The 144,179-nt window shown below is 36.8% G+C and overlaps 1 pseudogene; it reads left to right on the top strand.

The window, feature by feature from the left end:
- Positions 1 to 81,823: 81,823 nt before the first annotated feature.
- On the top strand, positions 81,824 to 84,674 carry LOC133048154 (myb/SANT-like DNA-binding domain-containing protein 7; annotated as a pseudogene).
- The last annotated feature ends 59,505 nt before the right edge of the window (positions 84,675 to 144,179 follow it).

The raw sequence follows: 144,179 nt of genomic DNA, 5'->3' as shown, positions 1-144,179 counted from the left end.
CACTTTGTTGCTTTTGTTTGGTGGCTAAGTCATGTCTGACTCTTTATGACCCCATGGACTGTAGCCTTCCAGGATCCTCTGTCCATGGGATTTCCCAAGCAAGAATACTGGAAAGTGAAAAGAAAGAAAGAGTCGCTCAGTTGTGTCCGACTCTTGGAGACCCAATGAACTGTAGCCTACCAGGCTCCTCCCTCCATGGGATTTCCCAGGCAAGAATACTGGAGTGCATTACCATTTCCTTCTCCAGGGGATCTTCCCAACCCAGGCATCGAACCTGGGTCTCCCACATTGGAAGCAGACACTTTAACCTCTGAGCCACCAGGGAAGCCCAAAAACTGTGTTGCTATTTCCTTCTCCATAGGATCTTTCTGACCCAGGGATCGAAACCACATCCTGCTTTGCAGAAGGATTTTTTTTTTTTTTTTTAAACCACAGAGCCACATAGGCAGCTCTTCTTCTCATTTACTTGAATACAAAAATAAAAACCATCCATGGAATAAAAATATAATTCTTTAAACCTCTTGCTCAACGATGACCAGTATGTCTCAATCTGCAAATCCCTTCATGTTTTGTTGGTATGCTCTTCTACTTATCCATACTCAAACAAGACACAGCCCCCTGGTGTAGAAGTTTCTGCAAGTCACCTACAAACACTTGTTTATCTCTGGAATTTAGTTCAACACACTTTCCTAAAGCACAGGACTTTGAGTCACAGAAAAGTATAATTTTTATTTCATCCACTTCCTTTTGTTATTGTTACCATAGAAACAAAAGTCTGTCACATTCTTTCTACATTTTAGCTTGAAGTAAAATTCTTCCCATTTCTCTTTGAAATTAGTAATACCAAAATAGCGGCAAAAGAGAACTTAGTGGCAAATATTAGGAAAGGGTGAAATTGTAATCTACCAAACCTTAGAATCCCTTTTAAGATATTAAATGAGTGATATGTCATTTTGATGTTTCAGATGTTTTTGTAGCTCTTCAACTGTAAGAAATCATTTCCTTGAAAAATAAGCAGAATAAAATCCTGGCATATATACAAGATTTCTGTCATGTGAAGAAAGGCTGAAAATAAGACTGTAAAAGAACAGAGCTGTGAGTGAATATGGTAAAAAACACATATAAATAAATTGTAACAATGCTTCTTTCCTAAGGCACCCTGAGTGATTGTCCATGGCAGCTCTTCCTGCTGGGGACAATACTTTGTAGAATGTCTAACAAGCCTCAGAAAATTATGGACTACTACAATTATGGAAAATAAAATCTGACATGGATGCACAGTTTTCTTCTATTTGATTCTATCACAATATTGATTAACTAGTATGATATTACAGAGAAGGCGATGGCAACCCACTCCAGTCTTCTTGCCTGGAGAATCCCAGGGATGGGGGAGCCTGGTGGGCTGCCGTCTATGGGGTCGCACAGAATCAGACACGACTGAAGCGACTTAGCAGCAGCAGTATGATATTAGGCCATACAAACAAAAAATGCCAGAATAAAGACTAAAAATAACCAGTGTGCATTAATTTATATTCAAATGCATACAACAAAAATGTTAAAACAGACAAGCAAGGAACCTCCCCCCACCCAAATCGTGGCTTAAACAAGTTAAAAGTTGAATGCAAGAACTTGTTTAATTGCTGTATAGTATCATGAAGGAACAGGCTTATACCTTTCTGCCCTACGGCCCCATTGAAAGACCTCATGATTCAAGATGACTACTCTAGCTCCAGCCATCACATAGAATTGCACACCAGAAGACAAAGGAAAGGTCCATAAATACAAAAAATGTGATGTCCCTTTCAAGTGAGCTCCTTTTAAGCAACATTCTCTCTTGTAGATGCACTGGGAAAAATTTATTTACATAGTCATTCTCTAATGAAAAGTGAGAACTAGAAGCTTTTTCATTCGCTCAATACAAAAGAAATTAGAATAACTATTAAAATAGATTACTAACAATGTCTTTATCAGACTCCTCTCTTAAGAGCCCTGGGGAAAGATTGAACAGTAATAAATGAGAGTAAAATATACACATTATAAATTTCTATGCACTTTGCCATACATAGCAGTGCAGAGAACATTAATCTACTTTGAACCACATGAATCATTCTTAGTCTAATAAGGCCTGTATCAGCCAGAATCCCTCCAGGAGGCAGAAAACACACAGTGATTTCAAAGGAAAGTTTAACCCAAAGAATCATAGCAGATAGGAGCAACAAAGTGTTGGTTATTAAAAGTAAAGAGGACTATAAAGAATATAGAAGTAGCAAGCAGAGGGAGCAGCCTGAGATGGAGCCAGAAGGAGACAGCACTGCAGTCCTCCCAGTGCTGAAATTCAGATCTGGTCACAGTATAAACAGCTGTAGCTCTCTGGGTATGATATGTGGCCAGTAAAACTTGCTGGGAATTGTCCTCTGAAATTTCAAGAAAAGCCATCCCCAGGGAGATGCCACAGCTCAGAATGCACTATAAAATTGCCCAAAGATGGTCTCACTGCAGCTTTGAAATCGGAAGCCACCGGAGGGCGGAACCGGAAGAGCTTCCTCCATTAGGTGCCACGTGTTGCCAGCCCCAGCAGTTCAAGGCAGGAACCAGACCAGATCCTCACTGTAGGGACCAGAAGCTGGAGAAGCAAGAGATTTAGGAACCTGTGAGAGGAGAACTCTCAGCTTAGAAAGAAAGCACCTCTCTTCACTAGAGCATCCGCCAGTGACAAAAATTGGAAGCTGTCCCCGCTGACAAACGAGAAATAGAGCGATGCGCTGTCTTTCCACAAAGGAGGAAATAAGATGAATTTGAAGCTGAAAGGTAACAAATTGATAACTGATACAAGGCCTAAGTAATTTCAGAGAAAGGAGCAGTGACCCCACAAGAGATTGAGCCAGACTTGCCTGTGAGTGTCCAGGAATCTCTGGGGGAGGTGTAGGTGACAGTGGCCTGCTCCGGAGTCAGGGGCAATTTACCAGAGCATGGCCATTCCCATCAGAGCAAGACCCAGATTCCCCCACAGCCAGTCCCTCCAATCAGAAAGCATCCACAAACCTCTTATACTTATGGATCAGAGGGCAGACAGAATGAAAACCACAATCACAGAAAACTAACCAAACTGATCACATGGATAACAGCCTTGTCTAACTCAATAAAACTCTGAGCCATGCTGTGTAAGGCCACCTAAGACAGATGGGTCATGGTGGAAAGTTCTGACAAAATGTGGTCCATGGGAGAAGGAAATGGCCAACCACTTCAGTATTCTTGCATTGAGAACTGCATGAAGAGTATGAAAAGGCAAAAAGATATGACAATAAAAGATGAACTTCTCAGGTCAGTAGGTGCCTAATGCTACTGGAGAAGAGTGGAGAAATAACTCCAGAAAGAATGAAGAGACAGAGCCAAAGCAAAAACAATGCTCAGCTGTGGATGTGACCGGTGATGGAAGTAAAGTCTGACGCTGTAAAGAACAATATGCATAGGAACCTGGAATGTTAAGTCCATGAATCAAAGTAAATTGGAAGTGGTCAAACAGGAGATGGCAAGATTAAATATCAACATTTTAGGAATCAGTGAACTAAAATGGACTGGAATGGGCAAATTTAATTCAAATGACCATCACATCTATTACCAAGAATCCCTTAGAAGAAATGGAGTAGCCCTCATAATTGACAAAAAAACCCCAAATGCAGTACTTGGGTGTACCTCAAAAACAACAGAAGGATCTCTGTTTATTTCCAAGGCAAGCCATTAGATATCATAGTAATCCAAGTCAATGCCTCAACCACTAATGCCAAAGAGGCAAAGAAGCTGAAGTTGAATGGTTCTATGAAGATCTACAAGACCTTCTAGAACAAGCCTCAAAAAAGAAAGATGTCCTTTTCATCATAGGCGACTGAAATGCAAAAGTAGGATGTCAAGAGATACCTGGAGTAATAGGCAAGTCTGGCCTTGGAGTACAAAATTAAGCAGGGCAAAGGCTAACAGAGTTTTGCCAAGAAGATGCACTGGTCATAACAAACACCCTCTTCCATCAACACAAGAGATGACTCTACACATGGTCTTCACCAGATGGTTAAAACCAAAATCAGATTGATTACATTCTTTGTGGCTGAAGATGGAGAAGCTCTATACAGTCAGCAAAAACAAGGCCAGGAACCAGCTGTGGCACACATCATGAACCCATTGCCAAATTCAAACTTAAATTGAAGAAAGCAGGGAAAACCACTACACCATTCAGATATCACCTAAATCAAATTCCCTATGATTATACAGTGGGAGAAACAAGTAAATTCAAGGGATTAGATTTGATAGATAAGAGTGCCTGAAGAACAATGGACAGAGGTTTGTAACATTTTATAGGAGGAGGTGATCAAAAACATCCCCAAGAAGAAGAAATGCAAGGCAAAATGGTTGTCTGAAGAGGCGTTACAAACATCTGAGAAAAGAAGAGAATCAAAAGGAAAAGGAGAAAAGGAAAGATATAAGCATCTGAATGCAGAGTTCCAAAGAATAGTGAGGAGAGATAAGAAAGCCTTCCTCAGTGATCAATGCAAAGAAATAGAGCAAAATAAAAGAATGTGAAAGACGAGATCTCTTCAAGAAAATTTAGAGATACCAAGGGAACATTTCATGCAAAGAAGAAGTGGTAAGAATACACAGAGTAACTATACAACAAAGGTCTTCATGACTGCAATAACCACCATGGTGTGATCACTCACCTAGAGTCAGACATCCTGGAATGCGAAGTCAAGTGGGACTTAGGAAACATCACTATGAACAAAGCTAGTGACAGTGATGGAATTTCAGTTGAGCTATTTCAAATCCAAAAGATGATGCTGTGACAGCGCTGCACTCAATATGCTAGCAAATTTGGAAAATTCAGCAACGGCCACAGTACTGGAAAAGGTCAGTCTTCATTTAAATCCCAAAGAAAGGCAATGCCAAGGAATGTTCAAACTACACACAACTGCACTCATCTCACATGCTAGCAAAGTAATGTTTAAAATTCTCCAAGCTAGGCTTCAACGTTACCTGAAATGAGAACTTCCAGATATACAAGCTGGATTTAGAAAAGGCAGAGGAACCAGAGATAAAATTGCCAACATCCATTGGATCATAGAAAAAGTAAGAGAATTCCAGAAAAAACATCTACTTCTGCTTTACTGACTAGGCCAAAGCCCTTGAATTTGTGGATCACAACAAACTGGAAATTTCTTCAAGGGATGGGAATACCAGACCACCTTACCTGCATCCTGAGAAATGAGTATGCAGGTCAAGAAGCAACAGTTAGAACCAGATATGGAACAATGGACTGGTTCCCAATTAGGAAAGGAATATGTCAAGGCTGGATATTGCCACCCTGTTTATTTACCTTATATGCAGAATACATCATGTTAAATGCCAGGCTGGATGAAGCACAAGCGGGAATAAAGATTTCTGGGAGAAATATCAATAATGGCAAATACACAGATGACACCATCCTAATGGCAAAAAGCAAAAAGGAAATAAAGACCCTCTTGATGAAAGTAAAAAAGGAGAGTGAAATAGCTGGCTTAAAACTCAACATTCAAAAAACAAAGATCATGGCATCTGGTCCCATCAGTTCAGTTCAGTCGCTCAGTCATGTCCAACTCTTTGTGACCCCATGAATTGCAGCATGCCAGGCCTCCTTGTCCATCACAAACTCCCAGAGTTTACTCAAACTCATGCCTATCAAGTCGGTGATGCCATCCAGCCATCTCATCCTCTGTCGTCCCCTTCTCCTCCTGCCCCCAATCCCTCCCAGCATCAGGGGCTTTTCCAATGAGTCAACTCTTCGCATCAGGTGGCCAAAGTATTGGACTTTCAGCTTCAGCATCAGTCCTTCCAATGAACACTCAAGACTTATCTCCTTCAGGATGGACTGGTTGGATCTCCTTGCAGTCCAAGGGACTCTCAAGAGTCTTCTCCAACATCACAGTTCAAAAGCATCAATTTCTTGGTGCTCAGCTTTCTTCACAGTCCAACTCTCACATCCATACATGACTACTGGAAAAACCATAGCCTTGACCAGACAGACCTTTGTTGACAAAGTAAAGTCTCTGCTTTTTAATATGCTATCTAGGTTGGTCATAACTTTCCTTCCAAGGAGTAAGCATCTTCTAATTTCATGGCTGCAGTCACCATCTGCAGTGATTTTGGAGCCCATCACTTCATGGCAAATAGGTGGGGAAACAATGACACACTTTGTTTTCTTGGGCTACAAAATCAGTGCAGATTGTGACTGCAGCCATTAAACTAAAAGATGCTTGCTACTTGGAAGAAAAGTTATGACCAACATAGACAGCATATTAAAAAGCAGAGATATTACTTTGCCAACAAATGTCTAGATAGTCAAAGCTATGGTTTTTCCAGTAGTCATGAATGGATTTGTGAGTTGGACCACAAAGAAAGCTGAGCGCCGAAGAATTGAGGCTTTTGAACTGTGGTGTTGGAGAAGACTCTTGAGTCGCTTGGACTGCAAGAAGATCAAATCAGTCAATACTAAAGGAAATCAGTCCTGAATATTCATTGAAAGGACTGATGCTGACCTAAGCTCCAATACTTTGGCCACCTGATGCCAAGAACTGACTCATTGGAAAAGACCCTGATGCTGAGAAAGATTGAAGGCAGGAGGAGGAGGAGACCACAGAGGATGAGATGGTTGGATGGCATCACCAACCCAATGGACATGAGTTTGAGCAAGCTCCGGGAGTTGGTGATGGACAGGGAAGCCTGGTATGTTGCAGTCCATGAGGTCGCAAAGAGTCAGACATGATTGAGGAACTGAACTGACAAGTTCAGAGAAAGACATTTCAGAGAAAGGACACAGTGAGTCTTCTGTCTTTTTCACCCATATCTGAATTTTAGCACATAGCAATATAAACTGAGAAGACTGACCCAACACAAACCTGCTTTAGAAAAGAGGCAGAGAGAAAGCCACACAAGAAAACATTTTCCTCTAATGTTAACTCATAAACTTGCAAATAGTAGTTGTTCCATGGAAAATGCAAAAATAACAGAGACACACACACACACGTGCTGAACTTCTCACATACAGACACACCTTCATCTACAAACTTAGTTCCGTTAACACTGTAGAACCTGACCAATAATGTTACCACACCTTATTTGGGATGGTATGATAAAACAGAAGAAATACTTTCCAATAAAACCGACTTCTTCCAAAAATACCTCAGCTGCAATTTCCTTCTTCCTAGTTCAGTTTATCAATGAATTAAAAAATAAATAAGACTGACACTAAAATTTACATTTCTGTCTCATCAGAATTCAAAATATTTAGAAAGGGTCCTAATCAATTGCTACTCCCTAAAATGCAAAATCATAAACTTTCATCTATAAGGAAAAATCAAAGTGAAATATTTTCTCAGGTACAAAAATACTTCTTTGTTCAAAACTAAAAGGAAAAATCTTCAGAATCAGGTCAAATAACTTTCTATAATATAGAATCAAGGAAATAAAGAAAAAAAAACACATTAGAAGATAAAATTTACTTTTTCCTCAATAGGGAATATTAACTAACGCTGGAAGAAATTTAGTGCTCAATATGAAAATATAATTTTATCTCTATTTCTTAATAACTATAGTTAACATTTTAGAGTAATATTTTCTATCTGTATGTTCATAAATATATAGATTTTCAAAGAAATTCATACTGTGTGTCTAGTTTCATACCCTTTAACCTAATCTATTACAGTCTCTAATATAATTATGGCTTAAGAGTATTTATAATTCATTTTCTTTACCACACAAATAGAACATTGCACCAAGGTCAGCAGTATTAATATCAATCTTGATATAATCTTGACCTTTCAGCTAAGAACAAATGTAATGTCAGAGAAAATAAGAAAGCATTTATTTTTTTAAAAAAGTATCGTAAGACCAAAGTGTTTTCTGGATTGACTGATAAATATTTCAATTCATAATAAAAATATTGATGTACTAAAATAACATCCATTTATATGAATGCTTTCCAAAGAGTGACAGCCAGCCCTAGGGCTCCTCTGAGATAAGCAGTCACAGGCATCTGGAGCAGCCTGCCATCCAGTCCAAGGAGCTGTTTTCCCAGAAGACAGAGGCGTCTCTACAGTTCACGGTTCCACACACTGCCACTGAAGCAATGGAGGCGGCCATTTGCCAGCATGGATCCCAACTACACAGGCCCAGCTTCTGGTCTACCTCCCACCCATTAGTGCCACGCAGTGGTCTCTCTCAATGTCTCTAAGACTCTGTTTTCTCCACTGTAAAAAGATGTGTAATGATCCCACTACCTACCAGCCAGAAAAACTGAGAAAAATAATCAATACAAAGCAGTTAGTACAAAGTTGGAATATAACAAACTTTGAACGCATGATATAATCTGAGAGTGCGCTCAGGGCTCTAGGCAATATTCCAGTGACCTCTTTAACTTTTTCAAACACTAACAAATATTGAATTTCTTTATGTTCAAATAGTGACTATGTGTTGATCTGGAAGAAAACCCTTTAAGCTATTAATATCATAAAAAATAATTGACAGTCTTTCTAAAAGGTCTTTAACATGTTTTTTCACAAAACAAATGGCAAAAATAATAGGATAAAACAACAGAAAGATAAATGTCACTCTACAGGTATTATCCAATATATTGCCAAATTCTGAACAACAGATTCTGGAGATTTCTTTAGATACTTAATATTTTATATGTTCCTTTTATTCTTTCAGGTATGTATGAGTTTTATAACAAAAATCAACTTACATCCTTTGATGAAATTTTTATACATATTTTATTCTTTTCAACTGAGACTTCTCAGTGATTCTTAACATAGTCACCAAGTTAAACTAGAATTGACAATGATGCTGACCATGGCTTGTTTTTCAACTATGCAACTCTGAATTCAATTTTTTAAAATAAACAGTTCTATTCTTCTACCAAATAAAAATATTTTAGTATGTATTTTATGTAAAAGTGATTTATTGGTGATATTCTATTGTCATAAATTTATATCACGGTTTTGTGTCCACTGCATTTATTTTTACTGTTATTCTGTGAGAGATGGTGATGCCAGGTAATTATATAGTTATGATAGGGTAACAAAATTTCCATTTTAAATATATGTATTTTTATTTGCACAGTGAGTTGTTTTAAAGAAAAACAATCATCAGTTGTATAATAATATAATAACAATTGGCAATCCATTCCAATATTCACACCTGGGAAATCCTATGGACAGAGGAGCCTGGCAGGCTACAGGCCATGGGGTCGCAAAGTGTCAGACATGACTTAGCAACTAAACAATAACAACAATCACAATAGCATAAAATTAAGCAATAGCATGAGTACTACAATGATTCTATTATTAATATAGCAATATTAATGTAATAATACATCAATATAACAAATATATTGATGGAGCAAACTACTAAATTTGGAAGAAATGATAATATATGATGCAAAAAAAGAATAAATGTGATTTTAAAATGTAAAAATCTTTGAATAACTGCCAAGTCAACTCTAGCAAAAAGGTAACTAGTAATATTACTATTATTAGATGTGCGTGTTAGTCACTCAGCCATGTCTGATTCTATGTGACCCCATGGACTGTAGCCCACCAGGCTTCTCTGCCCACAGGATTTTCCAGGCAAGAATACTGGAGAGAGTTGCCATGCCCACCTCCAGGGGATCTTTCCGACTCAGGAATCTAACCCAGGTCTCTTGCATTGTATGCGGACTCTTTACCATCTGAGCCACAATGGAAGTCGCCTTTACTAAATATTTTATTTCATAAATGAAACGGTTTAATGTTAGAAAAACAGATTATGTTTAACTGCCTCAGCAATTGGTCAAAAAGCTAAGAATACTATTTAGCGATGCAGAAAAGTGACTCAAAAATAAAGTTTAGAGGATCTTGCTTTGATTTATGTCGGAGAGTGTTTTGCCTATGTTCTCCTCTAGGAGTTTTATAGTTTCTGGTCTTACATTTAGATCTTTAATCCATTTTGAGTTCCTCTATGACCCACCTCCCAGAATATTGGAAATAAAAGCAAAACTAAACAAATGGGACCTAATGAAACTTAAAAGCTTTTGCACTACAAAGGAAACTATAAGTAAGGTGAAAAGACAGCCCTCAGATTGGGAGAAAATAATAGCAAATGAAGAAACAGACAAAGGATTAATCTCAAAAATATACAAGCAACTCCTGAAGCTCAATTCCAGAAAAATAAATGACCCAATCAAAAAATGGGCCAAAGAACTAAACAGACATTTCTCCAAAGAAGACATACAGATGGCTAACAAATACATGAAAAGATGCTCAACATCACTCATTATTAGAGAAATGCAAATCGGGACCTCAATGAGGTACCATTACACGCCAGTCAGGATGGCTGCTATCCAAAAGTCTACAAGCAATAAATGCTGGAGAGGGTGTGGAGAAAAGGGAACCCTCTTACACTGTTGGTGGGAATGCAAACTAGTACAGCCGCTATGGAAAACAGTGTGGAGATTTCTTAAAAAACTGGAAATAGAACTGCCATATGACCCAGCAATCCCACTTCTGGGCATACACACTGAGGAAACCAGATCTGAAAGAGACACGTGCACCCCAATGTTCATCGCAGCACTGTTTATAATAGCCAGGACATGGAAGCAACCTAGATGCCCATCAGCAGATGAATGGATAAGGAAGCTGTGGTACATATACACCATGGAATATTACTCAGCCATTAAAAAGAATTCATTTGAACCAGTCCTAATGAGATGGATGAAGCTGGAGCCCATTATACAGAGTGAAGTAAGCCAGAAAGATAAAGAACATTACAGCATACTAACACATGTATATGGAATTTAGAAAGGTGATAACGATAACCCTATATGCAGAACAGAAAAAGAGACACAGAAATACAGAACAGACTTTTGAACTTTGTGGGAGAATGTGAGGGTGGGATATTTCAAAAGAACAGCATGTATACTATCTATGGTGAAACAGATCACCAGCCCAGGTGGGATGCATGAGACAAGTGCTCCGGCCTGGTGCACTGGGAAGACCCAGAGGAATCGGGTGGAGAGGGAGGTGGGAGGGGGGATCGGGATTGGGAATACATGTAAATACATGGCTGATTCATATCAATGTATGACAAAACCCACTGGAAAAAAAAAAATAAAAATAATAAAAAAAAATAAATAATAAAAAAATAAAGTTTAACTGTCACACATTTAAAAGAAAACTTATTTTATTGAAAATAGCAAAGTATCTGTATCGTATAGTGAACATGTATTTTAATACTAAAAAACTATCGCATCTAAGTCAAACACATGTCTGGAGCATGTCTAATCTCTAATATTAAGTGGGAGATACAACTATTAAAACAAATGACAAATATATGAGTTTTCCAGGGTAACAATCAGTAAGAATGAGCACACAGGGAAACCACTCTTTCTCAACACCCCAATTTTCTAGAGATGTCAGGAAAAAATATTTAAATGCATGAATAAATAAGTGCATAATACTGCAAAGGAATAGGGGAGATGGAATTGCGAAGGCAGTAGAAACCTGAAGTGCTTAGACAAGAAATACTGATTTATAAAAGTAGACAGAAAAATGTCAATAAACCAGATAAATATTTAATCTCATAAGTAATTAAAAACATCCAAAATGAAACATCAACAATGTGCCCTTTCAATAACTAAATTTCAGAGCTTATATCAAGAAGCTGTTCTGCGAGGTGAGTGCAATGAGGCATACCCTCACACGGGGCATATTTGAGTACAAATTGTCACAAGTGAGATGGAAACTAAATTACCAATATGTGTTCAAAGGCTTCACATTTTGTAAGGGGAATATAATAAATTTTGGGTCATCAAGTTAGTGAAACCAATATTAAAAACTTTCAAAGTATATAACTATTGAATGAGAAATTCTGTATTCCCTATATGATTATATAAACTATGATTATAATAAGAATGCAATAAATTATGAGCAGAAGAGTTAACCTCAAGGATTTCACCACAAAATTGCTTATTATAGTATAATATTCAGAAAGAAACTACACGTCCAGAACGAGGAGATTGCTGAATTAAATCATGCTTTATTACTTCTATGATTGGTACTACCACTAACACCAACAATGATACATTGTATTGAAATGATACATATATTGTACTATTGTAAATAATAGTATTTACTAAGCATTCATGTAAATCAGGCAATATTCTAAGTCCCTCTTATGCATTATGTCATCTTATCCTTAAACTCTATGAAGTTTTATTAGGATTGTTTTTATTCCTATATATACACAGAAAGAGGCTTCCCAGGTGGCATTTGTGGTAAGGAACCTTCCTGCCAATACAGGAGATGTAATAGACAAGGGTTTGATCCCTGGGTCAGGAAGATCCCCTGGAGGAGAGCCTGGCAAACCACTCCAATATTCTTGCTGGAGAATCTCATGGACAGAGGAGCCTGGTGGGCTATCATCCGTAGGGTTGCAAAGGGTCGGACATGACTGAAGCAACTTAGTACACACGTACACACACACACACACACACACACACACACACACACACACACACACACACACACACATACACATACACGTAAAAGGAAACAGCAGTTCTGAACTCATCAGTATTTTTAACCAGTACATGGAACACTCCCCTAGTACCTGCCACCTGCCTTACTGGGCTTCTTAAACATTAGGTCTCCCGAAGCCATGACTGTTTTCTCTTCCCAGATTCTTTTCCAAATTTTAATTTATATGGGAGTAGAGTTGATTAACAATCTCGTGATAGCTTGAGGTGTACAGCTAAGTGATTCACTTACATACACCTCTTCATGTGTCTAAGGACATTACCTACCCGATGAATGTGTGAAGAAGAAAAGAAGAATCAAGAACAAAATGAGAAAATGAGAGAGAGAGAGAGAGAGAGAGAGAGAGAGAGAGGAAGGACAGAGAATACAAGTGAAAGAGGGAGAGTGGAAGAAAATAAAGGACAAAGAAAGAAAAAAGGGAAGAAGAGAGAGAGGGTAGGGAAGTTAGCTCAAAGTGACAGCAGAAGTGAGAGAAAAAGAGTGAGATTAAAACAGATCTGCTGATTATGGAAATTATGCTTTAAAATCACAAAAAGAAGCAAATAGTTTCTTACCATTCTAATTAGAAGCAGAGGCATAACAACTTTTAATCTACCAATAAATAGAATAATAATTTTTAGCAGCTCAACTGTAACTTGATAATACAGCTTATGCAAACTCAGTAAAAGAATAATTCAATATTACAGGAATAGGTTAATTTGAGGAAACAAATGGTTATACAGGTGCTTCAGTTTATGGTGTAATCTTTTGAGAATCATGGAATTTTATATTTGTGTATGTATTTAGCTACTATTTAATAGAGGGGTACTAAAATATAGAAATACATACTTACTATTAAACAAATAGAGAAAGTTTAATTATAATATTAAAAATTGTTAAGGTGAGACAGACTGTGGTATGGAGAAAGATCTCCTTGAATATACCTTGACTTGGCCTCTAATTATGTAAAAATATTTTAGAGAATAATGATATTTTAAAGACATATAGGATGTTAGCAATTTATCTAGTCCAACTCTCTTTTTAGTGCTCATATAAGTTATTAGTCCTTAGCCACATGGATGATGAATTAGGACATTAATCTATTCCAATCTACTATTATTTCCAATACATTCCTCTACCTCAACAATTATTCTCTAAGTTATAAGTTTTAATGACACTTTAGAAATAGGCATCTCTCATAGATAATTATTGTTCACCTTTTGCCTAAAATCCAAAGGAATATCTTCCTTCCCTTGAGTAATTCATATGACAATAAAAATTATTTATTTTATGACTCATTTAGAATATTCCAAACACATTCTTTGATTAGAAACAATGTTTGTTTACAAACATAAAATTTGAAATAAAATAATCATTTTCAGCATGGTCTCTAGGAAAATATAGTTCTATTTTACTAAAGTTTCCAAGTATATAAACTGCTACCCATCATATTTTAGCAGATACATAATGTTATTCTCCATCACATGTGATTGGCACAGTAATGTACTATAATAAAATCTGTCACTGTGGCAATTTTTTTTTTATTTGACAGTTTTCTTAAAAAAAATTCTTTTTCTGGAAACCAATTAAGATTTGATTTCCCCCCTTCCATCACCACTACACTCCTCTATTTTATCTCTTTACAGCATTTTAGTTAACTGAGCATTCCCTGTTAATTTTTTTTTCCTAGCAGTAGGAATTTGATAGCACAAAGCAATTAAAAACCTGGGAACAATTCTTTCTATAAACCACTCCCTGCCTTCTATTAGCCAATGCTTGTGCTAATGTGACAGGTATGTCACTATGGGACTGACATTTCATGTCCACCACATCAGTGTCTCCCTTAGTCGTTGGATAAATTTGAAGGATTAAATATGAGGGGAAATTCTCTCTTACTGGAAATGACATAAAGGAAAGTGTCATAATATTTGACAATAAATATGAAAGATCTTATATTGTCAACTGGTCTATGTTTAGAAATTCAAAAACCTAAGTTAAAAATAAAAACAGAAAGAGATGGTTGGGAAAGGAAAGCAAAGATACCACTAACTATCTTGGCAAACTATATTTTAAGAGTGGTATCAAGAGTAGATATCAGTAGAATCAATGTGATTCACATGGTTCTCTTTACAGTTATTAATTTTTGTTGCTTAAATGTATACCTTTGCAAGATATGTTGAAACATAAATTTAAGGTTTTTGTTAAGACACCTTAAATTATCTCAGTATTCAGATAACACTACTTTCTTGTGAAATATAAATTAAGAATATCTATTGATTGAGAAGTCTGTAAAATACCTAACAGTGCTTAAATGCAGTATTTTGGTTTTGTTTCTGTTGAACTATTTTCCCTCTAAATATGGTTTCTCAGCTATAAAATAATAGGGTTCAGCTATTTGGTCTTAGCCTATGACATAATGTTTCTTATACAGACTCAATTATCTGATTTTAAGACCACTAAAATATTAAGACTAGAAATTAAACAATCTTTTTCTAGAAATTTGTATTTTAAGATTTTGCTGCTTAATAAACATAAAATGATTTTATATAATGCATCATTTAGGAAATATGTTTTATTCATCAAATAAAAATTCACTGAGTGATCATTATGTGCAATGCACAGGCCTCAAAACAACATCAACAAAGACCAGAGTTCAGACTCCACATGAAACTTTCCCAGTCTTTTTCTTTCAGTTTCTATGAAATATTTCCTATTGCTTCCATTTGCATGACCATGCTGAAGTAGACCCACATTACGAAAAACATTAAATGCTCAGGTAGCATTTTGATCAAACTATATTGCTTACATAATTCTCCCGGTAAAATGAAATTTCTTTTAGAATAATTACTTAAGGAAAACCAGAAATTTAAAGAAATGAGATTATTCAGCTCTCTCAAAAAATTGCATTTAAAATTTTTTTCTAATAATTAGTTTTATAATACAGTCAAAACTCTTGTAAAAGACACATGAGATTCTCAAACTGATTGAATTCTGTGTAAAACTGCATAGTGAAGGAAAACCAGTATTTTTTTAAAATCTGTCTTAGAAGCAGACTGTTTAAATGAGGTTGCTTGTGTGTGACGTTTAAAAGGTTAAAAAAGAAGCCAAACTGAAATGATTAGAAACAACAAAACTTAGTATTTATAGTTTAAGTTACAGCCAAAAAGCCACCCAATCTTCTTTTATAGTAAACAGCTCATTGTTATGCCAGAAAGAACAAAATAAACTCCTTCTCATTTCAGGTAACTGTTTGATATGAATTCCTTTTATACAGAATTAGTTTGAAATTTCATTTATATACATCATGATTTAACACACTGTTAAATATTTATTGAAAGGTTACCATATTCCTATCACTATTACAGAAATGGGGGTATGACAGTGATTGAAAAAATTCACCATTATCATGAAGCATTCATTCTGCATGATAAAGGACACAATAAGCAAAAAACACAGGTAATAGATCAGTTAGTAATAAGCACATACAAAAAAAGTAAAGGGGGTAAAGAGAGACTGTATGGAGACATTCTATTAGAAAGGGTGACAGTCATTCCCTCAGAGGGAATTTCAACAAAAACTTCACTGAAATGAGAGATTAGTCTATTAAAATATTTAGAGAGAAACTGTAGAAAAAGGCAAAAAGCCAAGGCAAAGGCTCATAATAAGAAGCCTCTTTATGCTGAAAGTTCCCAATCTAGGAATTTAATTGGTAAAATGGTTTAGTTTGGTCAAAAATTGTTTAATTAAATATCTGTAGAAGTAGATATAAAGCAAACCCTGACTTTCTTTACCTGCTGAAATATTTCATCTGAAAAGGTAATTGACAATAGTAAGTCAAGTTGCTCAGTCGTGTCTGGCTCTTTGCAACCCCATGGACTGTAGCCCACCGGGATTGTCCATCCATGGGATTTTCCAGGCAAGAGTACTGGAGTGAAAAAAAAAAAAAAAAAGAGTACTGGAGTGGGTTGCCATTTCCTTCTGCAGGGGATCTTCCTGACCCAGGGATCGAACCCAGGTCTCCCACATTGTAGGCAGACGCTTTACCATCTAAGCCACCAGGGAAGTCAATTGAAAATAGTCTCTCATAAATAATTTTAATGTTAAGTGATAACATACATTTCTAACACAATCATGTTTGCCCTGGAATATAAGGTCTGTGAGAGCAAAGATTTTATTATCTGTGTTGACAAAACTTGTAATGTTTTAAATGCTATTACATTGGAAATGATCAAGAAATACATAATGTAAATTAAGAAATCATTGTGCATTATTCACAAAATATTTATTTTCATATAAATACTGTGTCAATATACTTTTTCCTAATTTCTTTTGATAGCTTTCATTACCATAATAGACTATTCAATTGCCTAGTCAACTTATTGGTAAGTATAGATATATTTTCTGTATCAAAAGATGCATTCCACTGAATCAACTGATATAATGTTACTATCTGAGGTTTTTCATCCTAATTAAAGTTTGAGGAAAAAAATTTAATAATTATTGATTAAATGTGACTCTTTTTGCATTTCCAATAAACTGCCAAATTGAAAAAAATTGTCCTAATTTTCTCATTCTACATGTCACAAGTACACCCAAATTGCCCTACAATTTTAAGGAAAAGATCTGGTATAAAAAGCCAAAGAAGCTGAAATAATGAAGTCATGTCATCAGTAAGATTTGTTTGCAATGAGGCATTTGTAAGTTGTTTAATTCTGACATACATGTTCTTCCACATGTTTTGTATGAGCCGTATTACTTCTCTTAATCTCAACTTTAACTACCTGACTGTAAATGCATATTTCTCAGCAGAATCAGAGCTGTTTATCTCTTCAGGAGGATTTATAATGGTAACAGTAATTTAACATACAGCTTTTGGTTCCTGGGTCACAGACATGCCCATAGCACAGGTGTGGACCACCAAGTAATAGTATTAGAATGACAATTTCATAATTCCTGATTTATTTTCCCTTTTAAAATAACTCTTATTAAATACAATTAGTTGTAAATTGTCATTCCCCATTGCTTCTGGAAGAATCATAGTCAATATTGTTTCTGGAGAATGGCCCTAATCCTTGGCTGTAAGGCTTTAAACAACCCATAACTGTTGTAGGTAGACTGAAAAATTCATAGCACCTGAGAAGCCATCACTTAGAGGAATTGCCACATAAAATAGGTTGGTATTCCAAAGAGGTAGTGCAAAGTCTTTTTTCCACTTACGCATTGAACTGAACCAGGTCAAAACTGAGTAAAGGAAGTAGAAACAGCTGGAAACAGCAATTATAGTGATTGGAACCATTTTAAAGATATATATTTGATATTGCTTTAAAATACTTTACATATATAACTTTGCTTAATCTTCAAAACAACTCTACATGTAGATGTTGTTATTATCCCTGTTTTACAGATGCCAAAAATAAAGCGCAGAGAGGTGAGGTAGCTTGCTCAGGCTGTCCAGAAAAAGAGATAGGAAATTTTTAAAAAGTAAAGATAAAGCACATAACTCATACACCCATTGTAACAGAAAGGACACTGAGATAAAGATTCTCAGAGGACTATAGAGTATAATGCAACACGTCCAAAGGACTTGAAATTTTTAAAAAATTAAGAATATACAACTTTACTGGTACTTCCTTGTTGAGAAAATGCTAAAAGGGTTTAGTTTTATTGAAAGTAAGTTAAATAAATATAAATCACTGACCATTTACTGAGCAGTAGGTAGCAAGCACTGTCTAAAACAATGAGTTTATAAATATTATAAAGACTTTATAAAGATTATGACATTTACATCATGAACATTCACATTGTTGAAGAGTTTAAAATCCCATGGTAAAGAAGCATGTAAGGAAACAATAACTCAACATGACAATTGCTCTGATGGATCAATACAAAAAGCATGAGAGGAGCAGAAAGAAGAATAATCCAATATACCTTTCCTATGAAGGAAAAACATTTAGAGCTACTGGCTTCAGCACAGACTTTGCATGTGAGCAATGGTGGAAGGTATTGTAGGCCTAAAGGACATTGTGGGGATGGGCGACAGGGAATGAAAAAGGCATATTCAAAGAGTTTTAGGTATATGCTAGTATCATTCAGGATTTGACCTAAACTAGGGAAGTTATGGAAGATTTTGCTGGATAGATAATGTGCAAAGCAATTTAAGTTACAGAGAGGCATTAATAAATTCTGTACCTGACAGTCTGGAGTCAGAAAATAATGAGCCCATATTATTTAATATAAAAAAATTGCAACATTTATCCACTTTCGTTCAATCTGGCTGATTCAATGATGAAAAAAAAAAACAGAAAGTGCAAAATTTTAATTAAAATCTGTTAATGAACAAACTTCAAGAGGAAAAAAAAAATAATGATGCAGGTGTGGTGTGGAGAAGAGCCTCTGAAATACATAAGCATTCACATCCTGAATTCCTACATCATCTATTATTTTTCTATTTTCGGCACAAAAGATCAAATTGTACATACATTGAATCCCACTTGACTGTCTTCTATATCTACTTTTTGTCTCAACTTCTTTAAACAACACCTTTATTAATTTCTTTCAATTCTATCATTTATTTTTGTTACTGATTTTATGGAATCTAGTCTCCTTTGTGCCCCTTGTAATTTAGTCTTCATTCCTCAAATGATTTTGTCTTTTTCTTTTATTTATTTCCTGAGCTCTGCATGTTTCTGTTTACCATCTTATAATTTGGCCATATTGTTTAAGAATTTTTATATATGTTTTCTGGTCTAACTTCATAGGACTAATTGCACCTTTCAATATTTTGCATTCATTTTATTATGTCTCTACTTTGTGGCAATAACTTTTTGCTAGTTTTTGCTAGTTTCCAAACCCTCTTCTAAATTCTCATAACAATTTTGGGTTTTTTTTTTAGCTCTTCATAGATGGTTTCTTCTAATTCCTGCTTTATTTTTGTGTAAATATGTGCCATATGTTTCTGTCTTCTCCTTATTGAATATATGTTCTTTGAGGGTATGTGTTAATTTATTTCTCTAATACTTATGTCACAGGTAGGCTATTCAATATGTACTTCTAAACTCTTAAAAAAAAAGTCAATGTGTTTTTGACCTCTAATAACATATTCAGCTGCACACAATCATTGAGGATACAAAGACAGAAAACTTAGAGGGTAAGTTTTGAGTAACAGATAGTATATTTGAAGAAATAAGAATAAACACACAAAATTGTTATGACTATTAGTAAAGTTAGAAAAATAAGGATAGACAATGCATGGGATCTATGGAAACATACTTGTAAATAATTCTATTTTTTTAAACACAACACTAAACATTATAATGTATATCCTAGAAAAATATTTTACATGGTAAAAGCTGAAAAATCTACTTGCTTCTGTAGCTTCTAACTGCCCTTACATATGTTTTTTCTCTTCTTTAATATGGTACAAAGTGAACACTTCACAAAAAGACATCATATGTAAATGTCACTACTATATAAGAGGTTAAGACAGTATAACAGACTGAATAACCACATTTATATATTATGACAATGAGTTCAGGTCATCTTATAATATTTGCTGTATTACTGGACATTTCTGAAGCAGTGCTTTGAGAGATTGGCAGGGTAATTAATGTCCTTAACCAATTTACCTGAATGTTTGATAGTGAAATGTCATAAGAGAGTTAAGCTTCATGGTATCTCAAAGCTGAGATATCATTCTGGAGAGGAAGCTATGGTGTCAGGTGAGTAGTTAATTGAATGTCCACTTTCTTCAACAGATCCTTTATGATGGAAAGGAAAGAATACCACTGAGTGAAATTTGGACAGCTTCAAAAGTACAATAAAGAAAAATGAACAATTTTAAAGTTTCAAACTTCTATGGAATTAAAGCTAAAATAAAAAATGAGGTCTCCTTATCATGGACTAATGTATGATTATTCAATTAGACATGCAAGAGAGCTATACTCTCCTTCAGATGAAAGTGAACTAAACTACAGGTAGACATCATGGTCTCAAAACTTGTTTCACATCAGTCTGGTACCACCTTGTATCACCATGAAATGTTTAAGAGGATGCTATTAAATGAGTTCATGGCATTAATACTATATATGCTTATATTTTTTTTTCAGTATATTTTGAAATACACAAATTTCCTTCTCAAGTAGAAGTATTACCAGCTGTCTTAGAAACTTTGATTGATAAAACTTTATGAAATGTGTTGAATCTCATTTGATGGGCCTGCTGATGACAGTTAACAGCATCACTTGTTCTCAAAATAATCTAGATATAACAACCACTTATGCTTTGAACAAAAAAATCATGGCTTAAAGGTCTCTATTTTCTATTCATCTCTCCCTTCTCTCTATTCCTTTCTTCCTCAGAAAGTGAGTCTATTTTAATTATGTGTGTGTGCGTGTGAGTGCATGTATTCATTGCTCAGTCATGTCTGACTTTTGCTACTCTATGGATGTAGCCTAACAGGCTCCTCTGTCCATGGAATTTTCCAGTTAAGAATGTTGGAGCAGGTTTCCATTTCCTACTCCAGGGATCTTCCCTACCCAGGGATCAAACCTCCATCACTTGTGTCTCCTACTAGCTTATGAGTATTCAAGTAACAGATCTATAGCAAAACGGAAAGGACACAGATGTTCTGGTTTCAGTTTCCCTGTTTACTGCCTAGATAACCCTGGACTTTGCAAGGAATACTAGAATGCTACCTGTACAATGCAGGGAAAAGGTTGCCTTTCTTAACCAGATACTATAAAATCTTGCTGCATTAGAACAAAACAAACAAAAAACAACCTGCTATTTTCAATCAAATAATTAAAACTTAAAAATTAACTAAAAATTAGGGGTAAGACAAAACCAATCAAGAAATATTAGAAGACAAACATTAGAAATATTTACAACACAAGTTACACACAGAATTATTAAAAGACAGAATGTGATTTTTATAAATTGATAAGAAAATGGCCACCCACACAAAAGCAAAACAGTGAGCAAAATATACAACTCAGCAATTCACAGCAGAGAGGATTCCAATGACCAACAAGCATTTAAAATCATGCTTAAATTCAATAATAGGAAATACAAATTATTAAATTAAAAATGATTGATAATGTTTTAACCAGATTGGAAACACTTGAAAAGAACTAACGTTTGAGTTTATATAGGGAAAGGTACTTTTATATAGTGTTGGCAGAACTGTAATTTGTTACATTTTAAAACAAAATCTGCCAGTATCTATGGAAAAAAATAACACATTTCTGTAGACCAGCAAACCCACTGTGAGAACCTATCACATAAATAAAACTATATATACTGACCTTGGCTCTGACATGATAGAGAAATAATGACTGGATTTAATTTCTTTTTTTCACCACTACACACACACACACACACACACACAGATCTATCAAAAAAAAACTAAAAAGCCCACATTAAACAACCTTCTTCAAAGCACCAGGTATGACATAATAAAGGACAATGATCCCTGAGAGAAAAGAAAACAAGATAAACCCAATTATTAATTATTTTCGCAGCTTATTGCCTTGGGAAAATGTCCAAGACAGTGCAAGGAGCTGGAATCCAGTCACACTCCCTGATGAAAAAGAGCTGAGTATCCATGGAGACGGAGGAAGGGCAAAGCACAGAAGGAAGTGACACAGAAAACTCCAGATATCTGCAGATATTTTAACTAAGTAGTATATTTTTTTTTTTTCAATTTACTACTATATTTAATTTAGTATATACAAAAAAAATTACATTTAATGTAATGATATAAAAATTCTTATGAGGTATTTTATATTTTTTGTATAAATCTTTGAAATTTATAATGTGGCTCAGATGGTAAGGAATGTGCCTGCAAATGTAGCAGATCTGGGTTTGATTCCTGGGTTGGCAAGATCCCCCGGAGATGGGAATGGCAACTCACTCTAGCATTCTTTTTTTTTTTTTTTTAGTAGTATATTTTTGATCACACAAGTATTAAGGAAACTACTCAAAACCAGAGAGACCACAGAAGGAAACTACACAGAGAACCCCAGATATCTGCAAATATTTTAACTAAATCAATAGAGTTTTGATCCACAGAAGAATTAAGGAAACTACTCAAGGCCAGGAAAAGAATCATCCAAAGGGATTGCAGGGGACAGTACTTGAAACCTATATAGGAAATGAAATAGTACCTGTTTGTTTCAGTAAGATTGGGCAATTTCATAATTCATGGAGCATGGAGTACAGTACTCAGAAAAGTTTTGCTTAGAAAACTTTAAAAAGCAAAATGGAGGGATTTGCCTGGCAGTCCACTGATTAAGACTCCATGCTTCCAATGCAGGGAGTGTGGGTTCCATCCCAGAGGACTAAGATCCCACCTGCTTCACAACACAGTCAAAAAGTTCTTTTTTCTAAAAGGAAAAGCAAAATGGAAAAAATAAAAACTATGTTTAAGTTACACAACTGTGTCTCAAAACAAAGTCACACAGCAAGATGACATCATATCATTTGGCATTCAATAAAAATTATCAGACATGTAAAGAAGCATGAAAATATGACCCATAATAAGAAAAATACATCCATCAAAATTGACCAAGAACTGATACAGATGTTGGAATTAGCAGAAAAGGACACTAAGGCAGTCACAGCTGTAGTCCATACATTGTAAATGTTAAGAGACATTGAAAATATAGAAAAGACTAAATGAAACTTTTAAAGATAAAAATTACATTGTTTGAGAATAAAATATACTTAGAGGGATTAATGGTGCATTAGGCACTAAAAAGAAAAGTGGATAGCAATAGAAACTATGTAAAATAACACACATGGGCTGGTGACTCAAATGGTAGAGAATCTGCCTGCAATGTAGGAGACCTGGGTTCAATGCCTGGGATGGGAATATCTCCTGCCGCTGGAATGGCTGCCCACTTCAGTATTCTTGCCTGGGAAACCCCATGGACGGAGGAGTCTGGCAGGCTTTAGTTCATGAGGTTGCAAGAAGTCAGACACTGCTAAGCAACTAGTATATCACTTTCAGACATTAAAAAGAAAAGTGGATAGCAACAGCAACTATATAAAATAAAACAAGGGAAAAAAGAATTTATTATAAGTGGGAGACCTAACATGTTAGGACTCATGTAAAGAGTTTGTAATATATATCAATTTGGGATATGGAAAATATATCAATTTCCAGAAATAGCTTAAATGAGGCATTCTCTATTATCACATAACAAAACTACCTATGATCTACTTCCCATCACCTTCCTTATGACCCACAGGAGGCAGCTTTTACTGTGTGCTTGAAATTATGCTATCCTTTTACACCACAGGTCAGAATGAGAAACAACCTACAGCCTATCACAAGAATTAATTATGAGAATGTTGTTTGGGTCTTTAATTAAACTTTTTAGAGCAGATTTTGGTTCACAGCAAAACTGAGTAAAAGGTATTGAGTTTCCATATCCTCCCTGTCTCTCCAACCACACATATAACCCCACTACCAACCTACCATCAGAGTGGTCATTTGTTATAATGGATGAACTCACTTTGACACATCTGGGATCTTTATTAAGGAGTGTTTTCTCTAAAAGAATGCACAGGATACATTAGTTTCAGAACAAACAATAAATTTGCTTCTCTGGAGCAGTGGATTAGTTTGACATTTTTGTATCATTAACCATTGGTTTTTGTGTTTCTGTTTTAACTAATAAATTGGCTGGTCAATCTGTCCAGTCTCAAAAGTCTCTCAGCATGTGTTTTATAAACTAATCTTAATCCTCCTACATTTTATTACTCCCCACCTTTAATTTCTCTTACCTATGAGATATTCATTTAGATATCCTTTAAATCCTTGCAATTCTGGCATTTTTGTCATATTAATCTCTTGGAACAAGGGATAAAAAATTAATATTTAAATTTAGTTTCTTTTCAATTATTTTCATTTGAGGGACAGAAAACAGTGTCAAATGATATAATTTATTTGGTATTAAATTTCAGAACAATCTCTCTACTAGCAGGAGATACAAAATTTGAAATGCTCATTACAAAAGACATTTCATTTGCATGGATGAAAATAATTAGAAAGCAACAGTGACACATGTGGGGGATGATGCATAAACATATTACCTAAATTATGCCCACTATGTTTACTTAGTGAAGCTTTATATAACAAGTACATGTGGGCACAATGATTATATGTTAACCTGTATGATTAAGAAAGTGATTTGCTTAACAAGTAATTTGTAATAAAATGCCTAGCCAGTAATCATAAGCACAAGCCATATGTTTTTAAATATGACCCAAACATTTGCATAGTGTTTATGTACAATAAATTAAAGCAAAATGAAAAATCTGCTGACAAGAAATAAGTAGCAATAAGGGTAGAGCAATGTATTAAATCCTTCATTCTGGATCATTTAGGTAATGTTCTATTCATTTTAGATTCATGAGTAGAAGCCTTTACAGATTGGGCATGCATACCATAAATCTGGAGTTATCCATTATTAGGTGGCGTTTTGCTGTTTGCAGTTGTACTTGTTTACTCTGTGCATAATTAGCTGCATAATAGCTGTCTGTGTTTTGTACTGAATTTACACTCAGGCTCTCATCAAAACAAATGACTCCAGAAAGTAGGATGCTTCCATTAAGTTCCCTGCAATCAGCATTTCCTAATACAGGTTTGTAGAAATGGTTTTGATTGTGACTCTTGGTATCCTAACGCTTTTGTCAGCGAATGTGTATGTTGGAGTTTAACTTATTAAACTCCTAGATACATAAAAAGTATGGATGGGTGGAGACCAGAGGAAGCAGAGAATACCTTAGAAGAGCCAAGAAACAAATTTCCATGAAAATAACAAGCAGAGTGTCTAGTCGGACAGGCAGCATCACTGAGCAGCATAAAACAATGGATCAACATACATCCCAGGAGTTGTTTTGCATATACGATTGTGACGGCCAAATCAACCATCCGAGAGAGGGCGGAGCCTCTGAAAATGGGCTGTCAGAGGAACCAAGATACATTCCAATCACCCATTTTGTTTACAGCCAGATAAACTCAGAAGGATAAATTACCAAATTAAATTAATCAACAAGAAACTGGTGTAATTAAATACCAAAGAATAAGAGAAGTAAAAGGGATAAAATAAAAGATAATAGAGACTGAATTTTATTGATTATGACTACTTGTTGACACAGAAGTTGATAAACTTTTTAAAATCATGATATATGAGGCTGTATATATTCTATTGAAAGCAATCTCACTGTGTTGGTTTTTTTTTTTGACTCAAGAAAAATATTTATTATTCTTATGTTTTGAATTGTTCTGTAGATTCTTTTTTTTTTTTCAGAGTTTTTTTTTTTAATTAATTAATTTATTTTTTTATTAGTTGGAGGCTAATTACTTCACAATATTTCAGTGGGTTTTGTCATACATTGATATGAATCAGCCATGGATTTACACGTATTCCCCATCCCGATCCCCCCTCCCACCTCCCTTTCCACCCGATTCCTCTGGGTCTTCCCAGTGCACCAGGCCCGAGCACTTGTCTCATGCCTCCCACCTGGGCTGGTGATCTGTTTCACCATAGATAGTATACATGCTGTTCTTTTGAAACATCCCACCCTCACCTTCTCCCACAGAGTCCAAAAGTCTGTTCTGTACATCTGTGTCTCTTTTTCTGTTTTGCATATAGGGTTATCATTACCATCTTTCTAAATTCCATATATATGTGTTAGTATGCTGTAATGTTCTTTGTCTTTCTGGCTTACTTCACTCTGTATAATGGGCTCCAGTTTCATCCATCTCATTAGAACTGATTCAAATGAATTCTTTTTAACAGCTGAGTAATATTCCATGGTGTATATGTACCACAGCTTCCTTATCCATTCGTCTGCTGATGGACATCTAGGTTGCTTCCATGTCCTGGCTATTATAAACAGTGCTGTGATGAACATTGGGGTGCATGTGTCTCTTTCAGATCTGGTTTCCTCGGTGTGTATGCCCAGAAGTGGTATTGCTGGGTCATATGGCAGTTCTATTTCCAGTTTTTTAAGAAATCGCCACACTGTTTTCCATAGCAACTGTACTAGTTTGCATTCCCACCAACGGTATAAGAGGGTTCCCTTTTCTCCACACCCTCTCCAGCATTTATTGCTTGTAGACTTTTGGATAGCAGCCATCCTGACTGGCGTGTAATGGTACCTCATTGTCTCACTGTGTTCTTAATCAAAAGTTAAATGAAATATTTACAGAAAAAAAATTTTCTTTATCTCTAGAAATGGTCATTTCGGGGAAAGAAAAGAGGGAGGTTTAAAATGGCTTAACCAGTTCTCCAAGTTGTATTCATAAGGTTATTATTATTATTTTGATGAAAAAGGGTGAATTGTTTGAATTGGAGCTTGAAACAAAGATGTGTTAAGTAGTAAATTTCCTCTGTTTCTGAATCCAAAATATCATTTAATGATGTAAGCATAAATAATGTCATATGTATAATACATTTATACATGTGTTGTGAATAATAAGTCATGAATAACACATGACTCTCAGAAATATTCATCAAAATTATAATTCCACATTATCTGCTTCTACTTTAAATATTTATCTTTATAAAAAATCATTTTATGCATTTAACAATATTTTCTTATTTTACTATTAGCCAAAGTCTCTAAAGATGCTATTCTCTGCATGTTATTTCTTAAAATTGTTAGGCTTCACATAATGCATCCAAGTAATTACTTTTCAAAACACTCTGAAGCAATATTTTGGTTGCAAAATTAAGTATTTCAAAGAATCAGCTCAGAAAATAAAAATTAAGAATGATTTCACTGGGATTCTGGCAAGAAGATGGCGTAATTCAAACAGAATTTCTAGGACCACACCCTACCACTGCTTCACTTGGAACACAGTGATTTTATATAAATAAATACATGTATGGTGATATTATTAATATATAATGCATACAATGTATAAATAAATAAATGTGTAATATATATCAAGTGCCTTGATAGAATTCTGTGGACCAGAACCAGATCAGAAATCCACATGCATATCAATACACAGAGACATAAACTACGCTCACAGACAAGACGCTTTGTTATCACAAAGACACCAAAACTATCCATATTTTCAATGTCGCTCTGATAAGAGAAAATTATCAACACGGCTTTACATGGAAACTGGCAAGTGGTACTCAATTAACACAGAAGACATAAACAAAACTACGTAAGACCATTTAAAAAAAAGTGAAAGATATTATAAAGGTCATAGTAATTTTTCATGTGGTGTCCACCACAACACTACCTTTTGTCCTGCTGGGCTCTGCTAGCCCTGCTGGCCTTTGCAACCAGACTGGTGTGACTTGTGCTGGGTCCAGCCTGGTGAGCAGTCGGTGGTTCTCCCCAGCTGAGGCGGCCCCATCTCAGTCCTGGCTCTCAAGCGATATTCACGTCTGTGCCTCACTCCGAGGGAGTTTTCACCAAAGCCTCTGCGGTGGCTGACTTGGCTGACGTGGAAAGCCCACTCCCTCAGCATTCAATTACCTCGGTCTTCTCTACAGGGAATGAAAGAACTTCTAAGTCTCTCAATGTGAAATGAGGTCCTAGCAGCTTCAGAAAAACTGACTTAAAACAACCAACACCTGAGCAAACTGGTGTTCGGGTGGAATGAAAGAACTTCTGAGGTTCTCAACGCCAAAGGACATTCTAGTAGCTTCAGGAAAACTAAACAGCCAACACCTGAGCTATTGGTCTTTGGTTGGAAGGGTTAGGGGAAGTGTTGGCTGAAGGAGGAGGGGCTCAGCTGAAGAGTGTTAAGAACAGTTTTAACTACTAAGGCAATGCCTATTTGCAGCAAGCCTGCAAGGTTACTTCAAGAGAGCATATCCTGGATGAGAGCAGGGAATGCAAGCAGCCTTTGAGTCAAAGTATCAATTTTTTTCATGAGTTTAAAGTCTCAGCTTCAGTGCACTTCTTAAATTACCTACTACCTCACCTTTTCTGAGATGTGTTTCACTCTAGGCCTGTTTAGTCCTATCTTACCTACCCAACTTCTCACCAAAAATTCCCTGGGAAGAAACCATGTTTCATTTCTCATCTCTGTGCAAGTTAGTCTTTAAGAATAAGAGTAAGCTTGGTGGCAAAGATGTGATGGAATATGGGATGCAGAAGAGCAGAAGAATGGGAAACTGGAAGTTCAGTTAGGAAGTATATAAAACGTACTGCACTTATTTACATTAATTTCCAAATGCCCTCCTCCAATGAACATAAATACTCTAAAAACATTGCACTTTCACAATACTTTATATAGGGTTGTTCATATATATAAGAAAAGGACTAATATGTCTAGTTCAGCTTGCAACTAGTGAACTGTTGATGTGAATTAAATACATTTAAAAAGGCAAACAGAAAACTGAGAAAACATTTAATACGTATGATGGGGAAAACTGAAACCTTAACTATGTAAAATGCTAAATCAGTGTTTAGTCTAAATCTCTGCAAAACAAGTTTCCAAGGATTGAAATTTGTATCTTAAAAAGTTTGTTTTTAATGTGGACACTGATTTCTCAAAAGCAGGAATGGACAACACTGATGACATTTAAGAGGATAGTACTGTTGATAAAAGGAAAATACTGTTACTACTGAACCAGTCAAGCTGGTACAAGCGGGGAACTTAAGTTCTTGATTCTCTTCTCACAGGAAGAGGGTGATGTAGCAAAGTTTCTGGCTTGCCTCAAGTATGAATTTAAAACCAGCAATGTTCAGTTTTTGCAGTTAGTTCTTTGGCATAGTAAGGGCAACTTAATATGTTAAATGTAAAAAAGGAACTGACAAGTTGAAAAGTAACAGACCTAAAAAGTACCAAAGCATAGAATTAAAAGATCAAATAAAAAATGATGATGCTTTGAAGAAGGCATGCCATGACAGAAATGCAATGCATCCAATTTCCCAGAAATTTTAGCTGATGCTTATATAAACAGACCATAATAATCAACAGTAACTACATTCTTACTAGGGGATAAATAATTTCCTAAATAGTTTGTATTCATTTTTCCATTTAACTTTTATGGTATCTCTATAACCAAGATACTATTTACCCAATTTGCAGATGAGGAAACTGATTATTTAATAGGTATTTGCCCAAAGGCATAACAACATTAACTGGTGGATCTTAGATTTAAACTCAGCTTTGAATGACAGATCAAGCTACAGATCAAGCCTTTAGCCATGATCTTGTACATTCAAATGTTTTGATCATCTCAAAAGCAATATAATTATTCTTTTTCATCTTGGAAATTCATTTTTGGAGATCACTAGACATTTAGGCACTGTGATGTTCACTGCAGCACTGTTTACAAGATCCAGGACACAAAGCAACCTAGATGTTTATCCACAGAAGAATGGATAAAGATGATGTGGTACATATAATGGAATGTTACTCAGCCATAAAAAAGGAATGATATTTCAGATATTTCATGTGCCATTTGCAGACACAAGAATGAACCTACAGATTATCATAGATCGTGAAGTTAAGTCAGAAAAACAAAAGCAAATATCATCTAATATCACTTATATGTGGAATCTAGAAAAAATTGTACAGATGAAATTAGTAGCAAAGCAGAAATAGAGTCACAGATGTAAAAAATAAACATGGTTTCCAAGGTGGGAAGGAGGAAGGTATAACAAATTGGGAGATTGAGATTGACATATGTACACTGCTACTGCTAAATCACTTCAGTCATGTCCGATTCTGTGCGACCCCATCCCTGGGATTCTCCAGGCAAGAAGACTGGAGTGGGTTGCCATTTCCTTCTCCAATGCATAAAAGTGAAAAGTGAAAGTGAAGTCGCTCAGTCATGTCTGACCCTTCATGACCCCGTGGACTACAGCCTACCAAGCTCCTCCATCCATGGGATTTTCCAGGCAAGAGTACTGGAGTGGGGTGCCATTGCCTTCTCCGTATATATACACTACTATATTCAAATTGATAACTAATGAGAACCTACATGGATAGCACAGGTTTCCCTGGTGGCTCAGTGGTAAAGAATCTGCCAACCCAGGAAACATGGGTTCGGTCCCTAGGCTGGGAAGATCCTTTCTTCTCCTTTTCCTCCAAGGAGAAGAAAATGGCAACCCACTTTTTTTTTTTTTTTTTTTTTAACTTGGAGGATAATTCCTTTACAGTATTGTATTGGTTTGTCATATATCAACATGAATCAGCCATAGGTATATGCATGTCCCCTCTCTTTTAAATCTCCCTCCTATCTCCCACCCCATCCCACCCATCTAGGTTAACACAGAGCACTGGATTTGAGTTCCCTGAATCATAAAGCAAATTTCCACCAGCTATCTAATTTTAATATGGCAATGCATATGTTTCAATCCACTCCAATACTCTTGCTTGGGAAATCTCATGGACAGAGGAGCCTGGTGGACTATAGTCCATGGGGTCTGTAAAGAATCAGACACAACTCAGCAACTAAGCACCAACAAGTGTATAGCACAGGGAACTCAATGATATGTAGTAATCTAAATGGGAAGGAAATCTAAAAAAGAGGGGATGTATGTATAACTGACTCACTCTGTTGTAAAGCAGAAACTAATACAACATTGTAAATCAACTACACTCCAATACCAATTTTTTTAAAACAGCTACCTTTCAAAATATGTGTGTGTGTTGGTATCTCAAGTTCTCCATTGTATAAGATATGACACTACAATCAGCATGGAAACAAAAAATATATTTTATTGCTTCAAATCAAAGAATTAAGACAAGTAACATATAGAGAATTTTTTTAAAAAGACAAGAATTAAGAATAAATTTCTTGAAAAATATAATATGCTTATTTTATAAACACACTAAACTCCCAAAATTATTGTATAAAATTAGAGGACTCTGTGTCCTAATTCTACAAGTTGTCTCAATCACCTCCAGTAAATGTTATGACTTAGAACATACAGAGGTTTCAATCACCCCTGTCCTCAGAGCACTTAATAAATAATTAATGATATAAATTTCAAATAAATGCTTCTCTTTTATAAGATTCAAAGAAACAACAATAGTATATGTTTCTCAACCAAAATGACTATTACTGCTTAGCCAATTTTTATAGCTACCAAGATAATTTTCCCTTTGCTTAATTTCTAGCTATGGAACCTATTTCACCAATTTTTATATCAGCTTCAAATACCTAATGACAGATCATTAAATTTCACATATTCTATTTAAATAGGTATAGTGGTCAAATATTATATTTGTATTCTATCCATTAATTCCAAAGCTTCACCCCTTTTGCCTTTATTTTAATATTAAGATGGCTTTATTCCATTTTACTGTTCTTAAAACGGCTCCTTGATTTACTTTTTGATTTGTGTTTCTAAAAGTTGCTCAGTAGCCTAATTATATATTCATTTTGACATTCTGGTCCCAGAAGAAACAACATTAACTTCATACTTATCCATCTGGTTATCAGTTACAGCTTGTGAATTGCTGCTTATAATTTTCCAGGGACATGTGGGCACCCTTCCAGTTAGGCTATTAAAATCCCTTACACTCTAACAACATGCTAATTAATATCCTATCACGTTTGTGGATGCACAGCAAAAACACTGCCATGTAGAGGAAATTTCCTGCTGAAATTTCAATTTTGAAATGTATATATTTTAGTTTAAAAGTTAAGCCAGCAACTCTTTATACACCTAAATCTTTCTAAGGAAGCAAAACCTTTTATCTCCAATTTTTAAAAAAACGTTTAAGTCATGCATCATCTTAAAATTTAATATCCATCATTCTAAAAAATCTGCACAGTAAAGAAGTATCTTTTCACCCACATTCAGAGAAGGGTGTTTCCTAGCAACCACATACAATCAGAATCAATCCTTAGCTGAATTATGACTCAAAGTGCTGTTAGAAATAATCATTTGCATGAGAAAGAGACTAATGTCTGTTCTGATTAGGAACAACAGTTCTTTTCTAAATTGGTCAGTCACAGTCCAAAATCAGGCAGCTGTTTAGAGGTGTCTTTGTTTTCATCACATTTTGCCTGAGGAAGACAAACATCACATCTCCATAGACACAGCACATAGGTAATCTAACACAGTCACTCAGTCATGTCCGACTCTTTGCAACCTCATGGACTGTAGCTGACAGGTTCCTCTGTCCGTGGAATTCTCCAGGCAAGAACACTGGGGTGGGTTGTTATTTCCTTCTCCAGGGGATCTTCCTGACCCAGGGATGCAACCCGCATCCCCTATGTCTCTAGTACTGGCAGATGGATTCTTTACCATTGAGCACACAAGCCACTAAAACTTCAGAATTTAATCCAAGTGAATATAACCAAGGATCTCACCTCTCTACTGTATTAAAACCTGTTACTTTATTTTGTTTCACCTTCTTAACTTTTATTTTCTTTCAACTTGTGTTTACCATTATTTATTATAAGGGTTAAACATTAGGTAATAATATTAGAACAATCATCACTTTGCTTAATTTGGATCCTTTTATAAATTATTGCACATCATTTTTCATTAAGTGGCTATTGTTATACTTAAACACAGATTTCACAATTTATTTTCAAATTAATTCAACATTAGTTGACATTTTTGGCTTTCACAGTGGCTCAGCAGTAAAGAATCTGCCTGCAATGCAGGAGACGTGAGTTTGATTCCTGGGTCAGGAAGATCCCTGAGAGGAAGGAATAGCACCCCATTCCAGTCTTCTGGACTAGAGAATCCCATGGACAGAGGAGCCCGGCAGGCTACAGTCCATGGTGTCGCAGAGTTGGACACCCCTGAAGCAACTGAGCGAAAATTCAGGACACTTTCACATAGTAACAATTTTATCTCAAAGTGCTTCGATTATTCATTTCTCTTTTAGAAAATAATGTATCTTTTCAGAATAACAGTAAATACAAAACTTCAATGAAATAACTTCCTGTTTATTTAATTTTTCTTCCTACTGTGGAAATTAGCTACTGTTTTTTTTTTTTTTTCTTTTCATTGTCCTTACAGATCTACATCACTAAAGAGAAAACAGACCAGCTGTCAAATGGGTCATATAATGTACATTTGGGACTGTCTAAAAACCCAAAGCTCAACATTCAGAAAACTAATATCATGGCATCCAGTTCCAACACTTTGTGGCAAATAGATGGGGAAACAGTAGAAACGATGGCTAACTTTATTTTTCTGGGCTCCAAAATCACTGCAGATGGTGATAATTCAGCCATGAAATTAAAAGACGTTTACTCCTTGGAAGGAAAGTTTTGACCAACCTCAGTTCAGTTCAGTTCAGTTGCTCAGTTGTGTCTGATTCTTTGCAACTCCATGAATCGCAGCATGCCAGGCCTCCCTGTCCATCACAAACTCCCAGATTTTACTCAAACTCATGCCCATTGAGTCGGTGATGCCATCCAGCCATCTCATCCTCTGTCGTCCCCTTTTCCTCCTGCCCCCAATCCCTCCCAGCATCAGGGTCTTTTCCAATGAGTCAACTCTTTGCATGAGGTGGCCAAAGTACTGGAGTTTCAGCTTCAACGTTAGTCCTTCCAATGAACACCCAGGACTGATCTCCTTTAGGATGGACTGGTTGGATCTCCTTGCAGTCCAAAGGACTCTTAAGTCTTCTCCAACACCACAGTTCAAAAGCATCAATTTTTCAGCGCTCAGTTTTCTTTATAGTCCAACTCTCACATCCATACATGACCACTGGAAAGACCATAGCCTAGACTAGATGGACCTTTGTTGGCAAAGTAATGTCTCTGCTTTTTAATATGCTGTCTAAAAAAAAGCAGAGACATTACTTTGCCAACAAAGGTCCATCTAGCCAAGGCTATGATTTTTCCAGTGGTCATGTATGGATGTGAGAGTTGGACTATAAAGAAAGCTGAGCGCCAAAGAATTGATGCTTTTGAGCTGTGGTGTTGGAGAAGACTCTTGAGAGTCCCTTGGACTGCAAGGAGATCCTACCAGTCCATCCTAAAGGAGATCAGTTCTGGGTGTTCATTGGAAGGACTGATGCTGAAGCTGAAACTCCAATACTTTCGTCACCTGATGCAAAGAGCTGACTCATTGAAAAAGACCCTGATGCTGGGAAAGGGGAGGAGAAGGGGACGACAGAGGATGAGATGGTTGGATGGCATCACCGACTCAATGGACATAGGTTTGGGTGGACTCCGGGAGTTGGTGATGTATGATAGGGAGGCCTGGCGTGCTGCAGTTCATGGGGTCACAAAGAGTCGGACATGACTGAGCGACTGAACTGAACTGAACTGAAAAATTCAAGAACTATAAGAAGTAAATAAACTTATCATGATGGCTAGTACTGAAACTTCAAAGACCACAGGCTAAAACAGACAGCCTATTGACCTCTGCATTCCATATTTAGAAACTATATCTATTCCTGGAGCTAAGTGACAGCCTTTATTGCAAAGACTCTCTCTATAATAAATTTATCTCAGAAGGATACAAACAAGATAAGTAAGCAGACGTTAAATACCAAAATAATTAATTGTTCTGAAAGTATTTTTTGGAATTTATGAGATAATAAGTTACCTAATACACAAGTGTAGTATTGATGGTACCAAAAAGGAATGAACAAACTTGTCAGTACTAGGCTATTTATTACAGTAAAGACACAGATTCTCTTCTCTGAGAATAAACAAATAATAGGACACACCAAAAAATGTGTACATTAAATGTATTTAATTTTAAGAGGATTTATCTAAAGGACTATTTTTAATCAAAATTTTTTTAGAGAACTGACAAAAATTTGTTGATCTTGAAATATGTCATATGCATGTCTTTTTTCTTTTCTCAATATGTCATATAATTAATCTTTAATAAAATTTTGAGACTCTAGAAATGTGATTATCTATTTCACATAGTTTTAGGGAAAGATAGCTAGAAATAAAACTTCCTCCTAATCTAAAAATCCTCTCCACAAAGGTAGACGAGTAAGGAAACAATTTCAGTCTTCCATAAGAGTTAAACCAGAATGTGATATGCACATTCACAATCAATCTGCTAAGAAATGTGCAAAGACAGAAAAAAAAAAAAACTCACCCTTTTATATAGCCAAGCAAATATTCCCCATTACATCAAAATTTTCAAGATAAACAACTAGTTCTCAAGAAAGAAAACATGAAGCACCATGTGTCACACATAAGTGAAAAAAGCGAAATCGCTCAGTCGTGTCTGACTCTCTGCGACCACATGGGCTGTATAGCCTACCAGGCTCCTCCGCCATGGAATTTTCCAGGCAAGAGTACTGGAGTGGGTTGCCTTTTCCTTAGGTCACTGTAAATTCACTTGGTATTTGGTTTTAGTGAATGGGTTTTCTCTAGAGGAAAAATGTTTATGATAGGAGGTAGTCTTGTAAGGTGAGCAAGGCACCCACTAAAGTTGACTCCTGACCACCCAAAGAAACTGGGAAATGGGCTCTATCTTTTGTGGTGATAATGTTTCAGAGAGATGGCTCATAGGTCCTTGAGAAAGACATTCCTGTATCTTATAGCTTTCCAGAGGTTTACTGAGCTTTTAAAAAGATTTACACACATTTCAAAGTGACACAGAAATGATTTATAATTCCAAATATTCTAAAGTAAATATCAGAAGACAGGGCAAGTGAGAAATTTTCACTTGTTTTTTTACAGAGAGAATTAAGCCTCTTATTTTTAATTTGTATTTGCCCTTACAATGCATGTTTTGATCCTAAATGTAGCAAATCATTAAGAACTTAGCAAATCTCAATTTACTTTAACATCTCTAGCTATACACATTTCTGATTTTCTATCACTAATAATTTTTACTGGCATTTGTGCTTTCTATTGATTTTAGTCCTTAACTACCAGTTGATTTCTTGAAGTATGCTCTGAGTAAACCAAGAGAACAAGAAGTAGAGGTAAGAAGTTAAAAATAAATAAAAAAACCCAAAGATAAGAATTCCACTCTCTGTTTAAGGGATGTAAAGTAAATCTTGCTAGATACATAGTTAAATGTCAAGAAGCTAATATCTAACATGTCTATTAATAAGATGGCTTTTGATTTCTTTTTCCTAAATTTTTTCAATAAAGTAGCATGTATATAAACAATACATGCACATTATAAAATTGCAAATAGTGTATATAAATATTAGGAAGAAAGTATGATTCATCTGATATCTCTATTTGCACTGAGTTAATTACCATTATTTTTTGTTGCCCATATTTTATAAATTGCAATTGATTGTGTGCTCTAGATTTTTTCCTTTTAGGAGATACTATGAAGTTGATGAACACATAACAAATATATATGTGATATTAATATTTCAGAAATGACTCAGTATGCAAATTCTATAGATTATAATTTAACCTTTAAAACTCTAAATCAAATCTTCACTGGACACAATAAATGGAGGTGCCTATTTTGTCTTGAGTTATACAAACTAGTTTGTTGTTGACAAGCAATAAAAAGATGTGGGGGAGAAAAATAATTTTTTCTCTACCCTTCTAAGCTTTTTGCTTAGACCTCCCCCCAACACCCCAGTAATTAAAGACAAATTAAAAGGAGAAAAACAGAAGTTTTTATACCCAGGAAACATTTATACCCAGGAAAACTGAGCAACTCTCTGAAACATCCCACACCATCAGCTTAAATGCCATCCCTAGCTAAAAGACCAAGAAAACACAGGGTGAGAGAGAGTCAGGACTTGACTGAGCATACACACAGATTTTCAGGAAAAGCACAGTAAACAAGGGTATGATTGTTATGCAGGTTTAAGTCCAGGCCTTCTCCATCCAAAGGAGTGTGGACAGATTTAGTCCATCTCTCTGGTACACAGAGGGAGACACCCTTAGAAATGGAGATTTCTCTTATAAATGCAAATTGCTCTTACAAAAGAGTAATTTCTACTTGATTTTCAGAGCTTCTCTCCTATACTTTTTTTTTTTTTTAAATAATAGGCACCTGCATGCATGCTAAGTTGCTTCAGTCCTGTATGTCTATTTGCGACCCTATAGACTGTAGCCTACCAGGCTCCTCTGTCTAGTGACATAAACCCAAAATCAGCATAAATAACCTTTATGCCAAAGAAGCATATTTTGGGGTGACAAAGTTTGCTCCCATCCAAAGGTTAATTCATGAAAAAGGGAACTAACTGGAAGAACAGTTAGGGCATAAGGGTGACAGCTAGAAAAGTTATGACTAACCTAGACAGCTTATTAAAAAGCAGAGACATTACTTTGCCAACAAAGGTCCGTCTAGTCAAAGCTATGGTTTTGCCAGTAGTCATGTGTGGATGTGAGAGTTGAACTATAAAGAAATCTGAGTGCCAAAGAACTGATGCTTCTGAACAGTGGTGTTGAAGAAGACTCTTGAGAGTCCCTTGGACAGCAAGCAGATCCAGCCAATCCATCCTAAAGGAAATCAGTCCTGAATATTCATTGGAAGAACTGATGCTGAAGCTGAAACTTCTATACTTTGGCCACCTGATGTGAAGAACTGACTCATTTGAAAAGACCCTGAAGCTGGGAAAGATTGAAGGCAGTAGGAGAAGGAGACAATAGAGGATGAGATGGTTGGATGGCATCACCGACTCAATGAACGTGAATTTGAGTAAACTCCAGGAGTTGGTGATGGACAGGGAGGCCTGGCATGCCTCAGTCTATGTGGTCTCAAAGAGTTGGACATAACTGAGCAACTGAACTGAAGTGAAGGGTGGCAGGGTAGAGATGCTAAATTGACAGAAAACTGAAAGGATCATGTTTGGGACTAAACAGAAACAATGGAGGCTCTACAAAGAAAAAAAAAAGGAGGTAAGACTCACAGAAAAAGTATCACTGCCTAAAAGTCTTGTCAAGGGGCAGCAGGGAGGGAATAATTTCCAAACATTCATGCTCAGACTTGCATCAATTGCTAGAGATTCAAATTCCTGAGAGAGCACTTCTGATTAATCTTCCATGATAGAAGTCTGCCTGTGGAACTGCCAACCTAGAGAGTCTACATATAGTCAGGAAGAATTATTTTCCCACTAGGAAATGAGGTATAGTCAGGAAGGGATAATGGATTCTGTGCAACTAAAAAATGTCAAATTACCTTCACAGTGCTTAATAAATATCTGTTCCCTGTATCTCTTTTTGTAAACTCTTAAGAAATCATTTATCTAATAATTTTAATAACATTGAATTTTAACATACTTGACATTCAAGAAGATTTTAAAAAGTAAATAACCCCTAGATACTGCTGACCTGAAACTAATAGACTATCAGATATTTCTCCAGCAAAAACAGGCTTACTCAGGATCATCAAAGAACTGCAATTTGGGGTCTGCCACCATGGTGAGTTAATTGCAAGTGCTGGCATAGCAACAGAAGGTCAGCACTTGTATTGGAAGGAACCAGAAGGTGGGAGGGCTACAGCCAACAAGGAATGTGGCTTCTCATGAGCTGAGTCCTTGCTAGAGAAGAGTCTTTGTCCTCCCTAGCTCTGCAATTATCCCAGAGTGTAGGAGTGCCCTCTTCTGGTCTCCCACCCTATTTGAAGTTTTTGTTTATTTCTTAAGGTACAACATATACCTACAATTTCATGAAATTCAAAGTCTAAAGATGTAAAGACTGTGGTTAGTTATCCTCTACCAACTATCCTTATTATTACCTTATTATTATTACCTTATTATTATCCTTATTATTATCTATCCTCTGTTACCAGCTGCTTACTATTCATTAAGTTTTGAGCCTTTTCCTTTCTATATTTCATTTGGAGCTTTTTTTTTTTTTTTCTCCTGTAAGGGCTATATATCACTGATTGTTTTTGAACTTTCAGTTTGTGTCTCCTAATGTTTTTGAACTTTCAGTTTGTGTCTCCTAATGTTCAAGACAAAGAAATACCTGAATAAAAATAGTAACAACAACAAAAACTGGCTTGGAAAATAACTGAAGAATATCTTTGACAAGTTTCCAAAACAAACAAGAATCCTACTTAAAAAAAATAAGTTTTATTGTACAATTTAAAAAAAGTTCTATTGTACAATTTCAATACCCCTGGGTTATGATTCATTTTCTCTCTAAAGTCTTTACTCTCATTGCTTTTCTGAAAGATGGAGCCTGCCATAGAAAAGTCCCCCACCCATCAAAATGTTTATTCCAAATAAGTTCTTCTCTCCAAAAAAAAAAAAAAGAGAGAGAGAGAAATGTGCTTTCCCTTTGTTCCACAAAATGCCTATATTTTTTTCCAAAGCATTTGTTTCCTTGAGCTTTCAGGCATGTATTATACCAGTGCTTAGCAAATACTTATATACAAAAATCTTATCGCTATTCTTTGGATTTTCATCTCCTTTAGATTTTCCAAAATTGTGCCATCAGCACAGCCTGAGGATTCACAACTTAGTGACTTCACATGCTTCCTCTTGCAAATTCTCTCCGAATTTCATGGTGGAATCTTTCACTCCATAAAGGAATTGCAAAATGTTGTCAAATGTTTATTTCTCTCTTCTGATTCAGGCAGAGACAGCTATTGACCACATTATGGCTGGCCTCATAAGCAGCTAGCAAAAATCTTAGCTCATGTGGAGGTACCTTTACAGGAAAAGTAAACAATTTATTGGGAAGAAATGATATGGCAGATGTTTAATATCAGTGCTACTATCAGTAGAGAATAGGGATTTAGAAATGAGTCCCAGACAGTATTATTACATCTGTTAAACCTCCTAAGGTTTAGACCAATACAGATACACAAACACACACACACATTGTCAACTCTATTAGGAATAGACTGAGGAGTCAAACACATGGAGATCAAAATAACACTTGTATTATTTATAAATTTGAGTTGGAGAACAGTGTTTTAAACTAGCCTCCAAATAGACTTAACATGCTCTCTATAACAGAGAAGGCAATGGCACCCCACTCCAGTGCTCTTGCCTGGAAAATCCCAGGGACAGAGGAGACTGGTGGGCAGCAGTCCATGGGGTCGCGAGGAGTCGGACACGACTGAGCGACTTCACTTTCCCTTTTCACTTCCATGCACTGGAGAAGGAAATGGCAGCCCACTCCAGTGTTCTTGCCTGGAGAATCCCAGGGACGGGGGAGCCTGGTGGGCTGCCGTCTATGGGGTCGCACAGAGTCGGACACGACTGAAGCGACTTAGCAGCAGCAGCAGCTCTCTATAAAGCCAGACCTTAGGATATCATATCCAAGAGTGTTCAAAAGACAGACAGATGAGACACATTTGCAAAGCTACTCACTGCTTCATACACACGAGCCCTGATGTTCTGACCTTACTGAGCACTGCCTGTGGCTGAGCAGCCTGAGATTGCTGCAGAACTCAGGCCCCAACCGAAACCCACTAAATCTGAGCCTGCAAGTTAGCAAGATTCCTGGGGAATATGAATACACTTTAAAGCTTGAGAACTGCTGCTGTAGACTGTGAGCAAAGGGCTTCTAGTGTTTCTCATATTTCCATAGTGTTCTTTCAAGATTCTGAATCCATAGATTCAGTAGTAGATCCATAGTAGATCTTGGGAATCTACATTTCTAAAACTCACCCCATATAATTTTGTTATCTCGGAAGTTTGGGAAAATATAAATCAGTGCTTCTGAAATGATAATGGAATATTTACCACCTCAAGGTGTGGTTAAAAAATAGGTTCTGATTCTGTGGGTTTAGGGTGAGGCTCAAGATTCTAGTTTTTGAGAAAATCCCAGGTGATACTGCTGCTGCTGGTAGTCCACAAACCACAAGTTACGTGGGAAGGCTCTAGAATGTCCTCCCTAAGAGCAGGAGCCCAGCACACCTTTTTTGCCCACAAAAATTGCCTGTGGGAAGGCGGAGCTCAAGTGAGCTGGGAGGAGGTGGAGCCACACAAACTGAGCAAAATAGCACCTATTATATAAGTGCCTAAACCTCCTCTGTGGACGTGTAGATTAGGAGGACTCGGGAGATGGCAGAAGGTGCCTTCCTGACTCGTTACCACTGGAAGGGTAGAAGAGTCATTTCATTTTGGAAATATGAAGTCTGGGACAACAAGCTTCTCTCAATCCAGGGCCAACACACCATGGACCAGTCCCCTGATCTCTCAGGGGAGGAGGCTGTCAGGGAGAAGGAAATTCCCCCTTACCCTCTTCTAAGTTCCTATGGCTGGACTAAGAAAACTGACCTAAGGCAAATTAACAGGAAAAAAATAAAATAAATTTTAATTCATGCACATGGAAATCCCACAGAAATTAGACCTAAAGAACTGGCCAAAGATGCAACTTTTAGACTTTTTAAATAAAGAAACAATCAATTTGTGTGGAACTGATATGACAAAAGAAGCTTATATTTTGGGTGCCTAGTGAGTGAAGGAAACAGAGTTTGGCCATGGGGTAGGCAATTAAGGAAGTAGCAAAGTTTGTTTAGATAGACTTCTAACTCCAAATTCCTTGTCTTTAGGGATGAGGGTGTCCTTCTACCGTTATATGCATACAAAATTTATTTCCTGCTTGCAGGGAAACGGAGAGTCAGCATGTCCCTCTTGCACTGGCTCTTTCTTGAGTAACTTTTTAATTCAAAATAGTTAACATGGCATTGAGCCACATTTGGAGACGGCCTACCCAGGGCACCAACAAGGCCACCAATGAGCCACATAGTCCTGCTGCCATCCTGCGACTGCCGCTCACTCCCAGTGCCCGCTCTTCTATGGTCCGGGTATTGCTATTGAGCACTGTTTCACCTCAACACGGCACTGGAATGGACCAGAAAAACACATAGCCGAAATCAACTCAACTGTGCCTGAGGGTAAGCACCTACTCTCCAATCTACTTCACATCTTAAATTATACTCGGTGAATTTCCAAACACAACTTCAGCCAAGGTCATTTATCGAGTCCATGTGTTATCATCATGCCATCATGTGTTCAGCTTGTTCAGCTGTGTCCAACTCTCTGTGACTCCAGAGAAGGCTGCTTCCCTGGCCATGGAATTTTCCAGGCAAGAATACTGGAGCAGGTTGCCATTTCCTCCTCCAGGGGGTCGTCCTGACCCAGGGATTGAACCAGCATCTCCTGTGTCTCCTGCATTGGCAAGCAGATTATTTACACTGAGCCACCTGCGAAACCCCTATGTTATCATAAAGATACACAGAGGGACTTGCTTGGTGGTACAGTGTTTAAGAATCAGCCTTGCAATTCAGGGGAGTCTGGTTTGATCCCTGGTGGGGAACTAAGATCCCACATGCCTTGGAGTACTAAGCACATACGCTGCAATTAACTGAGCCTGGGCACCTCAGCTAGAGAGTCTGTGTGCCACGAGTAAGACCTAATGTAGTCAAATAAATAAATAAATAAAATTTTAAAGATACAATGATAAGGATTTTTGAGAAGTAAAATAACAAAAGTGAAATTCCCAGATCTCAATGCCACTACACTTAAATTTTCAGGAAGAGACTGAAATTTGAACATTATCTTGCCTTGCCCTCATAAACTAGAGATCAAGGTTATATCAAGATCAGAATTATAAAGTTAACATTCAAACCAAAATCACATCCCCCCAAATCCTTGCGCTCCACTCTACACCTACTAAATCAGAACGCATGGGGACAAAGCTAGAAAATTAGCATTTCGAACAATTCCTGGGTGATACTGATACTGTTGGTCTAGGAATCACATTCAGAGACACATTGCATTAGAGGAAGCCAGCATGGTTTTTACTGCTCAAAAAAACTGAGAACATTTTTTTTTTTTTAATGGAAGCTGGGCCTTTATAGATGCAAGTCTTTTCTAGTACTAACAGCCTTTCTTTTCTCGGTGATTTGATTTCTTTCTCAGCTGTACTGCTTAGGTCAAAATCAGCAGCAAAGCCTTGTTTCTGGCACACAGGCCTGTGCCAATTGAAAAATAAATCTGTCACCAGTGAACAATGGATGGCTTCCACCTCTGAAACTGGAAAAACCTGACATAAATCTAATAAGTTAAGCTTGTTAGTTTGTTTCCAAAATGGATGTTTGGGTCCATTTCAAAAGGTTTTCTAGCTCATGTTCCTTGTTTGGGGGTTTATTAAGGCTAATAAATCAAACCCTCTCTTCAGATATGATTTAAGATCAAAGGGGAAAATAGATTTAGTATTGACAAAGTTGAAATAGAAAATGCAACTGGGACCTATAGGAAAATAGGACTTCTAACATACAAGTCTTCCCAAATCTACTGGAAAGGAGAATCTGCTTTGTATCTGTTGAGCTCAAAGAGCAGGGCAAAATACCACATTCCTAACTTGTCTCCTAGATGTCCCTGGATCACTGTCCTAGGCTCATGCTTACAGGATGGGAGCAGGAGGAGAAAGCCACTGGCCAGTGCATACCTAAGACCAGGAGAGGACTGTCCTTCCTCACAGGATCATCGATCAATTTAGCAAGAAGAATGAGAAAGAAAATTGAGCAGAAGACTGAGAGAAGTGGTCAGATTATCTTCCCAATAGTCCCTCTCCTCTATAGCACAATGAATACTTCTTTATGAAAATGGGAGAAAAAAGTAGAAGCCTAACACTTTTTATGTGCAAAGAGGAAGTTGGAAGAATGTGGGCATTTAAACAAGAGCAACATTTAGTGCCATTGGTTGGAGTCAATTTTTGTGACATATTTTGCTTATTGCTTTAACGCTAAAGAAAGACATAAGATTTATTTATCTAGACTTTTAAAAAATAATCATTCATAGCATAATGATAAACAATAGTTTATCTGTATCTGCCAAACACTATTTGTAGTAGGAGTCTCCCTCTCTCTTAGCAGTCTCACATGGTAAAGTGGATGCAGCCATCCTTGAACCAAATGTGACTCACCCATTCTTCACTTCTGGATATAACTGGCCTATAACTGCGTTGTCATCTTGTTCAAGCTGGTCCAAGCTTGATCCCTGTATTAATTTTGAAATTAAAACTTAACAATGTCAGCCTTAATCTGATTTCTTCTTGAATGAGAGGTGCTAGTTGCATATCACAACCAAGAAAACTGATCTGCAGTATAAAAGAGAATAAACTAGAAATACAAAGATGAACAGAGGTGACAGAAGCAGAAGATATTCCATATCCTGCCTAATTTTTTTGAAACCAGGGCAGATCCTTACACTTGTGTTTCATGAGACACCTCTAAGTTCTATCTTAAACAAGCAGGGTACAGTTACTTGAAATAATAAGATGCCCAACTAATGTACCTACTTTCTCATATTTTCTCCTTCACTCCATCCTAAGGTTCCACAGCCATGTACACATGGCCCACTTGATATCTGGGTGTGACTATGACTCTCTCAGTCAATGTCCTTTACTTTCTCCTGGTCTGTGATTTGTTCTCTTTTCAAAGCAAGGTAAAGGCTATGATAATGTATTTATTTATTAAAGGATTTATTTTTCCCATCACTATCCTTCTTAACATAAGGAATAATGCAGATTAGACAAAAAACACACAACATTTTATTCTGTTTAACTCAGAGAGCTCCTAATGATCACACACCACATGACACATAGACTTTATGCTAGAAAACAAAGAGACAAAGAGGAACTACATAAAGTGCATGCCTTCAAGGAAATTAAAAGGATGAGTGGAATAGAGTGGGCAAGCTAACATGCTTTCCACAGTAAAAGTTCATCAACTTCTAACAAGGTTCTATCATAAATGAGAAGAGGGAATGCTAAGTCTTATTTTGAAAATTTGAGGAAGTTAAATTTCCAGAAGAAGTTAAATCTAAACTGGGGCTTGAAGGAGAGGTAACTGCATAAATACAGAAAGACATTACAAAAAGTGCATACTCTAAAGAAATGCTGGCCGCACTTAAGGCTAAAGAGTCACACTTAAGCCAACTTGTCAAGGTCCCAGCTAAGGGAAGGGTCCAGAATCCCTGAGACAAGGAGGTTAAATAAAGGCTTTTAAAGAAAAATAACCTATGTTTTGGAAAAACAACTTTCAGAAGACTGTGAAGGGTGATTACGTTGGTGTGATACTCAAAGCAGGGAATTGATTTAAAAGGCTACCGCAGTTGTCTCAGTAAGAGTGTTTACATTTCACCAAAGTTTAGAGGGATGAAGATAGAGGAGATGGAATCCAGAGATATTTTGGAAGTAGAATGTGAGATTTTACTGTGACTCACCAACCAGAAAGAGATTGGTCTTTAGAATGTGAGGACTCAAAAATACACTGGGGTAGAATCAGAACAAGCAAGAACATATTCCTCCCCATGAAGGCAAAACATTACTAAGTCTTCCATTCTTAGCCAAAAAAAAAAAAAAGGTGGTGGTCAGACATAGATGTAGACAGAGATAAAGAGACAGAGAATGATATACCTAGAAATGAGGATATAAGTACAGACATAGAGAAAGATAAGATATGCCTGATACTGCATAACTGTTCTTTTAAAGCACCAAATATTTCTGAAAATGTCTTAGGAACCAACATTTTTGACCAACTACAGAAACTTCTATCTAAACCTTAGCAATTCACTCCTACAACCAGAATTATATGTACCTGCTTAGAAACTTACCTATAAAATAAGGTGGTAAGTCAAGTAAGAAAAAATATATGCATACATATATGACAAATATCTTGTCAGCAATCTAACAGAAGTACAAGCTTGAATGCTTGGCTGTCAAGAAATAGCCCTACTTAAATAAAAAAAAGGAAGCTTTGACTTTTCTTGTGAGCAGTTTAATAGGCATACATTGGTTGTAGCTATCTGTGATCACCAAAATGCTATTTCTGAAATTTCCATGAAAATATGTTGTATCTTTGCTCAATAAAGAGTGAAAAATATAGACAAATGCATGGAAAATATGTTGTAAAATAAATACAATGTTCATCAGAGCCAATTTACAGACCACTGTTAATCTGTGGAATTTATGCTGATTTCCCCTTCATTAAAATTAATGGAGCAAACTCTTCTGCATGAGAAACAAATATAAAACAAATCCTGTTTTCTGACCTTGAATGTGCCATACAAGTTTGGTAAGTCTCTTAGGAGTATAAGAAAAGACCACGTATTTCTCTGCGGCTCAAAATTAATTGTGTCAGGTGATCACCTCAAAGTAACATTATAAAAAGGAAAAATTGCATTTACACCTTCCCACCTCATACAGAGATGCTGCTATTTCTGTTTAGTCACTCAGTCATGTCCAACTCTTTGCAACCTCACGAACTGTAGCCTGCCAGGCTCATCTGTCCTTGGCAAGAATACCGGAGTGGGTTACCATTTCCTTCTCCAGGGGATCTTTCCAACCCAGGGACTGAACGCATGTCTCCTGCTTGGCCGGCAGATTCTTTACTGTTGAGCCATCAGCAAAGCCCTATACAGAGACAGGAAGGCGAAAAACTCTTATATATCCAATACTAAATAACATGTTTCTTCTTGAGGGTATTTCTAAAAGATAAAAAAACTAAATGTGTAACTAGTAAGGGTATAATATATAAATATTATGAAAGGTTACATTGTATTTTGTTATTCAAAAGAACTGAAGATAGAATACTGTGTACTTTAATTGTTAAAAATGTCTATTGGCATCAGCTATAATTCAGGAATAATGATCCTTTCTAAGGGTTGCTGTGAATATTAGCATGCAAAAGTCCTACTGAAACCATAAAACACTTTGTAGTGTAATTCAGAGACTACCTGTCTCATAGAAAAGTAAATGCATGATGCATAGATCACCCAGGACCGTTAGGCCCAGTGATAATTGCATATTCAAACTTCAAGTTTGGGAAATACTTGATGTGAAGTATGAGAATACAGAAAAATATTTTCTCATGTGTATAATACTAAAGAACATTTAGGCATTATGAAGAGAGGAATACATAAAAGACAAAGATAATCATGATTCTGGGTTCATGTATAATTTTTTAAAATAATGAATGTAGGAAAGTTAGAGTTTTATAAATGTAAATGTTCACCTAATACTGAGCTAACACCAAAACCAAGCAATAATGAGACACTACAGTTTGCCAATTAAGTGCAAAGTCACTGAAGCTGGTCAATCTCAGTTCAGATTTTCGGTCCCATAGCTTCATGAAGGCCATGATGTTGGACCAATAATATAATCTTGTTGATATATTTAACTCTATTTATTGAATGCCAGTTGTGTGCTAGCCATTGTGCTGGGCTAGAACAGTGAGATATCATAGAGCTTCCTGCTGCTGAGGCAGAGTCAAGTGAATAATCAGTTTCACTAAAGCTCAATAAATAGCAGTATAAAATAAATAGTGGGTGCTATACAAGGACACCTAACCATTGCTGACAGAGTGAAAGCCAGGAAATGTTTCATAGAGCTGAACATATGTGGTGTAGAAGTTAGTTTACTGGAGAAGAGATAGAAAGAACTGATACTAGCAGATGAAACAGCTTTTCCAAAAGCCAGGAGGTAAGAGAGGGAGGACAAGATAGAGGACTGTAGTGGGGGAAAGCATCATTTTGGAAGTGGCATCATTATCATTGTAGCATAAATGCTTCCTTTGTCTCTCCCTTCAGTCTACAACTAGTAAAACAAAGCTTCCTCTGTCCAAAACAGGAGGTGGCCAGAGAGCGCCACATAGCTATACATCTGAAGGTAGGTGGACTGCACCACAGATAAGCAAGAACCTGGCGAACAGCAGAGGTGGTGCCCACGATTCCTGACCCACTGCCTACAGCCCCAGATACCCCATGAGCAGCAGCAGAGACAACATCCATGGCTGACACACCTGCGGCAGCAGCGCTCACCGACCCGACAACGACAGGCATGACAGAGGTATCCATGTTCCTGGTGTACTCAGAGGCGATGCCAGGGACCGCGTGACACCAGCTGCAGCAAGGCGCCAGCAACAGCAGAGGCACACGCATCAGTGATGAGGACGCCAGCAACACCTCCAGCAGAGATGGTGGAAGGCAGAAAGTGTCAATTCTCAAACATAGTCAGTGGCAGTGCAGATTAAAAAACACACACATAATGTACTATAGTGTTACCTACTGAAAAAAACAAGTCCTCCAAATACCAACCTGTTGAATTGTTAGAATGAAAGTAAATGTGTTTTTACCAAAATAAGAACAAGGTCCTACTGTTAAAAACAGAAAAAGCAAGAAAGAATTAAAAGTAAAAAAAAAAAAAAAAAAAAGTATTCACTACTTCAAATGTGCTGGCAGAGGAATAGCTCACTCAATTAACCACCATGAGAAATCACGGTAGTATGGTATCACGTGACACAAAAATACCAATCATCCAGAAACCAAACTTAAAGTCATGGGAGGCTGTGCTCTAAGAAACAATTTGAAATAGCTGTCCTGAAGAAACTCAACAAGGTAGGAGAAAACTTAGACAGACAGTTCAATAAACTCAGGAATAAAATTAATGAACAGAAAGAATACATTACCAAAGAGATTGAAACTCTAAAACAGAATCAAACAGAAATTCTGAAGCTAAAGGGTTCAATAAATGAGATGAGGAATGCATTAGAAAGCCTTGGCTATGAGCAAACCATATGGAAGATGGAATTAGCCATCTCAAGTATAGAAATCTAGAAAGGACTCAGGTAGCAAAGGAGAGAGAAATAAATTTATTTTTAAATTAAGACACTCTGCAAGAACTGTCTGACTCCATTAGAAAAGGCAGTATAAGGATAATGAAGAAGGAGAAGAAAGGAAGAAGGGAGCAGAGAGATGACTTAAAGAAATAATCGCTGAGAAATTTCTGGGATGTAAAGCCAGAAGCTGTATAGGCAAATTAATATAATATGCTTTCAGCAGGAAAAAAACACTATTTTATCTATGAGACATTTATATATACTTCATGGGTTTCCCTGGTAGCTCAGCTGGTCAAGAATCTGCATGTAGCAGGAGACCCTGGTTCGATCCCTGGGTCAGGAAGATTCCCTGGAGAAGGGATAGGCTACCCACTTCAGTATTCATAGGCTTCCCTGTTGACTCAGATGGTAAAGAACCCACTTGCAATGCGGGAGACTTGGGTTTGATTCCTGGGTTGGGAACATGCCCTGTAGGCGGGCATGACAACCCACTTCAGTATTCTTGCCTAGAGAATCCCCATGGTCAGAGGAGCCTGGCAGGCTATCTCCATGGAATTGCAAAGAGTCAGACATAACTGAGTGACTAAGCAGAGCATGGCATGGTAACCACAAAGTAAAAATCTAAAGCAGAGACACAAAACAAAAAGGAGAGGAAATTGACAAAAACATCACAGAATGTCAACAAACTAAAATGGCAGACAGAAACACAAAGAAAAGAAATAATGAAGCTATAGACCAACCAGGAAAAAGAAAATAGGTTAAATGGCAGTAGTAAGTCCTCGCCTATCAATGACCACCCTAAATGTAAATGGATTGAATTCATCAGTCAAAAAACACAAGTGGATTAAAAAGCAAAACTCATCTACATGCTACCCACAGAAGACTCAACCATCTCTAAAGACAAAGACTCAGAATGAATGGATTGAAAAAAGCATTAATACCAATTTCCAGTTATAAGATGAATAAGCTCTAGGGATGTAAAATGTACATGATACATATAATCAATACTACTGTATGTTATAGGGTTTCCCTGGTGGCACAGAGGTAAAGCCTCTGCCTGCAATGTGGGAGACCTAGATTTGATCCCTGGGTCAGGAAGATCCCCTGGAGAAGGAAATGGCAACCCACTCCAGTACTCTTGCCTGAAAAATTCCATGGGCTACAATCCATGGGGTCGCAAAGTCGGACACGACTGAGCAACTTCACTTTCACTTTTCACTGTATGTTACATGTGAAAATTATTAATAGTAATCCTAAGAATTCTGATCACCAGAAAAAAATTCTATTTCTTTAAATTTATATCTACAGGAGATGATGGATGTTCACTTAACATTATGGTAATAATTTCATGATGTATGTGTCAGTGGAAATGATCAATAAACAATTTGTAATATAAATAGAAAACAATTTAAATTGAAGACAAACTGAGTACTACAGCCCTGGAGAAACAGATTGAAGAAGCACTTGAATTTTGTTCTGCTGGATTACAAAATGAGTGGGGATTTATAAAGGCAAAAACTGAAAAATTAAGTAATTTGTCAAGAATTACAACTGGACCTGGCAAGAAGTAAGGGTTCTTAAGCAAAGATTGGTTAGGGTCAAAATGATTGCAGTTACAAGAGGAGACCATAAAGTTGCAGCTAGCAGCTCCTAGCAGGCACTGTTTTGAGAATAGCTAGTGGTGTCCTTGAGTCTGATACAGTTCAGAAAATTCAAGTTCTCAGCAGTACAGGATGTTTCTGAAACCACATTCACAGTGGTTACCCAGCTCCATTTCCATTTTGGATGCCTGAACCACAGTTTCTCCATTTTGATTTTTAAATGTGTTTTTTTTTTTTTTTTTCTTTTTCCTTAACAGGTAAAGCAGATGTTAAAATACATGTTTAATAAGCCACAAGCAGACTATTCTGGTTAGCATCAAATTCAAGTTAAATCATGTACAAGCCAGAGTGACTTTCCCATAACTCAATATGTGAAAGCTGCTTCCATTATATGTATCAAATGATGTTGTACATATTTATGTATACAATGATGTTTCACTTTTTAATATATATAATATAATGATTATATCTTAATAAAACTAGAAAAAAGAAATTATTTAATCTTCCCACAAAAATATTTTCTACTCCTTCCATCTCCTCTGTTAGGTATATAACCCCTATAGCTTATTACTAAACTGATTTCAATTGTGGACTGCCATACACATATGAATAAATTGTTTCTTCTCCTGTTTAAAAGTGAAGGAATGAGGATAATACTCCAAGCAAACAGCAGTCAGAAAAAAAAGAAGTGAGTAGCCACACTCATATCAGACAAAATAGACTTCAAGCCAAAAAAAAAAAAAAAGTGACAAGAGATAAACACAGACATTATATAATGAAAAAGTAGATAATCCATCAAAAGGTATAACATTTATTAAAATGCTAGCACATAACAAGTTCAGTTCAGTTCAGTTACTCAGTGGTGTCCAACTCTTTGCAACCCCATGAATTGCAGCATGCCAGGCCTCCCGGTCCATCACAAACTCCCAGAGTTTACTCAAACTCATGTCCATCGAGTCAGTGATGCCATCCAGCCATCTCATCCTCTGTCCTCCCCTTCTCCTCTTGCCCCTAACCCCTCCCACCATCAGGGTCTTTTCCAATGAGTCAACACTTCGCATGAGGTGGCCAGAGTACTGGAGTTTCAGCTTCAATATCAATCCTTCCAATGAACACCCAGGACTGATCTCCTCTAGGATGGACTGGTTGGACCTCCTTGCAGTCCAAAGGACTCTCAAGAGTCTTCTCCAAAACCATAGTTCAAAAGCATCAATTCTTCGGCACTCAGCTTTCTTCACAGTCCAACTCTCACATCTATACATGACCACTGGAAAAACCATAGCCTTGACCAGACAGAACTTTGTCAGCAAAGTAATGTCTCTGCTTTTTAATATGCTATCTAGGTTGGTCATAACTTTCCTTCCAAGGAGTAAGCGTCCTTTAATTTCATGGCTGCAGTCACCATCTGTAGTGATTTTGGAGCCCAGAAAAATAAAGTCTGACACTGTTTCCGCTGTCTCCCCATCTATTTCCCATGAAGTGATGGAACCAGATGCCATGATCTTAGTTTTCTGAATGTTGAGCTTTAAGCCAACTTTTTCACTCTTCTCTTTCACTTTCTTTCTTTTTTTTTTTTTTTTTATTATTATTATTTTTTTCCGGTGGGTTTTGTCATACATTGATATGAATCAGCCATGGATTTACATGTATTCCCAATCCCGATCCCCCCTCCCACCTCCCTCTCCACCCGATTCCTCTGGGTCTTCCCAGTGCACCAGGCCGGAGCACTTGTCTCGTGCATCCCACCTGGGCTGGTGATCTGTTTCACCATAGATAGTATACATGCTGTTCTTTTGAAATATCCCACCCTCACATTCTCCCTCAAAGTTCAAAAGTCTGTTCTGTATTTCTGTGTCTCTTTTTCTGTTCTGCATATAGGGTTATCGTTATCACCTTTCTAAATTCCATATACATGTGTCAGTATGCTGTAATGTTCTTTATCTTTCTGGCTTACTTCACTCTGTATAATGGGCTCCAGCTTCATCCATCTCATTAGGACTGGTTCAAATGAATTCTTTTTAATGGCTGAGTAATATTCCATGGTGTATATGTACCACAGCTTCCTTATCCATTCATCTGCTGATGGGCATCTAGGTTGCTTCCATGTCCTGGCTATTATAAACAGTGCTGCGATGAACATTGGGGTGCACGTGTCTCTTTCAGATCTGGTTTCCTCAGTGTGTATGCCCAGAAGTGGGATTGCTGGGTCATATGGCAGTTCTATGTCCAGTTTTTTAAGAAATCTCCACACTGTTTTCCATAGCGGCTGTACTAGTTTGCATTCCCACCAACAGTGTAAGAGGGTTCCCTTTTCTCCACACCCTCTCCAGCATTTATTGCTTGTAGACTTTTGGATAGCAGCCATCCTGGCTGGCGTGTAATGGTACCTCATTGTGGTTTTGATTTGCATTTCTCTAATAATGAGTGATGTTGAGCATCTTTTCATGTGTTTGTTAGCCATCTGTATGTCTTCTTTGGAGAAGTGTCTGTTTAGTTCTTTGGCCCATTTTTTGATTGGGTCATTTATTTTTCTGGAATTGAGCTGCAGGAGTTGCTTGTATATTTTTGAGATTAATCCTTTGTCTGTTTCTTCATTTGCTATTATTTTCTCCCAATCTGAGGGCTGTCTTTTCACCTTACTTATAGTTTCCTTTGTAGTGCAAAAGCTTTTAAGTTTCATTAGGTCCCATTTGTTTAGTTTTGCTTTTATTTCCAATATTCTGGGAGGTGGGTCATAGAGGATCTTGCTTTGATTTATGTCGGAGAGTGTTTTGCCTATGTTCTCCTCTAGGAGTTTTATAGTTTCTGGTTAATTCCAAAACCAGACAAAGATGCCACAAAAAAAGAAAACTACAGGCCAATATCACTGATGAACATAGATGCAAAAATCCTTAACAAAATTCTAGCAAACAGAATCCAACAACATATTAAAAAAATCATACACCATGACCAAGTGGGCTTTATCCCAGGAATGCAAGGATTCTTTAATATCCGCAAATCAATCAATGTAATACACCACATTAACAAATTGAAAGATAAAAACCATATGATTATCTCAATAGATGCAGAGAAAGCCTTTGACAAAATTCAACACTCATTTATGATTAAAACTCTCCAAAAAGCAGGAATAGAAGGAACATACCTCAACATAATAAAAGCTATATATGACAAACCCACAGCAAGCATCACCCTCAATGGTGAAAAATTGAAGGCATTTCCCCTGAAATCAGGAACAAGACAAGGGTGCCCACTCTCACCACTACTATTCAACATAGTGTTGGAAGTTTTGGCCACAGCAATCAGAGCAGAAAAAGAAGTAAAAGGAATCCAGATAGGAAAAGAAGAAGTGAAACTCTCACTGTTTGCAGATGACATGATCCTCTACATAGAAAACCCTAAAGACTCTACGAGAAAATTACTAGAGCTAATCAATGAATATAGTAAAGTTGCAGGATATAAAATTAACACACAGAAATCCCTTGCATTCCTATATACTAACAATGAAAAAACAGACAGAGAAATTAAGGAAACAATGCCATTCACCATTGCAACAAAAAGAATAAAATACTTAGGAGTATATCTACCTAAAGAAACAAAGGACCTATACATAGAAAACTATAAAACACTGATGAAAGAAATCAAAGAGGACACAAACAGATGGAGAAACATACCATGCTCATGGATTGGAAGAATCAATATTGTCAAAATGGCTATTCTACCCAAAGCAATCTATAGATTCAATGCAATCCCTATCAAGCTACCAACGGTATTTTTCACAGAACTAGACCAAAGAATTTCACAATTTGTATGGAAATACAAAAAACCTCGAATAGCCAAAGTAATCTTGAGAAAGAAGAATGGAACTGGAGGAATCAACCTGCCTGACTTCAGACTCTACTACAAAGCCACAGTCATCAAGACAGTATGGTACTGGCACAAAGACAGAAATATAGATCAATGGAACAGAATAGAAAGCCCAGAGATAAATCCACGAACCTATGGACACCTTATCTTTGACAAAGGAGGCAAGGATATACAATGGAAAAAAGACAACCTCTTTAACAAGTGGTGCTGGGAAAACTGGTCAACCACTTGTAAAAGAATGAAACTAGAACACTTTCTAACACCATACACAAAAATAAACTCTTTCACTTTCATCAAGAAGTTTTTTAGTTCCTCTTCACTTTCTGCCATAAGGGTGGTGTCATATGAATATCTGAGGTTATTGATATTTCTCCCAGCTACCTTGATTCCAGCTTGTGCTTCTTCCAGCCCAGCGTTTCTCATGATGTACTCTGCATAGAAGTTAAATAAGCAGGGTAACAACATATAGCCTTAATATACTCCTTTCCATATTTGGAACCAGTCTGTTCTTCCATGTCCAGTTCTAACTGTTACTTCCTGACCTACATACAGGTTTATCAAGAGGCAGGTTAGGTGGTCTGGTATTCCCAAATCTAGAAGAATTTTACACAGTTTATTGTGATCCACACAGTCAAAGGCTTTGGCATAGTCAATAAAGCAGAAATTAATGTTTTTCTGGAACTCTCTTGCTTTTTTGATGATCCAGCAGATATTGGCAATTTGATCTCTGGTTCCTCTGTCTGTTCTAAGTCCAGCTTGAACATCTGGAAGTTCACGGTTCACATATTGCTGAAGCCTGGCTTGGAGAATTTTGAGCATTACTTTACTAGCATGTGAGATGAGTGCAATTGTGTGGTAGTTTGAGCATTCTTTGGCATTGCCTTTTTTTGGGATTGGAATGAAAATTGACCTTTTCCAGTCCTGTGGCCACTGCTGAGTTTTCCAAATTTGCTGGCATATTGAGTGCAGCACTTTCACAGCATCATCTTTCAGGATTTGAAATAGCTCAACTGGAATTCCATCACCTCCACTAGCTTTGTTCTTAGTGATGCTTTCTAAGGCCCACTTACTTCAAAATCCAGGATGTCTGCCTCTAGGTGAGGGATCACACCATCGTGATTATCTGTGCCCTGAAGATCTTTTTTTACAGTTCTTCTGTGAATTCTTGCCACCTCTTCTTAATATCTTCTGCTTCTGTTAGGTCCATACCATTTCTGTTCTTTACTGAACCCATCTTTTTTCTATTTCATCATGATTCAGTTTTGAAAGATTGTATTCTAAGAATGTATCCATTTTTTCCAATTTGTTGGTTTGTTCAATTTGTTGGTATATAACTGATCATAATAGTCTCTCATAATCCTTTATATTTCTGTGATGTTCATGTTAACTTGTCTTCTTTTCTTTCTTTCTTTCTTTTTTTATTTATTTGAGCCTGCACTCCTTTTTTCTGGAATGCAAATGTAGGAAGTCAAGAAATACCTGGAGTAACAGGCAAATTTGGCCTTGGAGTATGGAAGGAAGCAGCGCAAAGGCTGATAGAGTTTTGCCAAGAGAATCCACTGGTCATAGCAAACACCCTCTTCCAACAACACAAGAGAAGACACTACACATGGACATCACCAGATGGTCAACACTGAAATCAGATTGATTATATTCTTTGCAGCCAAAGATGGAGAAGCTCTATACAGTCAGCAAAAACAAGATCAGGAGCTGACTGTGGCTCAGATCGTGAGCTCCTTATTGCCAAATTCAGACTTAAATTGAAGAAAGTAGGGAAAACCATTAGACCATTCAGGTATGACCTAAATCAAATCCCCAACGATTCTACAGTGGAAGTGACAAATAGATTTAAAGGACTAGATCTGATAGACAGAGTGCCTGAAGAACTATGGACGGAGGTTCATGACATTGTACAGGAGACAGGGATCAAGACCATCCCCATGGAAAAGAAATGCAAAAAGGAAAAATGGCTGTCTGAGGAGGCCTTACAAATAGCTGTGAAAAGAAGAGAAGTGAACAGCAAAGGAGTAAAGGGAAGATATTCCCATTTGAATGCAGAGTTCCATAGAATAGCAAGGAGAGATAAAAAAGCCTTCCTCAGGGATCAGTGCAAAGAAATGGAGGAAAACAACAGAATGGGAAAGACTAGAGATCTCTTCAGGAAAATTAGAGATACCAAGGGAACATTTCATGCAAAAATGGGTTCAATGAAGGGCAGAAATGGTATGGACCTAACAGAAGCACATAACAAAGGAACACCAAAATCTATAAAGCAATTATTAATGAGCCAACAGAATGGCGAAATTTATAGCAATATATTAACAGTAGGGGACTTTACCAACTCATTATATCAGTGAATATATCAAGCCAATAGAAAGTCAACAAGGAAACATCAGCTGTAAATGAAACATTAGACTATATAGATTTAATAGGTATGCACTGAACATTCCACCTCAAAGCAGTAGAATACAGGGTTTTCTCATGTGTTCATGGAACATTCTCAAGAATAGACCATATACTGGGACCAAAAACAAGACGGGATACATTTAAGAAGACTGAAATAATAACAAGCACCTTTTCTGACCACAATAGTATGAAACCAGAAATCAATTAAAAGAAGAAGATGGAAAAAGCACAAATATGTGGAGACTAATCATGCTACTGAATAATTATTGAGTCAATGAAAAAAAATCAAAGGAGTAATAAACAAATATCTAAAGACAAGTGAAAAATAAAATAAGACAAAAATCTATGAGATAAAACAAAAACAATATTAAGAAAAAAGTTCATAGCAATATAGACCCAGCTCAAGAAACAAGAAAAGTCTCAAATACACAATCTAATCTTACACATAAGGAAATAAGAAAAAGAACAAACAAGGCCAAAATCAGTAAAAGGAAGGAAATAATAATGATGAGAATGGACATTAGTAAAGTAGAACTTAAAAGGACAATAGAAAAGAGCAATGAAACTAAGATTAAAAAAATTGATGAACAAAATGACAGACTCAGCTAGACTCAGAAAAAAAGAGTGCAAGCTCAAATAAATTTTATAAACAGAAAGAAAGAAAGAAGACACATTACCATGGACATCCCAGAAATATAAAGGATTATGAGAGACTATTATGATCAGTTATACACCAACAAATTGGACAAGCCGACAAATTGGAAGAAATGGATACATTCTTAGAATAGAATCTTTCAAAACTGAATGATGAAGAAATTGAATATCCAAATAGATGGATTACTAGTGAAAAGATTGAAACAGTCATCAAAAACTTCTCAGAAAACAAAAATCTAGGACCAGACACTATATTGCTACCTTGGTGAATTCCACCAAAATTTCAAAGGATAGATTTAATATCTATCCTTCTCAAACGCCTTCAAAATTTGAAAAGGAGGAAATTCTTCACTTCATGGGCCAACATTTCCCTGATAACAGGCTTGTTGAAATGATAGGCTATACTGGATCTGAGTGAAACACATGAAGACAAAGGGCAAACACTGGGATAAAAAGAAAGATTTAAGGATGGATGATTTGATGGTGTAAAAGACTGATGCAGACTTGCCCGTGCGTGTCCAGGAGTCTCTGATGGAGGCGTGGGTCAGCGGTGGTCTGCTGCAGGGTTGGGGGCACTGAGAGCAGCAGTGTGTACAGGGGACCTTTTGAAGGAGGTTGCCACTATCTTCAGTACCTCCATCATAGCTTGGTCACAGGTCAAATAACAGGGAGGGAACACAACCCAGCCCTTCAACAGAAAATTGGATTAAATATTTACTGAGCATGGCCTTGATGAAAGTGAAAGAGGAGAGTGAAAAAGCTGGCTTAAAGCTCAACATTCAGAAAACTAAGATCATGGCATCTGATCCCATCACTTCATGGGAAATAGATGGGGAAACAGTGGAAACAGTATCAGACTTTATTTTTCTGGGCTCCAAAATCACTACAGATGGTGATTGCAGCCATGAAATTAAAAGACACTCACTCCTTGGAAGGAAAGTTATGACCAACCTAGATAGCATATTAAAAAGCAGAGTTATTACTTGGCCAACAAAGGTCCGTCTGGTCAAGGCTATGGTTTTTCCAGTGGTCATGTATGGATGTGAGAGTTGGACTGTGAAGAAAGCTGAGTGCTGAAGAATTGATGCTTTTGAACTGTGGTTTTTGGAGAAGACTCTTGAGAGTCCTTTGGACTGCAAGGAGATCCATCCAGTCCATCCTAAAGGAGGTCAGTCCTGGGTGTTCATTGGAAGGACTGATGCTGAAGCTGAAACTCCAATACTCTGGCTACCTCATGTGAAGAGTTGACTCATTGGAAAGGACCCTGATGGTGGGAGGGATTGGGGGCAGGAGGAGAAGGGGAGGACAGAGGATGAGATGGCTGGATAGCATAACTGACTCGATAGACATGAGTTTGAGTAAACTCCGGGAGCTGGTGATAGACAGGGAGGCCTGGGGTGCTGCAATTCATGGGGTTGCAAAGAGTCAGACATGACTAAGGACTGAACTAAACTGAGCATGCCCCCGCCCATCATAACAAGAACCAGTTTCCCCCTCAGTCAGTCTGTCACATCAGGCAGCTTCCATAAGCCTCTTATCCTTTCCCATCAGAGGGCAGGCAGATTGAAAACCATAATCACAGAAAACTAACCAATCTAATCACATGGACCAGAGCCTTGTCTAACTCAATGAAACCATGAGCCATGCCATGTAGGGCCATCCAAGATGGACTGATCATGGTGGAGAGTTCTGACAAAAGGTGGTCCCCTGGAGAAGGGAATGGCAAACCACTTCAGTATTCTTGCCTTGAGAGCCACATGAAGAGTATGAAAAGGCCAAAAGATAGGAAACTGAAAGATGAACTCCCCATGTCAATAGGTGCCCAATATTCTACTGGAGATCAGTGGAGAAATAACACCAGAAAGATTGAAGAGACAGAGCCAAAGCAAAAACAACATCCAGCTGTGGATGTGACTGGTGATAGAAGCAAGGTCCGATGCTATAAAATGCAATATTGCATAGGAACCTGGAATGTTAGGTCCATGAATCAAGGCAAACTGGAAGTGGTCAAACGGGAAATGGCGAGAGTAAATGTTAACATTTTAGGAATCAGCAAACTAAAATGGTCTGGAATGGGTGAATTTAACTCAGGTGAACACTATATCTACTACTGTGGGCAAGAATCCCTTAGAAGAAATGGAATACCTGTGATAGTCAAGAAAAAAGTCCAAAATGCAGTACTTGGATGCAATCTGAAAAGCGACAGAATGATCTCTGTTCATTTCCAAGGCAAACCATTCAATATCACAGTAATCCAAGTCTATGCCCTGACCAAGAATGCTGAAGAAGCTGAAGTGGAATGGCTCTATGAAGACCTACAAGACATTCTAGAAAAAACACCCCAAAAGAGATGTCCTTTTCATTAGAGGGAACTGGAATGCAAAATTAGGAAGTCAAGAAATACCTGGAGTAACAGGCAAATTTGGCCTTGGAATACGGAATGAAGCAGGGCAAAGACTAATAGAGTTTTGCCAAGAGAACACACTGGTCATTGCAAACACCCTCTTCCAACACCACAAGAGAAGACTCTACACATCGACATCATCAGATGGTCAATACAGAAATATTCTTTGCAGCCAAATATGGAGAAGCTCTATACAGTCAGCAAAAACAAGACCCAGAGCTGACAGGGAGTGGCTCAGATCATGACTTCCTTATTACTAAATTCAGACTTAAAGTGAAAACAGTAGGGAAAACCACTAGACCATTCAGGTATGACCTAAATCAAATCTCTTACAATTATACAGTGGAAGTGACAAATAGATTCAAGGGATTAGATCTGATAGAGTGCCTGAAGAACTATGGACAGAGGTTTGTGACACTGTACAGAAGGCAGGGATCAAGACTATCCCTAGGAAAAAGAAATGCAAAAAGGCAAAATGGTTGTCTGAGGAGGCCTTACAAACAGCTATGAAAGAAAGAGAAGTGAAAGATAAAAGAGAAAAGGAAAGATATGCCCATTTAAATGCAGAGTTCCAAAGAATAGCAAGGGGAGATAAGAAAGCCTTCCTCAGTGATCCCTGCAAAGAAATAGAGGACAACAATAGAACGGGAAATTCTAGAGATCTCTTTAAGAAGATTAGAGATACCAAGGGAAACCTGCATGCCAAGATGGGCATAATAAAGGACAGAAATGGTATGGACCTAACAGAAACAGAAGATATTAAGAAGAGGTGGCAAGAATACACAGAAGAACTGTACAAAAAAGGTCTTCTGGACCCAGATAATCACAATGGTGTGATCACTCACCTAGAGCCAGACATCCTGGATTGTGAAGTCAAGCAGGAAGCATCACCATGAACCAAGCGAGTGGAGGTGATAAAATTCCAGCTGAGCTATTTCAAATCCTAAAAGATGATGCTGCGAATGTGTTGCACACAATATGCCAGCAAATTTGGAAAACTCAGCAGTGGCCATAGGACTGGAAAAGGTCAGTTTTCATTCCAATCCCAAAGAAAGGCAATGCCAAAGAATGCTCAAACTACCACACAATTGCACTCATTTCACACGCTAGCAAAATAATGCTCAATTTTCTCCATGCCAGGCTTCAACAGTACGTGAACCATGAAATTCCAGATGTTCAAGCTGGACTTAGAAAAGGCAGAGGAACCAGAGATCAAATTGCCAACATCTGTTGGATCATAACAAAAGCAAGAGAGTTCCAGAAAAAACATCTACTTCTGCTTTACTGAATATGCCAAAGTCTTTGACTGTGTGGATCACAACGAACTGTGGAAAATTCTTCTAGATTTGGGAATACCAGGCCACCTGACCTGCCTCCTGAGAACTCTGTAATGCAGGTTGGTAAACAATAATTAGAACTGGACATGGACTGGTTCCAAATCAGGTAAGGAATACGTCAAGGATATATATTGTCACCCTGCTTATTTAACTTATATGCAGAGTACATCATTGCCGGGCCTGCCGGCTAGATGAACAGGTCGAGGACGCAATCACCACGGCACCTGAGAAATAAAAGACTAGGAAAGATGGGGTTGAGAGGGACGGAGTCAGCTTGTGACTGATTCCGACGACTTTATTGAGGGGTAACATACATATATATACTAACAGGATTCACCAAATTTTAGATCAAAGACTTGCATACGTGCAGAACTGCAGACACTAGTTTTAGCTCAGGAGTTTTATCTTAACTCCAGCAGAGCATGGCACCAGGGTCTTACAATCAGGTAAAGACTACCTAGACATAAGCCATTCACAGGAGCCCGATAATCTTATCAGAGTCAGGAAGATGGGCAAATGGTGGCTGCAGCGATTTCCTTGAGGGAGGTGAGAAAGGCCAATTTGCACTTTAACAAATCAGGGGTGGCGGGACAGAGAGGGACCTTTTGATCTCTCTCAGGGCCGAGAAGGGGCCTGAGCAGTCAGGCCGGCTCCCCGCACATCATGAGAAATACTGGACTGGCTGAGGCACAAGCTGGAATCAAGATTGCTGGGAAATATATCAATAACCTCAGACATGCAGATGACACCACTCTTATGGCAGAAAGTGAAGAAGCATTAAAGAGCCTCTTGAGGAAAGTGAAAAAGGGGCATGAAACAGTTGGTTTAAAACTCAACATTCAGAAAACTAAGATCATGGCATCTAGTCCCATCACTTCATGGTAAACAAATGAGGAAACAGTGGAGACAGTGACAGACTTTTTTTTGAGGAGGGCTCCAGAATCTCTGCAGATGATAACTGCAGCCATTTAATTAAAAGATTCTTGCTCCTTGGAAGAAAAGTTATGACCCTCCTAGATAACACATTAAAACGCAGAGACAATACTTTGCAACAAAAGTCCAGATAGTCATATGATTTTTCCAGTAGTCATGTATGGATGTGAGAGTTGGACCACAAAGAAAGCTGAGCACTTAAGAATTGATCCTTTTGAACTGTGGTGTTGAAGAAGACTCTTGAGTCCCTTGGACTGCAAGGAGATCAAACCAGTCAATCCTAAAGGAAATCAGTCCTGAATATTCATTGAAAGGACTGATGCTGACCTAAGCTCCAATATTTTGGCCACCTGATGCAAAGAACTGACTCATTTGAAAAAACCCTGATGCTGGGAAACATTGAAGGCAGTAGGAGAAGAGGACAGCAGGGGATGAGCTGGTTGGATGGCATCACCGACTCAATGAACATGAGTTTTAGTAAACTCCGGAATTTGGTGATGGACAGGGAGGTGCAGTGTGCTGCAGTCCATGGGGTCCAAAAAGTTGGACATGACTAAGTGACTGAACTGAACTCCTGCATTTAGGCAGATTCTTTACCACCGTCTGAGCTACCAGGGAAGTGCATATATGTCTATGTTTGGCTGATCAATTCTACTGTATAGTAGAAACTAATACAACATTGTAAATCAAGTATATTCCAATAAGAATGAATCTTTCAATAAAGGTGAGGGTACAGAGTAAAACTGAGAGAAACAATAGATGTAGCGGAAGTTGTCTTCACAGAGTAGTTCCATGAAAACTACATTTTAGTGAAGTTATTTCCAGTAGTTAGAAGCTCTGGGTTATAGTCCATGACAGCAAATAGTTAAAGAAGAACTGATGTAATCATAACAAAATTACTTGTAGTTATTGAAGCATCTTAATATCATTTCTCATAGGAACTATTTTCCCCATGCAGGTGTTCTGGTTTTGTTTTTGTTTGTTGGTTAGATTTTAGTTCTTTATGATGATAAGCTCTCAAATTCAGACCTATAAATAAAAGGAAGAAAGTGCTTAGCCACTTACTCTAACCAAAATAAGCTTTTCATGTGGTCTATCCGACTTATGGGAATGCTATGCAGCAATTTGAGGTCAGAACCCCAATTAAGAAAAAAAGTATTATCATTCTTGTATTATGTCTTTTCCTTGAGAATTTTGGGAGGGGGAGACAGATGTTCCTGCAGAAAGCAGAATCAGGATATGCCTTGGATCCCCTTCCTCATTTCATCATTTTATTTTAAAAGCTTCCCATTTCCAGAATACTAAACAGAGGACAAAACCCAAACATTTGACAATTAAGTGTTTTTCGGACAATGAAAGCAGTCAGTGGACCCAGAGAGTGAAGGCATTAAGAATAAGGAAAGATTCTCTTGAATTAGAATTTGAGATTGTGCTAACATCTTAGTGGTTCTATATTTTATGCATGTAATATAATATAGCTAGTGGGTTGATTTCTCATTGACTCAATCCAAATATACCTTATATTGCTATATAGAAGAGGCTTATTTAAAAACCAAAACAAAAATCTAGTGTAATCTTTTTTCCTTTTCAAGAGAAAAATAAATTGTAAATGCAAATGACTTGACAAATTAGGAGGTTGGGATTAATATATACACAATACTCTATATCAAATAGATAATCAACAAAGACCTTATATATAGTACAGGAAACTCTACTAAATACTCCCTAATAACCTACATGGGAAAAAGTATCTGAAAGAGTATAAAAAACTATTATAACTCAGTTATATATATATATATATATATATATATATATATATATATAAAACCCTGGTGTTATATATGTATATATATACATATATATATAACTGCACTTTGCAATGCAACTGAAACTACCACATTATAAATCAACTAAACTTCAATATAAAATAAGATTTTAAATATATATATAGTAAAATAATATAAAGATCATAAAAATCAATATTATCCAATTTACAAAGATTAAATATAATAATTAGAGAAAGTCCTTAGTTAATTAGGGAGAGTTAGAAATTAAAGAAAATCTGGAACTTCTGCTAGAAAAGAGCAAAGAGCAAAAGTGACCATAATATATAAATTCTAGCTAAAATGACTACCCTATAGCTTTGCTCCTCGATAAGTAGCTATATTTTGATGTGGAATATCTCAAAGAGTATACAGTCCAGGAAGTTATCTTATTTCTTCAGTGGAAAAAATGAAGAAATACAGGGGAACACAACTATGTATTGGACTTAAAAGGTTATATTTTTGTTAAATATATTTCTCGTTTATAAAGAAATCTTCATCTAATCAGTAAATATTTTAGATGATATGCACTGTGATAGATTCTGTTCTAGAAACGGCCATGGCATTGGAAAACTTAGTACTGGCACAACTCTAAATGCAATTCCAGATGAAATAACCAGTGTATTTGATTATTTGTTTCAGAGAAAAACCAATACTAGTCATGGTACCTATACTGATCTTAGCCAAGTAAGGAGGCTAGGGTTTCCCAAGTGACTCAGTGATAAAAAAAAACCCAAGCAGGAGGTGTGGATTTGATTCCGGGGTTGGGAAGATCCCCTGGAGAAAGAAATGGAAACCCACTCCAGTATTCTTGCCTGGGAAATCCCATGGACAGAGGAGCCTGGTGGGCTACAGTCCATGGGGTCGCAAAGAGTCAGACACGACTTATCAATTAAACAACAAGAAAAGAGGAGGCTAAGCAAAGCAGACCTACAAAATTTAAAACAAGGCAAAATCCCAAGAGCTGCACCCAGCAGGAATCTGATCATACAGCAGTGGTTATTGGCATTAACTAAAAACTGTACCAATCACGATGAATCAAAGTTAGTGGAAAATTGCCAACTTAACTCTCTCCTAAATTTAAAAGGTAATGGCTGTTTATTCTAGAGTTAGAGAGGTATCATTAATCATAACATCTTCCATTGCTTTTCTCCCTGAGGATCTTGACACTGAAAAGTCTGGTCACACAAGGGAAACCAGCGCAGTACCTTTGTGTTCTCAGCCCCCCTAGTGGGGAATTGGAAAAACACTTTACTTAAGTAAGCTGCTCACGCAAGGCAGCATCCAGGCCATGAAGATTAGATTATTGTTAAGTCCCTGTTGCCTGACTAGCTCCATAAGGCCTTACATAAACTCCAGCTGGTGAAGGACAAAGCTGCCAGATTCCTTCTGAAAAGGGCAAAATTAATCAAAATATATCTCTCCCTATCTGCAATCCCTATGTTAACTATTGGTTAAAAAACAATGTCCTGATTTTTACATTACTCTTTCAATTCAGGGGGTAATATCTGGCTCAACTCCAACATGCTTTTATACTTTTTTAGCAATTTATGTTTCCTGGCCAGCTTCTGAAACAAATCTGCTTCATGTCCCAAGACCATTTCAGGATTGCATGAAACAAAGGCATCTCTATAATCTTTACCATGTAGAATTCTGCTTTGATTACAATGTATTAGCTTTTGAATATATTAACTTGGATAAAACTTTGTAGAAAATATTCTTCAAAATAATATAAAGTAAAATAACTTTATATCTTGTTACTCAAAGATAATTAGATATTTCCTTTACAGTTTGGAACTTAAGAGCTGAAATTGAGGACTCAGGATGTATAGGAAATATTCTTTTAAAAGGTATTAGCTAGCATGCATGCATATAGACACAAGCACATGTACACCCACTAATTATTCATATTGCTAAGCTTTAAACGGAACATAGATTATATATAGGGACTTTTACAATAGAATATGAGCCTTTGTTAAGTGGTCAATTCAATCTTACTTTATTGAATAAAAGCAAAAAAGCATAAATCTTTTGGGTACACAAAAAAATACAACCAAATATGTGATGTTTATTAATCAAATCTGGAGATTCAAGTTTAACACTCAGAAATATGAAAGGTCAATGAAAACCTTCCTTTATCTGCTCTGAGATTTCTAGTAAAGTTCAAAGTATATACTAGAACTAGAGACCTGCTGAGACTCTTAAGCAGCATGATTTCAGTTCAATATTCCCTCCAGGAGGCCATCACTCCAGAAGAAATTTAAGTAGACTTTCCCTTATATTCAGACATTCCTTTATAGTCCAATGTTAGTAGATCCAACTATATTTTTTGCCTTGGATTTATGAAACAAGATGAATAAGTGGTGACTTCCTTGGCATTAACTTATGGCCTAAGGTAAAGATCTAGCACCTGTTGAACACCTGTTTTTTGTCTGAGATTCTGCTAAGTATTCTGTATACATTATCTTATTTACGCTTTATGGCAATCTTACAAGGTACATATTATTATTCCGCTGCTCTATTTTCCTGCTTTACTAACTCAAATATAATACAATATATGTGGAAAAATCTGCTTAATTATTTTTGTAATACATAAAAATTAATCTTGTATTTTTAATACAATTAGCTAAGATACCAATTCTGAATACAGCAGGCAGATTTTGGAAACAAGTCAAAACCTGGCGGAAGCAATCAGCAAAGTGTTTTAAGTTTTTGCTTTGCTCTGAGGCCAGCAACAGTTGCAGGGTTGGGCAGAGTGGCTAAAATCTCCTTAGAAAAATCAGCCATCTCTCCGGGTAAACAAACTGGGGAAGAAGACTGAAGCACTTAGGGCTGCGAGAGAATGGAGTAGGAGTTGGGGGAATCTCAGAAAGGAACAAGCCAATGAAAGGAACACATTATATTCTAGGTATAAAACTTGATTCATGTCTTTGACTGACCCTTCAATTACACATTAAAAGGTCAGAGGGCACAGAGTCTGAAGTGAAGATTTAATTACCACTCATCCTAGGCTGAGGAAAACTTAACAATTTGTGTCTGACCAAGTTGATTGATGCTAAGCCAAAAATATCAGTACTCCTCATAACGTAACAGAATCCAAGGTTTCTACAGCAAAATATCCACAACGTACAAGATATAGTCCAAAATTACTCAACCCATGAAGAAGTACAAAAATTCACCCATTATCAGGAGAAAGCAAATTAAGAGGAACTAATCCCAAAATGATAATAGATATTGAAGTTTTCAGAGAAAAACTTCAGGTTGGCTATTACAATCAGGCTAATTAGGCAAAGGAAACTATGCTAACAATGAATGATGAAAGAGTAAATTTCAGCAGAGAAATAGAAAATACTAAAAAGAACCAAGTGTAAATTTAGAACTGAAAAATACATTCCTCCTCGTGAATAAACAGACAAAACCCAAAACACTGAGTGGGTATAATAGCAGAATAATGGAATGACAATGACAGAAAAAATACAAATGAACTTGATAATAGATTAGTGGAATTCACCCACGTGAATGAGACAGGAAAAAATTGTAAATAAAATGGACAGAGGCTTAGATAACTGTGGAATAAAATCAAAAGACCTAATATCTGTGTAATTAGAACTCTCATAAGAAGAAAATAAAGAGAAAATGAAAAAGAAAAATAGTTGAAGATCTTAAAAGGATTATTATCCACAATACACAATTCTTATTAATAAAAAATAATAAAAAACAATTAAACAATGGGCCAAAGACCTGAACAGATACCTCATCAAAGATGATATATAGATGGCAAATAAGCATATGGAAAGATACCTCACTTAATGTCATCAGGGAAATGCAAATTCAACGAGATACCACCACACACCTATCAGAATGACCAACATCTGTAACACTGGTAACACCAAATGCTGACAAGCGTGTGGAACAACATAAAGTCTCATTCATTTCTGGTAGAAAAGCAAAATAGTGCAGATACTTCAGAAGACAGTTTGCAATTTCTTACAGATCTAAACATGCTCTTTCACATGAACCAGAATCATACTCCTTGGTACTTATCCAAAAAAGCTGAAATGTCCATACAAAAATTTGAACACAATGTTCATAGCAGCTTTCATAATTGTCAAAACTTGGAAACAACATGTCCTTCAGTAGGTGGGTGGATAAACTGTGGTATATCAAGAAAATGGAATATTATTATTGAGTGCCTAAAAGAAATGAGCTGTGAAGTCATGGAAATACATGGAGGAATCTTTAATGCATATTACAAAGTGAAAGAAGTCAATTGGAAAAGGCTACATATAATATGATTCCAATTATATGGTATTCTGGAAAAGACAAATTATGGGGAGAATTTTAAATATCAGTGGTGGTTAGCGGTTATGATGGTGGAGAGGAGCAATGATGATAGGCAGAGCATAGAGAATTTTTAGGGTGGTGAAAATACATTGCACGGTACTATAATGGATTGCTTCCCTGGTGGCTCGGGTGGTAAAGTTTCTGCCTGCAATTCGGGAGACCTGGGTTCGATCCCTGGGTTGGGAAGATCCCCTGGAGAAGGAGATGACAACCCACTCCAGTACTCTTGCATGGAAAATCCCGTGGACAGAGGAGCCTGGTAGGCTACAGCCAGTGGGGTCGCAAAAACCTCCAAGGGTCAGACAAGACTGAGCAACATCACAAAATGGATCATGGTGGCTACATGTCATTATATATTTGTTCACATGGCTTAGACGATAAAGCGTCTGTCTGCAATGCTGGAGACCCAGGTTCAATCCCTGGGTCAGGAAGATCCCCTGGAGAAGGAAATGGCAACCCACTCCAGTATTCTTGCCTGGAAAATCCCATGGACAGAGGAGCCTGGTGGGCTACAGTCCATGGGGTCTCAAAGAGTCAGACACGACTGATTGAATTTACTTTACTTTTACTTTTTACTTTTACAGACTATAAAACCAAGAGAGAACTTTGTCACCTCTGCAGTATGCTACAGTAAATGCTAAAGAAAAGAAAAAAGAAGTGTTCAGTCTGAAAACGATAAAGTCAGAACTAATGACGGGCATTAGAAAATTTTTACATCTGAGTAAGGGATGCAGTGTACATCATGAGAAATGCTGGACTGGAAGAAGCACAAGCTGGAATCAAGATTGCCTGAAGAAACACCAATAACCTCAGATATGCAGATGACACCACCCTTATGGCAGAAAGTGAAGAAGAACTAAAGAGCCTCTTGATGAAAGTGAAAGAGGAGAGTGAAAAAGTTGGCTTAAAGCTCAACATTCAGAAAACTAAGATCATGGCATCCGGTCCCATCACTTCATGGCAAATAGATGGGGAGACAGTGGAAACAGTGTCAGACTTTATTTTTCTGGGCTCCAAAATCACTGCAGATGGTGACTGCAGCCATAAAATTAAAAGACGCTTACTCCTTGAAAGGAAAGTTATGACCACCTTAGACGACATATTAAAAAGCAGAGATATTACATTGTCAACAAAGGTCCGTCTAGTCAAGGCTATGGTTTTTCCAGTAGTTGTATGGATGTGAGAGTTGGACTGTGAAGAAAGCTGAGCCCCGAAAAATTGATGCTTTTGAACTGTGGTGTTGGAGAAGACTCTTGAGAGTCCTTTGGACTGCAAGGAGAGCCAACCAGTCCATCCTAAAGGAGATAAGGCCTGGATGTTCATTGGAAGGACTGATGCTGAAGCTGAAACTCCAATACTTTGGCCACCTCATGTGAAGAGTTGACTCATAGGAAAAGACCCTGATGCTGGGAGGGATTGGGGGCAGGAGGAGAAGGGGAGGACAGAGGATGAGATGGCTGGATGGCATCACCGACTCAATGGGCATGAGTATGAGTAAACTCAGGGAGTTTGTGATGGACAGGGAGGCCTGGCGTGCTGCGATTCACGGGGTCGCAAAGAGTCGGACATGACTGAGCAACTGAACTAAACTGAACTGAACTGATCTATGGAAATTAGTATGGAGCCTGGCAAGAAATTACAAACATGACTACCTACCATAAGATGCAGCAAATCCATTACTGGGTATTTATCCAAGGGAAATAAAATCACCACCCCAAAGAGATACCAGCATCCCCATGGTCACTGCAGTATTATTTTACAGTAACCAAGACATGGAATTAATATGTGTCTATCAATGGATGAACAGTGTCCACAAAAGAAGGAGCATGTTACTGGATGGAGGGGTTTGACCAAAGAAGCCAGATCCCCTACGACAGGTTTGACGCCTGGTTTGACTCAGAAACAGAGGAATGCCCTGAGGCTGTTCTTCAGGCCGAAAGGCTAGAGAACAGGCTGCAATGGTCTCCTGGGATGAATTCTAAGACACCTTACAACTGCCCCTAGGATAAACCGGCTTGTTCTGGACCTTGGCAGAGGTAGGACTAGAGACCCAGGATTCGAAATCAGAAGCTCAGCTTGCTACTCTGGCGCCTCCCCTTCTGGAAAGGCTGTATCTAATCGCGGCAATTTGCGGCCGTGCGGGAGCAGTTTCCTTCCCAGGGCTGGCCTCCCACGGTTCCAGCTGTACATCTTCGAGCAGGAGCCCCCCGCCCCCCACCACTCCCCTTACTGTGGCTGAGACTGGAATCAGATACGGATGGCAGCCATGGCGCTCAGGTATTCTCATCCCAGGATTCCCCTGCTGGCTCCAACCAAATTTTTTAAATCCCCCAGTTTGAACTTCCTGCTGGGTGCAGTAGTGCCACTTCTGCTATGATCAGAACCACTTGATTCTCAACATATCCCAGCCCATTGCCTTCCTGCCCCTCCACTGGGACCAGCACTCACTCCCCTGACATACCCAATGCCTGGGAGCAATAAATAAGTAAATAAATGAATAAGTAAATATTTAACATCAAAAGGATATTCATTGAGACCTTTTATAGAATGATACCTAGAAATCAATTGGTCACACATATGCACAGCTGGAGACTTGTGAAAACAGGTCAAGCTGAAAGATATTTTGGGTCCCCAGTTAGATCCAGTTATTCTGCATCTGTGGATTTAAAATGATCATCATCCAGAGGATGAGGTGGCTGGATGGCATCACCGATGCAATGGACATCCCGGGCAAACTCCGGGAAATGGTGAGGGACAGGGAGGCCTAGCGTGCTGCAGTCCATGGGGTCACAAAGTGTCAGACACAACCGGATGACTGAACAACAACACTCACAGTGGAGTATATGTAACGATTCTTGCTAAGAAAATCCACAGCTGGCTTGCCTGATGCTTCCAGTCATGCATTCAACTCTGGGCCTTGAGATCCTGAAAGATCAATCCTTCAGGGCGTGGGCAAGACTTAACCAAGTGCAGCGCCTGGTTTGGGGCCACAGCGAGGCCATTTGCTGGCATGAAGCTATTGCCTACTAAAGTTCCCTGCTTCACCCACTTCTGGATGGCTGATGGGTTGATGGAGTTCTGCTCAGAGCCTCAAAATCTGAAATCAAGGTGTTAGCTGGACTGAGTTCTCATTTGGAGGTTCTGGGGAAGGATCTGCTTCCAAGCTCACTAAGGTCGTCCACAGCATTCAGTTCCTTTTAGTTATAGGGCTGAGGTCCTCTTTCCTTGCTGGCTTGCAGCCATAAGCTGCTCTTAGTCCACATGTTCCTTACTGCATGCCCCCCACCTTCCCTCATACCAGCACTCAGAATTTCTCTCTTGTCAAATCTCATTCATACTTAGATTTGCTTTGACTTCCTCTGTCTCTGACTTTGAGATCCAGATTTCAGGGGCTCATTTGATCAGGTCTGGCCCACCCAAATAATATCTCTCTTTTAAGGTCAGTTGATTAGGAGCCTCAGTTACATCTGCAGAAGCCCTTCATGGCAACATCTACGGTAGTGTTTAATTGAATATTTGGTGGAAGGGGTGTACACACTAAGGGCCAGGAATTGTGGGGGCCATTTTAGAATTCTATCTAACAAATTTTAATAATAGAATAAAGTGGGCTATTTCAGTAGATGCAAAAAAGCATTTCAGCACCAATTCACAATTAAAATCTATTAAAACAAGAATTTTATTTCAATTCAAAATCTACTATTAAAATATCTCAGAACATGACAGAATAAGAGGAAACTTCCTATATGTGATAAAGTGCATCTATAAAAAAAACCATAGCTAATGCTCTGATTAATGATGAAAAACCAACCATATTCCTTTCTTTGTCTTTGATTTTGGAAAGGAATATATAATGTCATCATTTCTATTAATGTTACGCTAGAGGTTCTAATGATCGCAGAAAAGGAGAAAAGAAGAAAAAAGAAGTAAAACTATCGCCATTTTTAGGTGACTTGATTATGACTACATATTAAAAAAAGAAAAAGGAATTTACCAATTTTTAAAAGTATAACTTAGCAAGGTCACAAATGACAAATGTAATACATATAAAATTTATCCTTATAAATAGTAGCAAATAATTGGGAAATGTAGTTTTAAGAGAGCCAATTTATAACAGCATGAAAGAAACATAAAATATCAGTTCAGTTCAGTCGCTCAGTCGTGTCCGACTCTTTGCAACCCCATGGACCGCAACATGCCAGGCCTCCCTGTCCATCACCAACTCCCAGAGTTTACCTAAACACATGTCCATTGAGTTGGTGATGCCATTCAACCATCTAATCCTCTGTCGTTCCCTTCTCCTTCTAATTGGACATATTCGATCTCTATAAAATCAGGAAAAACAATATTCTTATCCCCAGGATCTCAGCAGTATAGGAGTAATACATCTCTGAAAATGTATTTTGTTTCATCTGGAACAGCATTTGTTAGTTCATTTTTCCAGATAAGAATCAATGCTGATATCTTGGAGACTATTTTCCCAGTGTCTTAGAGGAAGCCATGCACCTCTCAAAGTTTCTTTACATCTTGGTCTTCATTTCCTCTCTTTAAGCGTTTTCAGTATAGAACAACCATGAAAAAATGTGTAAATCAGTAAGAATAAGTAAACTAGTAATAAGAAAGTATTACATATTATTACTTATTAAAGAGGGACAGGGGCCAAATTTAGATCTAGACAGACCATGACTCATGCCCAACTTTTCTATCCACAAATTGAACTCTGCTGACGCTAGTCTCTGGGCACCAGGAGAGGGCTCTAGGCCATGACAAAACTTAACTTCATGAAACTTTATAGACCAGAATTATGCAGCCTGAATTACTATGCTTAAGCAGAAAAAATACAATGCTTAAGTCCACTGATAGCAGACATTTACCCTCCAAGGCGGCCATCCATGAATTCTACAAGGTAAGAATGGTAATAGGCTGATAGAACTTAACCCTGACTTCTGAACATCTTATACAGTGGTGTGTCGTCATGAACTATCAACAGCTGATCCTTGTAGAAATGGTTGTTTTCTCTGATATTGCCTTAAGTATTATTCATGACATGACAAGGAGAGCCATGGGGGAAAATTAGCCTAAAGCTACAAAAAATTAATGTCTTTATTGATGGTGTCAGTCCTGCCAAGACGTGTGTGTGTGTGTGTGTGTGTGTTCATTCAATATACTGACAGCTGGGAGTCTATTTCCTCCCTAGCATGTATATTAAAGTTGACATGACCTTCAAGGTAGGAATTTTTCTAATATACTTGTGGCCTTTGAATTGCTTCCAAGATTGAAAAATATAGAGAAAGACCTGACCCTAAACTTGCACTTCAAGTTGCTTTTGGTATTTTTGTTATTGTTTGTTTGCTTTTCACTTACAGAATCGATGTTCTTTATGATTAAACAAATAGTTTGTATTTTGGAAATAATTAAAATCATGGGAAAATCACCAGTGACTACACAGAAAAAATTCCAGGGATGCCACATTTTGAATATTGAAATATAACAGAATACCTTTAAAGATTGCACTAATGTGCATTAAGATACAAATTAATACTGTACATGGCAAGATTATCCTAACTTGAGGATAGGAAGAATAAGTTAATTAAACTTTATTAAGCATCTACTGAGTTCCAGGAATTGTGATAAAATTTCCCATTATATTTTAATATGGTGTTTTATCTGCATTTGCAACACATTTATAAACGTGGTAAATGTAGATTATTAACAAATCTAAATGTTTTGTTCAACATAATGGATTTCTTGTACATCCAGTTGTGCCCCAACATCTTTAGGGGAAAGACTCTGATATGTATTGTAAAAAGTAAGTAATTATCAAAATAAAAGATACAGGACAACCTGCTGAGTAGAAGGGGCTTTTGAGACTTTGGGAGAAGGAGAGAAGACTTAAATCTCTTTTTTTAATTTGGTAAATAATGCATTTTTTTTTCAACAAATGTTTATTAACCAGTTACTCTGCACTCAGCTCCATTTTAGGGCTACAGGTGTAGCAATGAATAAGACGATGTATGGGATTTCAGTTGGTCCTAATCTCTGAAGAAGAACATAGAAGGATCTGGAGTAGAAAACCTAACTGAAGCTAAAAAACAAGTGCTTATTTAGCTAAAATACAACCTGTCACATATACCAGGAACCTGCCATTAATCCTGCAGTAATCTCATTGACCAACGAGAATGAGAGAAGAGATGGGATTAACTCGTGCAGAAAGAAAAAATCCTAGACACAAATTCTCATATGGACTGAGTTCTATGTCTTTGAATAAGTTACTTCATTTTGCTAAACTTCGTTTTCATGTGTAATGTGGGAAAAATAATATTAACTCATTTACCTCCCTAATAAGAGCACCTTGAGACTTAGTATACAGTTCTGGATTCAGTGGAATAAAATAAAAATGATGATCAGAGAGGTTATGAGACCCAGAAGTCAGAGTTACTCACAAAACAGCTGTATTTAGCCAAGTTTTATAATTGCATATTCCCCAAACATAAACATACAAGATCTTATGTCCTTACATAACAATAAATGGAAACCTGTGATATAAAATATTGCTTCAAGAACTGCTGTTATCTATGTGTAGAAATTATTTTAAATATATTTCAAAGAAAATTTGTGGTTTTAAAAATCTATGTCATTTCCATGTAAGCAAGGAAAGTATAATTGTGAATAATTATACGGTGAATTAAATCATTAAGCTTTTTTAAAAATACGACTCTTCTCAAGAGAACTGTGGAATTATTGAGAGACTAAATAAGGATATATTATGCTATTCAACCTGCTTAATATCATTCCATAGAGACCTTCTTTTTGCTTTGTGATAAGCAAAGAGAACTTCTCTTTGTCTTTAAACACAAACATCAAAATATTAGCTTTATTATATTGCCTTGAAATTGTTCTCTAGAATTACTTCATTTAACAAATGTCTTAAATTGAGGGCCACAGCTTCTTGCTGAATGTTGGCTAGAGACTTGTCCATAGCTTCTTGCCACATGAGTCTGCTAACATATCAGTTTACTTGTTCAAAGCCAGGAAAGGAGAAAGCATTTAGGACAAGTTAATTTTACTAGCAATTCGGAGTCCTCCATAATGCTACATAATGTACAAAGCAAAAAATTAGTTTTGCCTTATCTCTGATGGAATGACAGGTGGGTAGAAAAATGCAGTTACATTTTGAACATAATAAACAAATCCCCAAACTAATTTTGCACATTAATATGCACATATGTATATATGGTAATCAAATTAGATGTTGCCAATACATAATTATTAGACTTAAGCTAAAATCTTAGTTTATCCCCTGCATGTAAGCTAAACCACTAGGTGTAAATTATTTATTAAGTAATTAAAAGAAGTTTCCATATAAAATTCATATTAATTTTTACAAATCTTATTTTAATAGCTAAGTATAAAGTGCTTATATGTAATGTTTAGTAATATTAATACAAGTTATACAAATTGGAATATAAATAAAAATGTGCATATGTACAACTTATTATATGATAAAGAACATGTGAATGACAGTCCCAATGTCAAATGTTTGAATACCTTGGCCTCCTTACATTTTTACTTAAAATTGAAATATGGAGGCTTTTGTTTGCAATAAAAAAAACAAAAGTTATGTGTCTATTTGTTGTGTGTGACAGATCATGTATTCATAGCATAAATCAAATTTCTTCCTTATCTACTAATATAGATATATTGTTCATATTCACACACTTTTCTAGTTATAAATTGGAGAAACACATTAATCATAATTATTATGTTCTTATAACTAGCAATCCTTCCCCCTCTCTTATCTCCTACCAGTAAATTTCGTACCTGTCAAGAGGAGAAAATTTTGAAATTTTTTAGTCTACCAAATTGTTAAACATGACTATAGATCTGTTTTGACTTATGATAGAGTTATATCCCCATAAACTCATTGCAAGTTGAAAATATCAGAAGCCAAAAATGTATTTAATATGCCCAACCCACCAAACACCATAGCTTAGCCTAGCCCATCTTAAATGTACATTTACATTAGCCTACAAGTCAGGCAAAATCATCTAACACAAAGTCTGTTTTATGATAAAGTATCAAATGTCTGGCTACTGCACTGAAAGTGACCAACAGGATGGTCGTAGGGGGCAGAAGTGTTGTAAATGTATCTGTTGCTCACCTCTTGTGTCAGCTGACGGGGAGCTGTGGCTCACTGCCACTGTCCAGCACGGGGAGAAAGGATCCTCCCTCACATCGTTAACCCAGGAAAGATCAAAACTCAAAACTCAAAGTGCAGTTTCTACTTACAGCATATAGCTTTTGAAACATCATAAATAATGTCAAAAAAATCTTAAGTCAAACCATCCTAAATTGGGGACCAACTGTAGTAGGATGAACTATTATCACTTTTAATGGTAGAGTTCACATTATGCATTTACTATGATAATTTGCAAGTACACTGGACAGCCCATTCCAGTAATTTTTAGGGGAAAAGTAACAGTGCCCCTTGGGATTTAATGCAAGACAAAGCAAAGGGTTTTTTTCTGGATTGAAGAAGGTACAACTCTTACCTCCTTCTTCCTATCTGACTGTAAATTTTGTTAGAAAATAGAACAAAGGGAAGTTAAAACTTGATGAATGGAAAACAAAATATAGAGGCCATTATATATTTTATAAAAATAAGTGTAAGTTTTAAACAGTGAATAATCATGCATTATGACAACTGATTCAAGACAAGGGAAACAAATGATAACTGAAAAAGGCATATACACTTATCAAGTACTAACTATACTTTAAAGAGTATGTTTCCATGGATTCTGATGTAAACATATGATTCACAAGACTAAGTTTTTCTTAAGACTCACTTATTTTTAAACACATTTTTTTTTTTACTATTTTCCTTGTGAATAAGAAACCTTACTCTGGATTTCATCAAAATGTTATGCTTTAGGTGATACATCTTACATTCTGTTTACTAATGAAATATATATAGTGTTCTCAGAGACAGTTTCTCCAGCTAAAGAAAAAAAGAGTAAAATCTTACAAAATTTTTAAGGCCTAAAATTTATGAAGAAGGGTAATAAAACCATATGCAAGCTTATAGAGGATAACATTTTATAAAAATTAGAAATTAAACATATTCAAGCATTATACTTTGAAAACCACTTTAATTTATATTATACATAGAATGGATAAATTAAAGTCCATGGGTTAAAAAAAAATGCCCCTATGTATGTTTTTGGAAATGCAGCATTTTTGGAAGATAGCTATGCTCTTCATTTCTGTATTATCTGTGGTTGCTGTTATCCTGTAACTGCAGAGTTGAGTAGTGGTGACAGAGACCATTTGACCCGCGAAGCCTAACATCTTTGGATAGGCTACAACAAAACAATGTGCTGGTTCCTGTTTTAGACACGTATCACTTGACTTTTATGTTGCTAAATTCAAATGGATGGCAAATAAAATACAACAAATTCTGGTATAAACATCCAAAGAATTTTGGATTTACATTTTGCTGATGTTCTGCAATTTTCTCTTGTTTTTCTAATATTTTCAAGGAAATTCAAAATATTGATTCTACTAATCTCAAAATCACTCAAGTCCTATGTATGTGTTTGTGTATATGGTGGTGGCGGTGTTTTCACTAAGTTGTGTCCAACTCTTGTGACCCCCTGGACTGTAATCCACCAGGCTCCTCTGTCCAAGGGATTTCCCAGGCAAGAATACTGGAGTAGGTTGCCATTTCCTTCTCCAGGGGAGTGTCCCAACCTAGGGATTGAACCCAAATTAAATTTTTATTGAATATATTTAATTTCTAATTGAATCTGCATTGCGGGCAGATTCTTTACTGACTGAGCCACCAGGGAACCCCATTTCATATATATATGTGCATATGCATATATATGTACATATGTGTATATACATGTGCACTTCATATATATATGCATAAATGTGTGTATACATGTCTGAATAGTTCACTTCTGTCTCTGTGAAATATGCTTTTAATATTAAGCAAAAAGGCAGTTAACTTCTTTAACATTTAGTTAGGCAGACACCTAAGCTAGCTCCTTCCAATGGCAGGTATTGCTTTGAAAAACTCCCTCTTCTTCTGTAATACAGTTATTCTTTATTGATATTCAAATCACAATCTAAAGCTCATCATTCTAGTTTGGCATTCCCTTAAAGACAAGTGTCCTCAATGTGTCTTTATAGGGATTTTGCTTCCAGGATTAAATTTGAGTCCCGAACAGAGCATGTGTGATGTAAAAACAATGTTATGTTTAAACATATTACAATTTTAAATATGAAATAATCAGCTATTAATATATATTTAATGAATGTATTTATAAATAATATTAATGTATAAACTTAAAAGTAATGCAAGTGATAAGTTAGAAGGATTATTTTGTTGTTTTTAAAGTCCACTTTTTGGGCTGCCTAAGTTTCTTAGGCCACCAGTAAACTTTGAAAATTTTCTTTCAAATCTGTGGAAAGCAAAGAGATGAAAAGGAAACTCCATATCAGCTTATGAGAATGTACTTCTCTGATGATATAATCAGAGCAAATCTATAGACATTTTTCCTTAATAATTTAAGAGCATTTTTAAATAGGTGTGAAAATATACCTGGAAAAACACAGCCTAAATAGACAAGGATTTAGTACTCAAAACAACATAAAAAGTACTACCTGAGAATATTGTTGCAAGTGTTCATCTAGCTTTAAGGATGTTCATAAATAAGTGTAGAATGGTAACACATCAGAATCATTTTCATGACTTTCAGAGCTAACAGTCATATACTTATGCCATTCAGTCATCAATTCTCATGTTTCTACCATCAGTGCTGCAGTCTCTGAGGAAGAAGTAATAAGTAGCAATCCTTCTGTTCAAGGGCTTTGCCTCCTAATTAAGAGATAAATCTAAATGAGCATTTGCACAAAACCCCAAAGCATTAGCAAGAAATTTTTTAAATAGCCTTTTAGAGAAATATGCCATGGCAATAGTTTTAAAATATTTTCCTACTATAACCTAAATATGTTTTATTTTATACCCAGGCATACATACACAGACATACAATCACTCAAATGTCAAGAAACAACATCTATTTTTAGCTCTAGTAATACACTGTATTCTGTTCAAGTTGATGTCATTTTTGGTACAATTGTCAAAAACCTTAAGCTGATAACATGAGTTGTCAATGGGTTTGAAGAACAGTGCACTGAGATTTTATTAAGGACCTAAATATTTTCAGATAAAGAATTGGCCAATAGGGTATACAAGAAACATAAATGAGTTCAAAGCTGCAAGATCTTGATGAGCCTTGCAGTTCTGCAATGTACTGATTTTATGAGCTATTCTAAGTCAATCAACTTTGGAAACTTAGTTTCTCATCTATAAAAACAAAATAAAATTTTGTCTATCCCACTGAATATAGCATTTATGGAAATAAATGATGATAACAGATATGGAAGCATTTTGTAAACTGTAATGTAACAAAATTTACAACTTATTTTGAATGTTTAAATAACTAGGAATAAACCAGATTACAATATTCAGTTTTTAGAGACTTGAAAGTAGTTTTACAAGAATTTTAACTTCTCAATTTTTATCATTAAAGAAGATATTCTGAAGCAACTAGAGGAAAGCACTGGTTTCTTGAGGGAATACATGTGAGAGTGTAGAAGTGTGGAACAGCAGCAGCCCATGTTGTCATCAGAGGGGCAGTGAAATTTCCTATCTCTAGTAGTGTTAGGGCTGCCATAACAAAGTCCTACAGACTGAGAAGTCTGAACAGCACTTTTTCTTTTTCTTCTTTTTTATAGTTCTGGAGCCTCGAAGTCTGAGATCAAGGTGTTAGACATGGTTGGTTTCTTCCATGCTCTTTCTCATTGACTTGTAAATGGCTGTCTTCACCCTGTGTCTTCACATGGTGTTTTCCTGTGTGTGTGTGTTTCCTAATCTCCTTTCTTATAAGGACATGAGTAATACTGGATTAGGACCCATCTTAATGACCTTATTTTAACTTTATTACCTCTAAAGACCATATTTCCAAATATAGTAAAATTCTGAGTTACTGGTGGTTAAGACATCAACATATGAACTTAGGAGAACACAACTTAGCCTGTAACACCGTCTACTTTCTCTTTTGTTATGACTACTTATACTTTGTCATTTACTACCAAGGAAAACATGCTATTTATTTATGCATAATGCTTTGTGTACAACTGAATATCTTATTCATTTTTTTCAAGGGTTCAAAATTTAATTATTTCTGTGTTAGAAAAATGGGCATATCTCATTTATAATTTATTAAATTATACTATTTAATAAAATCAATTATTTAACAAAAATCATTCTTTAATGCTTCCTCTTAACAAAAGAAAACATATTTTTAAAAAGACACAGCAACTTGATTAGTTTCCAATCTTAAAATGGAGGCAGTAGTTGTTTCTTTGGAGATACAGATTTTTTAAATGAAATTAACATATTCAAAAAGTCAAATGAAGATCTGCGATAAAATATTAATATATTCACATGTTTAGAAGTAAATGAAAGATTTTGATTGCTACTAAATTTTGTTTCAAGTTACTTAGTTCCCCAGCTAAGTAAAAACATTTGTTTCCTTTTTTGAAGCATCCTAAGACTAATAAAAATTCATTTTAATTAGCCAGAATACATTGCTGCATTTTCAGCTACAGACACAAATGCATTCCCACAGTTTGAGACCATATAAAATTTTTATATTCTTATTTATAATTTGCATGTTTATATTAATACAAGACTCCTTTCCTGAGTGCTGCTGCCTTCTCTGCCGCCTCATGGCGGCCACTGGGATTCACCTGAGCCGCACACCCGCTTGTGTGGCCGTCCATGAGGATGGCCGGGCAGATGTGGTTGCAAATGACGCAGGTGACAGTTACTCCAGCTATTACTGGAGTTTTTTGCTTACTCGAAAAACGAAGAGGTTGTTGGGTTGGCAGCAAAACAAAGTAGAATAAGGAATATTTCAAACTCACTAATGAAAGTCAAGCATATCCTTGGCAGAAGATACACAGTGGTCCCAGGTCTCAGCCTGGGAAGCATCCTGCTTTTTGTGAAGAAGCTAGTCCTTTGTTACCAAGCCCAGTAAGACCCTTTGTAGCCCTTGGTCCAGTCCCCATCCTAAGCGAACTCCCAAAGTTGGGCTTTTCTCAGCCCTGGCATCCTGCCTCTTTGCAACCTACTTACAGGTAGCACCGTTTAACTTACTGCCACAATTGTCCTTACACTGTTCCTGTGACTTGCATTCTCCTGTGGCCTTCCAGCCAGAAATGCGGTCCTCAGACCTGGCTTCTCAGCATTTAGCCCAGAGAGGGAAGAAGCAGCTGGCTCTTGGAGATAGACTGGAGCACCTAGAAATTCCTCACACTTTCAGGTCGGCACTCCCCTGCCTGGGAGCCTCCTCCAGCTAACCTTTCTTCCCAGTCCACCATGGCCACTTCCAGTAGACGTGCAGGCATCCGGTGGTACAGACAGGAGATAAGGAGGCTTCCCTCCATACTAGGCAAGGCAGAGTCCATTCAGTGCCTGGAGACCGTGCATCAGAATGCAGATGTCCATCGAGCGTGTCCACGCGGATGGAGCAGGAAGACTTCTGCAGCACCGTGCTTTCAGTGCAGCTCCAAGTTCAAAGTCGGTTCAGTTCAGTTCAGTCACTCAGTCTTGGCCGACTCTTTGCGACCCCGTGGACTGCAACAGGACAGGCTTCCCTGTCCATCACCAACTCCTGGAGTTTACTCAAACTCATGTCCATTGAGTTGATGATGCCATCAAACCATCTCATCCTCTGTCTTCCCCTTCTCCTCCAATCTTCCCAGCATCAGGGTCTTTTCAAATGAGTCAGTTCTTCACATCAGGTGGCCAAAGTATTGGAGTTTCAGCTTCAGCATCAATCCTTCCAGTGAATATTCAGGACTGATTTCCTTTACAATGTACTGGTTGGATCTCCTTGCAGCCCAGGGGACTCTCAAGAGTTTCTCCAACACCACAGTTCAAAAGCATCAATTCTTGGCACTCAGTTTCTTTATAGTCCAACTCTCACAGCCATACTTGACTACTGGGAAAACCATAGCTTTGACTAGACAGTCCTTTGTTGTCAAAGTAATGTCTCTGCTTTTTAATATGCTGTCTAGGTTGATCAAAGCTTTTCTTCAAAGGAGTAAGCGTCTTTTAATTTCATGGCTGCAGTCACCATCTGCAGTGATTTTGGAGGCCCAAAAAATAAAGTCTGTCACTATTTCCATTGTTTCCCCTTCTATTTGCCATGAAGTGATGGGACCAGATGCTGTGATCTTAGTTTTCGGAATATTGAGTTTTAAGCCAACTCTTGCATGCTCCTCTTTCACTTTTATCAAGAGGCTTTTTAGTTCTTCTTCGCTTTCTGCCATAAGGGTGAAGTCATCTGCATATCTGAAGTTATTGATATTTCTCCTGGCAATCTTGATTCCAGCTTGTGCTTCATCCAGTCCAGCATTTTTCATGATGTACTCTGCATATAATTTAAATAAGCAGGGTGACAATGTAAAGCCTTGATGTACTCCTTTCCCTATGTGGAACCAGTCTGTTGTTCCATGTCCAATTCAAACTGTTGCTTCTTGACCTGCATACAGATTTCTCAGGAGGCAAGTCAGGTGGTCTGGTATTCCCATCTCCTGAAGAATTTTCCACAGTTTGTTGTGATCCACGCAGTCCAAGGCTCTGGCATAGTCAATAAAGTGGAAGTAGATGTTTTTCTGGAATTCTCTTGCTTTTTCAATGATCCAGTGAATGTCGGAAATCTGATCTCTGGTTCCTCTGCCTTTTCTAAATCCACCTTGAACATCTGGAAGTTCATGTACTTTTGTAGCTTGGAATGGAGAATTTTGAGCTTTACTTTGCTAGTGTGAGATGAGTGCAATTGTGCGGTAGTTTGAACATTCTTTGTTATTGCCGTTCTTTGGGACTGGAATGAAAACTGACCTTTTCCAATTCTGTGGCCATTGTTAAGTTTTCCACATTTGCTGACATATTGAGTGCAACACTTTCACAGTGTCTACAATTAGTATTTGAAATAACTCAACTGGAATTGTATCATCTCCACTAGCTTTGTTTGTAGCGATGCTTCCTAAGGCCCACTTGACTTTGTATTTCAGGATGTTTGGCTCTAGTCCAGTGATCACACCATCATGGTTATCTGGGTCATGAATATCTTTTCTGTGTAGTTCTTCTGTGTATTCTTGCCACCTCTTCTTAGTATCTTCTGCTTCTATTAGGTCCATACCATTTCTATCTTCTATTGTGTCCATTTTTCTATGAAATATTCTCTTGATATCTCTAATTTTCTTGAAGAGATCGATAGTCTTTCCCATTCTATTGTTTTCCTCTATTTCTTTGCATTGATCCCTGAGGAAGGTTTTCTTATCTCTCCTTGCTATTCAAAGTCCTGAAGGCCTTATATTTAAAGACCTATGTGGCCCACACGACAAGTATGGGTGACTCACCACACTTTCCCTTTTATGATATTGAAGTTGAATCAGCTTCTCTGAAATCAGATAGTGACTGATGCAGACAAGTTAATGGAGGACGCTGCTTAAGCCAAGAACAGTGACCTGAATTTAGCATCCCCTGACACCACGGTGGAGGAGGGGACCAGTATTCTGGGAGCAAAGCCTATTTTGAAAACAGTGAAGCAATCAGATGAGAATTGTCAGCTGAGGGTCAGTGACCAGATGCCAGAAACCAATGACCTCTCAGACTCCTGGGATGAATCCTTGGGTGCAGGGTGCTCTCAAGGGACCCCCAGCTACAGCAGCTCCCACCACCTTTTCAGTGGTGCAGCTGCCCCCTGTCAGAGCAGCCCCATTACCAGATTGACTTTGTCTGGTGAGCCCAGCTCCTGCTCCAGCTCCAGCCAAAACACTCCTCAGGTGGCCTCCACACAGCAGCCTCCAGCCTCCTCCTCCCGGGCTCCTTTAGTTTCTAGTGGGGATAGGCCTTTGACCAGTGAGCCCCCCGCAAGTGGCCCCAGCGAAGAAGGCAGTCAGTGGCCAGGACTACTGCAGCTGAGCCTGCAGAACACCAGAGGTTGGCATGAGAACTTTCAAAGCAGGAGCAAGAAAAACTGGACCAGCTGATTGCCATTGGCGAAGAGGCCAACAGTCAGCAGGACATTGCCAGCGAGCTCCACAGTGATGCAGTGGTCATGGTCAGACGCTTGGCCACAGCAATGGAAGAGGCAACCAGGGCTTTCCCGCTGGGACTTGAAAAATTGCTTCAGTGATTAATTTCAAACACTAAAAGTTAGGAGCTGATCATGCAAGGGTGTTTTTCCTACACTGGCAGAGCCTGGGTCCAACCAACAGCTCCTGCTACCCTGGCTCCTTTTCTGTGTCCTCAGACAAAAAAGAGTGGATGGACGGTTAATGTGTGGAGTGGCAGGGATGTGTGTGCTAGTGGCTGCTCCCAGGCATCCCCACTAGTTGAAAGACCTTTTAGAAATGCAAGGGGTGGCCCAGTAGAAGAAGGATGCAGCCAAGTCCACAGAGTTAGCTAGCCCTGGCTTTGTCACTGATAGGAAACACTTTAGTTTACCTCTCTACACCAGCTTCTTCAGCTACTAAACCTGCTTACCTCACAGGTTGTTGTGAGGATCAGATGGCTGAAATAGATGTGAAAGGGTTTAATATCACTATACGCATGTAAATTATTAAAGCATATGACCTTGTCCGAAAGAAGGCTGGTAGGACGCACAGCAGTTGATAAGATACAGAATTAGGGTTGTACACCATGACCTCATTGCTTAAATCTCTACTAGTTTACCTTGACTACTTCCTGGAATTTACAATCTTCATTTCTGAAAATCTCTCTGTAGTTCACTAGGCTAATGTAGACACAACATGTATTGGCCCCTTTTTATGTTTGCTGTGTCTGTGACATACCTACTAGCAACCACTTAATAGTCAAATCATCTTTCCCTCCATTTTACTTGTCCTTAGTCACGTATCACTATGGATATAACTCAGAACTGATAGGAAGCGACAATCGTGTGCTTTGGTTCATGTTGATAATCTTTGATATAATGAGAAATTGGCTGTCTTATAAAATACTACCTATAAGTAAATTATTTGCATTCCATGTTTAGGGTTTTTTTTTTTTTTTTTTTTTCTGCTTTTATTTTATTATTATTTTTTTTAATCTTTTTTTTTTTTATTAGTTGGAGGCCAATCACTTCACAACATTTCAGGGGGTTTTGTCATACATTGATATGAATCAGCCATGGATTTACACGTATTCCCCATCCCGATCCCCGCTCCCACCTCCCTCTCCACCCGATTCCCCCGAGTCCTCCCAGTGCACCAGGCTGGAGCACTTGTCTCATGCATCCCACATGGGCTGGTGATCTGTTTCACCATAGATAGTATACATGCTGTTCTTTTGAAATATCCCACCCTCACATTCTCCCACAGAGTTCAAAAGTCTGTTCTGTATTTCTGTGCCTCTTTTTCTGTTTTGCATATAGGGTTATCGTTACCATCTTTCTAAATTCCATATATATGTGATAGTATGCTGTAATGTTCTTTATCTTTCTGGCTTACTTCACTCTGTATAAGGGGTTCCAGCTTCATCCATCTCATTAGGACTGGTTCAAATGAATTCTTTTTAACAGCTGAGTAATATTCCATGGTGTATATGTACCACAGCTTCCTTATCCATTCATCTGCTGATGGGCATCTAGGTTGCTTCCATGTCCTGGCTATTATAAACAGTGCTGTGATGAACATTGGGGTGCACGTGTCTCTTTCATATCTGGTTTCCTCAGTGTGTATGCCCAGAAGTGGGATTGCTGGGTCATATGGCAGTTCTATTTCCAGTTTTTTAAGAAATCTCCACACTGTTTTCCATAGCGGCTGTACTAGTTTGCATTCCCACCAACAGTGTAAGAGGGTTCCCTTTTCTCCACACCCTCTCCAGCATTTATTGCTTGTAGACTTTTGGATAGCAGCCATCCTGACTGGCGTGAAATGGTACCTCATTGTGGTTTTGATTTGCATTTCTCTAATAATGAGTGATGTTGAGCATCTTTTCATGTGTTTGTTAGCCATCTGTATGTCTTCTTTGGAGAAATGTCTGTTTAGTTCTTTGGCCCATTTTTTGGTTGGGTCATTTATTTTCCTGGAATTGAGCTTCAGGAGTTGCTTGTATATTTTTGAGATTAATCCTTTGTCTGTTTCTTCATTTGCTATTATTTTCTCCCAATCTGAGGGCTGTCTTTTCACCTTACTTATAGTTTCCTTTGTAGTGCAAAAGCTTTTAAGTTTCATTAGGTCCCATTTGTTTAGTTTTGCTTTTATTTCCAATATTCTGGGAGGTGGGTCATAGAGGATCTTGCTGTGATTTATGTCGGAGAGTGTTTTGCCTATGTTCTCCTCTAGGAGTTTTATAGTTTCTGGTCTTACATTTAGATCTTTAATCCATTTTGAGTTTATTTTTGTGTATGGTGTTAGAAAGTGTTCTAGTTTCATTCTTTGACAAGTGGTTGACCAGTTTTCCCAGCACCACTTGTCAAAGAGGTTGTCTTTTTTCCATTGTATATCCTTGCCTCCTTTGTCAAAGATAAGGTGTCCATAGGTTCGTGGATTTATCTCTGGGCTTTCTATTCTGTTCCATTGATCTATATTTCTGTCTTTGTGCCAGTACCATACTGTCTTGATGACTGTGGCTTTGTAGTAGAGTCTGAAGTCAGGCAGGTTGATTCCTCCAGTTCCATTCTTCTTTCTCAAGATTACTTTGGCTATTCGAGGTTTTTTGTATTTCCATACTAGGTTTTTTTATACTCATAATTATATAACTTTAGGTTTGGTTTGTCATTTGGACATCATGGAAACAATTTGGATTATATCAGCCTCCCAAATACTTATAGCTAAAAAAACAAACAAAATCCATTCCTCCTAGTGAATATCACCACATCCATGTAACAAGATTGATCAGATGGGATTTCCACCAACCATTCTGGAAACAGTGAAAAATCATATTCCTTTACATTAAAAAACAGTAAGTGCTAGGGAAAAGGTGTTGCAGATATTGGGGATTTTTAAAAGATTCTCAACCCAATGATAGGTTCAATTTTCTTAGAGAAAGGGAAGACCACTGAGATTAAACTAGGATCATTTGAAAAACACTGCCATCTTCTGACTATCCAGGTAGGTTTTTGTATAGAGATGTCCAGAACACCTTTGCCCAGAAATCCACAGAAGGAGGTGGAGGAGGAGCCATCATGCAAAAATCTGGATCCTACTCCTGTCAGGCCAATTATTTCAGAAGCCTATCTCCAACTCTATTAAGGATGACAGAAAATCTCTAATGTTAAGTATATATGTTGGGAAAAAATTGTCGTTGTGGATAATGTATAATAATGAGAGTTTCACTATGCCCAGATTGAAATCATTGAACAAATACTTATATATTTACTCATTCAAGTTTTTTGGGTGCACTATATCTTGCATGTAGTATATTTGGAGTGGAAATGCAACATGAGTGGAGCAGACTTGACTCTGTTCCCATACAGTCTTTTATTCCACCAGGGAGAGGCACACAGTAAATGATAAAAAGAAAGCACCAAAAATGCAAATTCTAGTGTTTCTCATGTAAACAGTGGATGATCTGCTAGTTTCCTAGTTTACATAGAATGGTCAGAGAAGTCTTTTATGAGGGTGACTCATAATTTTGACCAGTAATTTATCAATCCAACCACATCACATTTCAAAGTGACAGGTTTCACCTCAGTAATTACACCAGGACTACAGATATAAATCAGGGTTTTTGTAGGTAGATCAGGATGTCACCCTACCTTTGAGCCTCATTTCATTTAAGTGTAGATCAGAAGGAAGAAAAGAAGTCAAGAATGTGGAAAAGCAGGGACAAGAATATCCAAAGTGGTAGAGAAGAACCAGAAGTAGGGAGTCCGTTTTCCTTGTGTTGTGTTAGTTGTTCCGTTATGTCCAACTCTTTGCGGCCCCAAGGATTGTAGCTTGCCAGGCTCCACTGGCAATGGAATTCCCCAGTCAAGAATGGAGTGGGTTGCCATTTCCTTCTCCGGGGATCTTCCTGGCCCAAGGATTGAACCCAGGTCTCCTGCATTGGCAGGCAGATTCTCTACTGTCTGAGCCATTAGGGAAGCCTGGAACTTCCCCCGTTCAGTGCATAATGACTTAGAGCAAAGTTGGCAAATGATGACCCTCAGGCTAACTCTCATTTATGCTTTTTAGATGGTTTTATTAGAACACAGCCACACATGTTTGTTTACTACTTTCTATGGTTCTTTGACATTGCAAAGCAGAAAAATGCTGGTAGAAAAGACTAGCAGACCTGAATCTGTCTGCAGACATTAGATGTTGTTGCCATCATCCTCTACTACATCGCACAAAAAAAACCACAATGGTCTGAGCTTAGTGATCTGAGCTCACTTAGGAGGTACCTAGCAGGCCATAGTCCCTGAACAGTGATTCAGACAGCTCAGAATCACTGCCAAGGGGCCAGCCTTTCACCTTCTCTGAAGCCCATTCCCCCTTCCCACCCCCAGAGACATTTTCTACTCCTCCAGATGACTGCCAGGTCCCAGGGGTGCTTTGCAGCCAAATCATCTCACCATTGAATTGATTTATTTTTCCCAGATGCTAGATCTCTTCAGCATTTGGAGTATCTTCTCACTCCTGCATCTGCTGGTCAGCAGAAGAACTCCTGTACTCTTCCCAACTCCTCAACACTACCTGGACAAACTTTACTTCTTATTTTCAATAAATGTCAGATACCATTACAAATGATTCCTTGACTAGTTGCAACAGAGACTGTATGACTCGCAAAATTTAAAATCATTAGCTATTTGGCCATTTACAGAAAAGTTTGCTAATTACTGATGTAGGGAAAGATTAGCATGAAATGCAGTTAGAGAGGTAGGTGCCCTGCTCTTAAGATACAAATATCTTAGAGTACTCAAAGCAATCATTATTGCATTGTTCCTATTTGAATCTCCATAATTATAGAACAATAGAAGCAGAGGGTACCACCAGAGACAAATCTGCCATCCTTATATAAATGGGTTATGCAGGTTGATAGGACATTTTCCACATCATCCACTATTTGTTTTTTCCACCAGTAATTTTCTGGGATGAAATAGAAGCTTTTTCAAATAGACCCATGTTTATTTCAGCTAACCAATAAGGCATGCCTTGATAGCTTACAATGCCCTCAGCTGTACAGTATGTAAAAGAAAAACAATACATGAATAATTTCTACCCATTTATAATCTATTGGCAGGGTAGAAAAAATGAAGAATGATACACGAAAAGAAAAAGAAGGGGAATATAAAGACCCCATATAATTATGCACTAATATAAACCACATCTTATGAAGAATGATGTATAATTTATAAATCATGATTCTGAGCTACCAAAGTCATGGGAATTTGATAATATACACAGGAAATGACAAAATGCAATGCAATCAAATGCTCTTACATTTAAGAGGTTTTTTTCCTTAATTTCTCTTCCTTGACTCAAAAAAGGGGAGAGGGGGTAATATAATGCAAAAGAAGAAAATACAGTAAATATTAGAGACAGATGGTTATTTCTTTAGAAAAGTCAAGTGGGGAAAAGGTCAGATACTCAATTCTGGATGTAAACTTTGAAAAGTTTTAACTGCAAACATTAAACACTTTCTGCAATTACTAGAGAACTTATCACTGAAGGAGACCACAGTTGTGATAGATCAGTATGAAGCAATGATCACATAGAGCCCACAATTGAGAATGAATAGAGCAGGCCAGGGGTCAGTATCTTTGAGGCCTACTAAGAAAAACTCTAGAAAATCACAATGGTGTGATCACCAAACTAGAGCCAGCCATTCTGGAATGCAAAGTCAAGTGGGTCTTAGGAAGCACCACTATGAACAAAGCTAGTAGAGGTGATGAAATTCCCGTTGAGCTATTTCAAATCCAAAAGATGATGCTGTGAAAGTGCTGCACTCAATATGCCAGCAAATGTGGAAAACTCAGCAGTGGCCACAGAACTGGAAAAGGTCAGTTTTCATTCCAATCCCAAAGAAAGGCAATGCCAAAGAATGCTCAAACTACTGCACAATTGTACTTGTCTCACATGCTAGTAAAGTAACACTAAAAATTCTCCAAGCTAGGTTTCAATAGTACGTGAACCATGAACTTACAGATGTTCAAGGTGGATTTAGAAAAGACAGAGGAACCAGAGATCATATTGCCAACATCAGCTGGATCATCAAATCAGCAAGAGAGTTCCAGAAAAATATCTACTTCTGCTTTATTGAGTATGCCAAAGCCTTGGACTGTGTGGATCATCACAAACTCTGGAAAATTCTTCAAGAGATGAGAATACCAGACCACCTGACCTGCCTCCTAAGAAACCCGTATGCAGGTCAAGAAGCAACAGTTTGAACTGGACGTGGAACAACAGACTGGTTCCAAATAGGAAAAGGAGTACATCAAGGCTGTATGTTGTCACCCTGCTTATTTAACTTGTATGCAGAGTACATCATGAGAAATGCTGGGCTGGATGAAGCACACAAGCTGGAATCAAGATTGCAGGGAGAAATATCAATAACCTCAGATATGCAGATGACACCACCCTTATGGCAGAAAGCAAAGAACTAAACAGTCTCCTGATGAAAGTGAAAGAGGAGAGTGAAAAAGCTGGCTTTATACTCAACAGTCAGAAAATTAACATCATGGCATCTGGTCCCATCACTTCATGGCAAGTAGATGGGGAAAGAGTTACAGACTTTGTTTTCTTGGGCTCCAAAACCACTGCAGATGGTGACTGCAGCCATGAAATTAAAAGACACTTGCTCCTGGGAAGAAAAGTTATGACCAACCTAGACAGCATATTAAAAAGCAGAGACTTACTTTGCCAACAAAGAACTGTCTAGTCAAAGCTATGGTTTTTCCAGTAGTCATGTATGGATGTGAGACTTGGAGTATAAAGAAAGCTGAGCGCCAAAGAATTGATGCTTTTGAACTGTGGTGTTGGAGAAGACTCTTGAGAGTCCCTTGGACTGCAAGGAGATCCAACCAGTCCATCGTAAAGGAAATCAGTCCTGAATGTACATTGGAAGGATTGATGCCAAAGTCCAATACTTGGGCGACCTGGAAAAGATCCTGATGCTGGGAAAAATTGATGGCAGTAGGAGAAGTGGACAACAGAGGGTGAGATGGTTGGATGGCATCACTGACTCAATGGACATGAGTTTAAGTAAACTCCAGGAGTTGGCAATGGACAGGGAGGCCTGGCCTGATGGAGTCCATGGGGTCTCCAAGAGTCAGATACAACTGAGTGACTGAACTGAACTGAACAGAAAGCAGAAGCTCTGATGAAGTGAGCTTTAACCCTACCACCGACGTGAGATACACAGATGATACCTAGATTTAAGTCTTGTTTTTGTGTTTTTTGGACAGGAAGAATCACCGTGCAACTTCCTAAAGATTACATGTTCTTCTGCTATTTTTTTGCTTAGCAATTTTCTCAGCCTCCTATATTGCATAGGATCTGAGATGAATCTATAGGAACAGGGCAATTTTGGATATTCCTAGAAAGATTTAGACTGTGAAACAGGGTCCATACATGCTGAACTGGTAAAAAAAATTCATCAGTGTTCTTAAATATATTTCAGTCTCGTTAAACTTAAAGAAGCTGCAAAGAGAGAAAATGTACCCTCCATTACAAGGAGTCCTGAAGAAAAACTATCAGATTATTTAGTTGTAGTTTTGCTGGAGTCATTACAATGTTCTAGAGTCCATTGCATCTTTTCTACACATCTCATAATTCTGGCCTTTACTTCAGAAACAACAAGCTTTTTTTCAAGGTATACAATCTGGCTAAATTTTATACCTGAATTTGATATATTTTTGTGTTATATTAATTTTACTAAGAAATGCAAATGCATAGTATACTTTATTGGAAGGTTTCACACTCACCAACTCTAAAAAATATATAAATAAGTGAAATTTCTGTTAAAAGGAGAAATAAGGACTTGATTTTAAATGTTAAGTTCTGCAATTATAGCTCAATTTTTTTCTTATATTGGTATATTTGAATATTCAACCAATTATTATATATAAAGAGTTAATGAAGTATTAAGACTTATGGGGGAAATGGAGCTTTATTCTGCTCTTAAAAAGCTTATAATATTTTGGGAGAAATAAACAATTAAGAATAGACAACTAACATAATAGATAAAAATAAGTTTCAAGTGAGTTGGAGTTACATCTGTGAAAATTTTGCAAACTGTAGGTATTACCTTAAGGTACAGTATCATTTAAATAGTTGTTATAAAACCCATTGAGACTTTAGTTTTGGATGATTACACTGGCTAGACTGTTTATATGTAAAAATAGAAAAATTTTATAGAACTTTCAGGAAAATCTGCCAATTCTACTCTGTTGGGAGTTGAGTACAAGAGACCCTATGTGAGCAAAGCCCATTTAGGAAACTGTTTCTTTACTAGGTCTGACTTTAATTCCCAGGAAGCTGTGAGGTAGTTTGTTAAGGCATACATTTTGTAAATAGAATTTTCAAAGAATGTTCATGATTGGGCCTCCTGATGTTTTTTATTGGTTCAAAAGTGGCATTCGCAGCTGCAGAAAGCAGCTTGTAATTATCAAATTGGCTTTTTTCTACAAGGTAAGATAATACACATGCAGTTTCTGGTATTTTTCACAAGAACAGCAAGGCAATCATTTGCATTTTCATATTAGGTGTGGAAATTCTTCTCTGGATCTAATTGACCTTATCCAAGTTAAATAGAAGGAAAGCTGAAGAATTAAGAGAAAAATCCATACTCAAAATGTAACCCCTGAACCAGAACCAGATCAAGGGCATCAGAAGTAAAATGCCAGTGGGTAGATTTGCTCTTCTCTGCACACTTGGTTTCACTTTGCAAATATCCCTTCATCAAAAATATCAAAGGAACTGGAATGCTGCCAAATCCTCGCCATTCCTTTCTCCAAGGGATCTTCCCAACCCAGGGGTCAAACCCCAAACCCCGAACCCCAGGTCTCCTGCATTGCAGACAGATTCTTTATCATGCGCCACCAGGGAAGCTCACTAAGGAAGATGCACTTGACTAAATCCAAACAAGAAATAGATCTTATAGGATCTTACAATAAAATTATATTTAAATAACACAAAAACATCATGATTAACATTATGATAATGAATATGAAATGACTAGAGTAAATGAGAACTGATTTCCAAATGCATCTCAGCGTTTGAATTATATTGACAGATTGAAATATATTGAATATATATTGAAATATATTGCCATTATATCGACAGATTTTTTAAAAATTAGCATAAGGAAAAGCAATACAAATGATCTCACACTTGGTGTTGTCACAAAGTAACGACACAGAGTATTGGGGCTCAAATTGAATCTTAATCATAACACACAAACTACAACTCTGGAAATAAATATGAAAGCTGATCATAATTTATCAAATGACAGCATGGCCAAGTAGATGTTTATGTTTTAATTACAAGTAATAGAGTGTGTCAAATGGGTGGTTCTCACAGCTTGTGAAGATTGGTTCCTTATAGAGAAGAGATGGCCACAACAGTTTGATAAGAAGATTATTTCTGCTGGACACACATCATTAACCTGACTTTATCTCTTCTGTAAGATATTTATTAAGTACACTAAATATATTTATTAAACTTCAAGTAAACTGCATTTTAGTAGTGTGGGAAGTGGAAAAAGAAGAGCTGGCATATATATTGTAAGATATTAATGTCTTAAACTAGGGTCCATATTTAAAAATCACTTCTAGCCTAAAACCCAATAATGATTATGCTTTGCCATCACTTATGGTATAGTATGTCTTTGTTCTTTACAAATTTAATATTTACTATTTCAAGGATATTCCACTGGTGGTGATTATTCATGACCCAGATTAATCTAGTATTTTTTTCAAGTGTAACTCTGAATCCTGTGTGTTAGAAAACTGACTGTTTAAGGAAGTCACTTAAATAGGACATGCACTCATTCCCCATACATTTGTATCTAGCATTGTACACACGATAATTCTATTGTAGTGATAAAAAGAACTTTCTTAGTTTAAATTGGCATTGGGTTAACTTTTGTTTGATATCTATATTAAATATGTGATTCTCATCCCAAATATGATTAAAAGGAAACCATTTGCCTATATTAAATGTCTGTTTTCATGAATTTAGGAATCAGAGAGAATATATGAAAGCTATCCAGACATAACTCATGAGTTTACTGTATATTCTAAATAGAACAGAATAGATATTTGACATTTGTTAACACTCTTGAGCTTTGCAAATAGTTACATTTATGCATGTCGCTGGAGCATATAATTTCCAACATTACAAAAACACTCCACCCACCCTTGTAAGTGCAGTATATTACATATGTGAAAACAGTGGAGAACTGGTTGAGATGCATATATTGAGAGATTCAGCTAGGTTCACACACTAGCTAAAAGTGGGCTAGATTTACTACACAAGCAAGACAATTTTAACACTAAGGTTCCAATTTAAAATTACTGAATGTGTGTTGCAATGAACTGCATACAGTTGGTACTGTAAACCCTAAGGCTATGAATGTCAAGAAACCATTTTAGCAAAAGATAATACTGAACATATGCTATTTAAACCCAAGGACAGGTTCATATTCAGCTTAGGATGTATAAATCCACAAGAGACCATCACTTCTAAAAAAAAAAAAGAAAGAAAACTACAAAATCATAACATTTTAAGCCCATCTGAGAACTGAGGTGAAGGGTGAAGAAAATTCTAAAGTATAAAAGAGCCTTTTAAGGACAGAAGGGACACGTGAACTTTTTTTACCTTTACAGAGCACAAGAGTAAGAAGTGACCGGTATAAGAATAAAGTAGGAGAAAGTAAAGAAAACAACTGAAACAATAAAGTGTTCTTAAAGATCAAGAGATGATCAGGGTGAAAGTTTAGAATACCTGGGACAAGATGACTCTGTAATCACCCTGTTCTTCGCAATGAGCCTTCATCTTGTGTTCACGAGAGTATGGGGGCAGAGCAGGAGACCTAAAAGAATTTTCCCTTCATGGTGCACAGGCATGAATTCATACTTCTTGAACTTTTTCTTATATGAATCAAAAGCTGTAAGTCAATGGATGAGGGACAGGAAACCTGGCTTCTTCCAACAAAGGCAAATGGTAGAAACAGAAACTTTCTGACCCTCGGAAAAGATTAGGAAACCTTCCCTTGTATCTTAAGCCTTACCTCAAAGAGCAAGCTCCAAGAATCTACTGAAACAAAGCAAGAAAAATCCTCTGCCACTAGTCCCAGGTCAAGGCACATTTCTTCTCATGGAGATGCAGAAACACATTTGTTTGCCCAGTTTAAAAGGTCTGCTTCTGTTGCCAGAAAGGTAGGAGAATCTCTCCAAACTGAGAATCTCACACATAGAAGACAGAGTGTGACTCTCATGGAAGAGAACAGGAACTTTTGAGAAAGACTAATTATTATAACTCAGGTTGAAAAGACTCATCTAAGACTACAGCTGAATCATAAAAATCTTAGAGATAACCCTTGTTTGTACCACATGCCTCATCCCTAGTAACAAGCAATACCATTGCAGAAGGGGAATAGCGTGGAAAAGATTCCTTCAACAGTGCAGTTGTGCAGTCTGTTGAAAGCTTAGCATGGAATCAGAATGCACAAAAATCTTCCCAACACCCTAGGCTCCACACTCAACAAAATATAGCAGCATCCCACTATTGGGGAATTTGAAGCCTGTGAAACACTAAAGGCATAGTAGTCAAACTCAGATCAATTACTCTCTAGTTTGACTCAACTCTCCATGACAGTAACTCAACAAAAGAAGAGGCATACACTTTTCTAGCCATAGGTATTATTTGCCTCAGTCTTTTGTTCTTTTACTGTTCTTTTACTGAAAATTCTACTGTTCTTTTACACATAATTCCAGAATTCAGTTAAAAAAAAAAAGATCACACACATATACAAAATAGAGTAGAGGAATAAAATGAATGTCTGTCAAGTGATAAAGCAGACAACAGAACCAGACACTGAGATGACTTAGATACTGGAACTATCAAAGATTTAACTGCCATTAACATACTAAAGGACATAGTGCAGAGGACAACATGCAAGAATAGTCACCACAGAATTTCAGCAGCAAGACTGAAACTCTAGAAGGTGGTAAAATTGAGATGAATAGTTCTTTATCAGTACATAGGACACACGAGAAGACAGAATTGGTGAATTTAAAAACAGGTCAACAGAAAATTTCCAAAGTGAAATAAATAGAGGAAATAATGAGTGGAAACAAAAACAAAATAGAAGTGTGTACCCAGGGGTTGTAGGGTAATATCAAAGGATCTAAACCCCAGGCAGATACTGCTAGTTTCCTTTCTCTTCTGAAATGATCACAGAAATTACAGTGAGACTATGGATGCTTGGTAGAGACTGAATTATCAGCCTATGCCAAATTTAACGGTATCATGTAGCCAAAGAGAGTCAGTGGGATTTGAGAACATGCACCTGTGATTTTCAGGTCATGCTTTTAAAAGAGAGAGTTCTCTTTTCTTTAACCTATTTACTGGCTGAATGGAGACATTACACTAAGAATCATAAAGCAAACGATTCATAAAAACCTTGGTCCTTGGCACCAGTGACTTCTCATCTCAGCCCTGGACTAATTATATTCAGTCTATCACCTAACAGATAAAATAAATACACTGCTATTTGTAGTGTTATTATAGTAACCAAGCATATGTATTTTTATAACATAAGCACCCAGCTAGTAAAAGTCTAGAATGAAATTTAAATTAGTTTATGGTTTCTGAATATAAAGCTAACAAGATTAGTTTTACCTCTCACTTACCAGAAAATACCAAAAGAAAGGCAGTTTTCTTACCAAAAGAAAAGTTGTGAGAATATCTTTTCAAATTTAGATAAATACAGACTAATTAATAGCAAAAGTTGGATTTCTAAACACCAGAGAAAGATCAGAAACTAATTACATAGCAGAAATAAATATTGGCTCATCAGAATGCATAATTAAGTCAGGGGAAATGTCACTTTTCAGAATGTTATGTCTGAAACCAAAATTTGAATACTATTAAAAAAAAATGTCATTATTAGATACAGGTATATGGTGCATCTATAAAGCACAAGACACAAACAGCTGGAGAAAAGACTAACATATCCAAATATGCCGTTTGGCAGCAAACAAATTTCATTAAAAAGGTGGTCCTCTGAAGTAATGAATAATTCTGAAATAATTTCAGTCTGCACAAATAAATACTGTCTAAAATTATATAAAACCCCTGTGAAACACAAAAGCTACTAAGTGTTCCAAATAACACCCCTTGTAATATTCTTACGTTTACTTTTAAGATAAACTATTATAACAAACTGCCAATAAAGCTAGTAATCTAATTTATTATTTAATCCTATTTTCTTCATTCAGCTGTCCACTCACTCAAAAACATCATTATTGACTGTTTATGATATGCAAAGCTCTATATTGTTCAAGTCATAACATATTGCTTTTCAAAATGTTCTCACAGAGCTGAATTGGGATGATTTAAATATGAATTAGGAATATATTAAAGTAGCTTTACAACAGAAATTTTAAAATAAAAGCTTTTTTCTTTTTAAGAAATCAGTAGCATTTCTTCTCTACTTAGATTCCACGAGCAAAGGTATTATCACTGGGTGAAACTGCATTTTCAAAGACTCTTAAGAATCAAAAAGAATGTTGGAATGGAAAGATCAAACCATGAAAACCTGGAATGTGATAATAATTTTGTAAGAGAAACAAGTATGTTTTAAATATAAAAAAAGCACTGATTTGGGTATTGGGAAACTTGAGTTCTATTTCTTAGTTTTCCACTAATTCTTTATGAACTTAGTAAAAATTACTGTGTCTTGGATTTCTCATTCGTGAGAGAAAGATAAATTCTAATGATTTTTAAATTTTCTTCCACTTCTTTAATAACATAAAGATAAGCTATCTGTACATATGCATCACACACATGGTTACATTCCTGCTCTAAACCATTTATTCTGAGAGTCCTCTCCACCCTATGTTTTCACCAATAAATTGGGACTATCGGTCAACTGCTCTTGGAGCTTTTAAGCCACCGGAGATATTGAAAATGGGCTCCTCTGGAACACAAATAATAAGGATCCAACAGGCAGCTGGCCAAGGTCAAGAGCAACATAAAAACACTTTGCAGAGTAAACCCAGTGGGACTGCAGTCTGCACAGTTGCCACGCTCTAATACACTGGCCTAACCAAACCCAGCTCCCACGAGCTGTTCCTCACACAGACGCTCTAGTAACTTTAAAGAGCTACGGTTATAGACAGTCACAATCACAACATGTCCATTGATTGAATTATGAACATCTTAACTTTTTCTTGGTGCATTCTCAGAATGCCACCCCAGGGAAACTCAAGTTAGTAAGCAGGAGGCAAACAATATGAAGTGTGATTAATGGCCCATGTTGTTCTTTTAGACAAAAAGGATTTTGTTTCAAGATTCTTAAATCTTTTATATATAAAGTCACCCTCCTTAAGAGGAAGGGAGTTAGCATATTTTATTACTCTACTTTCAGACACAGAGGAACACAGGTACAGAGGAATTTGGCAACCTGTCAAAAGCAGACCAGCATCAGAGTTAGGAATAAAAACAATCCAAATTCTATTATAGAGATGTTTTATGATTCCAAAATAAAGTTGCACAAAGAAATGTCAATCTGACTGTAACATCCTAGTATGAAGATATTTACTTCTGAGAAACTTAAAACCTGGGAAAGGCTGAAAAATTCCCTTATGACACTCACATTCCTAGGAAATTACAGAAACAACATTGATGACTTGAATATTTCAAAAAAGGTATGTATTGCTTTATTTTACATATGAATTTACACCACATTTCATTCCACAAAGAATTTGAGGTATCATACATAACTAGAATCATATCATAAAAAGGGATGGGAGGAGAGGAAAGTAATAAAAATTACTTCTCCCACAATGTCTCTGTCCACAGATACAGGCCCACTTAGAGAAGGAGATTTAACAGGAAGATAATCAGCTGTCCCACCTCTTCATAATTTACCACTACACCAACAGGGCTCCAAAAGAATAATAGTGGCTCACTGTCAAAACATGTACAAAATACAACTCTCTCTGAGGAAGAAGACTTATGAAGCCACGGTGAGGATGGGAAACAAAAGCAAGAACATCAGAGGCACAGGAAGCCTGTGGTACCTAGAGCTATAGAAAACATTAAACAAGTCCCAGCTTCTAACCAGATCAATATACATTCTCAAAGAAATACAAATATCATATGATATCACTCATATATGGACTTTAATTTTTTTTAAAAAATGACACAAATTTATTTACAAAACAGAAACAGACTTACAGATATCAAAAACAAACTTACAGTTGCCAAAAGGGAAATGTGGGGGAGAGGGATAAATCAGGAGTTTGGGATTAGCATACACACACTAAGATATGAGTCGGATAACAGACAAGAACTCACTGGACAGACAGCACAGGGAACCCTTCACAGTATTCTGTGAGAACCTATACGGGGAAATAATCTGAAAAACAATGCATTATGTCTATGTATAACAATCACTTTACTGTACACTGAAACTAGCAACATTGAAAACCAACTATATTCCAATAAAATTTTTAAAATCTCTTGATCCTGATGACATGAAAAAAAACAAATTCTCCCAGAAGAGTCCCATTTATCTCTAGTGTATCCTATCTTGTTCACATTTCAACTAAAACAGTATAGGACACGTTAAAGGCAAGAAATATTATCTGGGGAGACAAAGTAATTATCAGAACTTGATTTAAATGGAATTTAAAATCACTAATATATTAAGGAATCTAATGAAAAACTTGGACAATCTGCAAAGGCTACATAAGCAGAGAGATAAGAAAGAATTAAAATGAAATACTACAAATAAAAACACTGTAACGGGAAGAACGTCTCTGATTGTCTCACTAGTAAACACAATGAAGCTGAGAAAAGATCAATGAACTTGAAGATGAGTTAATAGAAACACACCAAACTGAAAGTCGAAGGAAAAAAATGGAAAAAAAACCCAGTACCTATTAGAAATGTCAAAGGTGTAACATATGGCTAAGTGGACTATCAGTAGAAGAAAAAAACAACAGAGAAGAGGAAATTTTAAGAAACTAAAACAATTATTTAAATAAATATAATTAATATACTAAGGGAGGGGATAAGATGAAGTTTTATAAAATACTCAACTAAAAATAAAGGAAACAGTAAAGTAAGCACTGTTAACAAACAGAAAGCAGTTACAAACATGGTAGATGTTAATCCAAGCTTATCAAAAATCCCTTTAAATGTGAATGGTCTAAATATAAAATTAAAAGACAGAGACTGTCACAGTGAATAAAACAAACTAGAAAAAAGTTCACCATATGTTAGCCAGAGGAAACTCATTTTAAATATAAAGGCTTAAATATGTTAAAAAATAAAGGAGTCAAGAAAGTTATATCATATAACACAAATCAAAATAATTAGCCTCCAACTAATAAAAAAAAAATAAGATAATAAAAAAAATAAAAAAAAAATAAATATGGAGTTCCCGTATTAATTTTAGAAAAAAAGACTTTAAAACAAAGAAAATTATCAGAAATAAATTCAGGTACTACATAATGGTGATTGGGTCGATTCTCTAAGAAGCCATAACAATCCTAAACATGTATGAACTTAAAAGCAGAGTGTCAAAATATGTGAGGCAAATACTGATACAACAGACAGGAGAAATAGACATGTATAATATTATAATTGAAGGATTGAAAACATCTCTATCAGTACAGCACAGTGTATAGTTCATCAAAAGAGTACTAATCAACTTGATTTAACTGATATTTATAGACTAGTCCATCCAAAGCAGCAGAGTACACGTTCCTCTCAAACTTTTATTGAACTTTCACCATAATACTCCACATTCTGATCCACAAATAATACTTTAACAAATTTAAAATAGTATAAATCACACAAAGTTTGTTCTGAGACTATATGAAATTAAACTAGAAACCAATTAAACTAAAAGAGGAACTAATGGAACAATAGTTTCAAAAATTAGAAACAAAACATTACACTTCTAAATAACATACTGGCCAAAAGAAAAACTCAAGAAATTAAAATATATTTTAAAATAAAGAGAAATGAAAATATAAATCTTCAGAATTTTGTGGTATGCTTCTCTTTTAAGCAGTGCTTTAAGACAAATTTATTTCATTAGATGCATATATTAGAAAAGAAGAAAGATCTAAAAGAACAGTAATTTAGGCCTCAAGGAAACAGAATAAAAGCTGTAATAAAAATCAGGGCAGAAATCAAAGAAATTATAAACAGAAGACACTAGAAAAATATCAACAAAACCAAAAATTTTTTAAAAAATCAATAAAATTGACAAATCTTCAGTCAGGCTAACAAGGAAAAAGAAGAGAAAATACACATTGCAAGTGTCAGAAATGACAGAGAGTTTCATGGAATTAGATGGACAAGAATAAACTACTATAAACAACTCTTTTCCTACAAATTTAATCATTTCATAAAATGGACTGATTTCTTGAAAGACAGAAAGCACTGAAATCCAATTAAGGAGAAATAGGTAATCTGAATAGTCCCAAATCTATTAAAGAATTTGAATCCACAATTAATAACTGTTCAAAAAAGAAACCCTTAGGCCTAAATGGTTTAAGCGTGAATTTTACACATTTTAGTGAAAGTAATTTAAAAGACAAAAATAAGTGAACCATCAAGTCGCAAAAAGACATGGGTGAATCCTAATTGCATATCATTAAGTGGAAGAAGCTGATCTGAAAAGGATATACATTGTATCATTCCAATTACATGACATTATAGAAAAGGCAAAAGTATAGAAATAGTAAAAAAAGATCAGTGGTTGCTAGGATAGAGAAGTGGAGGAAGTTTTAAATATGTGAATCACAGATGACTTTTTTAGAGTGGTGAAACTATTTGATATAATGCTATAATTAAGGACACATGACACTAAAAATTTCAAAAGCCTCTGAACTTTACAGCACAGAGTAAATCTTAATGTACATTACAAACAAATAAAGAAAGAAAATCAACAGGTCAGATGGGATGTAGAATATGACCAATCTTACTGTATTACAAAGAAATGACAGAACTTCACTGAACCTCTTCAAAGAATTTGAGTGGTGGAGGGAATCTACTGATTTACATAAATGGAAGTGAGAGGAGTCTGTAAAACCAATGACAAAAGAAAGCATACATAAAACTGTACTCTAGTTGATGAAGTTGCTTCTCACTAGGGAAAATTATGATAACATTATACACATATATTGGATTTTAAGATTTAAGTAGATGTTGGATGGTGGAAGTTAGGTTTCTCTAGAATGGGAGTTTACAGATCAGCAAGGAAAGGAGGCTGGAATGGTTCATTGATATTGCAATAGAGATGAACACATCAATATGAACTCATGTTTAGTTTATAGGAAAGGTTACACATATAAATATTTATAGATATATGTACAAATATGGGTTAGTATTTACACATACAATTTTTTCCTGTCAGTTGAGAGGGCCTGGAAGCAATAAGACTCAGTAACAGTGAGCATACCTAGCATCCATATCTTGATTTCTAATATTTCTTCAATATAAGGAACCATGGCTCCTTGGAAAAATAGATGATGCTAGGAGTGAGTGTACCATATTTCCCCAGAGCAAGAAATATACAAAATGAGCCCAGAGAATCATATAGTACAAAAAGATGAGGAAGTGTTCAACACACACACAGACACACAGACACACACACACACACACACACTAATAATGGGGGAAGGGTAGACAATTAAAAGAAAAAGAAGCCAATTGAAAGGGCTATCCATTGGATAGGAAAGAAATCTCCTATTTAGAAGAATTTCAAATAAATTATCTAATTACTCCCTACCAAATGAGGGGAATACAAATCCCCATTCCTTTGATATGATCTGTATGAGGTTGACTTCCTTCCAGAGTGTACCATTTTACTTTACAGCAGAAAAATGCGTCACTTTACAGCAGAAAAACCTGAAAAAACTCAACATCAACAGACACAAATCATGTTGATAGTGTATACCCTTCATAGGATATGGTGAAAATTGCACTTTACATCTGTGCTCTCCCTCTCCAAGACCTATATCACCAGGTTAATCATGAGAAAAACAACAGAGAAATTCAAGTAGAGGAATCTAGCTGACCAATAAACCCCCAAGCTGGTTATGAAAGATAAAGAAAGTCTAAGACATTGTCACAGGGTTAAGAGAAGTCTAAAGAAACATGAAAGTAAAATGCAATGTGATATCCTGGGTGGATTCTTAGAAAAAAATGGAAAGTAGTTTAAAAAAAAAAAAACTAAGAAAATATGGGTAAGGTATGTTCATCAATTAAAAAAAGTTCAGTTCAGTCACTCAGTTGTGTTCAACTCTGCAATCCCATGGACTGCAGCATGCCAGGCTTCCCTGTCCATCACCAACTCCTGGAACATACCCAAACTCATCATGTCCATTGAGTCAGTGATGCCATCCGACCATCTCATCCTCTGTCGTCCCCTTCTCCTCTCACCTTCAATCTTTCCCAGCATCAGGGTCTTTTCCAATGAATCAGTTCCTCGAATCAGGTGGCCTAAGTATTGGAGCTTCAGCTTCACCATCAGTCCTTCCAATGAATATTCACAACTGATTTCCTTTAGGATTGACTGGTTGGATCTCCTTGCAGTAATAATAGTAATGTGTTAATTGGGCTTCCCTGGTGGCTCAGATATTAAAGAATCCACCTGCAATGAGGGAGACCTGGTTTTGATCCCTGGGTTGGGAAGATCCCCTGGAGGAGGGCATGGCAACCCACTCCAGTATTCTTGCCTGGAGAATCCCCATGGACAGAGGAGCCTGGCGGGCTAGCATGCTACAGTATATGAGGTCGCAAAGCGTTGGACATACTGAGTGACTAAGAACAGCACAATGTGTTAATATGTACTATACTAAGTTATGGTAGGAAACTTAACTTTCCTTAACAGTAGGAAAATAGGAGTGAGGGTATCTGAAAACTCTATATGCTATCTTTGCAATAATGTTTTAAACCTAAAATGTCCTAAAATAAAATGCTTATATTAAAAAAAAATAGCTATAGCAGTGACCAAATTAGATCAACTTTACTTAAGCTTGCCTGATTCTCAGGTAGAATATTAGACTGCTGGGTCTATTTGAGGCAAATTGTCCTCTAGACAAATCAAATCAAGTGCATTATGAAGCCATGCACATGATATCTAACTTCTCATTCTATTTCTGTGTCATTGCTTTCAGTGTGCTTAGAATAGGGTGAGCAAGGGAGAGAGCAGGAGGAGTTGAAGATCAAGGGAAATATAACTCGGCGCAAGATTGTGTATAGCCTTATGGAGTTGCATTAATTTTTTTTGATTCATTATGAAATGTGTTTATTATGAAATACAAAGCCATTAATAGAGGCATAACTTAAGAATTCAAATTTGAAAAAAAAAAGAATTCAAATTTGACTTAAATTTTTAAAAAAAAGGATACTCCAGATTTTTTATTAAGAATACACAAAAGAGGCCAAAGACATATGTAAAAAGATCATTTACAAAAATAAAGAAATTGTAATGACTTGACCACTAAAAGTGGATAAAGTTATTCAGATTCATACTATATTTTCAAAATAGAGGCAATAGGATTAGCAACTAGAAAGACTGAGTTGTCATTAGCTAACTTGAAACAGGGTGCAAATTCATACAATGGAATACAATACAGCCATAAAAATAATAAAGAACTGATGGAACATGGATGAACCTTGAAAACATTCTATTAAAAAAAAAAAAGAAAAAGAAAACATTATACTAAGTCAAAGAAGTCAGAAATAGAAGGCCACACACCATGTAATCACATTTATGTGAAAAGTGCAGAACAGGTGAATCCATGGAGACAAGTAGATTAGTGGCTGCCAGGAGCAAGTGAGGAATGATTGCTAAAGAGTATACATTGTATTTTGGGGGTGATAAAAATATTGTGAAAGTAGAGAGTAATGATACAGTTGATGATGTCAAAAGTTTAGTTTTGGATATAAGCTTGATATGTGGATTATAAATAAGGGAGTTGAGAATATAAATTTAGATGTCATGAAGGTAATCAAACATATGATTCTTAAATTTGGGTTTGACTTAAACTGGAGATATAAATTTAGCAGTGATCCATGTACACATGATACTTAAAATATTGAGCCTAGTTGAAATAATCAAAGGAGTAAATGAAAATAAAAAGAGAAATGATCCAATGACTGAGCCCTTGAGCATGTTAAAAGGTCAGGAGAAAGAAGTAGAACTACCCAAAGAGAATGTGAAAAAAGCACATAGTGAACTGTCCTAGAAACCAAGGCAGAATGGAATGATCACCCATATCAAATAGTGCAGATGTTTCACATAAAATGAGATCTAAGAATTCATAAGTAGATATTGGGACTTTGGTGAACTTGATTAGAACAGTTTCAGCAAAGATGTACAAAATTATTGAGTTACAGGTGTTCAAAGAACATGACAGAAGAGGAATAAGAGAAGACTTCTGGGTGACTCTTTAAAGGAACTGGTATCTTAAAGGAAAAAGAAAAATGGGGGAAAAGAACATTCAAGAGAGATTTGTATTTTATTTTGCTGATGTTGTTGCTGTATACTGCAGAACTAAACAGCACTTGCAGAGTGATGGGAGACATTCAATACAGGGAGGGGGAAAGTTGCAGAATAAAAACCCAAAAATGCTAGATCAATATCCTAGGGTACACTGGAGAAGCTGCAGCACTGTTACGCACAAATGAGAAGCTGACCTTAGGGAGGACCACAAAGAGTTCACCCACAGAGATGAGACGAAGGACAGTCAGTGAGCAACAGCGGGCAAATGTGGCTGGAGTAGATGAAAGTTATCTTCTGTCTACTTTTTCCATAACATAGACATCAAATTCATCTGCTGAAAGTGAGGATGATGGAATGGTTTAAGAGGTCTGTGCAAGAGAAGGAAGTTAGAAATCAGCTTATTTAAGAGTGGGACAAGGGCTTCCCTGGTGGCTCAGTGATAAAGAAGCCACCTGCCAATGTAGGAGACGTGGGTTCAATCTCTGGTTCAAGAAGATTGCCCATGCCCTACAGCAACTGAGCCCATGCATCACAACTACTGAACCTGTGCTCTAGAGCCTGGCCAACTATGACTCCTGAAGCCTATGTGCCCTAGAGCCCGTGTTCAGCAACAGAAGAAGCCACTGCAATGAGAAGCCCCTGCACCACAACACGAGAGTAGCCCCTGCTCGCTGCAGCTAGAGAAAAGCCCAAAGAGCAACAAAGACCCAGCACAGACAATAAATAAATAAAATTACAAAAAAAGAAGGAAGACTAATTGTACCAGGTAAATATAGCATAACTGTGAAGCTAAAATTAAACCAATCAGTTTGTGTCTATGTATAAGCCTTGTTTTTTGTTTTACAGCTTTTTTCTTTTTTTTTTTTTAAACAGTCATCCTCAGTCTCAGGGGTGCATGCACAGGATATGAGAAGATTTTATATCGATTAAAGCTGGTGGTTTAGTGAAAAGAAGAACATGAAGTAAGGTTGTTGAGGCTGTTGGCAAGAATGAAGTTATAATCATTGTAAGTCATGACTTTTATGCTGACTAAATGAGAGAAAGAGGAGGACCTACTTTGGGGCTATTACAGGCAATGAACTGGAAAGACAGAACATGCTGGCCCCTGAGTATCACACTTGACAACAAGATTTCAGAGAGGATTTAGTTACTGTTAATGGAAACATCTAGAATGAAAGTGAGTTGCTGAGCATGGGGGATAGCAGCATCACAGAAGCAGAAAAGATCAAGAAACAAGTGGATAGGGCGTTGAAAGAACCATCTATACTGATTTTGATATTTTCCAGAATGATGACCCAGATAGCATTAGCAAGAATCCCACTCAATCACAAACTGACATCTTTAAGAAATGAAAAAAGTAACTAAAATTATGGGTCGAGACAGGTAAGGGTAAGTAGATGATGCGTAACATGGCAAAACAGTAGAAAATTTTGCTAACAAGAGCTTCATGCAACAAGAGCAATGAGGGAGAATCCTTGGATGTTATGGAGAAACAGTGGGAGCAATCCTTCCCACTTCTAAGCCAAAAGGTACAAGAGAGGCATAGTAAAACACTCACCAGAGTGATACAGGAAAGCAGTGTCCTCAGAAAAGAGCCAAGTTTGAAGAGAGAAGAGCAAAAAGTGAAGGGAATTTCCCAGAAGAGAGAGATATGGAGAATAACTTGCTAGAGTGTTTCAAAGCAAAGTGAGTGTTTCAAAAAATTACAGAGAGCTTGGCAGAGATCAGAGTCTGTTGAGCAAGAGATAATATGGTGACCTACACAAGTAAGAGGGCTTCCCTGGTGGCTCAGGGGTAAAGAATCTGTCTATCATCGCAGGAGACATGGGTTAGATTCCACATGTGGGCTGGGAATATCTCCTGGAGAAGGAAATGGCACCCACTCCATTATTCTTGTCTGGAAAATCCCGTGGGACAGAGGGCTACAGTTCATGGGGTTGCAAAAGAGTAGGACACTATTTAGTGACTAAAAAACAACCCAGGTAAGAATAATAGGCACGGTAAGACTTGTCCTGGAAATTCTAAGGCAGAGAGTGAAACGGAGCATGACTCAGAGAGTGGGCCTCCTGGGCACACATGCTTTTCTGTGTCCCCCATCTCTTGATTATAGGAAATAGGCCTCATTCAGCCTCCCTGAATTCTAACAGGCAGGTTCAAACAGTTGATAATTATGGAAGAGGGGGTGGGAGACAAGGGAAGAACAGTCAAGAAACAATAGTGCAGCCTTGGGGTAGGGTCATGGTTCCCCTTCAAGAGACCTACATAACAATAACTTTGAGCTGTTTCATGAATACTGAAACCCAAACCAGGTGGGAGAAGTTAACTGTATTCTGCCAGATTGGTTGGAACTGATGATGTTGACTCCCAATTACCTCACCGCCAACCAATCAGAAGAATGTCCACGAGTTGATCATGCCCTCTTTGAACCATTGCTATAAAACTTCTCACAGCACCCTCCAGGGCAAGACACACAGTTTTGAGGGCGTTAGCCCACTGCATCCCCCTTTTTTTGTTTGTTTGTTTGTTTTTTCCTACTTCACTCAAAACTCTTTTCTCTGAGATTTAATTTGGTGTTGGGATACAGAGGCAGGATTTGGCTTCAAGAATAGGCCTGAGTCACAAGGATCATGCACTGGAAGTCAGTATCTCACCTGTATTTTGAAAATCCTGTTTTATTGTTTTATTTTCAAATTGATTTTCTAATCATCCATACTCTATAAAGAATATCACTGGGGGCTGCACTATACAGAATTTAGCTGAAATTGTTTCACGATTAAAAATCTGGAAAATTAAACCTATTTGTGAGGATCCAGGCTTCTGTGATTTCATTCAGCAGAGTCCTAGCACAGCCCATAACATTCTAGAAACTGCATGAAAAAGTAAATTGTTTTTTTAATACTATCACCTCTCTGTTAAAAAGGTTGAGATCAAAAAGAGGAAAAATATTTATTTTCAGATCAGGTACCTGCTGCTTCCAATTTAGATTTTGGGTAAACTATCAGTAGCAAAAACAGTAGAGTGAAATGCACAGTGTCCCAACCTTCCTAATTAATAGCAGTCAGTTCAGAGCAACCCTATTCAGGGTCTTCTTTTCCTCATTGAGCTGACCAGGGGAGACCTTAAAGGCAAAATGTGTGAGCCCTGTTAAAGCAAACCTCAAACAACAGATAAGCACTAAAGTCTTTGAAGAAACTCTGAACACCCTCTGGGGAGAAAATTAGACTTGTGAACTTAAAAAACGGCACACAAACATTTTAACACAGAACCGAAGACAGAGGTCAACAGGGATATTTCCAGCTGAAGATTGCCTGTTGAGGAAGAAATTAGTTTTGAACATCAAAAATAAATGAACAAAGGGAGCAGAAAACAACATTAGATGAGAATTTTTTCCCCAAGAAAAAATCCTCTCAACATTCCCCACACAAAAACACGCTAATCAAGCTTTATTACTGAAAGGGGAAATCTTTTCCAAATAGGAAAATCTAACTCTAGGAAACCAGTTGCAAAAAAAGTTATCTTTATAAGCACCTCTTTTTCTTGCTAATTCAATAAAATAACGGATTTTGACTGACCTCTGTCTCCTAAAATGACTAGCTTTATTTTTATATTTATTTGCAATTTATCTTACACTATTTATTTATCATTCTTTCATTCTGTTTTCAGCTTTAAATATAAATGTAAAAGTCTTCAGACTAGGCACAATTTGCCCCTGCCACCTTTATTTCCTGGGGTGGGCTTCCTACCCTTGTCCCCCTGGGAGGATGAGGGACAGAACAAGTGACAGAAACACGAAGTTGTCTTAAAGTCTGGAATTTGCCATCAGCAAATTGCATACTGCTGGACCAAAGTGGGTTGTATTGCTACCAGCGACAAGCTCTGTTGGCTAGATCAGCATCCCACAGTCTTTTTGCCACCAGGGACGGTTTCTGTGAAGATAATTTTTCCATGGACCAGGGTTGAGGGGGATGGTTTGGGGATGATACAAGCACATTACATTTATTGTGCACTTTATTTCTGTTACTCTTACATCAGCTCCACCTCAGATCATTAGGCATTAGGTACTGGAGTTTGGTCCTGCTGATCTAGATGAAGCTTTTGATCCTCTCCATCAGAATAATATGCATAACAATAGTACTTATCTCAATATTTCTTTGTGGTTGTTTAGTCATTCTGTTCTGTCTGACACTTAGAGACTCCATGGACTGTAACCTGCCAGGCTCCTCTGTCCATGTGATTTTCCAGGCAAGAATACTGGAGTGGGTTGCCATTTCCTTCTCCAGGGGATATTCCTGACCCAGCAATTGAACCCATGTCTTCTGCATTGGCAAGCAGATTCTTCACTGCTGAACCACCAGGGAGACCCAGTATTTCTTGATGAGGCTTAAATAGTTAGAATTCACACCTGCTCTGCACAATGCCAGGCACACTCCAGTTGCTCAGTCAATTCCAGCAACAGTTACAGCACTCACTGTGACCTACTGAAATCCAACCCATGAGTCAAATCCCATCAAAGGACAGCTTTTCTTTTGGACTGCTCTCATCCTCACCATTTCCCTTCAGGTCTGAGCTAATCAGTTCAATATAGATCAATAAGAAGCACTTTATTTATAGCTTTGTCATAGCAGTGATTCCCAAACCCTGTTTATCCTTATAATGGCCAGGGAATTTTGTTGTAAAATACAAAATTTAACTCTTATGAAAGTATATTTTGATCCAGTAGATCCAAACTAGGGTTGGAGAATACATATTTTATTAGTATTTTTTTCCATTTATTTTTATTAGTTGGAGGCTAATTACTTTACAATATTGTAGTGATTTTTGTCATACATTGACATGAATCAGCCATGGATTTACATGTATTCCCCATCCCCATCCCCCCTCCCGCCTCCCTCTCTACCCGATTCCTCTGGGTCTTCTCAGTGCACCAGGCCCAAGCACTTGTCTCATGCATCCCACCTGGGCTGGTGATCTGTTTCACCATAGATAATATACATGTTTTGATGCTGTTCTCTCGAAACATCCCACCCTCGCCTTCTCCCACAGAGTCCAAAAGTCTGTTCTGTACATATGTGTCTCTTTTTCTGTTTTGCATATAGGGTTATTGTTACCATCTTTCTAAATTCCATATATATGTGTTAGTATGCTGTATTGGTCTTTATCTTTTTGGCTTACTTCACTCTGTATAATGGGCTCCAGTTTCATCCATCTCATTAGAACTGATTCAAATGAATTATTTTTAATGGCTGAGTAATATTCCATGGTGTATATGTACCACAGCTTCCTTATCCATTCATCTGCTGATGGGCATCTAGGTTGCTTCCATGTCCTGGCTATTATAAACAGTGCTGCGATGAACATTGGGGTGCACGTGTCTCTTTCAGATCTGGTTTCCTCAGTGTGTATGCCCAGAAGTGGGATTGCTGGGTCATATGGCAGTTCTATTTCCAGTTTTTTAAGAAATCTCCACACTGTTTTCCATAGTGGCTGTACTAGTTTGCATTCCCACCAACAGTGTAAGAGGGTTCCCTTTTCTCCACACCCTCTCCAGCATTTATTGCTTGTAGACTTTTGGATAGCAGCCATCCTGACTGGCGTGTAATGGTACCTCATTGTGGTTTTGATTTGCATTTCTCTGATAATGAGTGATGTGGAGCATCTTTTCATGTGTTTGTTAGCCATCTGTATGTCTTCTTTGGAGAAATGTCTGTTTAGTTCTTTGGCCCATTTTTTGATTGGGTCATTTATTTTTCTGGAATTGAGCTGCAGGAGTTGCTTGTATATTTTTGAGATTAATTCTTTGTCTGTTTCTTCATTTGCTATTATTTTCTCCCAATCTGAGGGCTGTCTTTTCACCTTACTTATAGTTTCCTTTGTAGTGCAAAAGCTTTTAAGTTTCATTAGGTCCCATTTGTTTATTTTGCTTTTATTTCCAATATTCTGGGAGGTGGGTCATAGAGGATCCTGCTGTGATTTATGTCGGAGAGGGGTTTTGCCTATGTTCTCCTCTAGGAGTTTTATAGTTTCTGGTCTTACATTTAGATCTTTAATCCATTTTGAGTTTATTTTTGTGTATGGTGTTAGAAAGTGTTCTAGTTTCATTCTTTTACAAGTGGTTGACCAGTTTTCCCAGCACCACTTGTTAAAGAGGTTGTCTTTTTTCCATTGTATATTCTTGCCTCCTTTGTTGAAGATAAGGTGTCCATAGGTTCGTGGATTTATCTCTGGGCTTTCTATTCTGTTCCATTGATTTATATTTCTGTCTTTGTGCCAGTCCATACTGTCTTGATGACTGTGGCTTTGTAGTATAGTCTGAAGTCAGGCAGGTTGATTCCTCCAGTTCCATTCTTCTTTCTCAAGATTACTTTGGCTATTCGAGGTTTTTTGTATTTCCATACAAATTGTGAAATTATTTGTTCTAGTTTTGTGAAAAATACCATTGGTAGCTTGATAGGGATTGCATTGAATCTATAGATTGCTTTGGGTAGTATAGCCATTTTGACAATATTGATTCTTCCAATCCATGAACACTGTATGTTTCTCCATCTGTTTGGGTCCTCTTTGATTTCTTTCATCAGTGTTTTATAGTTTTCTATGTATAGGTCTTTTGTTTCTTTAGGTAGATATCCTCCTAAGTATTTTATTCTTTTTGTTGCAATGGTGAATGGTATTGTTACCTTAATTTCTCTTTCTGTTTTCTCATTGTTAGTGTATAGGAGTGCAAGGGATTTCTGTGTGTTAATTTTATATCCTGCAACTTTACTATATTCATTGACTAAAAGTGAAGGGCTGGAAAAAAATATTTTACGCAAACGGAGACCAAAAGAAAGCAGGAGTTGCAATACTCATATCAGATAAAATAGACTTTCAAATAAAGGCTGTGAAAAGAGACAAAGAAGGACACTACATAATGATCAAAGGGTCAATCCAAGAAGAAGATATAACAATTATAAATATATATGCACCCAACATAGGAGCACCGCAATATGTACGGCAAACGCTAACGAGTATGAAAGAGGAAATTAATAGTAACACAATAATAGTGGGAAACTTTAATACCCCACTCCCAACTATGGATAGATCAACTAAACAGAAAATTAACAAGGAAACACAAACTTTAAATGACACAATGGACCAGATAGACCTAATTGATATCTATAGGACATTTCACCCCAAAACAATCAACTTCACCTTTTTCTCAAGTGCACACGGAACCTTCTCCAGAATAGATCACATCCTGGGCCATAAATCTAGCCTTGGTAAATTCAAAAAAATTGAAATCATTCCAGTCATCTTTTCTGACCACAGTGCAGTAAGATTAGATCTCAATTACAGGCAAAAAAAATGTTAAAAATTCAAACACATGGAGGCTAAATAACACGCTTCTGAATAACCAACAAATCATAGAAGAAATCAAAAAAGAAATCAAAATATGCATAGAAACAAATGAAAGTGAAAACACAACAACCCAAAACCTATGGGACACTGTAAAAGCAGTGCTAAGGGGAAGGTTCATAGCATTACAGGCTTACCTCAAGAAACAAGAAAAAAGCCAAATAAATAACCTAACTCTACACCTAAAGCAATTAGAGAAGGAAGAAATGAAGAACCCCAGGGTTAGCAGAAGGAAAGAAATCTTAAATTTTAGGACAGAAATAAATGCAAAAGAAACTAAAGAGACCATAGCAAAAATCAACAAAGCTAAAAGCTGGTTTTTTGAAAAGATAAACAAAATTGACAAACCGTTAGCAAGACTCATTAAGAAACAAAGGGAGAAGAACCAAATCAGCAAAATTAGAAATGAAACTGGAGGGATCACAACAGACAACACTGAAATACAAAGGATCATAAGAGACTACTACCAGCAGCTCTATGCCAATTAAATGGACAACTTGGAAGAAATGGACAAATTCTTAGAAAAGTATAACTTTCCAAAACTGAACCAGGAAGAAATAGAAGATCTTAACAGACCCATCACAAGCATGGAAATCGAAACTGAAACCAGAAATCTTCCAGCAAACAAAAGCCCAGGACCTGATGGCTTCACAGCTGAATTCTACCAAAAATTTCGAGAAGAGCTAACACCTATCTTATTCAAACTCTTCCAGAAAATTGCAGAAGAAGGTAAACTTCCAAACTCATTCTATGAGGCCACCACCACCCCAATTCCAAAACGAGACAAAGATGCCACAAAAATATAAAACTACAGGCCAATATCCCTAATGAACATAGGTGCAAAAATTCTTAACAAAATTCTAGCATACAGAATCCAACAACATATTAAAAAAAATCATACATCATGACCAAGTGGGCTTTATCCCAGGAATGCAAGTATTCTTTAATATCCACAAATCAATCAATGTAATACACCACATTAATAAATTGAAAGATAAAAACCATATGATTATCTCAATAGATGCAGAAAAAGCCTTTGACAAAATTCAACCTCCATTTATGATTAAAACTCTCCAGAAAGTAGGAATGGAAGGAACATACCTCAACATAATAAAAGCTATATATGACAAACCCACAGCAAGCATTACCCTCATTGGTGAAAAATTGAAAGCATTTCCCCTAAAATCAGGAACAAGACAAGGGTGCCCACTCTCACCACTACTATTCAACATAGTTTTGGAAGTTTTGGCCACAGCAATCAGAGCAGAAAAAGAAGTAAAAGGAATCCAGATAGGAAAAGAAGTGAAACTCTCACTGTTTGCAGATGACATGATCCTCTACATAGAAAACCCTAAAGACTCTACCAGAAAATTACTAGAGAATACATAATTTTAAAACTCGACAACAGTTTCTGATAATTGGTCAAATCTGTAAGACCCTGAAAAGATAATCTTCAATATCCTATTCATTCCTAAATGCATAAAATTAACGTTCTAGTATTTTAAATCTCTTTATGCCTAGTTCACTATGGCATATAAGAGGGGACATTTAAATTTTATCTTTGAAGTCATCTAAATCAGTTGGTTTATCAACTGAAGTTACAGACTTATTGCAGCTAATCTTTGAAAAAACAGGTTATAATTTTCACTGCTTGGGGTATAACCAATCCTTAATTAATGTAAAAAGATATAACTCTACTAAGAGAGATTTATTTGGGAGATGCCCTGAACTAAAAATTTCAACAAAATTAGTTTTGAAAACACACATTTATTCATGTCCCTTACACAGTGAATAAAGGTAGGAAGAGGAGGAAAATTGATGTGAAAAAGAGCAGAAGTAAATACCTATTTTTCAGAATGTTTTACAATAGAATTTGCAAAATTTGTGTTTTTAGATGAAGTTTTCAATTAGGTAAATATTTTCAAACTCATTACACCCCGCTATCTGGAAAGTTATCTACAGCATGAGATTCTTCAAAGCCTCCTGTTGTTTTGATAGCAAGACTACTTACACATTTGAAATAAGTATCATATATAAACAATTCAGAGAGTATCATTTCACAAGAGTATCACTTCTTAAATTTAATAAAACAAGGCAAAAAAGAGCAGAATTTGGCTTGCAAAGAGTTGGACACGACTAAGCACGTGCATGCGTGCTCACACACACACACACACAAACACACACACACACAAACACACACACACACACAAACACACACACACACACACACCCCTTGTGGCTTGTACTAGTTATTTTTCCAGATACCCTTTTTGACTCATTGAGATATCCTGCGTAAGTGAAGTTATACGCAATTGTAGGAAACAAAAAAGAAATTTTAAACTACAATGTAAAGCCAAACTTTTTTTTCCATGCTTTTATTTACTCTTTCTTGCTATTATCTAGTTTAGCCCTTAAGGTAAATTTAAAATGATGTGAATTTGGGGAAATGTATACATTTTACTTAAAAGCATTTTACATGGACATAAGAGATACATGATATTTGACCATATTTATATATTTGACCATATTTGACCATTTTTATATTTATAAAAAACAAACAAAAAAACAACAACCCTACCCGGCCTTGTTTTTACCCCAGTATGTGCTTGTGTACATGCTCAGTTGCATAGCTGTGTCCAGCCCTTTGCGACCCTATGGACTGTAGCCCATCAGACTCCTGTGTCCATGGGATTTCCCAGGCAAGAATACTGGAGTGGGTTGCCATTTCCTTCTCCAAGTGATCTTCCCAACCCAGGAATGGAACCCACTTCTCCTGAGTCTCCTGCACTGGCGCACACATTCTATACCACTATGCCACCTGGGAAACCCCTAACAAAAATCTTCTTAAAAAGATCAAGCAGACAAACATAAGCTAAAGTTATTTAATGATAATTTTTACCTGGAGCATTTATTAGAAATTAAGATGCTAGGACTTTTCTCTCTCCCTTGAAAATCATCTTAAAATTAAATATGCATTTAAAACATAAATATAATATACTCCTCTGCCACCTGGGAAACCCCAAATTTCCTGCTAGAGAAGGCCAAAAGATAATTTTCAATTTTGATCCTCTTCCTTGCTCATTTTTATTTCGATGACCGATGCTCTAAGCTTATTTTTTATTTCATTTGTTGGCTTCTATATCGTATTTCAAAAGTTTCTTTTTATGACCTCCTGAAATACTGCAGGGCAGATTCAAACACGTCCCAAGCAGGCACTAAAATTTTAATGCATTTTTATGGAACCGGTCTCAGCCCCTTCAACACAACATTTATTTATCCAGAAGGATGTTAGCAGAACATCCTCCTATTTATAACTCAGTAAGTAAATTGTTCCCGTACTCCAAGTATGTAGAATTTTTTTATCAATGTCATATAAATACTGTGAAATTCATATTATGCATCTGCATAAGTTCATCATATTAGCTAACCTAACAACACAATCATGTTCAAGTGGACCCTTTTAATTAATGTGAGTCTTTTCTGAAGTTCAAAACAGTATTGTTATTGTCACTTACATTAATATCTGTCTTGACACAGTTCAAATAAAATTTTATGCCATCAGTGTTATATACCATTCTAGTCCCGCTATTTACAGCACAGAGCACAAAATAAACAATACATATTGACAATATTTTGTAACTTTTTTCCTCTTTTTTAAAGGCTAATCACAAAGAAGCTCTGACATTACTTCATTTTTCAGATATAGATGTAAATGCAATAATTAATTTTCAAAATGTACAAAGGAAATGGGTGAGTAATGGTTAAAAACACCACAGCCCGAATTTTTCAGATCAATCTCATAAAGCGAGATTTACATGAGTAAACCAAATAATTAACTTGTTTAACCACTTTATATAGGTAGACAATTTTAGGTTTAGGGACATGTGTATTGATTCCTGGGTTGCTTGAGAGAGGAAGTAATTGTTCTTGTCATTTCTTAATTACAAAAATAATCACTCATACAATTGGGTGTTTCATCCTAGTTTGCTTCTTTTCAATGCAATTTTCATTTATTTCAGATACCTGATGTTTAAAATTCTAAGTTTAAATACTTGAAATTGTTCCCTACAGTTAAACAGAGGACTGAAACTGCTGCAAATGTTCTAATTTGGAGAATTCCATTCTATTTCATCAAACTCTCATTTGATTTCATTGTGTGGAATAGGTCAGCAACTACTGCCCATGGCCAAATCTGGCTTCAGCTATTGTTGTTGTGTGTTTTTTTTTTTTTTTCTTTTTTGTATACCCCACAAACTAAGACTGTTTTTTACATTTTAAAAGGATTGAAAAAAGTTAAAGGAAGTGACAAGTGAAAATCATGGGAAATTCAGAACTGTGTGTCCATAAATAAAGCTTGATGGGAGCACAGATGTCTTCACACTACAGTTACCAGAGGAGAGTAGCTGCTCCAGAGACCACATGGCCTATAAAGCCCAAACTGTTTACTATTTGGCCCTTTACAGAAAAGATACCCACTCCTGGTGCAGAGCATTTGTCTCTACTTTCTGACACCACATTATATATTACTGACATACCTTTTTAGTACTTGTTTTTTTCCAAACTGATATATTCCGGGGTGTGTTCAGTAAGATGGGAAGATCATTTGTACGGCTGTAATTTGACTCTTCTATGTCTGCATCTCGGCCTTTAAAATAGAAAACTGAACACTTTTCTTGATAAACATTACTTTTTTTGTGTGTGGCCAATTTCTATATCACCAAATATGGAGCCTGTTCCTAGCCTAATAATCTTCCCAATAGTAGTCTGTCAAGTGCTTAAAGACATTAAGTCATAATTGATTTATGTATTTTTGTATATTTATCAAAATACTTTTGATAAGTTGAATGAGATGTAATTTAGAGTCCATCATTGAAATATCATCAACAAGAGGCAATTACTATTCTCATAAACCATATACATAACTAAAGAATTTTCAGTGGATTGGCTAGGTGAACTGCATTGTTCCAAATTGTAAACAACAGTATATGTCTAATTCAGCAAACATCATGGTTAAAAAGATGAAAATTCTGGATCAATATTTATTTGCCTGACTGAATATCATGTGATGCTTTTTACTCTCTCCCTCAAATGTCAGTAAAATATAAAACTCATGGCATAGTTGAGCCAGTCTTACACAACCTCATTCTACCTCTAAAGTTTTCATAAATCATTTTTTAAAATATTTTAACTTTTCCCAAAAATACTTCTGTCAGTTTTCTACTTCAAGAAGAAACTAAGGCAGTTTAATCTTTGTGTTAGAAGACAGAATATATGAAAATAAAGTAAATCAGAAAGAAACTGAAAAACACTAAGACTTAGAGAGAAGCAGAAAGAAAAACTTCCAGTTGTCTTTTGCTACTCTTAGTGGTATTATTTTGCCTTTTCCTTTTTTTTCAGATTCTTTAGGGGCATGAAGGGTACTTCCTGGGTAGAAATTAACTCAGAGAGAGAATTAACTAGCCTATGTGTCTTCTTTCATCTACAGGGCTTCTTACTTTCAGCAAAAACTTGAAATTGAAGTTGAGAGACCTCACCCTTCTCCCAGAATCTAAAAGCTCTGTATTTGGTAGAGACCTCTAATATAGTTAATGGTTTTATTTAAAGTAAAGATGGAATTCAGTAGATTTTTTAAGGGTCAAATGTTGATTCTAATACAATCATATGGGAGGCTGATCAAAATTTCTCTAAGGGTGTATGAAAATAAAAGCTTCAGATATAATGAGCACTTCAACTCATTTACTATATGTTTTATATATTTTAAAGAAAATTAAGGAAAACCTTAATATTTATCAATAGTGACTCTATCCACATCATGTTTAAAAATAAGATAAGGGAAGTCGCTCAGTTGTGCCCGACTCTTTGCGACCCCATGGACAGTAGCCTGCACCAAGCTCCTCCATCCATGGGAATTTCCCAACAATAATATAATGGCTAGATAAATGATGGAATAGCTTTATAGTAGAAGTCTATGTACCCCATACAATCACTGAAAGAAAATTTGGTGACCACAAGGAAGTGCTGGGAGGGAATTAAGAGATGTTTCTTTTTTCTATTCCTCAATAACCTGAACTCCACATTCTCTCCTCTAATTATCCCTGCCCTAACTCCATCTTGCTCTGCCTTGTGGGACGCTATTTCACGTTGCTTGTATTTGCCAGAGGGGAGAAAAGAAAGGAAGCTAGTAGTAGCAAGGTCATCAAATCCAATAAAGAGTTAGACATGATTGGGTGACTGAACAACAACTCCATCTGGTTCACACAGGCCATGCAGTGGGGGCAACTTCATCATTGAAGAGCTGAAGAGGAAAGGAGAGACTTTGATGTAAACAGTGCCGGATGATGACTGGACTGATAATCCTGTATGGAGGAAAAATATATCTGAGATGGGCAAAAGGCCTCCATAGCCGAAGGATAAGCTTCAGATGGAATACATAATGAAAATAAATCCTTAGAAGTTGGTACCAGAGCAGAAATCACTTGTATGATTGTATGAGCAGAACACTGGAATGTTCCCTGACCACGTGAACGTAGCTTACTATATTGTATTATCTTACTTTAGAATATTATCTAGAAATATTTCACATTATTCAATATTTTTCTTTCTGTGCCTTATGTGCTAGGTCATAGAAAGGTGTTGGTAACTTTATAGATTTTATTTGCCCTTCAAGTTGAGGGATTTTTAAATATTTGCATCTTTGTATTTTTAAAAAATAGACAGGAAACATTGATCAGTAGTAAAGGATAATAATAGTAATAGTGGCAGTAATAAAAAATAGTGATAAAACAAAATTTATAATCAGTTAAGGAGAGAAGATTATTTGACATAGTGATAGTCTTGACTATTAATTATTATAGTTTTCCATTTAGGGTAGAAGATTTTTGAAACTTGAAAAAAACCCTAATATTCTTTTATATTGTTCCTTACCTGAATGACAGTAAAAGATATAATAGAATTTCACTCATATAAAACCATAATTTTATTCTTTCTGATAATATCTTGGAATATCCTTGAAATCAAATACATGCCACAGAATAGTGTGGGTACAATATAATGTTAGAAGGGGGAACAATCTAAAGGAAATATATAAATATATATATCTTTTAAAGACACAAATGTGAAAAAATTCTCAAAATGCTTGAAAAGTGTTTTTAAAGTCCAACTTCATTTGTAACATTTTTGATGGAAACAAAAGCCAGTTTTCTCCAAGTCTTGGATTTTTCTGAAGCACTGGTTGAAACATTCAGTGGTGGCCCAGTCCCCATTGTATGGATTTAGTTAGCCCTTTCTCTGTCTGAGCTACAGCTTCTCTGAGTCTCTTCTCCTGGAAGATGGAGAAAAGGGCCTCAACAATTTCAAAAGAAATTGAGCTGTGTCAACAGATAATTACTGGTGGAATTAAACAGGCAAGAAAGAGTTTATTGAAGATAATTGCCTTAATGAAGAAAGATTGAACTCAATTCCCTGAAAGAAAAACCAGAAGAGTTCTTAAGCACTGGGTGAGCTAATGGAAATGTACTGAAGGACATTAGAGGCAAGGTTGGCCAATACCACTCGGCTACCCGTGTTTATTAGTTGATGTAGTTGGAGTTTGATCCCTACTCTTCCACAAAGAGTGGGAGACAGCCATACTATATTTATTGATGATTACAGTTCAAAGAGATAGCTTCCAGGTCCTTGGGAAAAACATTCCTCAGTTTTAGAAGATAGACATCTCAAAGGAATAGAGAAAGGATTTGTAAATTGCGACAAATTTTCTAAAGTCAAGTCTCCCCACCTAGGAATCAAACCTGGGTCTCCTGCATTAAGGCAGTTTCTTTACTACCATCTGAGTCACCAGGGAAGTCCTTCAAGTGTCTGTCATAAGGAAGAAATCTGTCTAAAATTAGTCAAACTGGGGAGAATGTTCAGGTGTTCTTGGTTAGCCACTTTATGTGATCTACCATCAATCTGGCTTAAATTCAACATTCAGAAAACTAAGATCATGGATTCCAGTCTCACATGGCAAATATACAGGGAAACAGTTGAAACAATGAAAGACTTTATTTTCTTGGGCTTCAAAATCACTGCAGACAGTGACTGTAGCCATGAAATTAAAAGACACTTTCTCCTTGGAAGAAAATCTATGACAAACCTAGACAGTATATTAAAAAGTATAGAGACATTACTTTGCCAACAAAGGTCCTTTGACTTTGAAAAACAGAAACAAAATATTCTTTCTGCACTCAATATAAACTATTATTATTGAGAACTTTGTCCATATGTTCAAAGGTCCCACTTAATGAATGTATGAGTCTGCTGTACCAGGAAAATTGTCCTCTGAGGAATTAGTTGGCTTTCTACCTTTTGATAAGGAGAGTTTTTCATACTGAGACAACTTGTTCAAATTAATAGTCAATCCTATAGTTTTGGAAGCCAGATGCATGAGTCAGAATCCTAGTGTCAACACTTACAGCTTTGTATCCTATAGCAAGTTATTTCACCACCCTGTTTCCTATTTAAAATAAGGTTATTAATAGAACTCACCCAGCAGGGTTATTGGGACAATACATTATTACATGTAAATCTTGGTATATGGTACACTGGTACATGGTAGGCTGTGAAAAATGATAGCCTCATTTTGTTTCTTTCTCTCTCTTCCTTCTTTCACCCCTCCCTTTCCTCTTTCCTTTTTTTTTTTCCTTTCATTTTTTCTTCTTCCTTTTTAATTTGGCTATATGAAAATCCTGTGTAAATTCTAATTAACACAGCAACTATGCAGTCTCTTGTGCAAACAACTTAGAACAGAAAATGCTGAGTGTTGCTATCAACATCATTTCTTTCATTCCTAGAACTCATGTTTCCTTTTCGGACTTGAATTTTATTGCTCCTATTTGATGTGTCCTTTATGGTGGGTTCTTCAAGCATTTTATGAGTTCAAAGTAAAATAAATATAAAATAAACTATAAAGTAGGCAATAATGTTCCATGGGTTAGAAGTCACAAATATCGATACAAGGTACTATAAGACAGCATAAAAATCAGAGTTCTTCCTTTTGTGAAACTCACACAGTAAGAAAATACCATGACAAAAATTAACTTAGCACCATGCCCCATACACATGCTGAGTTCTAGTATATTTTAAGGAAATAAATTTCAGTAATAAAATGATTTGCAAAAAACTGTGAATCTTTGATGGTGGAATATGTGTCCACATGCTCAATTTTCTACAAATTATTTTGAATAAAATAAATGGTTGAGAGTAATAAAGGATGAAAAATTATGAAAGAATAATGTTAAGTATTTTGGAAAAAAAGATGTAGATTCTAATTATAGTCTTCCCAATAAATAATTTCTTATGAATTTTCAGGCAAGACAATTTTCCTCTTGGTACCTTACTTTTGTGATAACACCTGTTCTGCCTACCCATAGGGATCTTGTGAAGATGAAGTGAGGCAATGAGTTTGAAAAATTTGCTAAAACACCTACAAACATATGCAGTATACTAACATAACTAGTAGTATAATTAAAAGATTGCATTTTCAAAATGTTAAAATTAGTTGCAGTTTCTTAAAAGTCTACAACTTTAAAGCAAACAGATGGATAAGAATAGCTCTTGAATGCCAAATTTAGTGTGGTATGTTTTCTTGCTGGTATGCCTGAAAGTTGTATCTAAAAAGCAACTGCAGAAATAAAATGTCAAGTGCTCAAATAGTAAATAGATACCAAAGGGCTGCTATATTGTCAAACTGAAAAGGAAGGGAAGGAAGGGAGGAAAAGAAAGATAGAGAAATAAAGAAACAAAAAGAGAAAAAGAAAGAAAATTCATTAAGTTAATTTATGGATTATTCCAACTACAAGCAGTTCAAAGACAGCATTTACAATAGGGTTACAAAATCTTTGGGTCTACTGCTTGATATTGTCAATGCAACTAACCTTAACCATATCTTCTACATATTGATCCTTAATCATGTCCATAAATGTGTTTCTTCCTTATTGCTTTAATGGCCTTTCCATTTTTAGTTGATGACAAAGTTTATAAATGCTTTGGCTTCTATTCTCAGATGGGAAGCTCTCTTACCTAATTGGTTGTTTTTAAGTAGCTCTTAATTAGAACTGTTTTTGGCATGTAATTTCTATTCCATCAGTTTCCCTTTACTCAATTGCTCCCTATTTATGTTGTATAGACTTTATTAACTTATAATCACTTTTATGAGACTGAGTGGTTATGATATTTTCAGGATAATTTTAGAACTGGCAGCACTGGATTTTCTGGGTGATGAACTACTAGTATGATGAACATCACTGAAATTTTGAATAATATTAAATGATAAAAATTACTACTACAACAAAAAAATACCAGTAAATTGTAAAGTATATGTGGTATAATTCTAAAGTCAAGAGAAACATGGAAAGTCTTTCTGTTCACCGTATATATTTATGCACCAGAAAGAAACCGGGCCGTAAAAAAAAACAGTCTGTCGTTTTACAAAAATTATCAAATCAGAGTTTTTATAAATATTATAACTATTGGGAAAATTAAGTTGGAAGATGAAGCCACGACAATAGTGAACATTGCTGAAACATAAAGGGGGCTGAGAACCGTGTTAGAGAAAACTGCTAGAGCTTTATATATTCTAACACAGGATTAGTAAATGTTTTAACCCAGGCATTGAACAAGAAGTCCCAGAAAAGCCTGATAGCATAGGTGGAGATTTTCATTTTAGGGATAAATAGACGTTAATAAAGGTTATGAAGTTTTTCATTAGCCACAGCCATCTTGCCTCCTGTCTCTGTGCCAGGAGTTCATTGTGAGATAGAAGTTAACACATATAAGTAAAAGTTTTACAAGCAATGTACTACAAATCTGGCCAAGAGATTTCTGTTTTATAACAAGAAATAAGCCACAATTAGAATTTCTTTCTGACAAATCAGGTTCACGATGCATGCATGCTAGGCAATGAGGATGCAAGCAATGTGGGCAGTAAGACTTAAAACTAACTGGTTGTTACACTTTCCTTCACAGTAACCCTACCCTGACACTCCTTCCTTATGCAGAAAATATAAATGAAGGAGACAACTTTTTCATAAAAGTTAAGCAAGATTTTGCTCACACATATTCTCAATTAGAAAAACTTCAAAAAAGAGATTGAGAAAGGGGGGCAATGAGTGGTTAGTTAAAAAAAAAAAAGAAGAATTTAGTTTGACTTTGCAAACTGTAAATAAGTGGAGAATGAAAATGGAGGAAGTTATGAAATAGCTGTCACTTGCTGAGTAGAAGGGAAGATCCCCTGAAGAAGGAGAATACAACCCACTCCAGTATTCTTGCCTGGAAAATCCCAGGGACAGAAGAGTCTGGAGGGCTACAGTAGATGGGGTTGCAAAGAGTCCAACAAGACTGAACATGCACACACACACACACACACACACACACACACACACACACTGAGTAGAAACTGGGCACTTACTACATGCTGGGCCCTTCAAAAGATGTGCTATTCTGCCATCTTTATGCAAGCATTGAGTACAGCATGCAGCACATATTTAAAATTAGGCTACTCTCACAGTAACCTCCGAATTTGGTGAAAATCCATTTGAATGTATTTGTTTGACTCAATGATAGGAAAATGGACAGAAATATAATTTTATTCATATTCATAATTTTAAAAAACAGCTAAAGTTAAGTTCTAAAAAAATACTAAATAAATAAGTACTTATTGCTTCTTTATCATTTTAACTTTCAGTAAGTCAGAAACTTAATTGTGACTTCACAAGTGAGGTATATTATCTCTCTTAGGTCACATGGGGCCCATTTTTTTTGCATTCCAATCTAATGGACTTTTAGTAGCCTCCCTAAGCATCCAACTAAAGACAAAGTGAACTAGGCTATAGGGAAAACCTGGCTCATTAGGATCCAATGTGCTGTATTCACAATTAAATTAAAGAGTCTCACCTCATCAAACTCAGGAATCCGCCATAACACAGGCACTGATGAACAAGGCCACTGTTTCACAACAGAGGATGGCTCTATCCTTCGGATTCTGAATGTATACAACAGAACCTCTTATTACTATGTTTGTGGTCAATTCATAATGTTGTCAGGGTTATCCAAAGGTTATATTCCAGCATTTCATATGGTGTCCTGGGATTGGGCTGGTCAATACCATGGCAACTTATTTCTTACCATGCTTCATCCAAATGCTTCTCTAAGTGTATCTCTGTGCTCAGACTACAAAACAGCACAAGCAAATCAGGGGTTAAGGAAACAGTAGAAGTGAATTAGGGCATAGTTAGAGGTGTTAAATTAGAGTTTGCCTGGTGCTCCATTTATTTATGAAATAAACTGATATCATTAAAGTTTTAGAAGATTCTTTTTTTACTTTTTATTTAGTAGCCATTCTCACAAAGGTGATAAATAAGGACACTGTATATAATCAACATACTTAAGAGGAAAAATTACTAGCTTAAGTTTTCCAATGGTTCATTAAAACAGAAAGCTCTAAAATCACAGGAGAAGAGAACTCAAAGTTGAACTGTTTTTATAAGAAATAAAATGACACAGAGGAAATCAAAGACTCTCTTCATGGAGGACTTTTTGAATGAGGGATAAAGTTTAGGTTTTTAGATTCCACAAGCAAAACTAGAAAGATTTGCAAACAATTTCAACATCATTTCCCAAATATTGAGCCATTAGATTTTTTAGCAGACCATCTATTCTAATGGCTAATGTTCTGTAGAAAATACTTTTAGAAACATTGAAAGATACTGTGGCTTGTTCATGTAAGCACCAAAATAGTCATTTATTTTAACCTCTGTTTATGAACATTACAATACTTCCTATTTTTAAATTACTATTTTCACTTTTTGCTGCACTACATTGAACCTTCGTTGGTGTCTCAGGTTTAAAGAGAGGCACATGAGTAAAAACCCATGTTGTATGGATGAACCTAGAGACTGTCATACTAAGTGAAGCAAGTCAAACAGAGAAAGACACAAGCCATATTATATCATTGGCATCTGGTCCCATTACTTCATGGCAAGTAGATGGGGAAACAATGGAAACAGTGGAGACTTTTTTTGAAGAGGGGGCCGGGGCTCCAAAATCACTGCAGATGGTGACTGCAGCCATGAAATTAAAAGATGCTTGCTCTGTGAAAGAAAAGCTATGACTAACCTAGACAGCATATTAAAAAGCAGAGACATTACTTTGCCAACAAAGGCTCATCTAGTCAAAGCAACGGTTTTTCTGGTAGTCATGTATGGATGCGAAAGTTGGACTATAAAGAAAGCTGAGAGCCAAACAATGGATGCTTTTGAACTGTCATGTTAGAGAAGACTCTTGAGAGTCCCTTGGACTTCAAGGAGATCCAACCAGTCAATCCTAAAGGAATCAGTCCTGAATATTCTTTGGAAGGACTGATGCTGAAGTTGAAACTCCAATACTTTGGCCACCTAATGAAAATAACTGACTCACTGGAAAAGACCCTGATGCTAGGAATGATTGAAGGCAGTAGGAGAAGGGGACGACAGAGGATGAGATGGTTAGATGGCATCACTGACTCAGTGGCCATGAGTTTGAGCAAGCTCCGGGAGCTGTTGATGGACAGGGAAGCCTGGCATGCTGCAGTCCGTGGGGTTGCAAAGAGTTGAACATGACTGAGTGATCGAACTGACTGATATGATATCACTTCTACGTAGAATCTAAAATATGATGCAAATGAACTTATTTACAAAACAGGCTCATAGACAGACAGAACAGACTTGTGGTTGCCAAAGGGGAGGGAAGGTAGGAGAAGGATGGATTGGGAGTTTGTAAATAGCAGATGCAAATCAATATATACAGGATGGATAAACAACAAAGTCTGACTGTATAGCACAGGGAACAATGCTCAGTATTCTGTAATACACCATAATGGAAAAGAATATGAAAAAGTATGTACATATGTGTATAACAGAATTACTTTACTGTACAGAAGAAATTAACAAGGCACTTTAAATCAACTGTACTTCAATTAAAGACACTTAAAAAGCCCATGTTGTTTGCAGTGGTACCTTCAGAACACATCCAGGTATGTCAACATACTTGCCCCTATATGCAAAGTCTATAAACTGCATGTTTTGATTTGTTTACTGTTGGTTTTTTAATGTATTTCAGGGTATGCTTTTTTTCCTGCATTTCACTTTAGGACTTGTTCTATACCATCTATAATAAGCATGTAAACCAAGTACAAAACTGGTTAGAACACAATTACCTGAGGAACTCTTCTATCAGTAAAATAAATGCATAAGCTGTGAAGTCAATGTAGGGTAATTATGATAGAAATTTTCAATTCACAATTTAAGATTGGTGAAAGCCCTGAGTCAAATACATTGTCTGTGACCCTGATCTATTCTTTTTGTTTTGCCCTGATTAGCGTTTCCTATGTGTTTCATGATATGTTTTCCTTTGCTAGAAAAATGATTATTTACCTCCGGGTAAATAATTACCTTATCACTATTTGAAAAAATACCAAATCTTGGCTCATGAGTTTGAAATGTATTTTAAATACATTTGGTTAATCAATTGTGTGTAAGAGAAGAAACTTTATAATCCTCTCTATGCTAGAAGCCACTGGTTATCTAATATCAGGAAATTGATTCTCTGTGTTTTGCTGGCCTATGGCTTTCTTTGTCCTTTCTAATCCATATCCTATATTTTCTATGGTCAGTTGCCTCAGTGTTCTGATCACACTGTGCCAGTGGAAGGTATGTTTTACAATTTAGGGAGCATAAAATATACTTTGAAATTGCATTAATGCTATAAATACTAGGTAGAGAAATGGGTACTATTAATATATTACACAGCACCCACAATAGCACAGATATTTTACTCCTTAACTATTTCATAACCAGTGTTTAGTAGGATTGCAAATGGACTTTGGGTAGCATTTGTAGTCAATGATGGTCTTTTAAAAGTATCTCCTGGTGTTCAGGTTTATTTCAGTAGGGCATTTTTTTAAAATATCTGAATTTATACTAGGGAGACACTGCTTTGCAAGTAATATAGTTTTACAACTAGGAAAAAAAGAAAGAAAATGATGGAGCATTAAAAATATTGTAAATAGAAATAGCTCCAGAAAGAATGAAGAGGCTGAGCCAAAGCAAAAACAACACGTAGTTGTGGATGTGACTGGTGATGGAAGTAAAGTCCAATGCTGTAAAGAACAATGTTGCATATGAACCTGGAATGTTAGGTCCAAGAATCAAGGTAAATTAGGAGTAGTCAAATAGGAAATGGCCAGAATGAACTTCAACATTTTAGGAATCAGTGAACTAAAAGGAACTGGAATGGGCAAATTTAATTCAGATGGCTGTGATATCTACCACTGTGGACAAGAATCCCTTAGAAGAAATATAGTAGCCATCATAGTCAACAAAAGAGTTGGAAAGGCAGTTCTTCAGTGCAATCTCAAAAATGACAGAATGATCTCTGTTCAGTTCCAAGGCAAACCATTCAGTATCAGAGTAATCCAAGTCTGTGCCTCAACCACTAATGCCAAAGAAACTGAAGTTGAATAACTCTATGAAGACCTAAAAGTCCTTCTAGAACTAATACCCAAAAAAGTTGTCCTTTTCATTATAGGGGACTGGAATGCAAAAGTAGGAAGTCAAGAAATACCTGGAATAACAGGCAAATTTGTCCTTGGAGTACAAAATGAAGCAGGGCAAAGGCCTACAGAGTTTTGCCAAGAGAACCCACTGGTCATAGCAAAGACCCTCTTCCAACAACACAAGAGAAGACTCTACACATGGACATCAAAAGAGGGTCAATACGAAAATCAGATTGATTATATTCTTTGTAGCCAAAGATGGAGAAGATCTATATAGTCAGCAAAAACAAGACTGGGAGTTGACTGTGGCTCAGAACATGCACTTCTTATTGCAAAATTCAGACTTAAAGAAAGTAGGGAAAACCACTCAACCATTCAAGTATGACCTAAATTAAGTCCCTTGATGTTGGGAAAGATTGAAGGCAAGAGGAGAAGGGGACAACAGAGGATGAGATGGTTGGACACTGACTTGATGGACATGACTGATAGCTGGATAGCATCACCAATTCAATGGTGATAGACAGGGAAGCCTGGTTGTGCTGCAGGCCATGGGGTTGCAAAGAGTCAGACATGACTGAGCAACTGAACTGAATTGAAATGAAGAAATCAGTTTCAGACAGAGAAGAAACAGCAACATTGAGGATGTCATAAGAACTGTGTGTTCAAGTATGAATAGGAGCTTCCTGAAAATATAAAGGTAAAGATACAATCCAGGGAGAGAGATCAGCATGTATAATGGGACAGAAGTGTCAGAAAGTAGGGTCTGTTCTGGCAATTCCTAGCAGCTTGCAATGGCTTGACTTTATCACCTATGATTGGAGGTGAGGGTTAAAAAGAGAGAGAAACCAAGTGATAAAAGACCATGAGACACAAGGGCCATAGGATGGAAAGAATAGTCATTTGACTTTTACCTTATGGGGTTTCCATGGTGACTCAATGGAAAGGAATCTGCCTGCATTGCAAGACACCCAGGTTTGATCCCTGAGTTGAAAAGATCCCCTGGAGAAGAAAATGACAAGCCACTCCAGTATACTTGCCTGGAGAATCCCATGAACAGAAGAGCCTGGTGGGCTACAGTCCATGAGGTCACAAAGAGTCAGACATGACTGAGCAACAGACACTTTCACTTCACTTTCACTTCTTTCTTATGAGAGATGGAAGTACACTGATGGCTTTACACAGTGTCAGTTTGGGAAAGAAAAAGGTAAGGAGAGAAAGTAGATTGAAAGATGGAAAAACCATAACAATTAGGATAATGAAACACACTTACAGTGAGAAAGTATTCTCACTTTGTCACTGCAAGTTTGAGTTGTCTATCAAAATTCCAGAAACAAAAAATCAGCTAAACTTTGATTAGTCAATATCCAATATCTCCTCTTTTGTGTTACAATGATTGTCAGATCATCCTGATATTCTGCATTGACTGTTGTTTTCCATAACTGAAAAGTTTATATAAGGTTCAGAGACTCTAAGTGTAAATCCTGGTGCATACATACTGGACTGTGATTCTGTTAAAATCTGTCATCAGAAAGTAGCATAGTTTGACAAAAGAGAATCTCTTTGAAGTTTTAACAAAGGACAAACAGGCTCACAAGCCATTGGTGTCCAGACACCAGTATTCTGTTAGTCTAGAATTCTTTAGGTCATCCATCTTTCTATGACCAGACCAAGCATCATATTCCAACCAAAGACTGTTCCCATCAAACATGGTTTGTATTGGCCATGGCAATGAAAGCTCAGATAGAACTCCAAGAAAAGGACAATTATATTTCTTCATTTCTCATCTATCGACAGAAAATGATATCATAAGTAGTCCTTAAGATCTATGCTGTTACAGGACCTCCACCACAAAAACAAAGTAGTTTTCAATACAGTCCTCTTCAGAGTAAATAGACAAGATACTTTATTTTGTTTGCTGAGTTTTAACCCATAATTGCACAAGTGAAACCACAGTGTATGATTTTGGAGCTATATTTAAAAAGTATTCATTTCAACTGGGATATATTGCTGGACACAACAGAAAAGTTCATAGGTCATTGTGTGCAACACAATAGGAAAACATTTGATTTACTGCATAACTCTCTTTGGATTATTTTACACACTATGAAAAACATAGTATAGTATTTGTTTATCTCTCTTGATTATATCATACAACAATAGGTGGGAAATTCTTAAAGAGAAGGGAATGCCAGACCACATTACCTGTTCCTGAGAAATCTCTATGCAAGTCAAGAAGCAACAGAACTGGACATGGAACAAATGACTGGTTCAAAACTGGAAAAGGAATATGACAAGGCTGTCTTTTGTCACCCTGCTTATTTAACTTATATGCAGAGTACATCATGTGAAATGCCAGGCAGGATGAATCACAAGCTGGAATCAAGAGTGTCAGGAAAAATATCAACAGCCTCAAATATGCAGATGATACCCCGCTAATGGCAGAAAATAAAGAGGAACTAAAGAGTTTCTTGATAGGGGTGAAAGAGGGGAGTGCAAAAGCTGGCTGGGCACTCAACATTAAAAACAACTAAGATCATGGCATCTGGTCCCATCACTTCATGGCAAATAGAAGGGGAAAAGGTGGAGGCAGTGACAGATTTTACTTTCTTGGGCTCCAAAAATCACTGCAGATAGTGACTGCAGTCTAGAAATTAAAAGACTCTTGCTCCTTGAAAGGAAAGCTATGACAAACCTAGATAGCATATTAAAAAGCAGAGACATCATTTTGCCAACAGATGTCTGTATAGACAAAGCTATGGTTTTTCCATAGTTTTGGATGTGAGATGGATGGATGGATAGGTATAGGTATAGGTAAGGATGGCATAGGTATGGATGTGAGAGTTGGACCATAAAGAAGACTGCGCACTGAAGAGTTGATGCTTTTGAACTGTGGTGTTGGAGAAGACTCTTGAGAGTCCCTTGGACTCTTTGGAGATCAAACCAGTCAATCCTAAGGAAATCAACTCTGAATATTCATTGGAAGGACTGACAGAGAAGCTCCAATACTTTGGCCACCTGATTCATAGAGCTGACTCGTTGGAAAAAACCCAGATCCTGGGAAAGATTGAAGGCAAAACAAGAAGTGGGCAGCAGCGGATAAGATGGTTAGATAACATCACCAACTCAATGGACATGAATTTGAGCAAACTACGGGAGTTAGTGAACAACAGGGGAGCCTGGCATACTACAGTCCATGGGGTTGCAAAGAGTCAGACATGACTTATTGACTCAACAACAGCAAGTGTGTGTGTGTAATTAATACTTTTACCAGGCTGGCCAACACCTCTGTCTCAAACTTTCTGTAAAATTTGTTTGACCTGATGTGTCCCCTCTTACTAATCCCTGCCTGATCCAGTCATCTCAATGAGACTGTGCAGGCCATGTAAACTCTGCCCCCATTCCAAGTGGTATAGTGTTAGTTATGATGATGTAATTGTTTATAGACTTCATGAATTAAAATTTTCAAGCATATTATTTTATCCAAATAAAATGTGCTCTGTATATAAATGTTATACATGCCACATCTGAGAAACTGGTCAACATAATTACTTTCTGCTACGAAACATGCCTTTGACCCAGAATGGAATTGAAATTCCTTGACCACAACATCCATTTACCTAGAAAAATATAATTAATCAGGAGATAGAATAGCTGCTTACTCCAGTAGTAAGTTGTTGCTTACTCTCTATTTATAGAGACATTAATAGTAAAGAATCCACCTGCCAACACAGAAGGTACAAGAGATGTGGGTTCAATTCCTGGGTCAGAAAGATCCCTCGGAATAGGAGATGGCAACCCACTTCATATTCTTGCCTGGAAAATTCCATGGACAGAGGAACTTGGTTGTCTACATTCCATGGGGTCTCAAAGAGTTGGACATGACTTAGTGACTAGACAACATTTTGAAACTAGTCCCTGAATCTCCAGGAGTCTGTGCAGAGGGAAATAAAGGGCTTCCCATGGTGAAGTAGAAGGAGAAATACACATCAAGTGGTTCTGAAGTCCACTAACCCTACTTCAACCAAAGCAGCACTCACCGGTGTCTTTTTATATATGGGACTTTATTTCACTAGAGTGTCCCTTTGCTAGAGTTTAATGTTTGGAAACAGATTGCCTGGTGTTACATTATTGCATATTAGACAGTTGGTTTTTTTTTTAAGCCTTCCCTTCATTCATTAAATTTTCTCCACAGTGCCTAACAATGAGGTTTAGTTTTGATAAAGCATGGATTAACCTGAACTGTTACCTATAAAAGAATACCTCCTCCACAGCATAATTGTGAGAACTTAAATAGGATGATATATGCTGTATCCAGCACCAGGGGACTTAAAGTAGGCAATCAATAAATGTAATTATTTCCTTCTTTTTCTAGCATACCAATCAGCATCTGGTTGGTTCTTAATAAGTATTTGTTAAAAAAGAACTACATCTCAGCTTTTTACCATTTAATACTAACCTGTCTTGATTTTAGATAGCTTTTGTCCAAGGTTTGCAACCAATTCATTTTGACCAATATTTCTAAACAAGATAGTTGGTTTTCAATGTGCTTCTTCGAGGTGTTCCTTGCAGTAGTAAGAGTAGGGCAGGAGGGAAAGTTATCCAGAAAATTTGAATTTAAGTTTATCCATTGAAAATTTGATTAAGTTAATGCAAGTGACTATGTAACAGTTGAGATTCATCATCTATAAAAAAAATACACCTTAATTTGTATTAGTAGCTAGGATATATTGAATACTTTTTCTAGGCCAGGTATTTTGCTAAGTTTTTATAAACAATCCTATGAAATAGATATAAGTATTAGTCTTATTTTATATTAATAGATGAGAAAAGTGAGGCTTAGGGAAGTGAAGTAATTTGCCCAAAGTGGAACAACAGGATTTAAATCCCAGTAATTTGATTTTAATCTGCACAATTAACTAATTAATCTACAATACCAAAATCTGTGAATGGAAATTTGCTTTTTTTAAAAAGTAATATTTTAAAGAGTAATAAATATTAAGTTAATATAGTAGTAGATTACACATTTCCTCTTCTCTAGTAGGATGACACTGGACACATATATACAAATGATAAAATTCCTATGATGGACATGAGTATATTGACATTTTTAATTGGCACTTACCCTGGTGGCTCAGACGGTAAAATGTCTGCCTACGATGCAGGAGACCTGGGTTCAATCCCTGGGTTGGGAAGGTCTCCTGAAGATGGAAATTGCAATCCACTCCAGTATTCTTGCCTGGAAAATCCCATGGATGAAGGAGCTGGTAGGCTATAGTCCATGGGGTTGCAAAGAGTCGGACATGACTGAGTGACTTCACGTTCATCAGGTGCACTATATTACATATTGCATTAATTGGCAGACTCATCAGTTACAATATATTGCATTACAGTATAAGATCTTCTTAAGAAAAGCAGATGATATATAAGAAAACTAGAAAAGGAGACGCCTAAGAGTCAAACTTTCAGATGGTCATAATCCCTTTTTTAGGGGAGGGGAATGACATAAACAATCAGGGGTCCAGGGTAGCCATCTCTGATATGGAGATGGATGGCATAGGCTATCCAAGCTCAATGATACTATCCGTCAAGAGTACACAGAATAGCCTTGCTGTGATCTCATGGTGTTCCTCTTAAGTTATATTTTCTAACTGTAAATGATTAGCTCAGCAGAGTAATTCATGTATTATGTAGACTATTAAGAGTTTGCAGCTTGGTTGAACAAATCCAACATAACTTAATCGATTGCCAGTGAATTAAACAGCAAATAAACAAGCATTTTATTTTGTAAAGACAGGAAACAGACTCTGAAATATGGTAAACCCACAGAGTGTCCACCATGCTGAGGCCCCTTCTGGGTAACTAGTAGCTTTTGGAGATGCTTATTTAATCCTAGTATGGTCTTTCTCTTCTTTATTACCTTTCCTTCTGTAAATTGTTATGGTCATTTTTCTCTTGGGTAGCAGCGATAGAAGTAATTCCAGCTGTTCTTACTAATTCCTAGCAATTATAACTTTTCATCAGCACTTTCATTAAGTACTTTGCAAACACAGGTTTTGTACACTCATGCACACACACACACACCCCTGCTTGACTCTCACTTTCCTAATAACAATGCACACATTAGGCAACCTTGGATTATAGTCCAGACTCCTAACCAAATTCACTTTTATGATAATTAGAAAATTTATATTATAGCAAATATCCTTGCTTTTATAAAGGATGAAAAACCCAACTTAGCAAAATCCACCTGTAACCATAGCTCTTTGGCTAATATGCTCAAGGCATTCATCAAGGTCAGCCCTTCTCACTCAGAGCTATTCCTGCCTTGCTACTGGGCTAGTTTTTTGTTTTTTGTTTTTTAAACCTTGGCAAGAACCGACTAATAGCATTAGACAGACTCCCTGATTTACCACCAGATAATATAACCCAATATAATGTCAGTAAAATAAATGCCATTGTTGCAACACTGGTTGAACTTAACATTTATTCTGAGTGTATAATTTAGCATTCTCTCTTATATGGTTGCTTTATAAAAATTTTTGAAATGTTAAGTTTTAGTTCTAATCTATTTATACTGATCTCCATATTGTTGTATATTTATCCTCTTTAGAACACTGTACTCAACTTGGTAGAGAATGCTCTTAAAGCTTGTCCAATTTCCCTTAATGGCTTATTTGGGTAATAAAACTTCTCAGGAAACACAGGGATAGTTTTTGCCTTGCCCCTTAGGAAGCAACTTGATAACAAAGAGGAAGAAAGTTGAGTAGTCTCCTCCAGATAATTCACTTATTATTGATGTTTTCTCAGAAATAATATATTAAAAAAAAATCTTTCTGCATTTGCTTCATAGACTACATATGTGTACTTCTCCTTCAAAAAAGTGTGGGGGATGATGTGATTGCTCAAATGAATTAATGTTCTTATTAACACACAGTTTCTTAAGGAGAAAATATTATTTTCAATCAGATTAAAATTTGTTCTTTAAGTATTAATAAATATTCATCAAAGTGTATGAAGTATAATTGACCCTTCTCACTCTAGTGTTAGCATTCATACCCACTTGGATGAGAATTGGTGTTACTCTACACACAAAAACAAACTAAAAAATGGATTAATGACCTAAATTTAAGACCAGATACTATAAAACTCTTAGGGGAAATCATAGGCAGAACACTCTCTGACATAAATTACAGCAAGATCTTTTTTGATCCATTTCCTACAGTGATAAAAATAAAAACAAAAATATACAAATGAGACCTAATTAAGCTTGAAAGCTTTTACACAGCAAAGGAAACCATAAACAAAATGAAAAGACAACCCACAGAATGGGAGAAAATATTTGCAAATGAAGCAAATGACAAGGGATTAATCTCTAAACTATACAAACAGCTCTTGAAGCACAATATCAAAAAATAAATAAATAAATAAAAACACCCACCTCAGAAAATGGGCAGAAGTTCAAAATAGACATTTCTCCAAAGAAGACATACAGATGGCCAAGAGGCACGTGAAAAGATGCTCAACGTCACTAATTATTTGTTGTTGTTGTTCAGTTGACTTTTTGCAACCCCATGGACTGCGGCACACCAGGCCTCCCTGTTCCTCACCACCTCCCAAAGTTTTCCCAAGTTCATGTCCTTGTTCCCCTTGTCATGGCAAAGAGGCCTGCATAACCCAGTGAAACCATGAGCCATGCCATGTAGGGCCACCCAAGTCAGACAGGTCATGTCGGAGAGTTCTGACAAAATGTGATCCGCTGGAGAAGGGAACGGCAAACCACCCCAGTGTATGTGCCCTGAGAACCTTGTGAACTGTAAAAAAGCACTAATTATTAGAGAAATGCAAATCAAGACTACAATGAAGTATCACCTCATACCACATGGGTCAGAATTACCGTCATCAAAAAATCTATAAGCAATAAACCCTAGAGAGGGTGTGGAGAAAAGGGAACCCTCCTATACTTAGTGGGAATATAAATTGGTACATCCACTATGGAGAACAGCATGCAGGTTCCTTAGAATTCTAAAAATAGAGTTATCATATGATCCAACAATCATACTCCTGGACATATATCCAAAGAACACCATAATTATAAAAGATAACAAGCATCCCAATATCCATTGCAGCACTATTTACTATAACCAGAACCTGGAAGCAACCTAAATGCCTACTGATGGAAGAATGGATAAAGAAGATGTGGAGTTTACACACACACACACACACACACATGTATAAACACACACCCACATACACACATATTGTAATGAGAATTACTCAGCCATAAAAAGAACAAAATGATACCATTTGCTGTGACATGGATAGACCTGGTGATTGTCATACTGAGTGGACATAAGTCAGACAAAGGCAAATATATGATATCGCTTACATGTGGAATCCAAAAATGGTACAAATGAGCTATTTACAAAACAGAAATAGAGTCACAGATGCAGACAACAAGCTTATGGTTACCAAGGGGGAAAGAGGGAAGGGATAAATTAGGAGATTGGGATTGACATATATACACTACTATATATGAAACAGATAAATAATAAGGACTTGCTGTATAGCCCAGGGAACTCTACTCAATAGAATCTAAAAAAAGTGGTTATATATATAATATATTATATATATGGCATAATTTATATCACTGTGCTATACAGCATAAATTTGCACATTGCAAATCAACTATACTCTAATAAAAACTAATTTTAAAAAATTGCTGTTATTTCTTTCAGTCAGAAATAATAGTGATTCCCCTGAAGTTAAAGAGCAATTTAATTCAGTTGTGGACAGAATTGTGCATTATATGACAACTGGCTTCTGGCATCAAAATTTGAAATATGAAAAGAAACCTGGCATGAGAAAACAAATCTTCCAAAAAAAATTAAAACCACCATAACTACAAGGATGCTGTTATACTTATATTTTTAGATTAAAAAATTGTCTTAAGGAAAAACTTCTTGTTTTAACACTTCTGAAAATAGAACTGTTGTTCTTGATTCAAAGCTAATTTTGAACCGTAAGGGAGTAATCATTAAAGTGAATTAAAAAATAATATGGATAACATAGTCTCTGTGGTTGTAACCAATTTTGTTGTTTGATAGAGGTTCCCAAATGTAAGTTTGGTAACCAGTGCACTTGAAGCACCTGGTACATTTGTTAAAAACACAAATTCCTGAGCTCCATCTATTAAAACAGACCCACAGTACTTTCTAAAAAACTCCACAGGTAACTATAGCCCTCATCTAGTTTTGAGCACCATTGAGTAAATTTCAACATTTCTTTCCTCTATTTGTTTATATGCACTTGAGAAGAATCATTAATAATTTTTTCACAGGCAAGAGAAATAAATTAAAAGGGATTAAACTTAGTGTTAATGATCATAATTGCAACGCTGAGCAAAAGTCCAGCTCCTTACATCTGTGTTGGCATGGTCATTGCAGGCAGGCAGGATGTGAAAGGCTTGGTAATCATGGAATTAGCTTTACTATGGGGCTAGGAAGATTTCACTTAAAAAGCATATATGTCTCCTGGCTACTACCAGTGAAAATGAGAGCTGAAAAAAAGGAGACAGCAGGAAACATGTGGAAGATTTTGAGAGGAAAGAGACCGGGAGGAAAAACTCTTGGTCTTTCCAATAGGGAAATGTTAATACAGTATTCTTTTTCTCTGAAAGAAGATATTAAAACATGGAATCACAACTATTAGGGAGCAAGAGTATGTGAATTTACATAAGAAATCCAAAATGCAGTTGTGAACTCAAGATTGTAAGAGAAATGATTACAAAAAAATATTCTTACCAGAGGTTGTATGGGAGTCCAAAGCATTTAACTGAAACAGTCAAAAACAAGGGTTACCGTATTTCATAATCTGAGCTGGAGAGTGGAAGACAACTAACTCCAAGCTATCTAAATATTATACAGCTTGTCTTGGATTAGGTTGATAGTTTGTCGTCACACTCTGAGCCCTCCTGCACATGAAGTTTCCTCTGATGTCAGCAACAAAGAGTCATCTAATTAATGTGATCCAATATTAAGAGACTCAGAAAAACTTTACAGGAAGGGACACAAAAACATTATTGCTCATTAAAAAATGTACTTAAGGCTAGATGCCAAAAGAAATAATGTCCTTTTCCTACATCACACCAAAAAGTACAGAGAGTGTAGTTTTAGGGAGACTCATGGGTAAGAATGGGGGAAAAAAAAGAATGTCTTCTCTCTGCTCTAACTAATTTCTAGCACAGAGAAGGAAAATCCTAGCCCATCAATTTGTAGCTTGTGACAGCTTCCATTAAGTGATGAATTCTTTGAAAAGCACCAGATTTTGCTTGCTTTATAAATCAGCAGTAGTGTCCTTGTGTCTGTACTTTTTCTTCCATTGCTAGCTAATATGCTGCCATTTGATACTCACACTGAAGATGCATTCCTGGTAACCATCCACTTTTTCATAAGAAATCATTAGAGCTGTGATGTAAAAACCTACCTTGATTACAAACAGGCACATTTTCCCCTGCTGCTAACATAAAATAAATGTCATACATTCTACTAGTTTTTCTTGCCCAAAGAGTTGATATTAAGGAGCCATTAGGAAAACTCAAATCATGGATCATTATTCATTCAACAGTCAAAAAAAAATCTATGTGTTAGATGCTATTATCACATGCTGAATGCTAGTTATAATGATCCCATTAAATCAGATATGATGAATAGTTCATAAAGTCTGAATTTATGTTATTTCTGAAACTTCTGTTTATATATATATATATATATATATATATATATATTTTTTTTTTTTTTTTTTTTTCCTGGAAATAATGGTCCAAGGCCTGATCTGCCTGGGGGCTTTGCTGCTTTTTCCCACAAGGTTTCTTTGATTCTAGCTCCAGGGAGTTATAGTTTTCTATTCAGACACAGAAGACAGAAGAGGTCACCTCACAAACACTGTTAAGAGGCCATTGTTTCTTTGCCTCCTTAAAGCAAAGGTTGATAATGAACAAGAAATCTTTTTGAGAGAAAAAAGAGCTGACCTAAAAGCCTTTCAGGGTCCCTCCCATACCTCATTCATTATGTTCATAGTGCTTGTTCCATTCTTATTGTAATCACCGTATCTCCAGTACATTGTGTGGAGGATGTGACCACTGTGTAATATCAAAAGGAGTCAATTAAGATGTTTTTTTTTTAAGCTACTTCATGAAGCAGGAGCTTTTTGTTTAGTACTGTCAGCCCAAGAACAAATGAAGATTTAATGATGGTTCATCTGGGTAGGATGCTGGTGAAACCTGGAGATCTTTAGTTAAGGCACAGGCTTTCCACAGTGCCAGCTTATCAAATATTGCTGCAGAGGATAACACACCAGGAAGCCCTAATAAACAGAAACTATGCTTGTGGACAAAAAGAGAAGAAATGTATTTGCCATAATATTAGCATACATACTGTGGGACCCCTAAGAAAATTGAATGAAGCCAGAGGCTACAGTGGTTATAAAGAAACTGAAACCCTAATCAAGAGAAAATAAAGACACCAGTGTGAATTTCCAAAAAACTGTGCATATAAGAAATATACAAACAATCTTCTGGCAGGTAGCAGATTAACAGAGGATGGAAAGACTCCAGGAGAAAAGAAGGGAAACAGGAAATACTGTAAGGAAAGATAAAAAGTTCTAAAACAAAGAATGTTGCTCACCCACCAGTTCTGCAAGAATTAAATCATTAGCCCCTGTAGTCATTGACATACTGACTGAGGATGAAAAACACAATGAGGCATTCTGTGCTTTGGAAAAACAGACCCCTTAGTTAGTTAGATGTATATTTCAGGAAGGATTTTATGAATCCAGATTCCTGCATCTTCCCATACATGGAAAAGCACTAAAATCATTAACTTGAGATAGCTCTTCTTTGTGACAGGCACTGATCTTTTACCAAGATGTATACTTGGTTACACATACTTTCTTGCCAAAAATTATAATATATACTGGCTTCTCCCCTACCCCTTTAAAACAGTTTTCTCAGAGGTTCTAGGAGGTGATCTCTTGGACTTTAGTCCTCAGTAAGGCCCCTGACTAAAATTTAAGCTCGCAACTTTTATGTTGTGTGTTTTCCTTTAAATCAGCATAAGCAATGATGAATATTTTGAGAGGGTTTAATCATAACCAAATTTCAAATTTCAAAACTGTCCCTTCTATATTTGATGTCTGGCACACACACAGTGAAACATCACCTGTATAATCCTTGGTATAAATTAGGGACTAAAATTGTTACGATAGGAAGGTAGTATCTATTGACACAAAAGTAATAAATGAATAACTACCATAAAATGTATTCATGAATGAAATGAGAGAAGTTAATTGAGTCAAGCTGTCCTACTCCATGAAGAAAATAAAGATGAGAAAATCATAGACTCTGAGCTAAAAAGGAAATTCTGAGTCACCTTGTTCAGCTCTCTAGGCTTAAACTGCAGGTGTCACAGTCAACTGCTGACACTTATGAGTGATAGACTTCCTATAGTAGTTTTGCCCCGAATTGTAATTAGAAAGCTGACTTTTGTTAAACTCTCTCAGACATGCAATCCCTACCCAACCCTTGAAGGGGACATATAATTAAAAATAAAATCTATTCCTAGCTCAGAAATCATCTCCACAAAGGTAGTTGAGAGAGAAAACACTTTTATTATTGAAAAAGCATTAAACCATAATATGATGCACATCACAGGCGATTTGCTAGGAAATTGCAAAAACGGAAAGAAATCTCTACCTTCTAAGTAGCCATGTAAACATAGCTTGAAGGGGAGCAGAATATGCCCCCAAAATATATCTCTTTGGCAGAAAGAGTTTAGGCTGATTATTTTTAAGAAACAGCAAAGAGCGAGCTCTGAAAACCAAGTGAAAGTTTATAATAGACATTTACATTTATAAAGGAGATCTTCATTTGTAAGTGTGTCTACCTCTGTACTAGGAAGAAAAGGATGTATAAACCTCTAGAAAGTCTTATCAGTAGAGAAGGCATGGGCTTAAACCTGCATTAAAACCATACCCTTGTCAACCATGAATTGGCACTTGTCATGGGTGCCTGCCATCTACCTCTACAAGGGTTAAATCCTGTGCTGCTACAGTTGCTGACATCCAACACCCTCTCCAGGAGCTCAGGGTGGAGAGTAGAAATGAGGCATGCTGTGCTCTGGGATAGAGCAGGTCTTCAGACAGTTAGATGTTCTCAGGATCTGATTTTATGAGCCCAATTCTTGTGTCTCCTCATATATAGAAAAGCACTAATATCGTTCATGGTAACAGTTTCTCATGACTAACAGAAGCTTTACAAGACCAGCAGAAACTTTCTAAAAACATAAATGTGATTAACTGCATGTATTCCCTGTTTACCAAAATCAAATATATACTGTCCTTCCCTCCTACCTCTTTGGAATAGTTTCTCAGAGCTGTCTGAGGTGCTTTCTCCTGGGCTGCAGTCTTCATATTGACCTGAATAAAACTTAACTCACACCTCTCATGTCATACATTTTTTAAGTTGGCACCCTTAATCAACTACACTTCAATAAAATTTTTTAAAAAATACCCTTGATTATTGTATTCTCCCTAGTAGCACTTCAGAAGTAGCTTCTCCTTTCCCCCAACATCATCTTTTCACTTTAGCTAGAGATGGTATTTAAGGTGATGGCTTGGGCCATTTTGAGAAGTGTCTCAATCTTTTTGGGTATCTCCCATACATACTAGAGCTAGACATGTTAATAAACTGTTTTTTTTTCCCCACTGTTAATCTGTCTTTGATTAGAGGAGGGGGGTCAGGCAATAATCTAGAAGAGTAGGGGGAGATTTATTTTCCCTCCCCTATAAACTCTTTACATACAAGTTTTCAAGAGAGACTAGAACTAGCCTCAAGTAAGAGGACTTCACAACAGCATTCATCATGCACAGTCTTTTCTAACTTTGCCTGGCAGTTGGAGTGACCATCTGTGTTAGTTGACTAGCATTCCCCAGAGGGAAAACTAACTTCTTACATCTTTATAACAAGAGAGAATTTTGCAAGGTAAGGAAAGTGCCCCTCTTCTACAGAAAGTGGGAGATGTGGGAGCTATCTCCAACGTTAAAATTTTGAGAACATGGTTCCTACCTCCCAGAGAGACATTCCCAATGAAAAGACATTCCAAGCTTTCTGACAAAAGGCTTAGCAAGTCTTCAAAAGGATTTATATACATTTTGAAGACAGGAGAAAGTACAAATTTTCTAAAGGAAATAATTTGAGAAAAAAGAGGGGAGAGAAATATTTCCTTATTTTCAACATGGAGAATTAAGCCTCTTCTTTTTAATTTGTATTTGTCCTCACCTCCTCTAGATACCTTACTCCTCCTGTACTACTATTCTGAATTAGCTCAGCCCTTCACCTGCTGAGCTTCCTTCTAAAGTCCATGGGTGGTGTTCAGAGGATCCATGAACATCCTGAAATTGTTTTTGAATGTGTTTTTTAATGTATAAAGGATTCATAGCACTTAGTATTTTCATATTTTGTGTTGTCAAGAAATTTCTCTACAGGTTTAGTCATCTGCTAGAATTCTTTGTCTACTTCCTAACACATTTCTGATATCACCATGCTAAGCCGTTTTGAGAGAAGATCCTCCTTTTCCTACATTCTATGTATACAATTCAACATTCTCCTAGATCCCGGGTGCCAACTCCAGCCCATTCTTTTGCAAATTTCCTTTAATCATTTATCTTTTGGTCTGTGAAATCCAGTTGTCTATGCTACCCTTTTCAACCATTCTGTTCACAATCCACAGAGATACAATCATCCATGCCATAATAGTAGGTAACAAAAAATAAATACAATGATGAGCTGGATTTAATAACTCCTTAACCTATTCTTAACAAGGGCTTCCCTTGTGGATCAGCTGGTAAAGAATCCCCCTGCCATGAGCGAGACCTGGGTTCAATCCCTGAGTTGGGAAGATCCCCTAGAGAAGGAAAAGGCCTACCCACTCTAGTATTCTGGCTTAGAGAATTCCATGGACTGTATAGTCCATGGGGTCTCAAAGAGTCGGACATGACTGAGGGACTTTCATTTTCACTTAACTTATT

The sequence above is a fragment of the Dama dama genome, chromosome 28, assembly GCF_033118175.1.
Source record: "Dama dama isolate Ldn47 chromosome 28, ASM3311817v1, whole genome shotgun sequence".
NCBI classification, from domain to species: Eukaryota; Metazoa; Chordata; class Mammalia; order Artiodactyla; family Cervidae; genus Dama; species Dama dama.
Note: the sequence above shows the minus strand (reverse complement) of the source record. Positions and strands in the feature narration are given on the sequence as shown.